This window comes from Silurus aristotelis, assembly GCF_946808225.1.
Source record: "Silurus aristotelis genome assembly, chromosome: 24".
In the NCBI taxonomy this organism is placed as follows: domain Eukaryota; kingdom Metazoa; phylum Chordata; class Actinopteri; order Siluriformes; family Siluridae; genus Silurus; species Silurus aristotelis.
The window spans coordinates 6720078-6840281 of record NC_139597.1 but is presented as its reverse complement, the minus strand read 5'-3'; the positions used below and the strand labels follow the sequence as shown (position 1 = coordinate 6840281).

General features: G+C 38.0%; 3 protein-coding genes and 1 pseudogene across 32 annotated transcripts; all 4 read left to right on the top strand.

The window, feature by feature from the left end:
- Window positions 1–3187: 3187 nt before the first annotated feature.
- Window positions 3188–67815, top strand: pcloa (piccolo presynaptic cytomatrix protein a). Of its 29 annotated transcripts, none has more exons than XM_083528755.1 (27): window positions 3188–3414; window positions 14187–14748; window positions 18042–18953; window positions 30282–30611; window positions 32933–37157; window positions 37470–39013; window positions 39697–41755; window positions 43491–43559; window positions 44968–45044; window positions 45204–45279; window positions 46487–46633; window positions 49427–49535; window positions 49645–49709; window positions 50558–50757; window positions 50857–50907; window positions 51027–51157; window positions 52711–52737; window positions 53088–53181; window positions 55719–55790; window positions 55877–56108; window positions 57116–57304; window positions 58487–58648; window positions 60709–60850; window positions 61072–61130; window positions 62219–62353; window positions 62839–62984; window positions 64280–67815. In XM_083528755.1, the coding sequence occupies exons 2-27, from the start codon at window positions 14371–14373 to the stop codon at window positions 64421–64423; spliced, it is 11775 nt and encodes a 3924-aa protein (XP_083384881.1). In that variant the 5' UTR covers window positions 3188–3414; window positions 14187–14370; the 3' UTR covers window positions 64424–67815. The 29 variants fall into 29 exon arrangements, 28 of the variants coding, with proteins under 28 accessions (XP_083384881.1, XP_083384896.1, XP_083384885.1 ...); XM_083528770.1 differs by lacking the exon at window positions 3188–3414 and adding an exon at window positions 9400–9914 and having other exon boundaries at window positions 39700–41755; window positions 46508–46633; XM_083528759.1 differs by lacking the exon at window positions 3188–3414 and adding an exon at window positions 9400–9914 and having other exon boundaries at window positions 39700–41755.
- A 2512-nt stretch (window positions 67816–70327) lies between these two features.
- ankrd16 (ankyrin repeat domain 16) lies at window positions 70328–75816 on the top strand. Its single transcript, XM_083528883.1, has 7 exons — window positions 70328–70810; window positions 72102–72322; window positions 73056–73098; window positions 74218–74326; window positions 74493–74654; window positions 74738–74816; window positions 75565–75816. The coding sequence occupies exons 1-7, from the start codon at window positions 70476–70478 to the stop codon at window positions 75726–75728; spliced, it is 1113 nt and encodes a 370-aa protein (XP_083385009.1). The 5' UTR covers window positions 70328–70475; the 3' UTR covers window positions 75729–75816.
- An 828-nt stretch (window positions 75817–76644) lies between these two features.
- Window positions 76645–88085, top strand: gdi2 (GDP dissociation inhibitor 2). Its single transcript, XM_083528882.1, has 11 exons — window positions 76645–76983; window positions 81903–82010; window positions 82643–82742; window positions 83045–83179; window positions 83843–84041; window positions 84165–84296; window positions 84390–84489; window positions 85208–85379; window positions 85463–85607; window positions 85715–85769; window positions 86514–88085. The coding sequence occupies exons 1-11, from the start codon at window positions 76939–76941 to the stop codon at window positions 86667–86669; spliced, it is 1347 nt and encodes a 448-aa protein (XP_083385008.1). The 5' UTR covers window positions 76645–76938; the 3' UTR covers window positions 86670–88085.
- A 2396-nt stretch (window positions 88086–90481) lies between these two features.
- On the top strand, window positions 90482–110260 carry LOC310719317 (annotated as a pseudogene). Its single transcript, XR_014538268.1, has 11 exons — window positions 90482–90613; window positions 91736–91923; window positions 92061–92217; window positions 92589–92723; window positions 93883–94074; window positions 94417–94541; window positions 97444–97486; window positions 98931–99118; window positions 101903–102300; window positions 102574–102765; window positions 109960–110260. The product of XR_014538268.1 is annotated as an uncharacterized misc_RNA (transcript).
- Window positions 110261–120204: the final 9944 nt, after the last annotated feature.

Genomic DNA, 120204 nt, shown 5'->3' with positions numbered 1-120204 from the left:
GGTTCAACAGTGCATAGTAATGGAGAGTGTGTTAGAGAAGTGAAGTAAAGAGTGCAGGCGGGGTGGAATGGTTGGAGAAGAGTGGCTAGTGACATTTGTGATAGAAGAGTATCTGCAAGAGTGAAATGGAAAGTTTATAGGACTATGGTGAGACCTGTGATTTTGACATTGACTAAAAGACAGGAGGTGGAGCTGGAGGTAGCAGAGCTGAAGATGTTGAGGTTTTCGTTGGGAGTGATAACGATGGACAGGATTAGAAACAAGTTTATTAGAGGGATATCGCATGTAGGACGTTTTGTAGACAAGGTGAGGGAGGGGCGATTGAGATGGTTTGGACATGTGCAGAGGAGGGACATGGGGTATAGCGGTAGAAGAATGCTGAGAATGGAGCCGTCACGAAGGAGGAAAAGAGAAAGGCCAAGGAGCAGTTTTATAGATGCGGTGAGGGAAGACATGCAGGTAGTTGGTTTAAAAAAGGCAGATGTAGAAGACAGAGTAGCATGAAGACGGATAATCCACTGTGGGAAACCATAACGGGAGCAGCTGGAAGAAGAAGAAGAATACGCTGGTGAGACAGTACTTTCAGTACCTTTCGAAGAGTGAAATAAATACAGTAAATAAATGAGATTATACAAAGATACACAACAAAAGATACTTACTTTAACAGAAAATCACCACCTAAGTGCAGCATAAGAGATGCAACTAGAACTGTTCAAAAAAGTCTCTGCTACTAAATTATGGATTTTCTCATAGAAATAGCATTCAATTTTGGCTCGTTGGATAACATTACATGACAATGTACTGCAAAATTTATGAATGTTACCGATAGAGATGGCAAAAGAACACACATCATTCACTTAAGTAGAAGTACAGATACTCATGTTAAAAAAAATACTCCGGTAAAAGTTGAAGTACTGACTATACTTTTTTACTCAAGTTAAAGCAAAGAAGTTTGGGCTCTGACATATACTTAAGTAAAAAGTAGCCATTACTACTACTTGCTTTAGTGTCATGCTGGTAACTGGACATCACATCATATTAATATTAGGGCTGACAATCGATTAAAATATTTAATCATGATTAATCTCATAATGGTCATGAGTTAACTCACAATTAATCACAACATAATCGCACATTTTATCTGTTCTAAATGTACCTTAAATTAACACTTTCCACTTTTTTAATACTCTAATCAACATGGGCATGGACAATTATTGATGCTTTATGCAAATGCATGTTTCTTATTAATGAAACCAAACTCAACATAGAGCATAAAGACAAAATATTCTTGCAAATATTTTAAAGTAATTATGGTGTTTTGAATTACGTTAATCATCAGGACACCAAACGGAACGTTTGCTGTGTTTCCACACGGACGGTTAATGAAGTGATACCGGGGAAACGGCACCTCTTATAACTTTCAAATGGATTACATAATCAGAGTATATTTGTATTCGATATGAATTGGTTTATTAAAACTTAGACTTTTCGAGCTTTCTATACATATATTTATTATGTCTGTGAGGCAAATATTCACTGAGATTCAGGGTGTTTTATTTGTGTCTGTAAAGAGATTAGACAGAGACGGCAGAAAGCGCACCCTGTCTGTTTTTTATTTTACAAAGCACAGCATTTTGTTTTTATTATGAGTGTGTACAAATAAAAGTAGACCCTTTACATATTCGGATGATGTATTGCTCTTATCTGTACAATCAAACAATACAGTAGTTTATGTTCGTTTTGGCATTATAAGGGAAAAAATGCTACAAAACGGTGCGTTTGTCGACCCCCAGAGGGATAATTGTGTTAATCATGGCAGATTCTGGTGCTGATTTGCGACTTGGCGCATCAGTAAAACAAATGTTTACTGATTAAAAATAATTTTTCGTTTTCCCGTTAAAATTGATTTGCATTTTGACAGCTTTAACTGATATATCAATACAAAACGAATTTAAAATGTTGTTACCTAATAAATGTATCCAGGCTGAATATCCACCATATAGAACACAAGCAGAGAAAAGATGATGATGATGATGATGATGATGATGATCAGGAATGTCTCTCTTCTCAGTCATGATTACATCATTGACTCCCTCTGTCTCATCCACATTAACCCCAGATTTCTTGTTGCCTTCTGACTGGTCATTGTGAGCTTCATAAACTAGTCTATGTCTGTGGTGTGTGAGAGCCAGGAAATGGTACACCAGTGGTAGATTGAAAAAGCCGCACAATGAAAGGAAATAGGTTGATTGTTTGAAAACGGCTTGCAATGGGAAGGAAACAAATTGATATTTCACCAAATAGATTAAAACTAAAGTAACGAGCCTGTTTTGAAAAGGTAAGGAGTAGAAAGTACAGATATTTGTGTAAAAATGTAATAAGTAAAAGTAAAAAGTTGTCCAATTGTGAAGTAAAGTACTGATACCAGAAAAGCTACTTGAGTACAGTAACAAAGTATTTGTTACTTCCCACCTCTGGTTAACGAAATAAAGAAGAAGTGAGGAAACTTACATGTTGTTTCAATAAAATAATAATAATAATAATAATAATAATAATAATAATAATAATAATATGAATTTTTGGCATTAACATAATTTGAGCCTAATTACCAAGTAAGATGACTAAATTAAGGCTAATCTACAGCATTTGGATCAGGTGTTTGTGATAGGGTCAGAGACTGAAAAAGAGAGCTAGTTCTGACTAATGCACTATTTCTGTTTCTTCTGATCTAATATCAAAAACAAAACCTCTCCATCTGGGAAACCTAACTGTTGTGTTAAAAAAAAGTTGCTGAGGATGTTGCCTTCACCTGTAAAATAAGGTGGCATTAAACATTTCCTTTTTATAATTAAATAATTATTTCTAGTTGTCCAAACAGTTTATTGTAACTCTGTTTGTTAAGAATATGTATGTATTTTAACCATGACCTAAGGTGTGTGTGTGTGTGTGTGTGTGTGTGTGTGTGTGTGTGTGTGTGTGTGTGTGTGTGTGTCAGAGAGAGAGAGAGAGAGAGAGAGAGAGAGAGAGAGAGAGAGAGAGAGAGAGTCTAAGGACAAGTGCTTTTTCTGTCCACCTTTCCTTGACTCTCTTATTGGCTGCCAGATCTCAGGAAAGAAGCTTAGGCCTGGGTGAATTAAAAGGAGGTGTGGCCTATTGCTAAGGTGAACTGCCACCTGGAAGAAGAGACACACACCTCTCTATCCCTTTAAGAGACTATTTTTGTCAAGCGTTCTTCAGTTGTCATCAGCAGCAGAGCAGGACGTTAAGGCTGGAATCAGCAGCATGGAACTGGTGGGTTTGCAAGGATCAGGAGAAAACACTACAAATGAAACACCAGATCTGGAAAGCTAGGCTGATGGAAACTTCTCCATGTACAGTTATGCATATATGGAAGAGTCCCTGAACATTGTAAAGGTATGTGATCAGAAAGTATTACGTTTTGTATACTTCTCAGTATATGCTTTTTCTTCTAACATAGTCTTGTATGTTGTGTTTCTATACATAGATATACTGTATTTGATTGTTGTTGCTATATATTCAGTTTGTATGCACCGTAAGTACTGATGTTATAAACAGAAATACTGCATAATGCTCCAGAACTTTTTAATGCTAGTATGTTTGTGTTAGTGTTCCACAAATGACTTAGACACTTAGTGTTAAAATTGGACTATTGTAATTCATTGTCCACCTCACACAATATTCAGGCTATAGTGGTGCATATTCAAATTTTAATGAAGGTCATGGTGTGTGTGATCAGGTGTCAGGCTTCGGTTACACACTTCTCATGAAGTGAACTGTATGCACTCACGCATGCATACACCAAATATGTCAGACACGCATATATGTGGTAACTGCGGTTGCCTTTTTCATCAGGCAAGGCAGTGAACTTTCCACTTCATAAACACTATAGTAGTATTGCACTACTGAGATCGATAGAAATATGCAGTAAAAACGGACATCATGGATTAGGTTCTGTGATAGTATTCCTTGTGCTAACAGCAGATAATGCTAATGGGCAGCTTAGCCTGATGTTAATACATTTAGACCTCTTTAACTGATTGGCTGAGGGCTTTCTTGCTCTTTAACACAGATAAGGCCCAGTGGGATGTTCTCAACCCGGACACAGAAAGTACAACTTAACCCTTGAGCTTTAAAAAAGCAATATCCTCAATCATCCATCTGATAAGTGAGGTGAATGGAGTTACATTTACTTTTGGTGACATTTTTTTATCAAAGGTGTGTCAATTGAGATGCATCTGCTGCTTTCAGTGGGTTTCTAAGGCATGTGTTCATGCTCAACTGAATGTGCAGATGACATTCAGTTTGTCTGCATGTCAGCAACATTCATGTGTCATGCAAAAATTTAATCTTTTCAGAGAAATATATATTCTTTCAAGAGAGTTCTGGAGAGTCTGGCTTTAATATGGCTGCTGTGGCCATGAACTTTTCACAGATGCAAAATTTTTAATAACATGTTACACATGGATAGTGTTTAACCAATCAGGGCTATATGACACCTACATAAGCCCTTTGTGACAATTAAAATACCTTCATAAATATTTATAACAGATTATTTTAGTAGGTGTCTGGTGTCATAGACTGCATAGATCATCCCGAGGCTGCCTCGTGAAATTTTCCAGCACGACATGAACAACAGACTCTAGAGAGTGTGCATATAAACACTCTCATGGAGTTATAATGGAACTGGCACAAGTGTTCATTACAATTTAATAAATTATACGATTTATGTGAGACAACTGAATTCTTGATTTTGGTGGTCAAAAGGTGTTGTACAAACCTACAATAGTTGGAGTTATAAGAGTTATAACTCTGATATGTTTCTATAGTGACAAAGTACATCATCCATGAACATGTTTATCATTTCATGAACATTTATTGCATCTGTAATTAATGATATTGTAAAGTTTCCTGTAAGGTGACATTTAACATCTCCGGTCTCCAGTCTCAAAGTAATACATTACAGCTTCTATAATGTATAAATAGTAACAGAAACTTACTAATTATAATTTTTTTTTAAATTGGTGTAATATACAATTTCCAGTTGGTAATAGATCATGCCAGCACATCATTGGCTATGCACCATTGTGCTTTACTTACTGTCACAAGGTTGGATACACCTAGTCTTTTATCATTTTTGAAACCCATGCACGCTCCTATGGTTTCAATTTAACAAACTTGGTAAAATGCAGAAACACACAAGAATTGGGCAGTGAATGACTGGAAGAAAGTTCTGTGGACGGATAAGTCCACAATGTTTGACATTTTTTACTTTAACAGAAGAACAGAGAAGAGGAGAAAAGATTTTAAAAGACTGTCTCACAACCACAGTCAAACATTGAGGTGGAAATTTAATGGTGTGGGTTTGTTTTGGAGAAGAAAAGGTTGGCGACTTCTGGGTGAAAGGAATACAGGAATAACATAAAAAAAAAGAATAGCCTTATTTGTCACATATGCATTACAGCACAGTGACATTTTTTTTTGTTGCATATCTCAGCTTGTTCAAAGCAAAGGGTCAGCCATGATACAGCGCCCCTGGAGCATAGAGGGTTAAGAGCCTTTCTCAAGGCAAATCCATGGCTTAAACCCCTGACCTTCCAGTCAGTATCCCAGCACCTCAACCACTGAGATACCACTCCCCATTGGTACCATTCTGTTTTTCAATGCCATGCAATTCAGATGGAATTTAAATCAACATCACCATACAACAAGACAGTGAACTGAAGCATATGCCCAAGATCTTTAAGTGACATTTAGAGACTTGACAGTCGGCTGGGGTATATTATAGAACGGCCTGCCCAGTCACCACACCTAAATCCTTTTGAACTGCTCTGGGATTAAGTGGATCACAAGGTCCAAAAGAAATATTCAACTTGTCAAGGACACAACTTTGACTTTGACAAGTTTTACATAAAGCATTTCAAAGTATTTCAGCTGAATGTTTCAGCGGAAGAGTGTGTAAAGCTGTTTTTCTTGGTAAGGAAGGAAAAAAAGTTTAACATCTAATCAAGTCAAGTCAAGTCAGACATTGTCTTAAAGCAGCTTTACAGAAATCAACAGTCAAGGTGAATGGTGTGCATTTATCCCTGATGAGCAGCAGTGGCGACTGTGGCAAGGAAAAACTACCTTAGATGTTATGAAGAAGAAACCTTGAGAGGAACCAGACTCAAAAGGGAAACCCATCCTAATTTGGGTGACATCAAGAGTTTGATCATAAATCTTTCAACAATACAGAACACTGGAGAGAGAGAACTAAAATGAGCACTGGAGTATAAGATTATAAGTAATGTTCTTTCTACAGTCTTCTACAGTCTTTATGGTTATAAAACTAGGAACTACTGAGCTCAACATTTGTGATCATTACAGATCAGCACCAGCTTTTCCATGCCAGAGTCTTTAAACACTCCAGGAGGTCCAATGTCAAAACTCCACACAGGAAGTGGGATCCAATTGGCACTGGTACGTCCCTAGATGGTAGGGGATGTTTGCGAGTTCGGCATCTACTTCTTCAAAGGTGCATAATCTTCATGAGGTGGGAAGTGACTGGAGCTGGCCAAACCTCAGGATGCCTCGGGATGGGGAGAGAAAGAGAAGCAGTGGAGAGGAATTAGCGTAGCTGCTGTTCATGATATTAACAGCACAAGTTGATAATGTGCATGTGATCATATGTTCTGAAACATAAGGTTATGATGTGAACATCTGTACACTTATATATTTGTTTGGTCAATGTAAACCTTCATACTATTAATATACCTTTTAAACAAAATTAACATGCATGTGTTTCTCAAAATAAATGTGTTTCCAAACTTTTAGAGGCTATTATGTGGCTCTATTTAAGTCAGATAGAGGAATTAACCCTAGAACTTCTTTTGTCAAGGGAGAATTGACTCCCCCCACTATTTTAAGTTTAAGTTAAGTTTAATTTTATTTTAATAAAGTATACTGACATAGGAACACAGGTATAATACACTATACATTTAGGTACCTGTATGTCGTGATATCCCTTGGTTAGTAAATATCCCACAGCTATTAGTGTAGATTGCAATTCTATGGAGGAAAGTTGGTTTGAGATGTGTAGACTCTCAGGGTTCTCCATAGACACAATCTGTTCTGCACTGAAAATCAATGAGTTAAGACTTTAAATCATAATGCTTTTATTTTAATGGGAGGACCAGTACACCTTATGCGGTTATCTTATCAGTCAATTGTGTGATCTCTGTGTTCTCAGTAAGCTGCAGATCTCTGGACAGAATTGCCTTTTTGATGAGATAGGTCAATGAAGAATGGGAAAAGTGGTTCAAGCTGAAAGAAAGCCAAAAGTGTCTCGTATAACCACTCAGTACAACTGTGGTTAGCAGAAGAGCACATCGGGTTCCACTTCTGTCAGAACAGAACTATAGCCAAAACAGAAAGCTGTGGCTATAGTGCGCATGGGGCTTCCCAAAAACTGGACAATTGAAAACTTGAAAAACCTTGAAAAACCTTCCGAATGCATTAGAACAGCAAGGCTAATTTACTGATTAAAGCCTTTTGGTGTGGTGGTGTATTTTACATCATTGTCTTGCTTCATATCTGTGTATGTTGATAGACAGAATTTTTCTGTAGACTTCTGAAGTCATTGAGTTGTTACCATTGTACTGTAGTGATTTATTATTTCAGAAGCTGCCAGGCAATAATTACACTGCCTCCTCCATGATTGATCCATGAGTTGTAGGTTTTGGATCATGCACAGATAATTTTTTTCTTCACACTTTTGTTAGAAGTTAGTCTTGGCTCCAGAACTGTTCATTGCTATATTTCAGTATAACCATCTGATGCTTACTGCTGATAAGTGGATTGCTTCTTGTGGTACGACTTCTTTAATTCTTTATCTTTAGTTCTTACTCTCGAGTGTTCTGTATTGTTTGAATATTTATAATCACACTCTTGATGTCACTCTTGATCGCCATGGCTGTTCATCAGGGATAAACACACACCATTCACCTTAACTTTTAAAAATCTGTAAAGGTGCTTAGAGACAATGTATGTTGTGAAAAGCACTATAGAAATAAACTTGACTTGACTTGACTTGAATTATATTTCTGTTAGAAAAGTCTTCTGCAAGCAGTGAATTGTGATACCTTCACACCTGATGATGATGTTCTCTATTAGCTGCTGTTGTTTCCTTGGCTGACATGTTAGAGATCTGTTTGTCAAACCAGACCATAGTAGTTGCTTTCTTTTTTTAAATCATTACAAATTGTTATATTGGTTGTGTTCGTTTCTTGTGCAATGGCTTTAGTAAATTTTCTCTCCTTTTTTTAACTTCCACATGTTTGCTTTTCTTCAGTCAGCTCTCTGTTATTCATGTTGGTTTATTAATGTTTTTAATAAACTCACTAACACCATTTAGATATAGAAGTTCTAATTGTAACTTTATATATTAAACATTCGACATCAAGGTATGCGTACTACATTTTGTACCTGTGACTAGAGGTTTGTTGCATTGATGTTGAGGCTAATTAAATTATTTTAAAGAATTGTAAAATATTACTCATAATAATATTAATAATGATTAATAATAATAAAAATAATAAAGACAGATTTAGAATTTACAATCTCCCTCAATATCATCTATCTTTTGACTTCACCACAATCTTTGGAGTCTACTCTCCTCTACGTCAGCCACTCTTTTGTAGATGTGGCTATATGGAATTTAAGGACTGGAGGAGCATACTGAGTGGGATTTGTATGCCTGTGAGTAGATGTAGTCACGAGTGTGCAATCTCTGCGGCTGTTTGGTGATTGAAACTATTGAGATGTGACTCACTCTTCAAACCTTATGAGCGATGACTAAGGGTGTGTGCAAGTTACAACTTTGGGAATGTTCCTCAGTGTTCTAGCTAACATGCATGAATGTTATCCAGGAAACAGTATAAGTGAGATGTTAAGGATTAAGGTTGTTGCTCAAGGATCCAACAGTGGAAGTGGAATTTGAACTGAAAACCTTTGATCAGAGGATTACTGAGCTGGCAAAAAGTGGGGAAAAGGCATTTTTAAATGCATAATTATCTGAAATGAAAATATTTTGTTATATTTTTTAATTGTGTAAACATTAATCAAGTTAGTCATAGAATATAGAATGTTATACATTCTACCCTAACCTATCCTATCCTATCCTATCCTATCCTATCCTATCCTATCCTATCCTATCCTATCCTATCCAGATTTATTCACCTATTTTAATAAGGTGTGGCGGTGGCAAATTAATGAGGCACCTCGCCAGATTTAAACTGATAATACCCTATAATGAAGAAAAACACTAGGTAGGCAGTAGCTAATTAAGACATTAGTTATTTACTCTGGACACAGCATTTTGGAAGATTACAGTATGCGACTTGTTTGGGGTGGATGGGGTGGGTGTGGGTAGGGGGTGCTGGGTATAACGCAGCTGGTCGCCTTTAATTTCTCTTCTCCTTCGCGAGGGCTCGCCATGGTTGGCGCATGCGCACTGCAGTCATAGAGAGGCAAGGACCAGCAGAGAGGCAGCGCAGAGAGGCAGCGCTCTCGGTACCAAAAATACACACAAAAAAAACAAACAAAAGCACGCAGAGATGCGCGTTATTAAACCGTGATCTCGGACGACGAGCCGGGCGCATACGGCTGTGACGACGGTGTAACATGCCGTGGAGAGCCGACCTCACAGTCTTCTTCCGACCTGTGAATCCGGATCTCTGAAAGGGAAAGTATCTCCAGGAAGGGAAAGAGGGTTCGATCATGGGGAACGAGGCGAGCATGGAGGGTGGCGACGGCGCATTGGCCGCCGGGGAGCTCACTGGACCAGAGGAGGAGCTCAGCCGCCTGAGCGAGGAGGAGCGGAGGAAGCTCGTGAGCACCATGGCAGAGGCGCAGGCCAGGCGAGTTGTTTATTCCGGGTGGGAGGGCGTTATAGGTGTTGGAGGGATGCGCAGCTCTACTACGCCCGACCGTGTGTATGTATGTGCGCGTGCGTAAATATGTGTGTTTGTGATTTGTGCGTTGTCTTTTGCACGGGCTTTCTGCAGGTTGGCATCTCACGACAGGGCAAACCCAGCACACACACACACACACACACACACACACACACACACACACACACACACACACACACACACACACACTTTATAAATGCATAATCCCAATCTGCCAACAGACTACTGCACCAAAACCACAAAAATGTTTAGGTTCGTTGTGATTATCTGTTCAGTCCACTTTACGCCTTAAGATCCCAAACATCTTGCCCACAAACAGAAAGCATAGCAAGGAAGGAGTGCCCCTGCTTCGTACCTAAAATAAACCACACACACCTTTCCAAGATTCGACTGGATTAAACACTCCATTTCCCCCAGAATTCATCACATACTCGTATTCTGGTTCAAAAAAAAAAAAAAAAGGCACATTATCTTTTTAAATCTTTGACACCTTTCCTTTCATGCCCCGACTCCCCCCACCCCCCGATTATTTGTCGATTTGGAGGTGATTGGCCTTCGCTTTCTCCGTGTTACACACAGCCCCTTTTTTACGGGCTGGGTGAGTGATGTCATACGCTGCTTTGGAAACCACTGGCTTGGAATAAGACGCAAAACGACAAAACAAAAATATCACATCTAATGCAAAGAAAAGAGAGAGTGATTTAAACTGTGATGCCACCAAAAAGGCATTTTCAGTATGAAAATGATCCTGTGTTTTGGAGAATTGTGTTGAGCGAGAAAAGAAGGGGAGGGGATATAAATGTTAAAAACTCTATATATAGCACGGCGAGCAGGAATCAGGAATGCCGTGACGCGCCATGGCGCTCTCTCTCTCTCTCTCTCTCTCTCTCTCTCTCTCTCTCTCTCTCTCTATCTATCTCTCTCTCTCACCCTTTCACTCTCTTTCTCTCTAAAGGATGTATAGTGTAGTGTTACATCTGAGGGCGGTGAGGATCGAAGGTTATAAGGCAGCAACGATGACTGAGAGCAGCCTGTGATGCCTGGAAGGTTGCTCTCCATGGTGCTGAAAATCTTTCCTATGATGTGTGGAGAACTCTAAATCAGTGCACATGCTAAGTCTCAGAGAGAGACAGTGTCAGAAAATATGCAAATATAAATTAATTAATTAAAATGTATATAAAAAATGTGATGTCCTTTTTTTTCATAATTTTGCTGTTTGTTTGCTTCAAATTACAAAATATAATTTTGCAGTGCTACACTCAGTGCAAAGGCTTTCCATTAGATTTTGGAATGTGGCTGGGGAAAATTTTACCCATTCAGACGCAAGAGTATTAGTGAACTCAGGCACTGATTTTGCGTGAGGAGGCTTGTTGAGTAGTCAGCATTCCAGTTCATCCAAAAAGTATTCCGTGGGATTGAGAGCAGGGCTGATAGCAGGGTGATCAAGCTCATCTACTCCAACCTTAGCAAACCCTGTTTTTTTATGTACTGTCTCACTTTTTGCACTCTAAATTCCATTGTAGGGAAATCATTGAAAAGATAAATATTTAAAAATTAAGATATTTAACAGGAGCTCAATAATAATTTTTAAATCTTTTCTTTAAAATATATACAATAAATACGCTTTGCCAAATAAAAGGGTGCTTATTAAACTTTCTAAATGAAACAGTTTGATAAAACTCAGATTTCTTAGTGTTGGTATATATTTGGCATCCTTAAACTTCTGATGGTGGCATGTTATAAGAAATTAGCTGGCTTCTGTTTTTAATGCATGGTTTGTCTCATCAACACAATGCATGTTTAGATGATTTATTATATCATGTAAAAGGCATCTTTAATCAGGTCCACAAACAAATTAACTAAGGTACACACAAGTTAGACTTAGTATATTTTATGTTTGCAGCATCTATATCTAGATGTTAGATGAAATATATACTATTTTGTTAGCAAATATCTTTGGTGCAAAATAATTTCCATAAGTGATTTTCTGTCAAAGTGAGAAAGCATTAGTATTTTACAGTGGAGAGTGTCATGCAGCATATTTTTACAAAGATCATTGTGGATTCAGATTCCATAATGATTCTTAGGGGTAAAATTTTGCACATAACTGCATTAAGAGTGCATATCAATGTGCCTGAATGAGGTATTGGTCAGAAGGAAGTATCTATTGATTTGAAGTGACAGTTAAGACCATCCAACTGCTGAACTAATCATTAGGCATATGTTTAAGTAGTTTTAGACAAACTCTGGGCTGAGGTTTTTATAACAGTGTATGGCGCCATATACTGGGGCAGATTATTTGTAAGGAATAAACACCTATAAGGATATTTGTTAAAGGAAATAATCAGTAATGAAATAAAGAGCTGTACAGAAGAGTTGCTGTTAATTATTATCTAATAAGAAACACCACAACATGTTTATTTATGCCACAGCACATTAATATATCCAGTTTCTGCCACACTGGTAATTATCATGGTAGAGACTGGATATTTTCCTAAGAGTTTTGGGTTTCTCTGAAGCAGGTCATATATAGTAATGGCCAAAAATATCAGCACCCTTGCAATTCTGTCAGAAAATTGTTGGAGTTGCAAATGTTTTGGTACTCAAAATTATTCTTTTTTTAAGCATTTGAACAACGTAAAAAACCAGAGAAGAAAAGTCAAATCTGATACAATTCCACACATAACCCCAAAAAATGCACTGGACAAAATTATTGGCACCCTTAACTTAATATTTGATAGCACCCCCTTTGGAAAAATAACTGAAATCAATTGCTTCCTGTAACCATGAATGAGTTTCTTACACCTCTCTACTGGAATTTTGGACTACTCTTTTGCAAACTGCTCCAGTCATTCAGATTTGAAGGATGCCTTCTTCCATCTGGTGTTTTGAGAGCTCTCCACAGGTGTTCTATGGGCTTCAAATCTGTACTCATTGCTGGCAGCTTTCTGACACTGGTCACTACATTGCACCCCAAACTTCTTTGGTAATCAACAGATTTTATTATACGTTTCTTTTCTTTTCTTTTTTTTTCTTTTCTTTTTTTTTCTTTTTCTTTTCTTTTCTTTTCTTTTCTTTTCTTTTCTTTTCTTTTCTTTTTCTGTAAATAGTGCCATAATGTCCTTTATTAAAAAGCTCTACTTTTGTCTCATCTGTTCACAGTACATTTTTCCAGAAGGATTGTGGTTTTGTCACACAAGTTTTAGCAAACTCCAATCTTGCTCCAGTCTCCTTCTAGTTCTCCAACCATAGCAGCTTTTCATTCATATGGCGACGGATAGTGTAAACTGACACTGCTGTACCCTTTGTTTGCAGATCAGCTTGAATTTGTTTGGAAGTTAATCAGGGTTCTTTATCCACCATTCGAAAAGTCCTTTGTTGTAATTTTTCATTAATTTTGCTCTTTAGTCTATGTCCAGGGAGGTTTGCTACAGTGCCATGGGCTGTTAACCTCTTGATGATATTGTGCACAGTGGACACAGGAACATTAAGATCTCTGGAGATGGACTTGCAGCCTTGAGATTGTCCGTGTTTTTTTCACAATTTATTCTCTGAAATTCACAAACCCTTTACACTCCTTTCTCTCCATGCTCAGTGTGACACACAACACAAAGGTCAATTTTTTCCCAATTTAACTGGTTGCATGTGTGATTACTATATTGCCCACACCTGTTACTTGCCACAGGTGTGTCTAAATACAAATTATAGGAGTATCACATGCTTAAAAAGCAATTATTTCTTACAATTTTGACAAGATGCCAATAATTTTGTCTAGTACAATTTTGAGTTCTGTGTGAAATCTTTTCAAGTTTGACTTTTCTTATGTGTTTTTTTTGTGTTGTAGCAGCAGAAAAAACAACACCCAAATTTGCAATTGGAATAATTTTCTTACAGAATTGCAAGGGTGCAAAGTATTTTTGACCATGATTGTATAAGTATTTTTTTAGGTGATGATTAAAGCCTTTGTTTGTATGGGTTGTTGATGTAGAATGTTTAATCCAAGAAATGCTTGTATTTTCAATAAACTTTACTTTGTCATGCAGTGTCTAGTATAGATGCTGGTTCATATAGTCTGCCATTAGTAATCAATAAGTCTGGATCATTTGTCCACATTCGGTCTACATTTGTTTAAATATTTTATTTAGGTTTATGCAATAACCCACCAATCTCAATTCTTACCAGTGAACATTAATTTACCACTTATTTGTTTACTTACAGGTCTTCAGAGCATCAGCCATCTGGAGGAAGAGGTTCGGGGGGCCTCAGTAAGAGTCGAACAGTAGACGCGTTTGGAGAGGGTCCTCCTTCCAAGCCAAAGCCAGGCCGCAGTCCTTCATCCCTGAGCCTTCTTGAGTCCCGCTTTCGGCAAGAGCCCAAAGACCCTGAGCAGCCTCGCACCGGCATGTTCTCCTCATCGTTTCTGAGTGGGGTTTCTTCAGCTGTCTCCTCTGCCAGCATTCCTAAATTCAGCCTTTTTGGTGACGATGAAGATGTTGCAGCCAAACAGGGGCAGAAACCCCCTGGCCCACAGCAGGGTTCATCCAAAGGACAAGGACCACCAGGGCAGAAGCAAGGAGCTGTTCCACAGGGGCCTGGAGGAAAGCCTCCTGGTGGAAAGCCTGCTAGTGGAACTGGAAAGCCTGGTGGACAACTATGTCCTCTATGTAATACCACTGAGCTGAACGTGCAGGCCAAAGACCAGCCCCCCAACTACAGCACCTGCACACAATGCAAACAACAGGTGTGCAGTCTCTGTGGATTTAGTCCTCCTGACTCAGAGGTAAGATTCACACATGAACCTTAATAAATAAATAAATAAACCAATACACCAAAGTCTAGAGTTAATTGATAGTATAATATACTGTTTTTAAAGCTTGGAAGCATTTGATTATAAGGAATGCTTACCAGGATTTATGAAGCTACCACCTGTATTGTTCTCCTTTAGTCAGAGGTAAAAGTGACTGTGGACTGCGGGGGAAGATTATTGTGGTGATTCATATCATCCTCACAGGAAGTGCACTTTAGAAAATTCTTCTAATGCACTTATTTTGAAATCTGGTCAAAAATATCAAGTCACTTGAAATAATGTTTATATATATATATATATATATATATATATATATATATATATATATATATATATATATATATATATATATATAGTATCTCACAAAATTGAGTACACCCCACACATACTAATAATATATATATAATATATAATATATACACCCCACATATAACTAATTTGTTTGGCTGATTTTCCCGGTCTCTCATGGATAGCGACTTATATAGGGAATAAGATAACCTATAGGGAATTGTTTTTATGTTGAAATAAAAACAAGAGTAAAATAAAAACAAAAGGGAGATTTATGTTGAAATAATGAAATTTATTAATACAAATATAATTATTAATTATAAAATGATGTAAAATGTTAATACAGTAGAGTATATACTGAGTGTATACATAAAATATTATTTTTGTTTATCGTGTTTTTTGTTGATCGCTGGCGGATTTGGATTGTAACTTTGTCAAAATAACTGGGTTCAGATCTGGAGACATACTTATCCATTCCATCACCTTCACCTTCAGCAGGGCAGTTGTCATCTTAGCGGTGTGTTTGTGGCTGTTTTAATGCTGAAAACCTGCTGTTTGACCCAGTTTCTGAAGGGAGAGCATCATGTTCTGCTTTAGAATGTCACAGTACATGTTGAAGTCCATGTTTCACTCAGCTCCCCAGTACCAGCAGCACTCCTGCAGCCCCAGACCATGATGCTACCACCATGCTTGACTGTAGGCAAGACACAATTTTCTTGGTACTCCTCACCATGGCGTTACTACAAATGCTGGACACCATCTGAGCCAAACAAGTTTAGTTTTATCAGACTACAGGACATGGTTCCAGTAATTCATGCTTTTGGACAGGTTGTCTTTAGCAAACTTCTTGCAGGCTTTCTTGTGAGCCAGCTTCAGAAGTGGCATCCTTCTGGGACGACGGCCATGCAAACCGACTTGTTGCAGTGTGTGGCGTATGGTCTGAGCACTGACAAGCTGACTTTCTGCTTCTACAACCTCTAAAGCAATGCTGGTAGCACTCGTGTTTGTTTATTTTTTAAGCCAGATTCTGCACCCGACACACAGCATGAGGAATCAATTTCTTTGATCAACCCTTGCGAGGGAACCCAACCTTTGTGATATACAGCTGTTATCCCTCAGGGTGTACTTACTTTTTTGCCAACTATTTAGACAATAATGGTTGTATGTTGAGTTATTTTTAGAGGACAGAAAATCTGTACTACTATACTACTATACTCTCAAATATTCAAATTTAATTTCTATAGTATTGGGGTCTCTGTCGACTATGATGTTTGCGGATGATATTGTGATTTGTGGTGAAAGTAGGGAGCAGGTGGAGAAGAGCCTGGAGAGGTGGAGGAAAGGGGAATGAACGTGCAGGAGAAAAGGGGATTGAAAGTCAGTAGGAGTAAGACAGAGTACATGTGTGTGAATGAGAGGTAGGGCAGTGGAGTGGTATGGTTGCAGGGAGAAGCGGTGTAGAAGGTAGATGAGTTTAGGTACCTGGGGTCAACAGTGCAATGTAATGGAGATTGTGTTAGAGAAGTGAAGAAAAGAGTGCAGGCAGGGTGGAGTGGGTGGAGTAGAGTGTCGGAATTGATTTGTGATCGAAGGGTACCTGCGAGAGTGAAAGGGAAAGTTTATAGGACTTTGGTGAGACCTGCGATGTTGTATGGTTTAGAGACAGTGACATTAAATAAACGACAGGAGGTGGAGCTGGAGGTAGCAGAGCTGAAGATGTTGAGGTTTTCGTTGGGAGTGACGACGATGGACAGGATTAGAAATTAGTTTATTAGAGGGACAGCGCATGTAGGATGTTTTGAAAACAAGGTGAGGGAGGCGTGATTGAGATGGTTTGGACATGTGCAGAGGAGGAAAATGGGGTATATCGGTGAGAATGCTGAGGATGGAGCCGCCAGGAAAAAGGAAAAGAGGAAGACCAAGGAGGAGGTTTATGGATGTGGTGAAGGAAGACATGCAGGCAGTTGGGTTGAAAGAGGCAGATGTAAAGGACAGGTGGGTATGGAGAAGGATGATCCGCTGTGGTGACCCCTACTGAGAGAAGCCGATAGAAGAAGAAGAAGAAGAAGAAGAAGAAGAAGAGTATTGTCCCTTGAGAAGATATACTAAAATGGTTGCTGAAATGCGAGGGGTGTACTCACTTTTGTGAAATATGATATAAATAAATATATGTGTGTGTGTGTGTGTGTGTGTGTGTGTGTGTGTGTGTGTGTGTGTGTGTGTGTGTGTGTATAGTGAGAAAGAGTACAGTACATTGTCTACAGTATGTCATCATTAATGTCATATTATGTCATTATTATTATAATAAACATGCTCATAACACATTATTAAGGATTACGATTATACAATATAAAAATAGGTTGCATTATATTATTAACTGTCCAAATAAACAGTGTTTATGTGTGCAAAAACAGAGGCTCTGGTTTAGTCTGCAGCATATAATACTTTTGCTTTCAGTGTATTTCAGTGTTTATTTATTAATATATAACACATAAATCATGTGTCATGCCATTCATTGTTTGACTGATCTGAACTTTTCTTTGAAACTTCTTTTAAATGTAAATTCAATTTCATTTGGAAATAAAAACGTATGCCATAATGCCTCGTAACATGCAGTATAGATGTAACAGCGGACCCTGTGCATTAGCATGCAAAATGTTCTTATAAACAGATATTATAACGCATTATTTAAGCTGACATTTTGCTTCCATACAAGCATGACCTTGATAATGTTAATAAGTTTACACTGTTATATTGCACCTCATCTAGAATAACACTCTATTAGCCCTATGAATACCTAACCCCTGGACTTATGCCTCACCGATTGGAAATGCAATCTTCTGTGCATTATAGTTTAATGAGGGGAAATTTAAACAGGCTCTGTTCATAAAATTGCTTATAGTTGTCATGTATGGGTTTTGTTTCTAGTATGTTTTTAGATGCCCTTATCTGTTACTGTTTTTGATTTTTTTTCACAGGGTAAAGAGTGGCTATGTCTAAACTGCCAAATGCAAAGAGCAATGGGGGGAATGGAGCCTCCGGGCCCTCCAATGATGAAACCCAAGCAGAGCTCGGCTCCTCCATCCCCACAGAAGAAGGAACCACCAGCTGGGGTGCACTCAAAGGATGAACCAGGGAAGAAGCCTTTAATGCTGACAAAACAGCAAAGCATATCAGATACAAAAGGAGCCACTCCTCCACCAACTCCCAAAGAGAAGACTCCCGGTCCAGGGGCACAACAGGAAGCTCAACCTGGACTAAAAGGTGGACAGAAGCCACCTCCACTTCAGAAAGCTGATCAAAGTCCAGTGGGTAGTCCTCAGCCATCTCCTGTAAAAAAGCAAGAAGGAGGTGGCTTTTTTGGAGGCTTTGGTCTTGGAGGGTTGACAGACACGAAAAAAGGCCCTGCAGAGTCAGTTACTGGGAAATTATTCAGTGGTTTCGGAAGCTCATCCAAACCACAAGGTGGCACTGCACCCAAGTCACCCATGGCCACTTCTCAGGCAACTGAGGGTGTGTCTGGAAAGAGGTTTGGGTTTGGTTCATCAATCCTTAGCTCAGCCACCAACTTAATTACTGGGGAAGAACCAAAGTCTCCTCCAGTGTCATCACCTGACTCCCCAATTGACTCTGGAGCAAAATCTACTCCAGGTTCTTCTAAAGAGCCTGCTTCTCCTAAACCTGGGTCTACTGATGGAAAGTCTTTAGCAGATAAACCCATCTCAGAGGCTGCAAAAACAGTAGCTCCTCAGCCCATAACCAACTGTCCACTCTGTAAAATAGAACTGAACATGGGATCAGGGGATGTACCCAATTACAGCACCTGTACAGAGTGCCAGAAATATGTGTGCAACCTTTGTGGTTTCAACCCCATGCCACATCTCTCAGAGGTAAGTGGTATTTTGCTGTCAAAATTTTAACAGTCTGTGTAAATCAAGTACTTTGAAAAGGCAACAATATGCTTAAATTTCTCATGAGATAATGAGTCTAATACCAGCTTTTAGTTCTTTTATTTTACCAGTCACTGACAATTAATGCATATTGAAAAATTCTTAACAGCTTGCCCAGCAGGACAACCAAATAAACCCATAATAGGGACGAATGGGAATTTTGTGTAAATCTAATCTGAGTCGTTCGTTCTTTTCTCAAGGGACTCCCATATACCCAATGTATATATAAATTATTGGAGCTATAGTCAAAGGTCATGTATGTAGACATGTTGGGGGATCTGGTAATTGAAAATGTAAAATTTTATTCAATTTCTGAGTAAAAAGCAACAAAATGAAATAAACAATAAAAAAAAATTCATCATTTTGATGAATGAGATTTAAAGGACCAAGCCACTAAAATGGTCCGATCTTTCCATCACCACATTAGACACACTTTAGTTTTATTTCGTGTTCGAGGTCAGTTTTTAAGAAAGCTCCACCCTTGCTCCATACTCTTGAATAAAAAATGAAGTCACAAAGCACATCTGCTAGGTTTATTGTGCTAGCATGTACTGGGATTTTCAGCCTTCTTTTGCTCAGACTTGCTTGTTGTAATCCTAAACTATTTCAGGTGTGCTAATCTGATTTGCACTAATCATGAACATCCTCCAATACCTCACATGGCCAATACTGCCTGTTTACTTGTGACTGCTACCACTGCTCTCAGTGTAGTTCTTAGTCGAGGTATCTTAAAGTGTGCCATTGATGTAATGTAGTGTACGTTTGTGGTGAGGGTTACACTGAATGTCCCTTTTAATATGCTTCCAATTAACTAAAAAGATTGGAAGGGTCCTTTATTAGATTGCTGGCTTCTAATATGGAATATACTGTTGTAAAGGCATTGCTAATTATAGGAATAGACTGATCATTATTTTAGACATATCTCCTTTCCCCTGGCTAAGTGCTGAACAGATTGTGTATGTGAATTTGTTGTTGATGTGCTTTCATAGAAGCAAGAGTGTTTGATACATTGGTTAATTGGCAATGATGCATATTGGCAATGATTCATTAATATTACACAGTTGGCAATACGTCCACATAAGCAAAAAACATTTGCTACTTTTTGGTACGTTTGTGTTATGAAGCGCCTGCATGTGCATATGTCTCTGTGTACATGTTTTTGTTTGTAATCCTTTTATGCTAACAGGATTTAACGTGTATCAGAAGGCCTAGAGGTTTTATGAGAGCGGAACATTTGGTAATCTGGCCGTATTTGTTTTATACTGCGATGACAAGATTTACCTGCCCTGCTTGCTTTTCCCTTTTGTCTCATTTTCTTCACTTTGTCTACCCAGAGGCCCCACTCTTCCTCTCCTTTGGGGTTTTCCCTTAATAGAACTGTAATGCCTTACAAAACCTTTTCCTTTTTTATACTCTGTGTTGATAAACTGTATCTGATTACATAATAAGAACATTCAGAGAATTGCCTTTATTGTGAGATAACAGCATTATTTATACTCGTCTCTTACCATTTTAACTGCTTGTCTACTGCTAGTTTTTGAGCTAAGTGTTTTAAGATGCTCCCTCAGCTGAACAGGCTGTGCTCTTGTGCAAGGCTGAGCAGCCTAATGGCTCGTTCAGACGGGTTTTAGTGCCTCGCCCCCTTGATGGAGGGAGCGTGTGCCAAATGCATGCCTTCACTGCTGCTGTTCCTCCATGGCGACAGCGCATAGCAACGCTGCCATGTCCCCATAGTAGTCAGTTATGAAACACAGTTCAGACAACCATTGCATAACAGGAAAGCACATTAGAAGCGAGCGCTGGTCTCTTTCAGATAAACAGAGATTGCTTTTTTTGACTACCGCACTTCTGCAATTTACATTCAATTCTATATCTGCAGTCTTGGTCCAACATTCACACTACACTATAATATTTTGCCAGTACAGTAATCCCCATTTATCACGGTGGTTATGTTCCAAAACCGCCTGCGATAAACGAAAAAAAACGCAATAAACAAAAGCCACCCCAAAAAATGCAATGTATACAGTACTGTACTGTATTAAAATGTTACTTTATTTAATAATTAATAATTCTATGTTTACTTCCCGTGGGCTCACCACCTGCAGGAGGGACCGTAAGGTGTGGATTGGGCAGCAGTCGAAGGCGGGGGCCTGCTTAGACTGCTGCCCCCGCGACCCGAATTACGGATAAGCGGGAGAAAATGAATGAATGAATGAATGAATGAATTCTATGTTTATTAATACATTTCATTATTTCAGCATAAAACTCCATTAAAACTATTCCCTATAAGTTTTTTGGTCTATTGTGCTATCCGCGAGAAAAATCAGCAAAACAAATTAGCTATGTGGTGCAGATTCGAACCACGGTAAAGCGCAGGATTACTGTATTGTAAAATGCACAGTAAACAACTGTTATGAACACGATTACAGTAAAGTATTGTAATACATTAGATAAGATAAAATAACACAGTACATTTGGCTGATGCAGGGTACATCTTCATTGCTAGAGACTTAAAGCACTTTTGTACGTCGCTCTGGATAAGGGCAACTGCTAAATGCCGCTAATGAAAATGTACATCTGAGATGAAGATTCTCTAGCTCAAGGATCCTGAGTAGATCGTGGGGCTACGATATGTCTACACAACTTTTTGCTCTGTAACTCAAAGACCTAGCCACTAAGCCACCACAGCTCCCCATTTGCATGCATCTCTTTGGGTTGTTTTTTTTTCAATCAAGCCTAACTAACTAGTAACCAGTCAGCGGATCAGGTGTCACTGCTACAATGAGTGTTGCTGGATGATTTCACAGCAGTCCCATGTAGAGCTGGACCATGGTTTAGATGCCTCTCCCAGGGTGTTTTAGCCATCTGCTCCTGGCTTTAAATCAGGATCAGGCCACCTGATGTTTTTCATCTCTTTCATTTCCTTGTACTATCACTCACACTAAAGAATTGATCTTACTTCTACAAGAACTCATTCATTCATTCATTCATTCATTTTCTCCCGCTTATCCGTAATCCGGGTCGTGGGGGCAGCAGTCTAAGCAGGCCCCCGCCTTCGACTGCTGCCCAATCCTCACAGCACCGTCCCTTACGGTCCCTCCCGGTGGTGAGCCCACGGGAAGGCGGCCCCACGTCACTCCGACGTCACGGACCTTGATATTTCCCTCGTAAGGGACCCCCGGAGCATAGAGGGTTAAGGGCCTTGCTCAAGGGCCCAAGAGTGGCAGCTTGGCGATACCAGGGCTTGAACCCCAGACCTGCCGATCGGCAACCCAGCGCCTTAACCGCTGGAGCCACCACTCCCCCTCTACAAGAACTCGTCTCTCCTAACTATCTTTTTTGTATTAGCTTGACAGCATCAAAATGATTAGCAAACCAGGATAAGTACTACCTAGCTAAACTTTTCTACCTAGCTAACTAACACATTATGTGCTGTTTTAAATAGGTAACGCATACAGGTAGCATTAGCGACGTAAAATACTAATAAAGAGCTAGTCCTATAGAATGTTATCAAAAAGAACAGCTCAGAGGTTGGGGTTACATAGCTAGCTTATTGCTGAGTCCTGCTGTCAAAAAGTTTGCTACTTATCTAGCATACATACACTATATGGACTAAAGTTGGATGCCTGACCATGTGCTTTTTGAACATTGCATTCTACTTTTAGTGCTATTTGCTGTTATAATAAGTTTCACTCTTCTAAGAAGATAGTCCACTAGATTTATGAAATTTGTGCTCATTCAGCCACAGGTGTGGTTGTAGGTTGAGCACACCTGGGATGCAGCCAGCATTACGATTCATCCCAATGGGGTTTAGTAGGGTTAAAGTTGGAGTGCTATAGTTGGCTTCTCAAGATCTTACACTCCAAAGTTAAATAAATTATTTGTGCACAGGGGCATTGTCTTGCTGGAACAGGTTCAGGTACTTGAAAACCATATTCTTATACATTAATATTGTAGGCTTATTTTATATGTCTCTTTAGAAATACAGAGGTAAGATTGCAATACAACTGAACAACTAAAGTAGCTTTAATTTTAATGATCTATTTTATCCATATTTACTCAGTTAGGTACAATAAAATATACTCTTGCACTCAAGTACTTCGAAGCCTCTGCTTTCGTTTATTAGTACACAACCTTGTCCACATGCCCAGCAATGTACTTTAGATATTGTGTCTTTTTTTTATGTCTTTCTCCGTTCTGATGCTTCCAACCTCTATGATTCCACCCACATTCCCAGCCACTGTGACCCATCCGCCTCCTGTTCAGGGCTGCCTGGTTCTCTATAGGCATTCTCGCATATGGAGTGTTTAGTCACTCTGAATCAAACACTGGTTCAAATACCCACTCTCTGTGGTTTGTTAGAGGCAGGTGTAATCACACTCTGGTGTGAACTAAAATACCCAGTCTGAGAGAGGAGTGAGACCCTGATTCAGCCGAACTACAGGAAGTGAGTCAAGTATGCCAAACTGACATGTGATGCAAGGAACCGATCTGGATCGTTGCAGTAGCATGGTGTATTCTGGATGTCAGAGTAGTTAGACAAATAATTAAACTGCGGATGAGTCATGATCTTGATTTTACAGGTCTGCTGTAAAGAGTTCCTATTATGACCTTAAAATTAAATATTTTCCAATAACAGCACTTAATAATAAGATGCATATATTTAATGTTAATTAAACAGCAGCAGTTCTTATAGAATACAGCATCATATTTTAATCCATTTAAAGTTCTTATTTCACATTAAAGTTATATTTCATATTGCAGACAACCAAGTCTCAGTGAAAATATTCATTAAACATTTGATCAACATATCAGATCTTCCCTTCATATCCTGCATCCATATTTACTGTTAAATAATGCTGATACTGGAGACTCTTTCCAAAAATGCTGAATGGATGTCAGACAACTACACAACATGAACAATCCCACACACACACACACACACACACACACACACACTATATCTATCTATTTATCTATATGTGCATGTGTTTATTTGGAGCATCCATGATACATAATACGTGTCCTAAAAAAAATTACAATTTATATGAATAAGTAAATGGAAATCAACCCGTGATTTGCATATCAAATCGATGTCTATAAAGAATTCTAGAAAAATCAACAAGAATCAAGGATTTAGAAGTTGTGGTATAAATAGCATTTCAGCATTATCATATTATCATATACCCCAGTCCTTTTACACATCCTACACACTGTGGTACAGTAGATAAAGTAGTGCCTTTTTACAGAGAGAGAGAGGCACATCAGTCCTGAACAATTTCTGTGCACTCATTGCAGACAATTGTAGTGAAATTGAAAGAAACCTCAAATGAACAGATTATGAATGCAAATTGAGAGGATATTTTACATTTGTCTGTCTTGCTGATACTGAGTGCTGAGACTTTAACCTTCTTTCATTCTCAAGCTGCTCAAGAGCTGCTCTGTCTGTCTGAATGCGTGAGCTCCGTTCCCATAGCTACGGTCAAGTTTCTCCTTCTGTCAGTTTGGCGACTTCATGTAATGTGTACACACATTTGTGGACATCTCTTTCTGAAACTGTCCAAACGCCGTATCTATCGCCATGGCTATCAGCCCATCTGTCTGGTAAACAAATAATGTTTGTTCAGTCTGTCTCTGGTTTTAACCCTATTACGATTTTGTTCAGATTGAGAAATTCATTTATATAATCCAAGATTAGTTATGTGTGGATGGTTGGAGTCATCAGATGGCTGTCTAAATTGATCAAAATGGCAAACACAATATGTAAAATTATCATTGATGTTGACAGGTTTATGCTTTTCCCACAGAATTATTGGACAGGACTATTAAAACAATCAAATCAGCCTTTAAGCCTTTAAGTCTTGTTTTGCTGTATAAAATTAGATCCTATTCCTTACTCATCCCAAATAGACACTATCCCTGAAAACCTTTAGATTTTTCATCGTACACTTGAAATGGTCTTTTCTCCCCACTTGATCCCATTCTTAACATTAGTTGTAAATATTCCTTCCTGCATGTAAAATGTTGTATGTCAAAAAGAAATTCTTATTTAAGACAGTATAGAAGATAAACTTTGATTTTAATGCTGCTTTGTTGCTTAAAGTTCATTTGGAAATGCTAATCATGACAATAGCCTTTAACTGTGGTGTCTAGGCATATTTTAATGTTTGGTATTCTGTTGGTTTTATTGGCCATTGAGCTACTTTTGTCAACAGAGCTGTTGATTAATTCCAACCATGCAGTGGGATGTTATTTTATAACCTTATAAGCCATTTTAAAAAGCATCATAGGCCTATATTTCAATCCTTTATAGCACTATTGTTTTATTTCATCTGCCATTCTCAGAGTGTCTGTGCGTGAATGATGAGAGAGCATTCTGGGAGTTTGGACATCTTTAAGTTGCTGAGTTTTTATTATGTGTAGTTAAAGTGTGTCGGTGAGACTGTATGCATTAAATTTATTCTCAAAAGCCACTTTGAGTCCTGACACACTCCTGCCCACCATGTGTCATCCTTTGTCTGATGTTTTGAAACCAGCCATATTTTTAAGGTGCAGGAGAGAGAGAGAGAGAGAGAGAGAGAGAGAGAGAGAGAGAGAGAGAGAGAGAGAGAGAGAGAGAGAGAGAGAGAGATTTTTTGGACTTACAGTGATGATAAATAGTTTCAGGGATTATTATTATTATTATTATTATTATTATTATTATATAGATTTTTTTTAATTGGGCAAATTGTAGATCTGTACCAGTATTAGTTAAAATCCACTTTAGCTTTGCTTGTAGATTGTAGAGAGCTGTCAGTGATTTATCCAGTCAAGCATCAAGTGCCCCCTCAACACGTGCTCTCCCACCAGGGATGCACTGTGGTGCCAAACAAATTCTAACAGGAAGTCGCTGCCTTACTGAGACCTACCACGGTTTGATAATAAGGCAAGGAAGACAGGAGGGGGAGCGGATGTGACAAGTGAATAGAAAAGCACGGGGGACTGAAGAAAAATAAGAGATTAAAATGAAGTTAGAAGGTTGGTAAAAAAAAAATGAGAACCTGACAGTGAGTCTGTCTTGCATTAAACCTTTTTGATTCTTTTTATTTATATTTTAAAATAAAACTTTCCACATCATTACTTCAAAACCAGGAAACCAAGAACAACAACTTCCATTTCAAAATATTTCAGCTTTTGCTGTCAAATTTGGCTTTTTGTAGCTCTATTCTGTCATGTCATGTTTTCCTGTGTTTTTGTTTTTCATCCATCTTTGTAAGTAGTCAGTGTGTCTTGTAATAGGTGTACTGTTTTCTATCGAGTGCACACAGTACCCTGCTTGAAAGTTTAAAATTGCGATCTTTAAGCTTTATATAAAACTACAAACCATATATAACTCAAATATGAGCGTCTTCATTCTTAAAAATCTTTAGTCAAATGGTGCTAATATAGCTCAAACAGTTGTTCTGATTTTAAGGCAAGTAGCAGATTTATATGTACCGTATTTTCCGGACTATAAGTCGCTACTTTTTCCCCAAGCTTTGACACCCATGGCTTAAACAATGAAGCGGCTAATTTATGGATTTTTCCGGGGGTTTTAACGGTTGCACAAACTCCAAGCCAAAAAACTGTGCCCCAAAACATTAGACCAATGAAACTGCCGAACGGTTTCAGGTGAACCAATGAAACTCTTTATATTAAATCAGATGCGCTCCCACTGAATCGGGCCGCACCACATCATAAATATGGATGATGTTCCTCTGACGTTTGACCTGCGGCTCACTTGGACTGTCTACAGGAAGTGCGAATCATTTGTCATGCTGAAAACAACCGGGCATAAAAAAACGCACTTCACCTGTGTTCTGAGCTGCACGGCATCAGGAGAAAAGCTTCACTGATGGTGATTTTTAAACACACGACGATGCCAAAAGATAAACTCTCGAGAGAAATTGTTGTGACAGGAAGGAGGAAGACAGCGAACAATGACTTTCTTGGTAGTTTAGATACAAGCTGTGTAACAGACACTGTATATGTATATATATATATATATATATATATATATATATATATATATATATATATATATATATACATACATACAACTTATTTCACCAACAGATTTAGTTCATAATGCAGAACCATAACAGGGAACAGAGCTTGTGGTCCAAAGGGAATGCATTGGTGAGCAGAAGCCTGCCACAGTGCCAGGGCTGAGGGTAAATTTAGCTCCTATTCCCACATTTGCTGCCAGACTTCACACTCGCACACACATGCGCGTGCCGTATACATACACACACACACACACACACACACACTTGTTCCCATTTTTTCTTTTGACAGAAATCTCTTCCTGGGAGTGAACACATCTGCCCTTCTTCACTTCTGTCAAGCATCTAAGAATACAACTAAGAAACCGCATGCGCACTTTACTTCACACTGATGTTGTGTTCAAGCTTTTCTTCTGTTTCACGATATGAACATTTTACTCCGTGTGCTCCTTCTGACATCAGCTCAACTTAATGATTTGAATCCTTCTACTATTAAAGTTCAATACCTCAGGATGGCATTTTCTAGCCATTTAAATCCAAATTGACTGTCGATTCCAGCTCACTAAATAAAAATTCCCTCAGAGGTTTGCTTCAAATGGCTGACTTCCTGAACGGTTCCATGTAAAGAGCTTTTTATCATTTTATTTCATGCATACATTTTCTCAGAATCTCTTGTTCCAAGCAAGTGCTAAATGTGGGAAATAAATGTCTCCTGTAATCAAGGACATCATTGACTTCAGGCTGTTAAAAGATGAAGATGAAGAATAAGATGATGAAGGAAATAAGAGACCGTAACTAACTGTTATTATTGCTGCTTTTTCAGTGTTTGCCTTAGTGTCAAAAGATAAGTTTATGGAATTGCTAATTATATTTATTGTATATTCTGGATAATATTAAAAGCCACCTGCTATTTGTGCAAACTGTTGGTTAGCAAATATTCTGTAATATATGTAAACAATCGTTGATATCTTGCTTTAATTCTGAAGTCATAAGTTTGAGTTTGTTAATTAAAAGCATGTAAAATATCTAAAAGTCTTAAAGTATCTATGTGACACATACATACACACACACATACATACATACACACACACACACACACACACACACACACACACACACACACACACACACACTATATCTATATATTTATCTATATGTGCATGTTTTTATTTGGAGCATCCATGATACACATATACACATAAATCCTCTGACATTCACCCCTCCCTCTCAATCTCTGTGCCTTCACCAATTTTGTTTAGAAATTTTAATAGATATGATAGAAGGGTAACTGAAACAGTGAAAGGGAAAGATTCTAAGACTTTGGTAAGACCTGCAATGTTGTATGTTTTAGAGAGAGTGGCATTGACAAAAGGAAGGGAGGCGGAGCTGGAGGTAGCAGAGTTAAATATGCTGCGATTTTCATTGGGAGTGACGAGGATGGACAGGATTAGAAATGAGTTTATTAGAGGGACCATGCAGGTAGGATGTTTTGGAGACAATGTGAGAGAGGGAAATTTGGGATGGTCATGTACAGCGAAGTGACATGGGGTATATCAGTAGAAGAATGCTGAAGATGGAGCAGCCAGGCAGGTGGAAAAGAGGAAGTCCAAGGCGGAGATTTATAAATGTGGTAAGGAAAGACATGCAGGTGGTTGGCTTAAAATGTAGAATGTAGATGTAGAAGACATAGCAATATGGAGACGGATGTTCTGCTGTGGCAACGGGAGCAGCCAAAATAATATTAATACTAATCACAAGTTAGGTATCTATATATTTATTTGTTTTGGTTCAAGTATTTACTTATTTCTTTGAGGTTCCCTGTTGGTCTAGTGGTTAGGATGCGGCGCTCTCACCGCTGTGGCCCGGGTTCAATCCCCGGTCAGGGAACCAACCCCAGCCACTTTCAGTGCCGGTCCCAAGCCCGGATAAATTGGGGAGGGTTGTGTTAGGAAGGGCATCCGGCGTAAAAACATGTGCCAAATCAAACATGCGGAGGATCTGCTGTGGCGACCCCTAACGGGAGAAGCTGAAAGATTTACTTATCTCTTTGAATTGGCTGTGAAATAATTGTTTCTACAAGTACCCCTGCTGTGACACAGAAATCCCAGGCATCCTCAATTTAGATTATATTGTAGAGGAGAATAACAGGGACGCTGAGCATAGTACAGCTCATCTTTTCAACAATCAAATGTAAGAGAGCAAACTCAGGATTTATGTAAGCCACTGGAGTGTCATGCTTCATGGAACAATGGCTTTATTTGGACTGTGAAATATATATATTTTTCATTGCTGTTTCTAGTCACATGCTGGGTGCCTTGCTTGCACTATAACATTGTTCATGAAATGTCATGAAAAGTGAATTGTTATTATGAACTGATTTTGTGTTACAGGTTTGTCTTAATTATGCTACGCTGAACTGCAAAAGCTTGTTCCAAAGTGATCTAAAAGATTGAATCAAGCTCTGTATAGACAACTGCAGGCTGCAGTTCTTTTATTGAGTCGGCAGTTTGTTTGCTGACAGGTTTAATCGTCTCTAAATACAGGCATTAAGTCATTATGCTGGAAGTTCTCTCCAAAACAATCAGCTGTCCACTGTGGTAGTCGACAAGCACAGTATGTGTTAGAAAATTATTTTGAAGCATCAGATGTTGTGTGCTTTCTTTTTTTTTTTTTCCAGAAGGAAGAAATCCATGATGAAATAATAATGGTATCACAATAAATTGTGCCATGATCATCATTGTTCATAGTATTTAATGGATAACATCCACCTTTTTAGAATAGCCATGGATTCTGTTTGAAATGCACTTGTAGTGACTTTGTAGATTGTAGTGAATTTGAAGATTGTAGATAGCATAGTACTCTTTTTACATTTTTCATTCCTGTTCAATGTTAAATAATTTATTATTAAATGTATTGAGTACAAAAATATTATTATATATATATGATTAAATACCATACAATTATGTTTCTGGTATTTTGTTAGCAAACCTATATGTCATGATGCATATCATCTTAGAATTCCTTGATGATTGTAATATAATATTTTTTTCCATTATTGTATGTCCCCATGTCCTAAGGATTGGCAAAAATCTTTGTTGAATATGAAATGCACTATGCCTTAATGCCTTAGCTGTAATACAACAGTTTACTTGTTAATCAAGTATTCTTTTTTTTCGTGCCATGCCTCATGGCAAGCTTAACATCTGTGTTACTCATACCTGTTTATTTGCTTATTGTCTTACAGAAAGAGTGGCTCTGCCTAAACTGCCAGACCCAAAGGGCTCTCTCTGGACAACTTGGGGACATGCCACCTCCACCTTCTCCTTCAAAGATGCCAGCTAAATCGCAACCTACTCCTCCCTCTTCCCCAGCCAGAGCTGCCTCCACAACCCCTTCACCCTCTGCTCCTACTGTCACTGCTCCCCCAACCAAAGCGCTCACCCGGACCCCTAGTGTAACTCAGGCTCCAGCTGACAAGTCTGAGCATGACTCAGCCACAGCTGATGCTAAGCATGTATTAGAGTCAGCTGCAGTGAAACAGGATGAGGGACTGGCAGTAGTGGAGAGCACAAAGGTAGTTCCTGAGCCAAACAAAGAGCAAACACTTGACACTGCATATGAAAACACAACTGTGAAATTCACTCCACCTGAGCAGACCATCAGTGTTGCTGTCCCTCCTGCTGACATTATCCTGAGAGATATAGCAGATGCTAGGGAGACAGATGCCAAACAGTGTGGAATAGTAGAACAAACTGAGCCTAAAGCTCAGAATGAAAAGGGAGGAGAAAGTGAGCCTGAGCAGCATGAACCAGTAGAGAATGTTTCACCTTCTAATCATATTAATATTGCAGAACCAAAGGAAAGTATTAATAAATACTCCAGCGAGGTCACAGTACTTGATAACCAGGAAGAGATTAGGCTAGACAGATTACAAGTGACAAAATCAAAATTAAAAGACATTAATGAATCCAAGAACATTATCGCTTCAGATGGAAACAGTGAAAAGGGTCATCACACAAGTAATCATGGTACTAATGTGGTTTCACTAGCTGAAATTTCAACAAAGGAATTTGCTTCACTGGCCAATATGCAGACTAATGCAGAAGCTTTATCAGATAGTTCATATAGGGTGACAGAAAAAGAAACAGTTGTTAATATAGGACATGATTCAACCAATAATCTGAAAAGTTTTTTTACACCCGAAAAACCATTACACCCTGTTCAGATAGTTATTCGCAAAGATGAGGTTAAAAATGAGATTGTGCCTGACAATCATTTTGATGCAAAACACATATTTGCTCACACCTCTAAGCATCCCAACATTACAAAATGGGAATTTGTAGAGGATGAGTATAAGGTAGAAATTAAAACAGGGAATAGCTCTCCCTCTGGAAATCCATGTGTAGATTCAGTTAGGGATGAGGCTGAGAATCATAGGATAGAGGACAGATATTTTGATCAGGCAGAAGAGAAACAGTCAGGAAGAAAATCTAAAGTTGAACAAGAGCCAATAGCACAAGCTACAGCATACAAGAGCTCAGAAGAAACTCAAGCTCCTCCTGCTGAAACACCAGAATGTGCCAGCTTTGCCTTCCCATTTCCCAATGAGCTGATAAAATCAGAACTAAAAACAAAACATGACATTTTAGATGAAATACCACACGCTCCATGTCTTACAACATTGGATGTCCCTTCAAGTACATGCTCTGTTATAGCAAACACTGATGAAAATACTCATTCATTTGAAATGTTTCCAGCAGGTATTATCATACAAATTATTGATAGTACTACAATAGAAGAAGAACAAAATGAGGACGTAGAAGACACCAAATCAGAGTCTTCTGACAGAATATATGATCATACCTCTAAGCCCAATGTTTTCAAATTAGAAAAGATTGCACTTGATACTTGCACAAACATAGAAGCAATATCCCACATAGATGAGGAATGTCTGTCCTCTCAAATGAGAGAGGTTATGTTGTCAGTGGATACACAGTCTGTGTTTGAGCCCTCACTAGAACCTGCACTAAGAAGAGAAAGTGTAGATAGCGAACAGCACTCTGAGAAAGCAAAGAAAACTGGTAAGCTAGATCAAAATTGCATAATACCAGAAATGTCATCTTCTTCGTTAACTGAAGCTGAAAATGTGCTAAATGTTTCAAAGGAAAAAACAGTGAAAACTAACAATGACAGTGTGGAGATTGAAAATAAGTGTGTGGTTAAAAGGCACGATTCACTATCTGCAATAAGAGACCAGGAATTTCCTAGGAGTAGAAACAATTCAGTGCCTGAGAACAAAACAATCAACCAAACCACAGACACAGCCTCAAGAAATATTCCAGAACCGTCTACTATACAGGTTGTTTTATCAAACCAGAGAACACAAGAACCTCCATTGCCCGCAGTTGATTTACATGACAACATACAATTAAAAACACAAATTAAGTCTAATTTGCAACAAGATGTACCACTAATAAAATTTTTAGATTCCTTTTACCAAAATCCTAAAATGGTTAGAGGTGAACAGAGAGTAAAACCTGACTCACAACCTATTAAAAAATTCATAAACACACAATCTAATAGTTACAACAGAATCTATGCTTTAGATCCTGTAGAAAATCCCATCCTTCCAATTCCTGTAGCTAGTAAACAAAACATAGAAATATTATCTGGGGAAGTACAATCTCCAGGGACTCAAGGGAAAAATCAAGATGGAACAAACCCATTGATAAACCCTATTGTTATTAAGAAGTTGGGACAGGTAATTGTATGTAAATCCGTTAAAAAAAACTCCTAGCTAACCACACATTTAGATTAGCTGTAGAACCACTATTAAAGCATCATTCTGAATTCTGATCTCCATTGTAATTAGTGCATTTTATTTTTCTCTTGCAGAAAATAGAAGATGCTACAAGGTCTGTGGAAGACAAAGAGCTTCTGAAGGAACCTACTAAAAAAGACAGCGTCAGCCAAGAATACAGCCCTACCAGTCCTTCAGATTTAGCCAAGTTAGAGACTTCTGTTCTTCCAATACTTGAAGGTCAAACCACAGCCTCTATAGAACAATCACAAAGCGAGTTAGACAGTACCAAGTGCCAACTGGAAGTGTCCCCAGTGGAGTCTCCAGAACTCACTTCAGAGGAAGACAGGCAGAGTAGTGATGCCATAGAGTCTAAAAAAGAGAAGAAAAAGCTGCTTGTCCCAATAGAGCTTAAACAAAACATTCTGGAGGACAGTAGTGAGGGAGAATCTTCACCTCTCAGTGAGAGGGAAAGTAAACCAGGTGAAGAAAGAGATATAGGAATAAATGATGCAGTGTCGACAGAAAAAGAGATTATGGCTCTAAGCACACCTGAAGATGTATCACCATCTGTTGAGGAAAAACATACTAAAGAAAAAAATATTGATCAGGAAAACAAACCACTAGAAGAAGATATCAAGAAGAATGATTCAAGAAAGGCAAGGGGCCTGGTAAAACACCGTAGTATTAACCCTGAGGAGGAGATAGACCACACAAGTATAAAATCTGTGACTAAAATTGAGGAACCAAGTAAAAGGGAGCAGACCTGTAAAGAAAATGGTGCTGGTATTCGCCATTTCAAAACCATCGAACTCAACACTGTAGCCACTGTCCGTCAGACTTCAGATGATGGTGAACCTGAGAGCCTTACAGATTCTCCGGATGATAGGTCTAGGGGGGAAGGCTCTTCAAGCTTACATGCATCTAGCTTTACTCCAGGCACCTCTCCAACTTCACTTTCCTCTCTTGATGAAGACAGTGATAGCAGCAGCCCAAGCCATATTAAGAGCAGTAGTGAGGGCAAACAGCACAGGAAAGCAAAGCACCGGCAGCCAGGACAAATGCTACCCACTATTGAAGATTCATCTGAAGAAGAAGAGCTTCGTGAGGAAGAAGAGCTCCTGAAAGAACAGGAGAAGCATTCCAGTAAGAAATCAAAGAAAGATAAAGAAGAAATACGAGCACAGAGAAGGAGAGAAAGACCAAAGACTCCCCCAAGCAACCTTTCACCAATTGAAGATGCGTCTCCAACTGAAGAGCAGCGTCAGGAAGCAGAGATGGAGGAAATCCGTAGATCCTCCTGTTCAGATTTTTCCCCAAGCATGGAATCTGAGCCAGAAGGTTTTGAGATTCTTCCAGAAAAGATCGCTGCTGTTCAAAAAGTCTATCATCTGCCAACATCTGTGTCTTTGTACTCTCCAACAGATGAACAATATGCTAATAAGCAATCCAAGGAAACCACAGAAAAACAACCTTCGCACACTTCTTATGAAGCTTATCAGGAAATAGTGCTTAGAAAATCTCCATCAACAGAGGATATTCCACCTGGAAAAGAATCTTTATATGGTGGAATGTTAATTGAAGATTATGCCTATGAGTCCCTGGTTGAAGATGCACATGTAGGGAAAGAACCAGATAAGATTTCTGTTCCAGAAAAAGCAAAAAAGCTGAGATCACCAGATGAAGTTTATGAGGACATGATGCAGATAAAGAAAGAGATGTTAATTAAAGAGCAACAGCTGCAAAAAGATAACACTGTAAGGGAATTTCACACAACAGACACAACTAAAGATGGTGTATTTTCTAGTGCCAGAGACACACCTGACACAAGACAGGACACAGTCTCCACAAGCATTTCTGGCCAGTTTGGGAAGGATGGGAAACCACTGTTAAATGCAGAAGAAGCCTATATGGAACTTATGAAGAAGCAGAGAGCAGTTCTAACACCAGGCACTAGCCCAACACAACCAATTTCTGATTTGAGTGCCCTAACCCTAACCCATGATATACAAGTTACTACTACTGAAAAAACAGAGATTTTCCCTCAGAGACGAATTCTTCCTATACCAGATCTTACAGTGACTCAGTGTTCTTCTGGTGAAGAGGAATCCGGTGAAGAGAGCACTGTAGATCAAAATCGGGATGATAAAACAGTTTCAGGTTTTACATCAACTTCTACACATGCTGTAGTGACTGAGCCAACAACATTTGCTGTCAATTTATCTCAGGAAAAAACAACCGGTTCTTCAGCTTCAAAGCAAGCTTCAGGGCCTGTTGCTGATCCTATTTCATCAAGGGCAGAATCACCATCACAGAAGGTGTCATCACAGGCTCCCATGACTGAACCAATAGACCAGCCAAGTGTTGTTAATTTGTCAAAGTCTTCAGCCTTGACTCAAGTGGATGCCTCACCTGCTCCGACTCCCAGTATAGTTCCTAGACCTGTTCCAGTTACATCACCTTTACCTACTGTACCACAATACACTCCAATAGCACCTAGTGTAATATCAACTGCCCCACCTGTCCCACCCAAACCAGCAGTTCTACGCAGAGGTGTGTCTCAGGAAAAAACTGACATTCCTGCTCCCCCTCCCTTACCTCCACCTACGTTACCTAAGCCTGCTGTTTATCCCAAAAAGGTTCCACCTCAGGTTCCACAAAGAACAGCTCTGTCTGGTATACCAAGTACATGTCCAATTGCACAGGTGAGACAAAGTATGGCACCAAATTTCAAACCACATGTTCCTCCTCCAGTCCCTCCAAAGCCATCCACAATCCCTGCAGGCCTGACATTCAGCCACAGACAAATGGAGGCAGTCAAGCCACCCATAGCTCCAAAACCCATGTCAAGTGCTCAACCACTTTCTACCATTTATTCTCCAGTGAGACCAAGCATACTCCCAACAAGCACTGAAGAAGTTGCTTTGAATTTGAGTCCTGCATCTGAGATCAGAACAGGGCCCGCATCACCGATAAAAACCCCTACATCTCCTAGGTTGGGAAAGTCATTATATGATACCTATGTGGTTATTACTTTACCATCCCAGCCTGGTTCACCTATAGAAGGTGTGACAACCCAAGCCCGAACAAGTTCTGGTCCCTTATCACCTAGTAAACAGTCTCATTTACAGTTTGATTTTCAGGCCCAGCCACAAACACAATTGCCACCACAGACGCAAACAAATATGGTACCATTAGCTTTGACAAGTGATCCAGGAAACGTAATTTCTAACGTGAGTCATGTCAATGAAGCAGTTTCAGCTTCACAGCCCTCATCTGTAATTCCAACTGTTGGTATCCAAGTTGTAACTAATGAAGTCCAAAGAACAACAGTGTCTGTTGTGCATGGACAAACACCACCTCCAACACCAAGAGCTACTGGAATAATAGCGGTCCAAGGAGATATAAACTTCCAACCATTAGAAGTACAGAATGGACATGCTTATCGTTCTGGGGTGATTGTTGATCTGCGTGCTCCAAAAGCAGATGTAGATATACGTATGAAAGGAGTAGATCTGTCCTCATCGGAGACCCAACGGCAGTGTTTCATTGCCGATGGTCGGCAGCAAAGTGCAGTCCACTCATCCATAATGAACTTGAGCACTGATACTTCATCAGTATCTGTGGTAACTGACAGCATGACCATCCTTACTTGCACAGATACTATAGAATATGCCAACAATAATATTTCCCAAGTCACTTCATTGCCTCTACAACTAACAACGTCTAAATCATTTGAACCCGTTTCCCAAATAATTTATCGCCCTGTTGATTCTCAGCCAGAAAAACCAATCAATCTCTCCACAACTTTAGGCAAAACACATTCTGTTTCTGCACCTACAGCTTCGACAATGGTAAATAATGGTGTTAGCACAAGTATTCCACCTGAACTGGAAATTTGTGTATCTGGTGCAATTGACCTCACAGCTGGTAAGCCAGTACAGACTATGGTGTCTGTAGATGGGTCATCTTTAGAGGTGGTTACAACAGTCATCTCAGAGGATGATAGCAAGCCAGTAGATCTAACAGCAGGAAGAAAGGCAGTGTGTTGTGATGTAGTGTACAAGCTTCCATTTGCTGGTAGCTGTGCCACTCAGCAATCATCAGCACCACTGCCAGAGGATCGTTTTGGCTACAGAGATGACCACTACCAATATGATCGCTCACCCTATGGCATGAGAGGACTTGGAGGAATCAAGCCTTCTATGTCGGACACAAATTTGGCAGAAGCTGGTCTCTTCCTGTACAAAAGTAAAAATAGGTTTGACTACAATGGAGAAGTGGATGGTGCTGTAGATCTTTCATCTGGAAAAATGTCAGGTCAGTGCGATGTTGCAGCTCTTTCTCAGCGATGTCATTTTGAGTTGCAGTTACTCCTTCCCATCTGAGACTTTTATTTTTTCATTTCAAAGCATGTAATTTTTTTTTTTTTTTGGGGGGGGGGGGGGGATTTTGCATGCTTGCATTTTTCCTTTTACATTTTGTGTATCTCTGCATGCCACTCTATACGCTTTGCATTTTCCAAACCCTTGCAAAAACTTTTAATGAAAAAAGCATGGCTTGGCTTTCTGTCTATTCCAAACTTGGTGTAAACCTGGTCTAATTATTATTTAAAATATGAATTTTTAACAGGTGAAGCTGTAGACTACTCAAGCAAAGCTACAGGGGCATTTACCGGAGTTACAATCCCCCAGTACTCCCAAGCCAGAATAACGGCTGTTGGATCTCATTTTGGAAGTACTAGTGTTTTGAGATCTTCAAATGGTGTGGTTTACTCCTCTGTAGCAGCTCCTAATCCTTCTACATATGCTATAACTACCCAACCTGGATCTATTTTCAGTACAACATACAACTCCTTGTCAGGCATGCATACTAGTGATACAATGCCATCACTGTCAAATCTGCAAAATCAACCCCTCACTAGATCACATAGTTTCCTTTCCACTGTTGCTGTGACCACAGCTGAGGAGCAGGATGACATGCCTTTGAACCTGGAGATAAATTCTTCAAAAAATATTTTCTCCGCTGGTCGAACAGAGATAGCTCCAACGATAACCACAGCTGCATCACTGGACTACACAGATGCCTCACTTGAGGCAATTGCGGCATCATTAGAAGCTCTCTCCTCACCCATGCTTCCAGGTGATGAAAAGTATCAGATGGAACGTGAGATTCTTGAGCTGGAGAAGATAAAACAGCAACGTCTTGCTGAGGAACTAGAGTGGGAAAGGCAAGAGATCCAGCGCTTTCGGGAGCAGGAGCAACTTCTAGTTCAGAAAGAGCTTGAAGAGCTACAGGTCATGAAACAACAGATCCTGTGTCAACAAGAGGAAGAGAGACAAGCTCACCTCATGATGCAAAAAGAAACATATGCTCAGCAACAGGAGCAATTGGAACAAATTCAAAGGCTTCAGGAGCAGCTGAGGCTACAACTAGAGGAGCAAAAGTACAGACAAATGTATCCAGAGGAGATTCATGAGCAGAGCCTTGGTCATATTGTGGGGACAGACAAAAAGATGGACAGTGGTTGTCAGACTGATGAAGAAGACAATACAGAGAAAGCTTACTCTGCTGGGAGAAAAAAGAAAACTACGAAAAAAAGTGTCGATAGCTGTGTACAAACAGATGATGAAGATCAAGATGAGTGGGAAGTTTCAACTCGTGGCAGACGTAGCAAACCACGAGGTGGTAAATACAGTATTGTTGATAGCTGTGGAGTTTCAGTGCAGGCCCTTACAGAAATTTCTGTACAGACAGATTCCGCTGGAACACTTAGAGGGCACACTGTGCAAACAGATACTAGGGTTGATTTTCCTAACTCTGACAGACCTTCTTCTCCCAAGAGACGCCCCACCCCATTAGAAATAAGCCAGTCACCACTTCTCAAAACAGATAGCTCCTCTCTACAAGTTTCTCCCATTCCTCCTAAATCCCCCAAAGTCCTTTATTCACCAATATCTCCTTGTATGTCCCCTAGTAAATCCCTTGAATTTGTGTCCTATGAGAAATCAAGTGGAGACACCAGCCCACAGAGAATATGTTCTGCAGATCCATCCAAAGTGGTTCCTAGTAGTCCAAGGGCAAAAGTTTTACAGCGATCACTATCTGACCCAAAACCTATGAGTCCTACATCAGAAGAAAGAGCTGCCAACTTCCAGTTTTCTGAGGGTTATACTGTGAGTACACCTTTTTTTTGCATTTGATATTTAAGATACTACTCCTAATGAACAACTCTAAGATGTATAATGAAAAACTCTAAGATGCATAAAACAGAGTGGTATAAATTATCGATCATACTTATCTTGTGCTATACCTGTATTTAATTAATGGTTTATTATTGTTATTTCTGTCAGTTTACTTGCACTATTACATTTCGTTTATTGCTTTTGCACCCGTTTAAGAATGGTTCTAAAAAATATAATAGCCAATATGAAATTTTGCATTTGTCACATTTCCCTCCTGATAAAACACTAATGAAAAAACTCACTGATACAACAGAACAAAAACTCCAGAGTCCATATATGTCTTTTTGAAGTGGTCTGCTGTTGCTCTCTACTAGACTTTATGCAGTGTTTGTGTTTTGAATTTTAAAGATAATTAAAATACTATTAGATGGGTTCAAAGTTTTAAGATTAATTTAAAAGCTAAAGTTAATGATAAAACCCACATAAAAGTATTTAGTAACATAAATCAGGTAGAGTCTTGTTTTATCATACATTTCACTTGTTAAACAGATGCTAAAAAGATCATGAAAAATGGTTTGCACTTCAGGGAGCCAGGCACTGAAAATATCAATATGTTGAAATGTTGAAAAGTTATAATTTTTACATGTACGGTAAATAATATTTTTTTCTTTTAGCAGGGTAAAGGCTCTCCAAGTAGCACTCCCACTGGCACACAAAAGAAAGTAAAGCGAACCCTTCCTAACCCACCTTCAGAGGAGGAGGCTGCCAATGGTGGCCAAGCAGCATATAGCACTGCATCTGCCCGCCGCCGTCTTTGTCGAAGCTCCAACATGGCAAGGGCAAAAATCTTGCAGGATATCGATCGTGAACTGGATCTGGTAGAACGGGAATCCTCTAAACTTCGCAAAAAACAGGCTGAATTGGATGAGGAAGAGAAAGAGATTGATGCTAAATTGCGCTATCTGGAGATGGGCATCAACCGAAGGAAAGATGCTCTGCTTAAGGAAAGAGAGAAAAGGGAAAGAGCATATCTGCAAAGTGTTGCAGAGGACCGTGATTATATGTCTGACAGTGAAGTGAGCAATATCCGAGAAACAAGAAGAAGTGATGGCAGAGAGGACGCAAGTGGACTTGTACTTGAAAGACCTCACACCGCTCCACAATCCGAATTAGAAGAGTTTGTTCCACCACAGACGAAATATGAGTATGGCAAGTACTCCCAGTATCATTACCCACAGTATCAGCAGTCCTTGTACCAGACTCAACAACCCTATCAGTCCCAATCCATATACTCTTCTGTGCCCTCTCTTACTGCTTCACAGCAGCAGAGTTACCACCAGATGCTACTACTACAGCAAAAAGCAAGACAACAAGCTACACTTTTGTCTGAACTGGATGCCACCAAAGTGTCTACTAACTATGAAAACTCCTCTTATTTGGCAGGGAAGTATGGCAATCATCTAGATCTGCATAGCCTGGAAGACCGTGGAGGCAGCATAGCAGGAAGTCCCATGTCCAACGTTTCTGCAGACTCTTTCTATGACTTAGATCAACATCACCAAACACCCAGAAGTTACCTTCTTCTAGAGGATGCAACTGAGCTCACCAAAAGCCCATCTGGTCTCTCATCCACCAGTTATGGAATTGCTGAGAGGGAACTTGCCAAAGCAGAGCGCCTGCTGAGATGCACAGCAGCAGATGTTGGCACTGATTATCTTGGCAGCTCCTCAAGACTTCATTCCTATGGAAAGACTCAAGATGATGAAGACTCAATGGAAGAACCATATGAACTGAAGCTTCTTAAGCAGCAATTAAAGCAAGAATTTAGGAGGAGCACAGGAGGGACTGAGAGCTTAGAACAGTTGGCTAGCCTCTCACACCACTATACTCCGAGCACAAGTGTAACAAGTGCAGGCTATAGGGCTTTCCCTAAGACAGAAAAGTACAGCATTAGTAGATTAACCTTGGAAAAGCAGGCAGCCAAACAGCTTCCAACATCTATGCTCTACCAGAAACACAAAAGTACCAGCAACATTGGAAAATACTCTATCCAGGACAGTAGAAATTTAGACACAGATTATAGCAGCTACTTGGGATCTAGCGGTGCCTCGCCAAGATCGAGCAGATTATTACAGGATGAGATCACTTTTGGGCTTCGTAAGAACATTGCTGATCAGCAGAAGTACCTGGGCTCAAATCTAGGGGTTAGTTTGGCTGGTTCACTTAACTTAGGCCAGAGTTTAAACTTGAGTTCAGGGGTAAGGGCATCGCTGGGAGAGGACTCTGTTTATCCAAGTGGGACCCGCTCCCGGCCTTCCTCTAGGCCTTCCTCCATGTATGGCCTGGACCTGTCCATCAAAAGAGACATCTCTAGCTCCTCCTTGAGGCTCAAATCAGAGGGTGACCCTTCCTCAGAGACTTCTGCCTATCAGACACCATCAGGTAGGACAAAGCCTACCAGCTTGCCTATCGGTCAAAGTGGGCGTGGGCGAATCCCAATTGTGGCACAAAACTCTGAGGAAGAGAGCCCACTGAGTCCGGTGGGTCAGCCGATGGGTATGGCACGGGCATCTGCAGGTCCGCTCCCGCCTATATCCGCCGACTCCCGTGACCAGTTTGGGTCATGTCTCTCCCTTCAGGATCCCCAACAGCAGCATCTCAGGGAGGACCCTACTAGAGGATGCAGCTACATGCTCATTGATGACCTACAGGGCACAATGTCTGATAGTGAAGGTAATTTTGCTCTCCTTCTGCTACGATACCAGTTACTTTCCATTTGCTTCATTTTATTTTGTCTGCCATTTGCTCTTCCTTTTTCTGAATATTATTTAAAGTGCCTACGTAAATGCCTTAATCAGTTACCTGTGTTGTGATGATAGAGTACTCTGTCAGTATCCTTTCTTTCTGTTTTTATACATTTTATATTTTTTTGTTTATTTATAAATATGAATGCTTAATTTCTTTATGTCTGCTAGCTGTCTAATGTGTTCCCTATTTAGTTTATGTTTTTAATCTCTATTTAATTAATTTGTACTTGAGGAAAAATGCATGTAAAAAAGCATTCATTATGCAACTCTAAGAGGATTTGTTGTCTAGACTCTTAATCTTCTGTTAATATTCTATTCAAGGTTGTCTAGTAGATTCTTTTTGGTAACAGAGGCACAAATGCTGCATTGTAGTTCATAAATAATATGTACATTTGAGATATTTGAAGTGTGTCTATAATGTTTAGCTGTTCTGTCACTATTACCTATCAGAAGTGGAAGTTGAGGCTAGCAAATATTGTTAGAACAAGTAGATAAAAATCTATACAATAAATCAGGTATATCATGTAAAACAAATAGTTGATATGAATAGATGATGATGATGATGATGATGATGATGATAATTACATTATTATTATTATTATTATTATTATTATTATTATTATTATTATTATTATTATTATTATTATTATTATCTATATACCAATGAAAGCAAAGAAATCCCAGGCAACCACCATGGCCAAATATCTCATAGATAGATGGTTTATATTCTTATTTTTAAACCAGTCCTAACTGCTAAGAAATATTGTAATAACAAATAGAAATGTAACATGGTATCTGTAGCACTGCAAAATGTTGATAGATGTTTTCTTTCTGTAGATATCTACTAACTATTAACTGATTACATCTAACTACTTTCTAAATCTCATGGCTCAGGGTCTCCACATAGAGGCTGTCGATCGACTGTAAGTAAAATCAATATAAAAATGAATACAGGAAGAAGACTTTTGAATTTACACCCCATTCAGGGAAATAGAGTATTGATTGGTGAGCATGAAAATGACTATTTCCCAAAGGACATAAGAGCCCACAAAAATAAACAAAACATTAGTACGTTAAGCTTTACGTATGCTGGCCTTAGACTTTGTTAATGTTAGCTGTATTATTGAACAGCTGTGCCTGTTTTATTGAAAAATAAGATTTCCCTTGTATCTTTTATTTCCAATAATTGTATTACTTGTTAATGTCTGAAAATATAGACATGTGCTTCATTTTACAACAGTCCTCTTAGTGATGTTTGTTGTATTTTTTAAATGATCTAAGTTATTATTTCTTGATTTTGTGCATGTTTTCTGATCTTGCAATACTAAATAAATGAATTTTCATTTTATTTTTGTAAATAAAGGTTTTTGCTTGCTTGCATGAGGGTCTTCACACTTCTGCATGCCATGCTTTTCTTATACGTATACTCTCAATGCTTGCTTTGCTTTCATTCGCATTTTTTATTAATGTATAAACTGTCAATGATGCCATTTGCACAATATACTACACCAATGATTACACTGTTTGTAAGTTAACATCGTTAAAAACACGGTGATTTCATTTCATTTTTTTTTTTTTTTTCTGGTCTCCACACATTTTAAGCATATGATGAATACATCATATGTTTCATATGGAAGTAAATACATTTGCCTTGGTTACAGCACTAAGTGAATCCATGGTGGGTCTGAACAGAGATGATCCAGGAAACACACTTGAAAATGTCACAGACGGTAGAGTATGACCACCTTAGCTTTCAGTTCCCCCATCCCTCCTTCCCAACACCCACCATTTACCTGCCCTTTAACACCTAGTAATAAGCCTACCCACTGTACCATGACCACCCGACTCCCAATCACCCATAAGCCCATGATACACTGTATTGACTGAAAATTCATCTCCATGACAACATATGGGGGGGGGGGGTATGATAAGCACACATTAATACTGTATGTGCAATAGTGGATCAATACATTTTTATTGCATGCTTTGCTCTTTAGGCATTACATCAGTTTTCTAAGTAGGCTACTAAACTAACACTTAAGTCTAAAAAAAGTCACATCTGTTTATATCTGTCATTTATATTAAGATTTTTTCATGAGGAAAATACAATACATTATATAACATCATTTCACATACAGCATGTTTGAAAGATATATTAAATATATTAAATGTAAATCCCTAGACTGATGGATTTATTGTAAATCTATCTTCATTTTCATATCATGGTTTGTTTGAGTGTTATTCTACCAGATCAGGTTGGTACATACTGTACAATATGTATCATATGCAAATTCTTTTCTGTTTAGTTCATGATAAAGCCAACTCCAGAATTATTGGAACCCTAAAAGAAAAGAGGCAAAATTAATATGTGAAGTATATGAATGGTATATTTGTTTATTCAAGCAAAATACTAATTAATATATTTTTTTCCCCCTTTTTTGTTTTATATTTTTAGATTGGCATATGTGGATAGTGCATTTGTTGTTGGTTTTCAGGGCATAGTTTTAAGGTTTTTTTTGTTAGTTTCATATTATTCTTTTTTTTTTTTTTGCAGTCCACACTAATGTGGACAGATAATAGTTATAGGTTCATTATTTTTTCCAGCTAAGATTAAGCCTCCTGGCAAAAGCAAAGTTTTTGCCTAAATCCTAAATGTACATAGCAGAATTCTTGCTATCAGTTATTACTAAATAATTTGGATTATCTTCTACCCTTGCCTGGAAAACCTGCAATGTTGACTTCTTCATACAATATTTTGGGTTCATTCTTTACTTTTTTTTTTTACAACTCTCTCCATATTTTACTGAGACAGCAGTACAGCTCTGACTTTACTGTCATTATCCCTTCTATGTGACTTAAAACACTGCACAGAATTAGACAAGGACTTATTTGAGAAATTTGGAAGTTTTACTGGCATAAAAACCAAGGATATTCCTCAATGCACGATACCCTGTGTACCTGTGTGCATGTTTGGAAAATGCAAGATTAATAGTACCTTGACTGGAGTTTTTGCACAATGCACCTGCCTCCAGTGTTTATATTTGTCCTATGTGTCTGGAAAAAAAATTGCTAGGGTTCTGAATTCTAAACTGGTGAGCAGTGTTTAATAGGGTTGATTCTAATCTGATTTTTCTAAAGCTTACCATCTCCGTCGGGAGGAGACTGACTGGTTTGACAAGCCACGAGATGATGGTCCGGGACTGGACAGGAGACAGGTGAAGAATGACTCCAACATACACTGTTTGTTCCTCTATAATGGGCAGAACATGTGAATGCAGTTAGATATTCATGACATAGTGCTAGTCACAATGGTTTAGTTGTAGAAACTAGGCATCTGTGTGTGAAACTGTCTGTGCTTGTATGCTATGTTGCAGATTAAGTCACAGCAGTATCCATTTTCCTATGCAAGGATAAAGCTACAGAGGGATCCAAAAGATCGCAGTGTGTCAGGTAAATAAATGTGTATTGTATATTCTATTTAAACATCACAAGCAGTAAGAAACACTAATGTAAATGTGAGCTTTTATTATTTAACAATGTACTGTATATATGTATAAATGTGTATAGAAAAAATTAAGAAAGTCAAAGCAACAAATGTATATTCATATGTACAGTAATTAACCACTCTACTACTCTATTCACAATAAGAAAAATATTAATCTATAAAAACTGTAAATCACAAATAGGTCAAGTTAAATATATGCTTTAAAAACACATGGACTATACTGTTTCAGGAGATCAGCAAAATATGCTGGAAATAAATCATGTAGAACTTGAAATATGAAATGCAGTCCATTTGACTGACTGGCAGCCAATATAGTTAAAATATAGTGAAAATATACTTTTTTTTAAAGAACATTTTGAACAAGATTAGGCTTACATGTAGAAAAAACCTGACCGAAATGAATGAGTAGAACTACGTGTTGACTGCTCTCAGACTTATAATGTAAGTTATATTGTAAGTTATAGACTTATAATGTAAGTAATATAGAAAAATGCTAACTGTTTTATAGTAAAGCATGTCTAAGAACCAATTCATGTCTTTTCCAGTTTCCTATGAGCATCTTCTGCCTGTAATTAGTCCATCATACAGACTATCAGCAATGTAAATTCTTTACCCAAGACTATTCAAGTCTTTTGTGCTTTTGTTCCTTTCATAAATGGTGGAGTGGTGTGAGTATTAGCGCATTATTCAGTACATGTCTGGATATTGGAACTGGGCAGATACAGTATTTCAAGGCATGCCCATGAGTTGGCACATTTCCTCTTTCATTAGTCATCAAAGCACTAAATAGCATGTAACAGACAAGACAGATTATTTGCATAATTATATAACATTTTTGAAAGAAATGATGTGCACAATTTATGCACTACATTTAAGATGGGTAATGGTAAAGTACAAATGTAACTGAAGCTTTTACTTATTAAGAATGTGTAAATACTGTATAACCAGGCAAAAATTGTTATATATTTGTTATAATAAATAGTTTAGCAATAAAGTATAGTTTTTGTGATTGTGTTAATGGCAGAGTTTGGAACTAAAATTCTTAAAATAAACTGAAGTGTAAGTCTTAATTGTCTTGTTACTTATTACATATTGCACATCAGTAATCAATATAGTATATGTACATTAAAATGGCATGCCTTTTAATTTAAGGACTTTGCAATGGGCCTGCAGGCAACGGACTGGGCATCCGTATAATCGGTGGTAAAGAAGTTCCAGGCAGTGATGGAGAGATAGGAGCATATGTGGCCAAAGTGTTACCTGGGGGAGCAGCAGAACAGTCTGGAAAGATTGTGGAAGGTAAGGCTTTAAAGGGAGAGTGCATTTTTAGCGCTTTTCTTTTGTTTTATTGATCAACAACTTAAAAAACTTTGTACTGTGAACCGTCACAGAAAAGATCAGACATTTGACATTAACAGAAAAGAAAAGAGAAATAAATAGACCTGTATCTGCACAGTGATTCGTCACCTTCAGGCAGCAGGAATGACTCATTCGTAAAGTGAAGAATTATAAAAAGATAGATGAAGCCAGGAATAAACCGAAGTAGAGGCTATTGTCAAACTGTGTTTTTTATGCAATGGCATGCGCTTTCCTAACTTTACTGTGGCTTTGAGTGACAGACAAATGTTTATCTCATGCACGAATAGGCCCATAGTTTTGACATTTCTAAAATAAAAACGATTAATTTCTAAAATTACTTGTAACTGTCAAATGTTGAAGTTCATGGCTTCAGTCTGTAGCCACTTAATTCAGATTGTTCACTAAAGAAGACAGCGCGGTAGACAGCTGTGCACTAATAGTCAAATGTTTGGACATACCTACCAATTAGCTTTTTCCTTAAAATTTCTACATTTCCTAGCTTTTCTAATAATTTGTGAAACCATTAAAATTACAAAATAACACATCTGTGACATATAAGGTGCAATTTAGATGTTCCTGAATGCCTTTGCTTAATCATTCTTGGCATTCTTTCAAACAGCTTGATAAGACATTCACCTGAGACGCTTTTCCAACTGTCTTGAAAGGTTTGTTACATACGCTAAGAGCTCCAATGACAACAAATAAATAGGTCAAGTTAAATATGAGTTTTTGAGATGGATTTAAAAACACCCTGGCTATACTGTTTCAGGAATTTTGGAAGTTCATGATATTTTCATGGTGGGTTCCTTGCAACCATTTTCAGTTGGGTTTAATTGTGGTGACTGTGGAGGCCAAGCCATCTTTTGCATCATACCATTAATCTTCTTCACTCATAAAAACTCTTAAAAAGGTGTGCTTAAGGTTATTGTCTTGCTGAAAAACAAGTGACGGACCCATTAAGAACAAATCAAATGGCACAGAGTGTTGTTGCAGTATGCTGTAGTAGCCATGCTGGCTAAGTGAATCATTTTTTGCCATACTATAGAATACTACAGCTAAAAAAATGGCCTTCTACTTAATGAGGTTACTTACCTATTATACCACTTGTCACAACACAACAGCAGTGTTAAGGAAATGCATTACATCACAGCTTGTAATACAAATTGTAATAATGCATGCAAAGAAATTTGGTTGAGATAATGAGCATGAATTCACGTTGTGAATCAAAAACAGTTATAAGCAAGCAGGGAAAGTAAGAAAGGCACGATTAATCATGCAATAGTGAATGTGTTCAGTGCAGCATGTAGCTGCCTATGAGTTGTCTGAAAGCATGCTTTATTAGCTTGAATAGATCAATAGATTTCCTGAAGTTTTGATTAAATCATAGTCATCCATTTTTAGTGCCATAGCTCAGCTCTGCTTGCTATTCACATCAGTCAAAGGTACCAGAGCTGCATGGCTTGGACTTTTTAAGATGGTAAAATTTATGGTTGAGCCATTATTCTTGAATTGAAATCGTAGGAATGAACTCTTGTAGGTTGTTTTATGTGTTGTAAATTCTGCAACCTTTATTGATCACAGTTGTAGCTGACAGGGTATACTAATGATGTGCCTTTCTCCTGGCACAAGATTGCACACAGGGGAAGTGTAAATTAGGACTGCTTTGGCTTTGTCTATTGTGATGCATCCTGTAGATGCATCCTGTAGCAGGTGAGAGGGAGAGAAATTACCCAGCACTGTCTCTATCTGTGTTTGAGTTTTTTTATAAGGCCTGGACAAACAGCTGGGCTTTTTTACTGGCCGCCTGGAGTCTCCACTTCTACTGATGCCACTCATTATTCTGTTGTTATTTCAGTCTGTTCTCTGTTTCAATAATGTCTTTGTATTTCTGTCCATCCTATTATGCTTCCTAATATTGTATTTTTTTTCTTTTTTTTTTCTTTTTTTCTTGAGATTAGAGGTAGAACATGTTTGGTCATGTTCATAACTGCCAAGTAAGAAAAATGCCCATTCTGGACAACTCTACATTATCATGACTATTTTAAACTCCAACCACTTTTCAATCTGGTCATACTGTAAGAAGGATGAAATAAAAGATCTTTATAACATACATATCAATTGCTTTAAAAAATTGCATTATTCACTTGAGCATCATGCCTAGAGCAAAAATGAAATGTAATCTTTGGCCATAACATTTGCCTCCTCTCTGCATGAGCTCCTTCTTGGTATACCACATTCCACCTGTGTAGCAAATGTCAAATGTTTCAGCGCTGTGTGTGAGCGTTGGAGGTGCGAGGAGTCGGCATGGATACTAAAGTGCGCAGACCGGATGCTACACACTAAGGATAAGCAGAAAACGACAGCGCTAAAGAAGTGTGAACAGGACATTCATTTGAGTGATAGCATGTGTTAAGTTTGTGAACAGTAACCACGTCATGCGCTGATTCTGCAGGCTCGCCAACGCTCTATCGCAGGGTAGGAGCGCTCCGGCGTACAAAGAGGGCTTACCTGGCCTATCTCAAGACTCGTTTTCACCTGTGTAAGTGCTCCGAGTTGGAGCCTGCGTTTGAGGTTGCTGTGGCCTGTACTGAATGCTTGCATCTCTTCACTGAGTGAATTTGTGTGTGCAGTGCCATAGGTTTTTTTTTTTTTACATGGAGTGATGCAGTGTTGGTTTTTTTTAAACAATGAATGCTGTGTGTTTAAACTAATTGCATGCATTTCTATGTGTAGGAATGCAGGTCCTGGAATGGAATGGCATCTCTTTGTCTAGTAAAACCTACGAGGAGGTTCAGGCTCTGGTCAGTCAGCAATGTTCGGAAGCGGAGCTCTGCGTTAGACTGTAAGTATCAGAGTTTTTCATATAGACTCATCTATGCTGATGTATCAGTGTCTCATAAGTCAGGTTTTCAGACTGAACACTGTTTCTTGTCTCATTCATTTATTGTTAGGGATCTGAACATGCTGTCAGACTCAGAGGGCTCCCACTTAGACCTTCATGAGCCGACTAAAGCAGGTAATAGTCTTTGTATTTTTCCTAGTTGTTTAGACTTTTACTGTCAGTAGAAACTAAGCATATTCACTGTTACATATTTCAATGTGTGGTATAAAGCAGTATACAATGTAGGATAAATTCAAAAAAAAAAAAAAAATGCAATGGACCAGAACACAAAACTAGAAAATATGTTTTGATGCACAGATCATACAAAGAAAACGAGGCATGGACTCATAACACTGCACAGAGTAACAATACAAAGACTCTGTAATGAAAAAAGACACACAGAGGACATGAAAAAAACTTTTTTGGAATTAATATAAAAACAATCAGGCAACAAGCCAATAAGTAAACAGAGATTATTACATGTTTGTTGCCAGTGGAACTTTTGAAACAAATAGAAGAACAGTACTTTCATTATCGGAATATTCCCATGATTTTTCAACCTGTAATCTCTCCATCAAATACTGTACACCCACATCAGTCCTGTACTGTCCACAGTACTGTACATCAACACATCCCTGTAATCAGGAAATGACAAAAGTGCTTTTTTCAAAATCCTGAAACATAACCTGGTAGAAATCTCATACAAATACAAACATTTCAATCATGTGATTACGTAACACACATTTCAAATAAACATTAAATATGGTACAGATACAGCAAATTACATGTCTGTTGTTTCATTAAAGTAAAATGTACTTACAGTTAATTAGCTTTTGTGGCATCCTTTTCTTCATAAATGAGAGCAGAGTTTAGATAAGTTTGTGTAATGCTGACATATTACATTGTCAGTTCCAAAGAAAACAATAACCATGTAGAGTATGTATGAACAGATCTCCTTTGTGCTCTCTCAATGCTGTCTGCAGAACGGCCACCACGTTCTCCAGGTGTTGACCCCAAGCAACTGGCAGCAGAGCTCCAAAAGGTATCCCAGCAGCAGGCACCCAGCTCCACAGCCTCTTCTCTGACGGCTCTGGACAAATCCTCGGCTTCAGGAGCTTCCAGCTCTGTGCCAAGTCCCGGGCAGCCAGCTTCACCTTCCGTTAGCAAGAAACGCCACAGCAAGGTGCTTATACACATATATACACACACTGCTGTTACAGTTGCTGTTATGTTACACATTCATGGACTCATATCTTCTTTTTTTTTTTTATCTTTTGACTAGACTTTAGAAGCTGCAAAGACCCAGTCCCACCCAATCACAGGAGAGATCCAGGTAAAAGTCTGATTATTATTTAAGCCTGTTCATTTGTCTCCATGATTGTAAAACACTGGGTTGAAATTGTATTTGCCACGCTTACTGTGCCTTTTCTCACACCTCACCTGGCTTTGTAGCTTCAAATCAATTATGACAAGCAGCTGGGCAACCTCATTGTTCATGTTCTCCAAGCGCGGAATCTGGCACCACGGGACAACAATGGCTACTCCGACCCCTTTGTCAAAGTCTACTTGCTGCCTGGAAGAGGGTAAGCAAATTGCAAAACAGGTTGTTCTGTGTATTACTTGCTCTCAGGCAGAAATTGTTAGTTATTCGATGTGTAAAGTATAGTTTAGTGCAGTTTGCATCCTCTGATGGAAAAATCTAATTGATTGTAACATTTTGAGATTGCAACAAGACAACAGTACAAAACAGAAAAATGTGTGGGTGTATGGCCTGTGGAGGGCTGTGAATAATGGTGAGAGGAGAGTTCAATAGCTATTCAGAAGGTATGAAAGAGACTGAAAGCAGTAATAAGTGGAAAAGTTGCAAGTTGCATACTTGTAATAATATCACTTAATATAATAATAAAGTTAATTAAATGTTTGAATCTGATTGGTTAGTAGGTGTTGATCATATATTTTTTGTAATTATTATTACAGAACAAAGTGAGACCTGTAAGGGAAGGACTGCTTATATCTGCTATAATTTATATGAGAAAAATAACTTGTTTTTTGAACAAATGAACTTAGTTAAGGATGCAAGTGTTTTTTAGATCACTGTGGTATTAGACTAATAAAACACTTTGGGTGTGCTTTTATTAGAAAATTATTACATTTAAAGTGTAACTGGTGTAACAACAAACCCCATTGTGTTTTATTCCCTACACACTCAACATATTATTTATGTAAATTCAATCTTTTTTTCAGCATTTTATCATGTCTATATGCAAAATGTAATAACGATATCTTACACTGTCTATGTCTTACCATTGATAAAAGTTTGATAGGTTATAGCGATTCTTGTGTGTAATTACAAATAGCACTCAATCAGCAAAGAACAATTTAAAAGCCTATTATTTTATAATGTACCCAATAGTGTGTGTCTTGTTCTGTGTGTGTGTGTGTGTGTGTGTGTGTGTGTGTGTGTGTGTGTGTGTGTGTGTGTGTGTGTGTGTGTGTGTGTGTGTGTACGTGTGTACGTGTGTACGTGTGTACGTGTGTGTGTGTGTGTGTGTGTGTGTACGTGTGTGAGTTTGAGAGATAGAGAGCAAAGATTGTAGAAAAATCAATATGTCTGTTTGAATTGAGAGCTGAGTTATTGTGTAGCTGTGCATTTGGCGGTGTATTATAGGCTTGTGTTAGGCCTATGACCAGCTTTTTCAGACCAATATTGAGCCTGCAGATTACAGCAATGCTAATGCTATGCTCCACCTGGGCATGAATGCATGGGCTCTTGCATAGGCATCAGTGCACATAATACACTTGCACATACACTCACACATATATATATATATATATATATATATATATATATATATATATATATATATATATATATATATATATATATATATATACACACATAATACACAATTATTCACATGCATAGAGTTGCAAAGAATTTCAGCAATTTAAACACAGCCTTTGCATGGACCATGCCAGCCACACGCTACACTGTTTCGCTCATTCATTTTCTCTGCTTCTCTCTGGGCTTACACACATACAGACTACAGCACACACACTGACAAACACGCTGTCATACATCAACACATGCCTTATGGATTGTTGTCTGTTTCTGCTGCATGCCGGATCCCCACAGTCAGGTCATGGTTGTGCAGAATGCCAGGTATGTTTTTCTGTCCTACCATCAGATATTTTCTCAGTCCCATACACCTATAGATACAGCACATCTGAATGGCTCGATGAAGTAGCTTTGGATTGTTCAGCCGTACGTTGCTTTTCTTTGCTGTTGTTCTTTTTTTGTGTGTTTTTAAGATCAGTAGACTTTTGTTCTTTTTCATACTTCATAAATGTCACTGTACATAAAGTATAGGTCGCTGTAGGCTCATATTGTGCCTCAGGCGGTGCATTGTTCATTTATCTGATGTGTTATAGTCCAAATGTAAATCTAGCACAGTTTTTGGTGCTTGGTTTGTACTCTGGACTGACCCCTTGTGGTGTGTCATTTGCTTGCAGCGCTGAGAACAAAAGAAGATCTAAACATGCTCAAAAGAGCTTGAACCCTGAGTGGAATCAAACTGTTATCTACAAGAACATCCACTTGGAACAGGTAAACTTTACACTGGTCCACAGCATTTTTGCAGCAATCCTATCCTAATATTGGATGCTTTATTTGACCAATTTAGTGATATGAATTCCTGTTGGAGTAAACTTAGTATCCTAGCTTTCTATAAAAATAAACATAGTTGCTCAGAATGCATTATAAATGACATATTGCACCCATATAGTTGTGCTTAATCATTTTTTTTTCTAAGATGACAACTATTTAACATCCATGGAATGAATCTTTAGTACTTTGTAAGGGGGTCGATACGTTTTCAGCCACAGGACAGAGAAGTTTGGATTACCTAAGTACAAAAGATGTACTTGGTTTTATTCTGTAACATGGCAAGATGCAATGCCTTGTATTATTAACTTCACAAGTTGGTGAGGAAGCAACAGTTAGATTGTATGTGATTACATAAATAACTAGTTTCAAGCCTGTTGTATAGCATTAAATGTAACTAGAAACAGATAAAAAGTGTAATATTTTGTAAATAAATAAATGAAAAATTGCAATCAATAAAAAATAGTTGTGGTATACATGGTATGAAGCTTTTTGACATGCTGTTTTAGAAAAATAATCCACTTCCATTTGGCACCAATAACTCTCTCCATCACTGTTAGGCTGCTTTGAGACAATGTTGAGTGTTAAAAGTGCTATACAAATAAAAAATAATTGAACAGAATTGAATTAAATAACTTCACCACCTCAGCATTTCCTATGACAGGATAATATACTGGGTGTTATTTCTCACATAGTGCAACTTCTGTATTATAACATGCAGTATATTATGTAAAATATAAAAGTTTATATTACATGTATATAAAGTTATAATGTTTACAACTTTAGTATCTGTAGTGATCTTGCACTGTAAATGTTGCATGTCCATGTTTTGATCTTGTTACCAGTGTGTGTTAAAGATAAGATAAGATAAGTAGCTTGATGCTAATTATGTGTCAACTTTTTTTTCCCTAAAATTGGTTTTAGATCTTAATTGCATATATTATCTTATGTAAGTACTCCACAATAAGCTTTAGGGTTCGTAAATGCAAAGAAGCAAAAGAGTTCAAGCTGAAGAGTTAAAGGGTTTGGTTTCTTTTCGAAGAATCTGCCTGAAAAAAGACACAAGATTCTATAAAAGCCAGACTTAAAATGAAATACCCTTTTGAGAAATAAAAAAATCTGCAGCCCACAGCATTAGTGAGGTCTCAATTAGAAAAGAGCTCTTCAGAGAGAATCGCAGGCTTGAGTGTAAACCAGGACCAGACTCCAAGCTCCCAGAAGTGCTTTAGCGTAATTAAGTCCAAAAAGCTTCTTCGGTCTCCTCAGCTTTTGAAGGCAAATAATGACAGCCCTGACTGATGTAGTGATGCTGGACTGCTGAGGCGAGGCAAAGAGAAATTAATTGAAAGAGAACAGAAGGCAGAGAAGTGTGTAGAGTTGACTTTTCAAGCACACCATCTGGATTTCTTAGATGTAGTGCTAGTTGTATTGTTAGTGATTGCCATTATTATTATTTTATTTGGGCAAAAATGTGGCCAGCGTTTCTGATCAATAAGGAAGCTGAGCATCAAAACTGGGAATCCATTTGATTTACCAAAAGGGTGAACAGTGAACAGGAGTGCTTCCTGTGGAATTGTGGTTTAGGCTTATAGTAGGGCTGTCAATCGATTAAAATATTTAATCGTGATTGATCACATGATAGTCATTAGTTAAAATTAATCACAAATTAATAGAACATTTTTATCTGTTTTTAATAAATCTTAGATTAACACTTTTCAAGTTTCTTTAATCAACATGGGCATGGACAAATATGGATGCTTTATGCAAATGTATGTTTATTATTATTAGTGAAACCAAATTCAATATAGAGCATGAACACAAAATATTCTTGTAAATGTTTGAAAGTAATTATGGGGTTTTAAAATACGTAATTTATCAGGACACCAAAAGGAACTTGTGCTATGTTTCTACACGGACGGTTTTAATTGCCGGACTTCTGCATTTGGTGCTTTTTGGGTGCTTTATTTGAGACTTGGCGCATCAGTAAAACAAATGTTTATGATTAAAAATATTTTTGCGGTGGAGTTTATTATTATTTCTATCTGAGTAAAGAAAGGATGACATAAATAAATGTGTGTTGCGTTGAATGTTTTAATTTCACCTCTTTTATATATTTTTTTACATTTTTTTATTAAAATGGTCAAACAGAAACGCATTAATCGTGTCAATAAAATTTGTACTGTTCAAATAAAATGTTTGCGTTAATGTGTTATTTACACATCAACACATATTTGTCAGCTCTAGTTTATATTTATTTTTTATCAATTTATTTAAGCCATACTCAGTTTAGGTTTAAATTCGGTCACAGGTATATAAAATATACCAAATATACTGTTGATATCTGAAGCACTAAACAGATACAGACTGTGGCATTGTATAAAAACTCTACAAGCATTTTAAAATATATTTCAGTTAATAAGATAAATGTGTTTAATATATAAAGCTGATGTACTCTGTTCTTTGTGCATGCATGTATTTAGCTGAGGAAGAAGACATTAGAGGTCAGTGTATGGGACTATGACAAGTCATCCTCCAATGACTTCCTGGGAGAGGTGGGAAATCAGCCATTTTACACACACACATAAGCACACACAAACAAACTCAGTGCAGTGTAATCAGGTTCTATTAATTCCTATAGGTGCTGATAGACCTGTCCAACACATCACAGCTGGATAACGTACCACGCTGGTTGTCGCTAAAGGAGCAGTGTGAAGGAGAACACCACCGGCGCGCACACACAGGCCAGGGACGCTCACCCAAAGTGGCCAGCGGACACTCAACCAAAACATCTGGGCACAGCAGTCAGGATTCCCCGAAATCTTCTGTCATCAAGAGCCGCAGCCATGGCATCTTCCCCGATCCTGCCAAGGGTATGTTCTTCTTGGTATTCATCTTGAATGCTGGATTTTTGCTCTTTCCTGCCTGTCTTCCTTTTTTTTTTTTTTCCTCTTCATCTTAACCACTTAGACTTTAAACTCTCGATTTTGCTGTCCTTGCTATTCTCGTTCTTTTGTCTGTGTCCTCTGTCCCTCCATTCCTCTTTGAATGTGCGTCCAGCCAATATGACTCACTTATCATAGCTTTGGCTTCATACACTTTCCATATGCACAGCAAAACTCAAATACTGCATTTAAAAGTCATACACTCCAACTAAATATGTATGAATGCAAGAGGTTTTTGAATTAACAAGAAACTGACTGGCATTCCTGTCCTGATTTGTTGGATCAACATCATTGTGGTGTTGAACCCAGTTATTGGTTAATTTTCCGTAACGGAAGCTCTGACAGTAGTAATGGCTGCAAGTCAAACTACAAACATATATTATTGTCCTTATTAAACAGATTATTATCACATCATCTATTAGTATCATTAATAACAACTTGCACAGAGACTTATATGGTGGACTTTTCACAATAATCTAGGGCTAATATTAAACCGAATATGCTGTGATTATAAAAAAATAAAAAACCAAAGACCATGGGAGATCTGAGCAAACTTTTATTTACATAACTGTATTTTATTGACAAATTGCTTATCCCTCATTTATAAATTTGCAGTGTATAAATTAGTTCAGGTGCATATGAAATTCAACACTGCGGATTTCACTGTGCATGAGTTTAGCTCATAATATAACTACACTCTCCAGCTCTCTATCTTAACCTTCCCATATGCAGTGTGACCAATTTGGCCAAAACAAATTTAAATAAAATGGTCCCTGAACATTAAACATCATAATAACTATATAAAATGAAACGTCAATAAACAGTGTTAAATAAATAATCTATGCTTAATGGTAGCTCAGAATCAGAAACTCTTCAGGCAAGTCGAGGAAAAAGCAGAAAACAGGAAGCTCAGCATCATATTCTGGTTGTTTTAGATACACAGGTTCCCACTATTGAGAAATCTCACAGTAGCCCCAGCACGTCGAAGCCGTCTCCCTCCGAGGGCCAAGCCCGCTCCCATGGAACCTCACGCGCTCACAGCAAAAGTGGCGCATTCCGGGCACACCCTGAAGACACCATGGCAACAGCTGAAGCTGCCAGTGAACAGCATCGCCTCCAACCAAGTAAACGACGCAAATAAAGCCCCCACAGCATGGCTGCCTTCACACTCATCTGCTCTTCCTTCTGTTCCTTTTTTTTTTTTTTTTTTGCTGCCTGTTTATTTTGTTTTTTTTGTTTGTTTGTTTTTTTTTATGTTTTTTGGATTATCTTTCCCTTGTTCCGGTCCCCTTGTGGTCATAGTTTGTTCACCTCACCGCTTCCTTTGTTCTGCCCTGTGTGTTGGAGACACTTCAGTACTCTGCACGCATACACACATGCACGCTCGCTTAAGTGAACGATAGCTCGTTCACTTAATAAATACTTATGCACAGCTTAGGTGCTCCTTTAATGATCCATTGAGTATTAGAGACGTGACACAAAATAAAGTATTAACCTTTAAAAAAGACGGAACATCATCAACCCAAATCCAATTGTATATCTTACCATTAATACATTAAAGCTTTAAAGCTGAAGTACAAACTAAAACAAACAAAAATAAATAAAATAACATAGCATGATATGAACAAGTTGCTTGCTAAACTACTGAGAGTCAGACTGTTATCCGTGACAGAGAATCTGCCCCAATATGTTGAGTCTATCCTGGTAAGCTTTTTGGGAATAACTTTATGAGCAGAGCTGATTGCTACAGCAACTCCAACACAAGAATAGCTGTGTTTAGCCCTATTATTGTCCAATTAGGTTTATCCACAGCTGCAAAGGGACCCTTCATGCCAGCAGTAAGGGAGTTTTTTTCTGCTGCCAAATAATCCCAGACTTCTGCTGACTCCTCCATTATCCGATCCTTTCTTTTTTATTGTCCCAACGGGTCGTGTTCCAAATGACCCAGCTTTTTCTGCTGTTCTGTGAACCAACAAGCCGGATATGCATGTGGCCTCTGCCCTGCAACCACCCTGCCTATCCTTTCTTTTTTGCCTCCCAATCCTGTGGCTAATGCTGGCCCACAATGCACCTCAGTGGACCCGCTAGGCCCCCTACTTGCCCCCTCGGCCAGAGAGGGCATACAATGTGGCTGCATGTGACTATAAAGTACAGTAAAAAAGCTGGTGGTTTCCATGTTGTACAGAGTTTATACTCTGAGTCTCCATCTCGTTGCCCTTTCCCTAACTTCCCTTGTACCCTTCCTCGTCCCTTTCCCTCCAATGTTTTGGGTTTTTTACATGACCTCACTCCCCAACCTTACCAAGCCCAAACTGGCTGCCTCTCCCTGAGGCAACACAGGCACAGCGTAGCAGGTGTGCTCACCATACAGACAGCCCTGTCCAACACACCAGGCAATGAGATCACTGACGGCCATCACCTGACCCTCCGAAAATCCATGTCGGAAGAAAGGCCTCAGCGGGATCGAGGTGAGAGAGAGCGAGAGAGAGCGAGACTGAAAGGATGCTGGATTACTAACGCACATCTACAGAGAGATAAAGAGGGCTAGCCACACAGATAATTCATGCAGCAAGACTCGGGCTTCTTCCACACTCCATCAACATGCTTCACTAAAACCAGATGGATAAAAATGTATTATATGGTCACATGACCCAATACCACATCTACAATAGAGGTCATGTAAGTTAGTTCCTGGTGTTAGTGAAGCACTTGGAGCCAATGTTGAGGAGTGTGTTCAGAGAAGGCTGTGTGCATGAATTATGTGTCAAAAACCAAAAGTCATGCATTTCACTCCACACCATCACTCATCACTCAACGAGCAAGGTACAACAGCTCTGTGAGACTTAATACGCAAATTAAAACTCACATTTTCCCACACAATATAAACGACCACTAATCACAATTTAAATAGAAATAAATATACCAGAATTATCCAGGCTAAACCAACAAGTAGCTAATACACTTACTAATAAATGATTTCTTCTGTGTGTAAATGCTTCTTCTGCTGTTCTGTGCTGTCTGCTTTGCATATCTGTGTTCTTCAGAGTTCTATGTCAATAGCTGATGTCTTATACGCTGCTTAAATGTAGTTTGTAGCGCATGTGTGTATGTACACCACTGCTAAAAGTGTGAAGTATTTTGTGACACTGTAGAATACAATGATATACAGGTGTTCATTCATTTTACGTAACAGCAGCTCTGACAATCGTGCCGGCTTCAGTCATTCAAATCCCAGGTTTACCTTAATGTACTTGTTCTATGTTTAGGGTTCAAAAAAATGAGTGTGTGATTTTTTATATAATGAAGTGCATTTGTTGTCTTATTAGGAAAAGAGTGTTATGCATACACTCCACACTCTCAAATGGACCAAGCACCCTATAAAATAATTAACATTGTGGTGATCTGCATCACACCAACCCATCTAGAATTATTTTCCTGTGAAATCACAACATTTACTTAATAAACTACTTTAACTATTTATTCCATATATATACTATATAAAAGTACACTGAATGTATCGCTGATGTAGGAATAACTGTGACACAAAATGGATCCTAATGTGTCGTTCTTTAACAACAACAAAAATTCACTCATTGGTAGGTTGCCATGGTATAAGCAGAAATACAATTTTGACACTCAGAGTCAGTCAGACATTGATTATTTTCTTTTCCTGTCTTGGCCTCTGGATATTAATATCACTGTAAAGTTATCTGCAATGCTGTCTATAGCTGTCACGATCTTGTGGACCCACCTGCTGATCTAGATAGCAATTTATACATAATTATAATCCTTTTAAAAGTTTCTTTGTACAAATAAGATGCAGACATTCTCTCTCTCTCTCTCTCTCTCTCTCTCTCTCTCTCTCTCTCTCTCTCTCTCTCTCTCTCTATATATATATATATATATATATATATATATATATATATATATATATATATATATATATATATATATATTACTTTGTCTAAAGAGAGAGCATATAGTATATAGAGCATATAGAGAGAGAGTATATCGCTGAAAAAACATTTTTACAATTTTGTCAAACAATTTTAGCAGTATCGTATACGTGTTTGTGTGTGCACATGTCTGTGTCTGTTAGGTTGTTCATACTGCATGCAGTATACAGTACTGGGCAAAAATTATACATTTTATCTTAATTATTCCTCTTTATTGTGCAAGCACATTTTACATTTACAAATTTTCCAAAATGTCAAATCTTTTGTATGTGACTAAAGAAACATTAGAATTAAATGATGATGTACCTAATATATTTGTAATTTATGCAGTTTACTCATTTCCAGTGCTTATTCAGCCACTTTTCATTAAATTTCAGATGTTTGCACAGTACTGTAGTTTTTAAAAGCACGTGGACAGAAAGTGTGGCAGATCTTGGAGGCCATGCCTGTTTCCTATTCCAAAACAAGTTTTAACTGTGTTGCTGGGTAATGAAGCCTCTAGGCCAGTGGTAGTTCTCCATTCTGCAAAGACAGAATAATAGTTTAACTCACATAGTACACTTTTGAAACAGTGTCCCGCAGCCATAGATCTGCTGATGCTCCTGTTACTGCAGCCTCATTGGACAGCGGTCTGAGTGGCAGCGCCTTCAGCCTATTGGAAGAAGAAGGAGAGGAAAACGGAGTGGACAGCGCCATCTTCCAAGTTCCGAGATTGTACGTTTACATTATTTTTTTTATGTTATTCTCAATTAAACAGCAGCATCTAAAATTTACTGTGATAAGTTATAATATACAAAACATGATTAAACATATTGTAGTTACAGTAGAAACAAAATATTTGTGTGTTTAAACTTTGATTACTAATATTTAATAGTTCTGGTTTTAATTTGCATAACTTTTGTATCAAAACTATTTTGATCTTTGACTTTTTACAGTAGCGGAAAGATTCCAAATGGAACCGATGTTGTAAAGTCAATACATGGAGAAACAGACGGTAAGCATTTGTGTTTAAACTGTAATGTCCAGAACTATTTTATAAGTAATATATCATACACTAAGTCATATATCATACATTAAAATAATTTCATGTGTGCAGTATTGTTCATATTAAAAAATACATCTATATCCAGATTTCTAGAACATTGTTAAAACTTTGTATATATTATATAGAACTGAGTTTCAATAAATTCATTGACACAACATTCTTCTTTAATTGGTTAAACAAATTCTTGGTAAATATAATTAAAAATGGCGGATCCATATATTGGTGATAATCAATAAGGGCATTAAAATTTTGATTTAATTTCATGAATGTTACATTTTATGCAATGTTAGGTAGCACTCAAAGAGTTTTGGTCACTGATGTTTTACTTGAATAATCTATCTACTTCCACATATTCATAAACCATACCTTTAAAAAAAAAAAATCACATTTTAATACAGTGGTGAATATTAAGAAGTGGTAGGTGGCATGTGTGGGTGGGAACATTCAAGCTCGCTGTATATTTATATCTAAGCACTGATTTCAGATGCTGAATGTGATTAATTCATTCAGGCAAAAACAAACACACATGACGTGTATCTGTTTTATCATGTATAACTGGTCTACATTTCACCCATTAGTGAAAACTGTCCACTATTGAGCCTCCACTGTTATGATATTACCTTAACTAATTTTCAGTTAGTGCAAATGTGTTGCTAAGGTTTTAAAACATTGTGCACGGCTTGAAGAGTAATTTAGGGTCTGAGAGCAGGTAGACACTGGGTCAAAAAAACGAGAACGATAAGCAGGAAGAAAGGCACTGGTTCAAACTTAACAGGTAAAAATTTACTAACTATGAAATGAGACTAAGACATAAAAAGGTGACACATGAACAGGTATTAGGTAACAGACAGAACAGAGATGACAGGACAGAGACAAAGACAGGACTGGATCCAAATCAACGGCACCATGATAAAACATAAACAAGTAAAAAAAAAAACTGCAGCCATCTGTCTCACTGAAGTAATGAAACGACTTGTGACTATGTGTCAACCGACTATGTGTTTGCTGCATGCTTACTGTGTTGTGTGCGTTTTTAGGTAAAACCCAGGTAATGGGGGAGATAAAAATCGCTCTGAAGAAGGAGATGAAGACTGAGGGAGAACACCTGGTATTGGAGATCCTTCAGTGCAGAAACATCACATACAAATTTAAGACTCCTGACCACCTGCCAGGTATCTTGATTATGGGGATTCACAAGGGGCAGATTGTTATGCTTAGATTACTATAGCACTTGATCATTACAGCAAGAATTAAAGAATCAGTATTTTGGGGATGAGCGGTTGCACAAGGTCAAAAACACACTTTTTAAACTTGAGATTTTCAAATAGAGGAATGTCTATCATGCAGTTGCATAATCTCATTTATTCTCTACTCGTCCTTGCTTACATCTCTCTGCTTCTCTTTTCTCTTATTGCGTCTATCTTTTTCTCACTGCTTACTGCTCCTTTCTTCTTGTTTTCTGTGTCTTTTTCTCACATCATTGTTGCAGTTCCCTCTTTCTTAATTTCTTTTAATCTGTCTTTGTCTTTCTGACACCGGTTTATCTTTTCTCCTTTTATTCTGCCTTTCATTCTTTTCAGGAGAAACTTTTACAAAGTAAATCATATATACACACACTGCTGGTGCACCTCATTGCTGCTGTGTTTTTTATAAACAGACATGTATGTAAAGCTCTATGTGGTGAACGTAGCCACTCAGAAGAGGATAATTAAGAAGAAAACTCGGGTGTGCCGCCACGACCGTGAGCCCTCCTTCAACGAAACATTCCGTTTCTGCATGAACCCCACTGGACATTCCATTCAGGTGACGTGCACATTCAGTCAACAGCATCCTCACCTTCATTATCACCTTCATCACCTTCATTATCCTCATACCTGTGTTAGAAAGACAAGTGCAGTTAGAGTTGCTTGATTAGCTGCGAATCAGCAAATTAAGTTTCCCCTTGAAGTGTGTTGCTAATTTAAAGCACTTTAGGCCACCACAGGGGTTGTGGGCCGACCAGCGGCTCCTAACATCGCTGTGTTCAGGTCAGAACGACCCATTTCAAATTATTATTGAGAAATCCAATATGTGCACTGTGAGCATTTATTTAGTTGGATTATATGATCTAAATATGAAAGCTTGTTTTCATTACAGAGATTAAGTTCATTCCTATAAAACAGTGGGTGATTTTTTAATGCTTTTTACATTAAGGTTCTTATAACAAACCATGATTGTCAGCTATTACTTGTTGGTAATGTTTAAAAAGAATGAAGTACATTAATACAAATGTAAGTACACCTGCAGTGAGACGATGTCCTCCAACCAGAATTTTAACTCTGTAATAATTGGTACTGACTTATTAACTTTAGTTTGGATTTTAAGTCATTTAACAGCTAATAATTATTTATTCATTAAGATCCTGGGTCACATTGGTCATTGGGGATTCATTGATTTCAGTGTTGATTTTTTTGTAATTATTTGGTTTATTAAAAGTATTTAACAGTAAATAGAATAGTCTGTTGCTTTGTAAATGTTACTGTGCCTTGCAAAAATATTTACAATTTTGTCAAATATATTTTGTCAAAGAAAGACAATTACGAAATATCTATTAGCCTATTGATCGATCATCAATACATTTGCATTAATGGCATTTGGCAGATGCTGTTATCGAGAACAACTGACATTGATCTCATTTATATAACTCAGTAGCTATGGAGTTAAGGGCCTTGCTCAGGGGCCCAGAAGTAGTGGCTTGGTGTGGCTGGGATTTGAGCTCATGGCCTTTAGATCCAAAGTCCAATGCCCTTATCACTAAGCTTCAACCTCCATTATAGAATACAGAGGAGCAACAGTACACTCATTTTGATTTAGTTTTTCTGGGAAGGTCTTTTGTGTGTCTCCTTCCATAAATAATATTATTCTTGCTAACTATTAACATGTTGATACTAAATGATGCATCTGGACAAAAGTTGGAGGATTATGACAACTGATGGCAACGAATAGTAAATGGTAATGAAATGTAGTTTCAGATAAATATTCTACAACTTGGATATTCATAGCTGTAGTACTGAACACAGCACAATCCACTTATCAGTTCCTCTTTATTTTTTATGCAGCTCTTCCTGGTATCAAACGGAGGCAAGTTTGTGAAGAAGACCCTGATCGGTGAGGCCTACGTGTGGCTGGACAAGGTGGACCTGCGGAAGCGTGTGGTCAGCTGGCACAAGCTACTGGCCACCACAGCTCAGATCCAATCCTAGAGGGAGCAGGACAGAGCACTGTAGATTTAGGTCCCCACCACACACACACACCAAACACACACACACACACACACACACACACACACACACACACACACACACTGAGAGTGGTAATGTGTTTGAGAGATTATGCTAATCTACACTGGTGTGAGCAGGACCCGGGAGCAGGAAGTGTGCTGCTTCCGTTTTTCCTGCATCACATGCATGGGGTAAAAGGTTGGCCTTAAGCAGGAAGTGGATAAAAAAGGAAAAGGGTTTTAAAGAGCTGATTTCCATACATTTGGTCACATACACTAACACACACACATACACACGCAAACACATACAAACACCCTGCCACAAGGCTCGCTCATCTGTGTGTGTGTGTGTGTGTGTGTGTGTGTGTGTGTGTGTGTGTGTGTGTGTGCGCGCACACATACTTGTATCAACATAAACAGTCACTGGGCCGCAAAAGACTGGATGAAAATAAATATGTTACATTAGTTTTCTGACATTGCAGGTTTCTTTTGGACATCTCACTGCCAAGTTCAGGTTTTGGAGCGCCACACATAGAGAAATTATGTATCAATAAACTTGAAGTATATCACTCTTAGAAGGATTTAATTATGCTTGTTTGAAGAAAGCTAGTTGAGATCTATTATTATATTATTTTTGTATGATATATTTAGAGTCATTATTAGTCACATTAATTACTTTGTTCTCTCTGTCTGTCTGTCTGTCTGTCTGTCTGTCTGTCTGTCTGTCTCTCTTTCACTTTGTGTCTTTCTCTCAGATGTTACATTGTGTTGAAAAAATATATCATATTAGTAGATTTAAAGCTATATTTTGACAATGTTTTATAGATATACATGGATGAAATCTGATTCATGTGATGTAGAAATAAGTTTGGCTGGTATCTACTCCTTGCACAGAAATAGCACTGATGTTCTTGTGACATTTTATCAGAATTTGGCTGAGGAAGAAATGAACCGGTCTGTGGAGATGAGGCTGGTCTGGTTTTAAATCCAAATTATTATCTACTGGAGAAAATCCTCTTGCTTCATCTATGGCATAAACCTGCTTAGAGAATTAGCCAGATCTAATCGAACCGGATTTCTAATCGGCTCCACTCTTTATCTCTATAGATGAATGTTGCCATAGGATGTTATAACCATTCAGGTATATAAAAACAAAATAAGTTGTGAAGTCCAGCACTGTTCTCATAGATGTTTTGCACTTTGTCTCTAGCATGTCTTGAATGTAATGTTCCATAGTGATAAGATTATTTAGAGATGGCAGGCAGGTAGGAAAAGTTTCCCAGTCGAGTGTTGCCATGCCTATTCCTGTACTCCCACTTTCCCAAATAGTCAATTAATTAGAAAATGGTGATCTTAAATCATAAAATAAAGAGTATCGGGACAATGTTAAGGTTGGTGCTTTTAAAGATCTAGAATGGAAAAAAAAATTTCTTAAAACAGTCAAGGAATTTTTAAGCCATGGTTCTCAAATGGGCAAAAATTCTCAAAAATCCTGTGAGGCACAGCAAGGGGTCTTTTTTTCTATAGTTTGTTAGAAAACGCAATCCGTCATTATTGAGTTGGAGTTCTTCTAGATATTAGGCTGTTAGTTAAATCGAATGTCAGTAACATCAGCTCAAATACAGGTCCTATAAATAAGTCATTAAAACCTGTAATAATAGGTATAATTATAATATAATTATTTAATAGCTATAATAAAAATTCGTTGTAAGTGAAATAAAAAACTTTATAAATAAATATATTGTTAAAATATTATTCAACACATTTTTGTAATGTGCCTAATATTATACAGTTCAAATAAATATGTACTGAACGAGTCTGCTTGGCAAACATTCACATAAGTCAAGTCAAGATAAGGACAGGGTCTGTTTTGTTTACTGGATATCGAGCAAATTAAACTCAGTGTCTTTTAATTATTTTCTGAATATCTGTTGCCATACTCTGAATGCAAAAGCATGCACTCATAATGTGCCATGTGAAAGGTTTTTCTTTTTTTACTTTATCTTTCACAATCGTGATTGATGATGCCATAGTCATTATAATCATTAACCTGAATATATCAATAACAGACTCATCAGTTCATATGGTACAGGAATACACACATGAAGGCCTGGTTATGGGCGAGCTTGGAATCTGTGCCATACTTTGGCCATATCTACAGGATGTAAGCAATTCTATGCAACCTAAACGCATCTGGTATATCAAGTATTTATGTGTCAGAGAAAGCATTATGAATAAGAACTCTTTTTTATATTTTTCTATGCTTTTATGTATGCTTATTTGTTTTTGTTTGTTTTGGTTTTTATTTATGATGTTGTTTTTTTTTATGCATGTTTTACAGCTATGAGATTTTATGTTATGCTGCACTCATTTAAAGAGAAAACACATCAAACCTTTACATCCCATCCAAGAGCTAGTTTTGATTAAAGATCGTCTGTACATACGTTAACCTAAATATCGACATGCCGTGTGGTGGCTGCTGTACACTGTGTTTACAACAGGTCTCGTGAGTCCCTTTCGCATTTAAACATAGTCTCGTCAACGAGCTTCTCGCCCATGTCATGTAGGAAATATTTTGTATTAGCGTACACTTGCGTACAAACGTTATGCACCAACGGCTCCTGTTAACAATAGTCCATGCATATGTTTTTTTCTCTGATCAGATATTATTATTTATATCTAAACATGCTCCTGCTTCTAAGAGTAAGTGCATGTTTTCCCCACTTCACCACTGACATAGGACAACAAACAAACAAACAAAAAAGAGTATTTCTTATCCTGTAAATAAAACAAGCTTTCTTTTATACACATAGGATCTTTTGTTAATTTTTCCAATTCAGTACAAAGCATGTGTGAAGCAAACAGCGGAGTAAGAGAGATACTCTTGACACTCTTAAACACATGCGCTAAGTGGAAGGATAATGTCCACGCTTGCCTGTGACCAGACCAAACCGACCCAACCTGCACAACAGACACAGAATTCAACTGTGTTAGGAAACTTGACCCTGTTCACGCTGGTAGTATCAGGACACCTGTGATGTACTCACTTTGGATGTTGCATGTTTCGTTGGTGATTTGTTCATACTATTTTTGTGTCCAGATTCTGCTCTACATAAAGAAAGACAACGTGACTATGGGGGAAAAAATTACTGAAATTAATTATTTAAATATGTATGCTGACTGTACAAAGATATGCTTGTAAAATCTGTCTGGTTTTCCACTCACTGTAAACTGGGGAAAAAAAAAAATAATCAACTAATGTCATGGTTTTTGTGGTTGTACACAAACGGTATTGATAAATTATGCAAATTGTGCTGTACAAAAGGCTGTTGCCCTAAATAGTCTAAATATTAAATAATATATGTAAAATTCTCACAGAGCTTGAGTCTTGTTTAAATCAGTTGTTTGTACTGCTGGATTTTGTTAGACAAATAAAGTATGCAAGGATATATAGAAATTAGTGCAAAAGTTAGAGCAAATCTTTAGACCAATCATTTCTAGTTAGATTTACAGACAGACAGACAGACAGACAGACAGACAGACAGACAGACAGACAGACAGACAGACAGACAGACAGACAGACAGATAGATAGATAGATAGATAGATGTTATCACAAATCTGAAGATACACAATTGTATAGAATGTCTTTAAAAGGGAAATTTTCCCTTCACTCGAAATTAGAGTCTCAAACCTGTTTCAGCATGACAATGTCCCCTGTACACAAAGCAAACTCCATGAAGAAATGGTTTGCATGGGTTGGAGTGGAAGATAGATGGCTATAGACACTGCAATCCAAGGCCTCCTCACCTCACCTACATAAGTACATGTCTTTCCTGACACACTTGTGTCTGAATGAGGACAAATCCCCACAAACACATCTTCCCAGAAGAGTGGAGGGCATTATAAGGCACATTCGGACTAAATTTGGAAAGGGATTCTCAAAAAGCATATGGCATTCTTATGACCAGGTGTCTGCAAACTTTTAACAACATAGTATAGTATAGTATAGTATAGTATAGTGTAGTATAGTATAGTTAAATAGAGGCAAAAGCTCCCAAAGATGGCCTTAAGTGATGGCCTTATGAGATGTGTAGAAAGGCATCAAATGTAAGCTTCTCTAAGCTTCATCCTACAAAAACTAGAATAGAATACAGAGTGAATATACAACATACTGTGTGTTTTAATCATTATCATGAATTTATGACAGTGAATTTACTCCGGTTCTGGTTTTGATTCAAAACAGGTTACTGCAGCAAAAGCAAACATACAAATGGATGCACTTGAGCTCTAAATTCATGCTTATTATCTGTCCATTAATTTGTTGTTCAGACCATTAAATGCTTATTATTTTGCAACCTTGGGGTTGGCTTATTTATTTTGCCCATGATTGCATATAAATACGTATTTCTTCAATTCAGACGTTATACAAATTATTAAACCCACAGCCTTTTGTTCCCCTTTTGATGATAATAATAATTATAATAATAATAATAATAATAATAGTGGTTGTGGTCTCAGATGATCGAAAAATAAAAATAAAAAAATAGGACTATGGTGAACTAAGGTTAACCAGAACTCTACATAGCATGTTGACACACTCTGAACACACTTTTATACCCTTGTTTTACATTTTTAATGCAACTTTAAAATAATTTTAAATCCACCAATCATTAATCCTCATAACTGTGGGTCATCAGGATCCACAGGATTCTCCAATACTCAATAATAATTCACTCAAATAAGAAGTCAATGTGGTCAATAAGACAAAACATCCATGTGTATTATGTGCATTGTAATGAAAGCCCATCATTAAAAAAATGAGGTACAATCTTGATTCCATAAGAAGGGATCAGTAGCATATATTTACAGCTGTGAACACATCATCCCAAGTTAAACTCAGTGTCTTTTAATTATTTTCTGAATCTCTGTTGCCATACTCTGAATGCAGAAGCATGCACTGATGCTTCCTACAAATGTAATAAGTAATCACAATGTTACCAGTGTCAGGCCTTGCCTTTCACACATAGGCTTTCAGTGGTGTCCTACCTGAATCAATCCACTTCTTAATACCATAATTATGACACCATGGCTTCAGAAACCGTCAATATAATACAGAAACGCAGTATATATAACAAGACAGGTATCTCTATAAGTGGGAATGAATGCCATTACTAAAGCAAGAAACTTATTACCACCATGCAACAAATCTCCTTTGCAAAATGCAAAAGTATAAATGGTTCATGAAAAAGCTTAACAACTGTTTTGGCTGATCTTTCCTCGCAATGTCCAGCTTTTCTTGGAAAAGTTCATCTGGAAAAAGGCCTCGTAAGTATATCTGCAACCAAATCAATGTCTTCTCCTCTGTCAGCCATTGGGGAATAAAAAAAACAGCTATAAGGTCAGCATTAATATATTTTGCTAGCTCTGATTGGTGTGCTCTCTGACCATATAATCAAAGGACGTGAAAATGCCAATGTTACTGTACGCCTGCTAGATGGCCCCTGTGTCACCAACTCGAAATCTGATTGGTTAAAGCAGCAGTTTCATCGTCATGTTTTAGAAGCTAAAGGCGCCACACTGTTGATTCTGAAGGCCTAAAGACAGATTCCTTTGATTCTGGCAACACATGATGCCTGAATTATGATTAAACAGAAACTCTACCATAAACATACACTACTGAAAGCTGCACACCCAATAGAAAAGCTATGAAAGTAATAGAATGCGCTAATAATTGAACACATATTCATAAAAAAATAAAACATAGGTCAGTATGTTAAAAACAAACGACGAACAACAAAAAAAACCAAAATAAAATAAAGTTTAGCGTCATCATAGAGGACTCTTCATTCTCCCAACCCTACTGGTTTACTGTGAGAAGAGATTTGCGGCCATTTTTTCTCACCCCTGTGGGAGGTTGCTTGCTGCTAGCTTCACTTATAGATACGCAAAATATATATTTTAAAAAAATCCAAGCAAAAAACTTGTGTTTATTTTCATTATAATAACGCTTGAGTCTTAAGTATTTAACTCTAAAATGGCGGATGAGACCATATTCAAGCTCTTAATCAAATTGACTCAGGAAGGACATCTGTGTCAGATTAGAACGCAAATAGAGCAAGCGAGTGAAATTAAATCGTATATAAATGCACATTTAGGCAAATCAGGAGACACTCTGCTGCATTATGCTGCCAGACATGGACATTTGGACATTGTAAAGTATTTCGTTGAGGATTTAAACGTGGATATTGAGTTATACAATAATGATTACAAGCGAGCTTTACATGAAGCTGCTTCCATGAGTCACGACCAATGTGTTCGCTACCTTATCGACAATGGAGCAAAAATTGACTGCCTAAAGAAGGCAGACTGGTAAGTTAATCCTTGTAGAGATTTTCCAACGCTGTATAAACCTGGTTTCTTTATTACTTTACGTCTACTAACGATAGGATTCGACTCGCAAGTTTCCAGCGAGTCGAATTATTTTGGTTTAGCTCAATTAAAAGAATCGACTCTTGAACCGCAATTTTCAAACGGGACAAAATTGGCGATATTATGACCTGATGTCGTTTTTTTTTTTTTTTTTTTTTTTTTTTTTACATTAAACAAAGAATAGATTAAAAAAAATGTTTCGTTTGAAGTACGTTGTCAGAGGAACTACTATGTAGATATATATCTAAAAAAAAACCTTTACGAGTCATTTACGAGTCATATGTTTCGAATCATGTAAATGACTCATTTAAAGTGTCAAATAGGCTGATTCAGGCATAGTTGTCATGCCCTTCGATAGCTCAGTTGGTAGAGCGGAGGACTGTAGAGGAAAAGCTGACATCCTTAGGTCGCTGGTTCGAATCCGGCTCGAAGGAGGCGTTGATTTTTGCCTTATATTTTAATAAGTGCCACTGTTAATAAAACCCATTCAGCGATCATTAATTTTATAATAATCTGTGTTTGACTTATTAATAGAAAATAGAAACATTATAGTGTTTTAGTTGATTAAGCAAAAGTCTGTAATAAAAATGACAATAAGACAACAAAAATGACAATTATAGCCATAATAAATAAAAGTACTTGGGTACTTAAGTACATTTGAAGGCAAATATTTCTGTACTTTTACTCAAGTAAAATTTTAATGGCAGCACTTTTACATAACTTTTACTTTTACTTTACTCAAGTACATGCTTTTTGTACTTCTTCCATCACTGCCTAATTATAACATGGTGTTGCTGAATTATTATTCTATAACATACTTGACTTGTGATGATAATAATGCATGAAATGAAATAATGAAATGTTTTCATTATGTGTTTCTATCATGTATTACAAATCAGTAAGTGATCAATGTGTGTCATGTACGTTTTCAGTATCAAGACAAGTGAATAGTTTTTGTATTATGAAAAAGAAAACAGAAAAGGCTGGTGGGGGAAGCTAGTATTTTTTTGCTGCTATAACATCAGAGATAACAAGAACTTGTTTTGTGGCCTCTTTACAATTTTAGGTATAACAATAAACATAAAAATTTAATTTTTTTGCTCAGTAAGAATTTAACTTGCTGGCAAATTGGTATAATATAACAGGAATGGAAGACTTTGAGACATTGCATTTTGGGTAAATGATTGATATATACAAACCTAGAATTTTATTTAAAACATTTTAATTTCAGGACCCCTCTTATGATGGCCTGCACGCGCTGTAATCTCGAGGTTATCAGAGTGCTTCTGGACCATGGTGCTGATCCGACCCTGCAGAATAAAGATGGCTGGAACTCGTTCCACATTGCATGCCGAGAGGGCGATCCAGCTGTCATAGAGCACCTTCTGCACAGCAGGCCAGATGTGTGGAGGACAGAGAGCAAGACACGCCGGACTCCTCTACATACTGCTGGTATTGCAGTAGTGGTTGTGTGTCTCATGCAGCAGACAATCCATTCTGAACTAAGAGAAAATAAATAGACATAGATTTGGATATCACAATCCCTGCCAAGTTTCATCATTCTATTGGGGGAAATAAACAGTTATGTGAATTTAGTTGCAATGTCAGGAAAAAACTACACAATGTAACTGTGTCAACCCCATTGATTCTGCTGAGGAAGGAGGATACAGGAGGTGAGGGGAAGGAAAGATTGAAACTATGCCAGGCCCCCTAAGTATTTAACCCCGTCCCCAAAGTTCAACATAATTCTCGCTACGATCAGGACAAATAAGGTCATCTTGGTTTTTTTGCAGTCTGGCTACTATCTACTGAAGAAGGGGAACCCATAGATACATAAATGTACACGATCAACACCTGGTCGTTCTTGGTGATTTATTCTCTGCTTCAGCTGGGACTTGATCATCTCCTGGCTGCCATAGTGTCCTATACTGTGTATACCTCCTTAAATCAGTATTGAGGAAATAATTCTTAATGTCAGCCAATGCTTATTGGAATAATCCTTTATAATGTTTAGGCAGGTATAAGATCATGATCATGAAGCATTTGATTTGATGCGATGTTACCCTATGATCTAGTGTGATTTATTATGATTACTCTTAAATAAAAATAAAACTACCACCTGCATTGTAAAACTTGCCTAATAAATGTAATATGCTAACCATTTTTTAATAACATTTTGTTGTAGCTATTCACGGCTGTCTGGAAGTTGTCAAGATTCTTCTTGAGAGGTCAGTGGCTTATAGTGAATATTCCCTTCAGCATGAGGTGTTTTAAGGTTGCACAATACAGATGGTCCCAGAATTACGATGGTTCGACTTATGATATTTTTATTTTATGATGACGATAGCGACAAGACAAAATTGTTTTGCGTGCCAGGCAAACGTCAAGTCAAGTCAAGTCAAGTTTATTTCTATAGCGCTTTTCCCAACAGACATTGTCTCAAAGCAGCTTTACAGAAATCAACAGTCAAGGTGAATGGTGTGCATTTATCCCTGATGAGCAGCCGTGGCGACTGTGGCAAGGAAAAACTCCCTTAGATGATATGAGGAAGAAACCTTGAGAGGATCCAGACTCAAAAGGAAAACCCATACTTATTTGGGTGGCATCAAGAGTTTGATCATAAATCTTTCAACAAACAAAACACTGGAGAGTGAGAACTAACATGAGTACTGGAGTATAAGATTATAAGTAATGATCTTCTACAGCCTTATACAGTCTTTATGGTTATAAAACTAGGAGCTACTGAGCTTAACATTTGTGATCATCACAGATCAGCACCAGCTTCTCCATGCCAGAGCCTTTAAACACTCCAGGAGGTCCAATGTCAAAACTCCACACATGTAGTGGGATCCATTTGGCACTGGTACGTCCCTAGATGCACAAAGCAGCGTATGCTCCACCCTTCACTCGCGAACCAGCACTCAACGCTCTTCAACACGCCCCCTGCCACATACATCTATACTGTATAGTTTATACAGTAGGATACTGTAAATTGCTCTGTTTTGCTAAATTAATGTACTGTTATTCGTGCAATTATAAACAAATTACAATATACTATCCCATAGTGATCACCAATCTTTAAGACTCCTGGATAGGCTAGGCTATGTCTCGACTACCTGTATAGACAAATGAATATATTTTGTGATAACACTGCTACCAAAAAGGCCCATTGTAAGGAATAAAAAATGTCTCTACTCTCAGAGCGGCCATTACTTGTGATTAACGATTTCAATTTGTGTGACAATTGAATGTAACATACAGTTAGGTTTTGTGTTTTGGTTTGTATCTCCCTTCATTGTGTTTGAAAACTAAAGCGAAAACCAACAGAATTCATTTGTCTTATCCAGATGTGATTATAAGCCTGATGAGAAAGACAGCTGTGGAGTAACACCATTCATGGATGCTGTAAGAAATGGACATCTGGGTGTAGCCAAGCTGCTGCTGGAGAAGCACCAAGTAATGCACAATTTGACTGGTAAATATAGAAGAGCCTTAATTACTTAATAATATAGTTTGTTAAATGTGTGTGTGTGTGTGTGTGTGTGTGTGTGTGTGTGTGTGTGTGTGTGTGTGTGTGTGTGTGTGTGTGTGTGTGTGTGTGTGTGTGTGTGTTTCAAAACAGGCCTGTCCAACTGCTGTAGATATTTTGGGAGCACAGCCACTACACCAGGCCTCTGTAACAGCCCAAGATAAGGCACTGAATTTCCTCATACATGAGCTTAGCGTTGATGTTAATGTGAGAGCCACAGCATTGGAGTTGTCAGCGCTTCATTACGCAGCTAAGGTCTGAAATAACGGACAGATTTCTATAGAAAATGGAAATATTTACAATGTCTATCTCACCCTCTGGTCTGGTGTATTTTTCAGGAAGGTCACACAAACACCATAAAAACCCTGCTGCAGTTAGGTGCCGATCTTCACGCTAGGGATAAGAAAGGACGGTCAGGTATAAAGTTTTCACACTTAGATTGTTTGGTAATTATAATGGTTAACTGTTATATTTGTTTGGTAATCTTATCTTAAATTATAAAAAATTTGCCAGCTTTTTCTTCCAATTGTATTGTTTTTTTGTTTTTGGTCTTCCCTCTTCTTTTTATTTTTTGATCCTATGTTTTCTGTTCCTTTTTTGGTGCCAAATTTTGATTAGGTTTGGATTTGTTTCCATTTTCATCCACATGTGCATAATATTTTGTTTTCTTTCTCTTCCTTTTTCAGTTGTATTTAAATTTTCTGAATCTGAAGAAATGTGTCGGGATGTGCTAGATACTTCTGGTTTTAATGGAGTTTGATCACTGTTTGTCATGCAGATTCATTTTTTTTAGTTCACAGGAATATTAAACCAGCTTAGAGAAAAAGAAATGAATTCATTTTGGTTTTTAAGGACATGAACAGTCTGGTGTTTAATTTAGGCTGTCACAGTTTATCATTCAGAAGGACAACACTGGAAGTGAAACTTGCTTTACCATGAGAACACAAGTACTTAGTATCTTTCATGTGCTCAGCATGCAAACATTCATACAGCTGTGTTCCTACCGACAACAAGCTAGATCATGGTTCAGCTTGATTTTAAGCTGAACCATAAGCTTTTATTTATTTTTGCTGATAAGTTTGCAAAGAAGGTTTGAATTTCATACATGTATGTGCAAAGTGGTTATTGTTGGACTTCAAATCATTCTCTGTTCTTTAATCCCCAGCTTTACACATGGCATGCATCGGGCAGCATGCGATCACAGCGAGGACCCTGCTGAAGCTTGGACTCGCAGACACAGCAGACAGTACAGGCACTACAGCCAGACAGCACGCCAAGAAACCAGACGTAACCAAAGTGTTCGAGACGACTGAGGAACCAGAGCTTTAACAGAAAGCTATCCAGATAAATCATGTTAAATTATAGTTATCATTTGTGCGAATGTATTTGAAATAAACCAAACACTTTTGTGTGGAAATGTTTGTTTCTGTACCTTTTATTAAACTACCACCTGTTAAAGTCGGGGTGAAGCAAAAAAACAGTGACGTTAAAATCATTCTTATACCCCCGTCCCTGAGTCTAATGAACATAGTGATACTTTTTTTTTTTGTTGCAGAAAAAGTACAAAGAAACTGTAACTGAAAGTAGTGCAGAATATGGGTAGAGATCCTATATATTACCGATATTCAGTTGTTTGTTAGAGAAGTAAAGAAAAGAGTGCAGGCAGGGTGGAGTGGGTGGAGAAGAGTGATAGCAGAAGTGATTTGTGATAGAAGAGTATCTGCAAGAGTGAAAGGGAAAGTTTATAGGACTGTGGTGAGACCTGATATGTTGTATGGTTTAGATACAGTGGCATTGAGTAAAAGACAGGATGTGGAGCTGGAGGTAGCAGAGCTGAAGATGTTAAGGTTTTCATTGGGAGTGACGACGATGGACAGGATTAGAAATTAGTAAATTAGAGGGACAGCGCATGTAGGACGTTTTGGAGACAAGGTGAGGGAGGTGAGGTTGAGATGGTTTGGACATGTGCAGAGGAGGGACATGGGGTATGATGTAGGAGAATGCTGAAGATGGAGCCACCAGGAAGGCGGAAAAGAAGACCAAGGAGGAGTATGGACAGGGGAGTATGGAGACAGATGATCCGCTGTGACGACCCCTAATGGGGGAAGCTGAAAAAAGAAGATTCATAGTTTGCTCTGCATGGAAAACCCGGGGTCATGTTATGAGACTAATATCTTCTCATAGAAATTATGTATGTATGCATGCAGCACAGCTTTGGCTGCAGAGAAATGAGACTAGTTGAATTGTGTTTAATTGGTTTCTTGTTTTAGTAATGGCATTCATTCTCGCTGCAGTAGATACCTGGGTTTTAATAAACTGCGTTTTTCTATAATGTTGATGGTTTCTATAGCCGTGGACGTCACACAAGGCCCCTTCCACATGCACGCGCACGCACGCACGCACGCAGGCCCCTCCCATGCCGGTCATCCAGTCTGTTTGACGTTCCCCAGCTTCTTTCATTTCCAGCTTTGGCGCTGATCTCCATTTTCTTCTTCAGGCCCGACACATAGCAACAGCGGATTACACTCGTGCAGCAAAAATGAATGAGGAATACGACGTTATCGTTTTGGGAACTGGACTTACGGTATTCATACATTTTCATAAAAAAACAAACTAGTTTCTGCACTTTTCTGCAATCAGTTTGTCTTTGTACCAAAATGGCTAAGCCTGAATCCTCAGCTAGCTGCTTAGCTCGCTAGTTAACTCTTATTTTTTTTATCATTATAATAAATTGCACGCCCACTATCTATGGATTTCTTTATGATTTGTTGGTTGTGCAATATTTCTATGATTAATAGACAGCAGGTTGGCATATAGGGCTTTTTTTCTTCTTGCTAACTTGGTTGCTTTTTTTGTGACTTCGCCTTGCTAAGTTGCGACAACCGTCTGCTTAGCCTCTGTTTTTCCGGTTTGCTAGCTTATTTTTTTATTCACTTGACGACTGTAATAATGTTTGCATATATATTGCAAACAACTATATATATATTTCTTCTTTGCAATATATATTTATATATAATGAAAAGAGTCTAATATGGGAAATACTTTTTGAATTAGTAAGATAATAGGGCTAGGTATTAATTATTAATATAGTGAGCTGTTTAGGTAGCTGATTAGCTTTGTAATGTTTTCCTGCGCTACCCAGATTGGACGCATGACTACATTTAAGTCGTAAAGAAATATGTTTTTTGTTGTTGTTAGTTTTATTGTTTGATATATAATTAGCGTTTGGGCTGAACAAGTACACACGAAGTAGCTCGCGCATGTCAAGTGTGTATTACCTAGATTAGCTAACCTTTTCGCCTTCGTCGCCTTTATTTCATACAGATAGCACATTTTATTAAAGAAGATTGATTTCTCAGGTTCCATTGATTTATTTGGAGTCATGTCACTGCAGGGTTGATAGCGTAAACCAAATGAATTGTTTAATAAGCGTTAGTAAACAGCCGCACCCTCATTTTTATCGAGGCTGGACTCCTCATCCACACTTGTTTAGGAAAAGTCCACGTCGTCTTGTGTGTGTCTGAAATTAAAATGACAGAAACCTAATTTCCGACTTCATAAAACATCAAGCTTGGCTAGAAAATACTTTGCAGCCTGATATAGACCGGATATGTCGTCATCATCATCATCATCATCATCATCATCATCAGTGCCCTGCTCAGGATGGTGACGGATCTGCAGTGCATCCCTGGAACACTGTGTCTGAAATGGGAGTACACCCTCTTAATGAGAATAAGTGCACCAGACATACCCGAAGGCATACCGTTTAGACTAACCAGTTCCTCTACCAACATATTTCTGTACGGTGGAATGAAACAAGAGAACCCAGAGGAAACCTAGACGGTGTGCACCACAGTGCTGCCCTCGTTATGTGGAGTAGATATTTCTGAGCCAACGTTTCATAAAGTTTCTGATATCTGTGCACTAACCGCTTGGTTGTTATAAGATGGCAGGCGGCTAATCTTTATGAATAGATCACAGGTGAATTTGCTGGCACGTTATATTCGCAAGGTGTTTTTAGTGGAATAGTCTGCTACACAACTACTACATACACTACACAAGTACAGCTTTACATGCATCTGTTTTTAGTGTTTAGAGGCTACTACGTTTCCTGCAAGTTTAGATCTCGCGTGCAAGATAGGCCGTGTCAAATCGGTCCATATCACATTACATCACATCATTAGATCTGAGTGGGCACCATGTCAAATTGGATGTGATGCGATTTAACCATTTCAAGTCATTATCGATTTTAAATCATGCTTAGTATCAGAGTTTTGCAGTGCTGTGTGTGTGTTTGCTTTACTTTTAGGTTGGGTAGAAATTCCTGTCAGGTTCATATGGGGTTTGAGTTTTGCACTGAAAATTTTTTTATTTATTTTTTGCTCATGCAGAAACACAACATATGGTTAAAACAAACTCACAAAACAAACAACCCTGATTTGCTCTTTATTATAATAGAAACAGCATAAACAGACATCAGATGCTCATATAATAATAATTAAGACATAGCCTTGTTAGTTGATTGCATGTTCCATTGTTGCCGTTTTGAATCTGAATGTGCGAATGACAAAAGCCTGAGTGATATTCAGGAAAGAGGAAGTTGGGAATGAAGCGTTTGCTCTAGGTGCTCTGTATAGTAGTCTCAGTAGTACTCGGAAAGAGGCACAGCCATGTAACGACAAGGAACCGAAAGTGTGACACGTATTTGGTTCTGCAAAGTACAATTTGTGATGCATTGACTTCAGCCCGGTTTGTTTATTAAGCACGAATAAATTCAATAAAACTCGCAGTCTAATTACATTGTTATTTAAGGGAATATTTTGTCTATTGTTTTTTTTTTTTTTCTTTCTTCAGTGTTTCCCGAAAAGCCCTTTCAGTGTGTTCATTCCTGTATCGACTCTTAGTTTCTCCTCTCTTGCAAAATTCAATCTGATGTGATTGGCGCTTGTGGATCACACAAATGTATAACAGAATGCCGTTTGTCTGTAGCTCCAGTGAGTGGGACGAACTGAGTCATCACCGAAGAAAGTCTGAGGCGAGTGTTGAGCTGTTCAAGAAATGGCATTTTTTTGAAGCGGCAAGCCTTGGCAGAATTGTGACTCCATGACAGCATGCTGACATTTAGGACTGGCTGACAGTCAGACAGGCACATATCTGAGGCTCAGCAGGCAGCCAGCACCATCAAAAGGGGTGTCAAAATGTCAGTTTACCTGCGACAGCATCACTTTTTTCTTCTTCACGTGACTGAAAACGGCAGGCATGTATCGAATGCACTCGTGATTTTTATTCTAACTGCAGTTCAGTTAACATTTAACTTCTCCAGAAACAAGAGCACCACTGCAAGAAGGTTCCTCCTGCATAACATTATCCTTGTACACATGATCCCTCCATGTCTAGGACACCAGAGCTTGTTTTATTATAGGGATTGTAATCCATAAAGTGTTGGACATGAGCCTGTAGTGTGCCCTTTTCTGTCTTTAGAAGAAAATGTGTTTTAATGTGGCTCGAATGCGGAACGGTTTAATTAGCCCTTTTAAATGAGTGATTTAACAATTAAAACTATAACTTGATGCCTTTTTATTATTTTTTTATATAACCTCGAGAGAAAGCATTATGCAAATAACACGGGATAAGAAATAACTAAAAATTACAGCTCAATGGGACAATATTAAGTAATTATTATTATTTTTTAATCAAAGACCTGTAACCTAAACATGTGTTTAAACTGTAGTTGTAACTGTGCTCTATCTAAATTAAACATTCTGTTCCAGTAGAGTATTTAATGCAGGTGCACTTATACGTTCTGATGCTTTTAGGGAAGAAAAACGTACAAAATGATCGCAACAGATGTAAGACAGTGGTGTAATATGCATGTGTAATCACTGACTGTGATCTAAACCCGTGTCTCGCATGACAAATTACGTAGCAGATTCTTAAATTATGTATGCAAGTATGTAATACCTGATGTAATGGCTACTAAACAGAATTTACACAAAGCACCTCAACATATCCACTAGTATTACGCTGCTGGAACAGAACATTATCAGGGATTATATGTAAACATGAAATGTTTAACATATTATTGTTGCAAATCAGCAACAGAAATAAAAACAATATTGCACTAGGGTATATTTTGCTGAATTTTTCATTGTGAACACTGGTAAGACTAAAGTTATGCAAATACACGATTTCTGAGACACACCTTTTGGTTTTTGCCTGTTGAATCTTAAATAAAGCATCCATTTCAAATCGTCCTACATTGATTTTCTAATTCTGTGTAATGGAGCACATTGCTTTAGATTGGCGTTACACTTTAAGCCCGCTGCATAGACACAAAGATCGATATTTATTTGAATCTTTGTAATTGCAGCTGCATTGCATTTCTAGGCACAAAGAACAGAAAAGAGAGCAAGCAGTAATAAATGAGTACTTGTGGCGGTGGAGGCTGGTGGTGTGTTCAAGGGCGTAGCTGTTTTTTAGGATGAGGAATTGGTCTGTATTCATGGGATTGGGGCTGGGGATCTTCTGGTAGGGAATGAAACCAAGAACAGCATGCACTTCTGTTCCAAAGTGGAGTTCAGTCTGCTTTTTCTCTGATGGACCGCTGTAGCAGCATTTCCCCCAGTCCTTTTTGATCTAGAAAAGCTTGAATTTAGCATTTTTAAGCAGCGCTCAGAGCTGCGGCCTTGCTCATTTCCTTTTTAGCGGAATCATCTGGCTCTCGTTTGCATACCAGCCGTGCGTCTGAATATGACTGAAGTTAGCAAGCAGGTATGTTGTGACAATCCGCACACTCCGTATAAAGTCCGCTTCATCACATGATCTCTATAACTAGTTAATCGCATTATGGATTTAGGAGGCGGGTAAGCATGGGCGCTTTTGTTTTTTCCTTACTTTTTATTTTTATTTTTTATATAACTTATTTGACTTCTTGTGGTCATCCAGATGTGAGCCATAAAAGGAGGGATTGAATAATTATGTGCCAATGCTGTAACACCTCTAAAAAGAATGGTACTTCGCTATGCTTTTCCAAAGTCTCTGCTTTTGGACACTACACATTTCTTTAACAGTCAAATAGTATGATCCCCCGGACCTGACCAATTGTGATTTCCAGCTTATGGTATGGCATTTTAAAGTATAGAAATGTGAGTAATGCTATGCAATAGAGCGCTTTAACTGTTTGTTCCGGACTCTGAGGGTTGTTTTAGGATGCTTGGGCAGGCGTGATTGAGATGTTTGTGCGCTTGAATGCCAAGAGATCTGATTGCAAAAGATAAACCAAACATGGCTGATCCAAAGTCACACAAGACAGGCGTAGTACTCACAATTTTCACACATTTTTCCTTGGTAAATGCAGCCCTGACATAGATGAGCATCACTGTGTATAAGCTCCTTTCCTCTCACCTTTTCTCAAAATATGCTGCTCTGTCTGTTTACCGGAGGTGTGTGTGTGTGTGTGTGTGTGTGTAAACATGATGTTTCTGGGATTTGTGTTTCACACAGGAATGCATCCTGTCAGGGATCATGTCTGTGAAAGGAAAGAAGGTCCTGCACATGGACAGGAACTCTTACTACGGAGGAGAGAGTGCTTCCATTACCCCTCTGGAGGATGTAAGTCCATCAGCGTGATCAAAAACATTTAAAGGCAACTTGCATGTTATCCAAAGTGTTACATGGTACCCTTATTGATTGTCCCTGGTTGTATTGTACACAACCTCAAAATGAATTTTTCCTTTTCTGTAAACATAATTTCGATTTAAGGCGAGTAAAGGCAGAGCGAAATATTAAACCAATTCGTTTTTTTTATGAACTTTTGCGAACTCTACTCTCAAAGAGCACCATATTCTATGAAGGACAAATTTATTATGATTTGCATTTGTTGTCTTTAGAGGTATAGTTTAGCCTAAAGTGAGAAATTAAAAAGAAGCTGGTGAGAGACTTTTATCTTCTATGATAATAGGAGCTAATTTGTCCTGCAGACATCGCACAATGATTCTAACTATAAATGCATAAAACAGCATGTTTAATAAAAAAATCTATGTAATTAACATTGACACTGACCACTGATGTATACAAGGAACAATACTTTAAGACTTGATAAAAGTGTAAGATTCTTGACCGCACTGATTATTTCCCTAAATAATAAACTATAATTTTGTATAAGTGGGTTTTTAGTATTCCTAGCTTTCTTCTTAAATACATTATTAATGTAAGCAATTATTATAAAGTGCTTCCTCTTTCAGCTGTACAAGCGCTTCAGCTTGCCCGGTTCCCCTCCTGAGTCCATGGGGAAAGGTCGTGACTGGAACGTGGACCTCATCCCCAAGTTCCTCATGGCAAACGGTAAGAACAACGCAATGTCAAAGAAATTATAGCAATAGCAGAAAAGAAACGCATTCATGATCTGTAAATTGTCTGCCAAATGCTTCAAGCTTTAATTCTCTGCTGATTCTGTTGCCTAGCAATCAGTTGTAATATAACACTTGTGATATCTCACTAATACTCACGCCTCAGACACACGATCATACTAATGTCCAAGTGATGAAATGGAAATGGTTATTTTTTTAATAATGTTTCTGTAACATTGATCATTCATCTTATTAATGTGTTCGAAAGGTTTATTTGGTTTTGTGTGTGTGTTTTAGGTCAGCTTGTGCGCATGCTGCTCATCACCCAGGTGACACGTTACCTGGATTTCAAAGTGATCGAGGGCAGCTTCGTCTACAAGAAGGGCAACATTTACAAAGTGCCCTCCACCGAGACCGAGGCTCTAGCTTCCAGTATGTTGTTCTGTTGATCTGGAGTCACCTAATCAAAGCCATTTCTTTAATCTTTGTGAATGTAGACAGAATATTTTGGTATAAGATTGGACATCATGTATGTCTGCTACTTTTTGTTTGTTTTTGTTTTTTTCGTCTAGAGTAGGGTTCTTAAAAATTACTTTTTTCATATTCAGCAGGTCTTATAGTAACCTAATGTCTATGAAAACATAGTTACACAACTTTATTCTTAAGGAATATTTTAAATAAATCGTATATCATTTATGCATACATTTCTCTACCACTAAAATATATAATTAACATATCTTGAAAACACTTTTTGCGTCTCTACGAGAAAAAAAAAATATAAAATAGATAAAAGATTTATATTAGAATGAACTTTTTTTTTTTTGTCTAAAATAATGTAATTTATTTATTATAATTAATATTATAATATTTTGTGTGTGTGTTTTTATGTTATCGTCAAACACAGGAATTTTCCTCGAAGCTGGTTTCCAAAAGTTTAAAATGTGTTACTTCCCCCTTTTTTTGTACTCGGGAGACTGCATTGCGGTTATAATTATATTGTTTCAAGTAAAGAACACTGCAGTTCCTCTTACACTCTTAATTAGCAGGTGTTCTTTCATTCCATCTCACTCGTTTCAATACCATACTTTTCACTAGGCTTGATGGGGCTGTTCGAGAAGAGAAGGTTCCGGAAGTTCCTGGTTTTCGTAGCCAACTTTGACGAGAACGATCCCAAAACGATGGAGGGTGTAGATCCCAAAAAGACCACCATGCGTGAGGTTTACAAGAAGTTCGACCTGGGCCAGGATGTCATTGACTTCACAGGCCATGCCATTGCTCTCTACCGCACAGACGAGTGAGTTGCCTTTGCACACTGATATCTCACTCCCTACACAGTGAATAAGTGGATAACAGAAAGCTAGATGTTTTCTTTTGATGGTATGTTGCGATGATTCTTTCTTCCTGGCTGTCTCTCTAGTTATCTGGATCAGCCCTGCCTAGACTCAATAAATAGGATTAAGTTGTACAGTGAGTCCTTGGCGAGATATGGGAAGAGCCCCTATCTTTACCCACTGTATGGTCTGGGAGAACTGCCTCAGGGCTTTGCCAGGTCAGCCTCTCATCTATCATATACAAAGAGGTTTTATTTTTAAGTGCTTTTGGAAGCCGTACACCAATGTAAAAATGTTTGTGCGTTTTACAGATTAAGCGCCATCTATGGAGGAACCTACATGCTCAACAAGCCCATCGAAGAGATCATTGTAGAGAACGGCAAAATAGTGGGCGTCAAATCTGAGGGAGAGGTGAGGAATTAATTCTGAAAAGCACTAGAGTTTCCATGACTTATTTAAAAAAGGTAATCAACTTTTTCTTACTGTCCAAGTCCAACCAAAATTGATTTAGAGAATCTATTAATCTTTTTTATAAGTGCAGTTAAAGTCTGAGACCTCGTTCTGGTTCTGAAACACGTAAACTAGCACATATTTTCCCTGTTTATTATATGTATTTAAAAAAAATGAAAAATTCTCCCAAATGAGTTTAAGGTTGATGGTATCCTTAGTCTGCAACCTAGTGAACCAGTTTTAATGTTTTCATCGATGGAGACTTCAATCTGGATATCTGGATAAGTGAAGTTAACGTTGTAGCACAGGCTGCAAATACCTGTGTACGGTATATTAAAATGCACTCATGCAGAAAGCTGATATAGAACCAAGCTTGTGTTGGTGAAACAGAATCGTACTTGTATAAAGAATGAATAGTGAGGAGCTTTGCATGGAATGCACTGCATTGGCACTTTAAAAAGATTTTATATATATTATCAAATTTGGCCATTACAGAAGTATTTGCTCTCAAGTGATTAACAGACACCTGCACCTGTATATTAACATATCTCTGGATTATTACGTGTGCAGCATTTTTGTTTTTGTTTATTGTAGTTTATGCAAATCTAACCAATTTATATACTGTTTCTCTAGAGGAAATTGTAAAATTTAAAACCTGTATGTCTTTGTGTGTGTTCAGATTGCCCGCTGTAAACAGTTGATTTGCGACCCCAGCTACATCACAGACCGGGCCAAAGTCGTTGGCAAGGTGATCAGAGCCATCTGCATCTTAAACCATCCTATTAAAAACACCTCAGACTCCAACTCCTGCCAGATCATCATCCCTCAGAACCAGGTCAACAGGAAGCACGGTAAGGCTATACAGGAAGTGAAGGTTATATAATCATTCATGCATCTCTTGCAATTGACTGATTTACAATGTTCTTGGTTGTAGATATCTACGTGTGCATGATCTCTTATGCACACAACGTGGCAGCACAGGGTAAATACATCGCAATCGCAAGCACCACTGTGGAGACTAACGACCCTGAGAAGGAAATTAAACCAGCTTTGGACCTGCTGGAGCCTATCGAGCAGAAGTATGTGTTTTATATGTGATTTTAATATACTGAAATATTATAATATATGATGAGAGAAAATACTAAATGTTCCAGTTTTTTTATTTCTCTTGTTTGTGTTTCCACAGATTTGTGAGCATCAGTGATCTCTATGCTCCAACCGACTTGGGAACTGAAAGCCAGGTTAGAGTGTTAGAAATTTTATTTGGGCTTTTAAATGTATTTTACATCATTTATTTAATTTTGATTTTATAAAATTATTGTATGCCAGTTTACTCTTCTTTTAGTAGTTAAAATTAAATATGTTCTATAGGTCTATAGAGCCGGGGAATTTGTAATTAAATTCCTAAACATCGAGTTATATAAATGTTCTTCCTAGCAAAGTTTGAATAGGCAACTACTGAATATGCACTACTGAATGAAAGCAGTAGTTTTCTTTTAATGCTTAACTTTTTAATCATTAGATTGTGGCTTTAAGTGGACACATTAAACCAAATTGGATAGTTTGGTTCACAAAAGTGGTTCACATTAGTTTTGACTAGTGCCATTGACTCTGCAATGATTAGCCACATTTATTTACAATTTGATGTAAGAGGATAAACAAATACGTCTCTGTACATTCTTTAAATAGTTTATTTTCAACAGTAAAAATTCTATAAATTGCCATTTGGCAGGTTTCAGGTATGATGAGCTGCTTAAAAAATAAATAAATAAATAAAAATAAAACCCCAAATACATATAGTTGCCAGGATTTGTCATGAAACTGTTGTTTTGTGTTTGTTTATGCATCAAATGGCAGTATTTTATTTACCGAAAAAAATTACTGCTGAATTATACTGCTAGGTCTGCATCTCGGCCACTCTTTACCAGTTGACAACTCCTGCTCTATAGTTAAATGAACTGTCTATAATCTTTCTTTTACCCCAGATCTTTATCTCTCGTGCCTACGATGCCACAACCCACTTTGAGACCACCTGTGATGACATCAAAGATATCTACAAACGTATGACTGGCACAGACTTTGACTTTGCTGAGATGGAACGCAAGAAGAACGACATCTTTGGGGAAGGGGGTGACCAGTAACTGAGCTCTTAACATTGTTGAATATCAGATATTCAGAGGATGGTAATCTTTAAAGGAAAAAAAGAAAATTTTGGGGGGTGGGGGGTGGTAACTAAAATGGTCTAGTGGATTATATCGAATGTTTTTTTTTTTTTTTTTTCTTTTCTTTCCAGAAAGGAATTTCATGTATACAATTACAGATTTAGCATTTACAAGGGGAGATGGGCCAGGCGGTCTGCTTTGTATAATCAGGTTTATGAGACATATTGCACTGATTGTTGGTTGAAGTCCTGTATCCAGTTGCCATCATTGTGTTTTTTACCCTGTTCACACAGGGAGGGCATTTTGTCCAAAGATGCCAAATCATCAAATGTACTCAAATGATATAAAGGCACAAGAAACCGAATGAATTAAAAACAAAGAAGCAGAAGTATTTTTTATAATTATGTATGAAAACTTACAGATCCCCTCTCAAACAGGGGTGTAAAGTTTGCTTGATTTTAAGCTGCAATTACCAGCTTTTAATGCCAACCTCATTAGGATTCAGTACATTGTATTAATACAGATTGGTGCTTTTACTAGTTACTGCACTGTAGCTAGCAATATGTCCAAACCTTGCTTTGCAAAAGGAGGGGATGTGTCAAAAACACCAAATTCATATAACTTCTTTCTTTAACAATACTTATCCAAACTCTGATGATATAAACATTTATACAAATGAGGAATATCTATACATACATAACATGAATTAAATAACTGTTAATAGGGACCGGAGTTTTGGGGAGTTTGCAGCTTTTGCCTTTACATCTCTGTTTAGAGGCAGTGTGTGATTCTTGGGCCACCAGTCATGCATACATCATATGTTAACAGAAAAGATACTTAACATTTATCTCCAACCTTTCTGAATGACACATTTTTTGCACATTTTAGTTTGTGTGATAATTTTTACCTTCCAAATGCCTCTAGGGTCTGTATTTGCATCCATGTTGAAAAATTAGCAATAACAGTGCCAAGAGTGATTTTTGAAGAGCTAACATTTGCTCTGTATTGTTTCATTAAAAGCGGTTTTTCAGTCATTCTACACCCCGCAGAAGCCTTTTGGAGGTAATTTTTTAAACACTAAAGTGTACACAAAATGTAATTGAAGATTTCTGACTTTTCTTTGAAGTTAGTCTATGAAGCTGCTTGAACACTGTGCTCTTATTACAGCAGCAGAGAGAAAGAGCTCTTTAAAAACATGAGAAACGTGGCCTAGATTTCCTTTATATCTCTTTTTGCTTTAAAAGGACCAAATGTCTACTGCAGTATTGACCTGGCAGGGGCCCTGTGCAAAATGTCCTCAGTGTTTTAATGAATGGGAGAACTGTGCTGAGCAGATGGAGCTCATGATTTCTGTACTGCTAAAGTAAAAACATTAAGTAAAAACGTGAGATCATAGTTTGTTTGTTTTTGTTTTTTCTTCAGAATGGGAGATCAATTTGTTCATTTAAAAATCACTGCGAATCTAAAATGTAAACACTGAAACTAAAAAAAAAAACACATTTAAGAATGAACATATCCCACTCTCTCTGGTAAATGGAATAATTTTTTAAGCTTTCTTTTGGACCTAACAGAGGATTGTATTTTAACCATTGAATTAGCAAGTTTGGGGGCACCTAACCATCATGCCCACATGCGCATGTTGAACGTCTCATTCCAGAGTATGTATACCTGCTCCACTCTTCTGATAAGGCTTTTCAAAATCCACTAGATTTTGAAACATAGCTGTGGGGATTTATGTTCAGGTCCAGTAGTGATTCTGCATGAGGAGGTCTGAGGTGCACATTCCAGTGCATTTCGAAGTTCTTTGTTGAGGTTGACGTTCCAGTTATTCTACTTCAACCTAACAATGTCTTCGTAGACTTTGCTAAATTTGTCAGTACTGAATGAATATGAACTAAAATGTGCATTAGATTATAATGGAGATGCATCTGTTTGTGCATTAGTACAAAAATCAGATAAAAAAAAAAAGTATTTTAATTACATTTTATTATATTTAAAATAAAAAGTACTGTTTTTGTAGGTTCCAATACCAGTACAATTAATGCAGAAAAGAAAACATTAGTTTTGAACAAGACTTGTTCCACCAAGAAACACTAGAAATGGAAATTAAAGCAGTTTTCCACTGCTGTAGTCTCATGAGTCCAAATTTTAACAAAGCCTTGTCTTTGTTAGATAAAGGGTGAATGAATAGTTGAATGTATGATTCCCACTGGGAAGCTGGTGTGTTTGCTGGTGATGCTGTTCTTTACAGTCAAACTTGAGAGCACACTTAACTAGCATGACTACAACAGTATTTTGCTGTGGCCTGCTATTCCATCTGGTTTGCACTTAGTAGTACAGTCGTTTGTTTTCCAATAAGACACTCTAGATAGAGTGCTGCATCAGATGATCTGGCCTCCACAATCTAAATCCAATTGAGATGGTTTGGAAGAGTTGGACTTTTGCGTGAAGGAAAATCAGCTCTAGGAGCTTCTCAGGTTCGTTGGAAAGCCATTCCAGGTAAATTCCTCATTAGGGTTGGGTTATGTCCCATGTGCAGAAAAACACCCTCAAAGCATGATGCTACCACCCCCATGCTTCACAGTAGGGATGGTGTTTTTGCAATGGTACTCATCATTCTTCTGCCTCCAAACATGTTTAGTGGAATTATGACCCAAAAGTTCTATTTTGGTCTTATCTGACCACATGACTTTCTCCTATGACTCCTCTGGATTATCCAAATAGTCATTGGCAAACTTAAGACGTGCCTGGACATGTGCTGGTTTAAGCAGGGGAACCTTCCGTGCCATGCATGATTTTAAACCATGATGTCTTGGTGTATTACCAACAGTAACCTTGGAAACGGTGGTCCCAGCTCTTTTCAGGTCATTGACAGCTCCTCCCGTGTAGTTCTGGGCTGATTTCCCAACTTCCTTAGGCTCATTGAGACCCCACGAGGTGAGATCTTGCATGGAGCCCCAGTCCGAGGGAGATTGACAGTCATGCTTAGCTTCTTCCATTTTCTAATGATGGCTCCAACAGTGGACCTTTTTTCACCAAGCTGCTTGGCAATTTCCCCGTAGCCCTTTCCAGCCTTGTGGAGGTGTACAATTTTGTCTCTAGTGTCTTTGGACAGCTCTTTGGTCTTGGCCATGTTAGTAGTTGGATTCTTACTGATTGTATGGGGTGGACAGGTGTCTTTATGCAGCTAACGACCTCAAACAGGTGCATCTAATTTAGGATAATAAATGTAGTGGAGGTGGACATTTTAAAGGCAGACTAACAGGTCTTTGAGGGTCAGAATTCTAGCTGATAGACAGGTGTTCAAATACTTATTTGCAGCTGTATCATACAAATAAATAGTTTAAAAATCATATATTGTGATTTCTGGATTTTTTTTTTTTTAAGATTATATCTCTCACAGTGGACATACACCTACGATGACAATTTCAGACCCCTCCATGATTTCTAAGTGGGAGAACTTGCAAAATAGCAGGGTGTTCAAATACTTATTTTCCTCACTGTGTATATATATATATAATATACACACGTGTGTGTGTGTGTGTAAAAACCTAAAACGAAAGTGACCCGTCCACAGAACTCTCCAGCGTCTGATTATACTAAGTTGTAGCAGACTTTTATTATGATGTAAGAATTAGATTTTTTAAGTAATATATATGAAATAAAAAAGAAGACAGTTAACTTTAAGAAGCCACAACTCTTATGACCTTATCTGTAATCTCACATTATATATTGTATCACACATATATGCGTGCTGATTGGGGGGGGGATTAAAGAATGCCTTTGAGTATTTATGGCAGTTCATGTTGGGACTAAACCATTCAGATGGGGGCGATGGACTGTACCATTGTGAGCGATAACTCCGCACTTTATAATAATAAACATGGATTCGCCTGCAGTGAGAGCGGGTTTTGAAGATATTGGTAAGTCACGAGGTGTTAAAAGTCGAAACTATTAATTTTAGTAGAAAACAATTGTCCATCACAAAATATTTAAGTAATAAAGTAAAAGAAGTAAGGACATTCATCTCCATTCATACTGCCTCATAGACTGATAAATGAAGGCTACACTTTGTATTTATTATTTCTCTCTCTCTCTCTCTCTCTCTCTCTCTCTCTCTCTCTCTCTCTCTCTCTATATATATATATATATAGAATGTATATATGTATGTGTCCTACTGTCCCGTGTGCAGTCCACCGAGCACATTTCAAGCACATTTTATTCTTAGGCTTATGTTCAGGGCAAAACATTTATAATCCTGCAAACATTTGTTGATTTAAATGTATTTGTGAGGTTAATGTCTGCATCTGAGTCATTTGATTTGATTGACTGAACCTAATTCATGAAGCTGATTGGAATTCATGAAGCATGAACAAGTGTTTATATGAGAGATTTGTTATTTATAAAAAAGTCTGTAAATTAGAGAACTGTTTGTATCCTACTCATACTTCTGGGAGTGTTCAGATTTAATGCAGATGAAGATTTATTTATGTAAACTTCAAATTGATGGACTTTAAATTCTGGATGGATTTATATCATTCTTTGAAACTTGACAAATTAAAAATGTTCAGTTTCACTTTTGCAGCTGTTTCAACACATTATTACTAATTGATTAATAAAAGAGGCCTACACTACATAATTCCAAGGATTGCATTAAGGTGCTGTAAGTAGTTTGATTACATGCGCTTTGGAGCTACTTGTCTGAGAGTTGAATTGATTAAAGTCTCCAATCATTGTCTAAAGTTTATTAAATAGAATAGTTTTTTGTGCAGTCACTTTTGTTGCATGTCTGAACGAAGCTAGCACATTCTCACTGTTTGGTTTAGAAGTTCTGCAAAAAAAGTTATTCAACTCCAGAACAGAATAAGAAGATTACAAATGCAATAGAAATCTAAAATGTTACAGTCCTGTATACATTTTAGTCCACAATTTCTTCTGCCGATGCTATCTACATCCACTCTTTTTCCACCATACGTGTCAGTACCCCAATTTTGAATTCTGCAATGAAATAATGCATTATGAGGTCTCCAAAAAATGTCCTATAGGCTTCTGGTCTGAGCGGACACCGGTGCATGAGGCTGCATCATTAGGACAGGTTGAGAATCTCCAGGTTCTGGTTGAAAGTGGTGCATCAGTAAACGCAGCGACAGTAGACAACATGACCCCGCTGCATGACGCCTGCATACAGAATCACCCAGAGTGCGTTCGAGTGCTTCTGAACGCTGGCGCACAGGTGACGTCTACTCTGCTCAGTCTAAACTTTGTATTATGGTGTAATAATAAAGTGAACGTTTCACAATCGTAATAGAACGTAAAGGTTTTACAGTATTATGATTTTTTTTTCCTGACACATTTAGTGTTGTGTTTAAGGTGGATGTACGGACCATTCATGGTAGCACTCCTCTGTGCCATGCGTGTGCTTCAGGCAGTGTGGAGAGTGTGAGACTGCTGCTGGAGCATGGAGCTTCAGTGAATCCCTCTCTCACGGCCCTCACTGCGTCTCCACTGCATGAGGCCTGCATACAAGGTGAGACTGGTACAGAGAACAGTGTGTTGATCAAACTGGGATTTGTTCAGCATCTCTTTACATTTTTTTGCCATTTGTCAGATGCCCTTATACAGAGCGACCCACACACCTGAGCAGTTGAGGGTTAAGTGCTCAGGGCTCAAGGGTCCAGGAGCAGCAGCTTGGCAGTTCTGGGACTTGAACTCACAACATTTTGACCAGAAGTCTAATGTTTTAACCACTGAATTGCTTTTGCTCACTTTTGTAACTCAAACAAACCCATATCCTGCCATAAGTGTAACCATGAGGACAGTTCTGATATCTGCACACACACTTATCAATCACATAATAGCACATAGAGGTATTTGGTTGATAGCACATTTTGGGTGCAGGTAATCCAGAATGTGTGAAGCTGATTATATCAAACGGAGCCCTGCTGGAGGCTTTTGATATTCACTTTGGGACGCCGCTGCATGCCGCGTGTTCTAAAGCACATCTGGAATGTGCCTTACAGCTGCTCAATGCAGGTGAGAAAGGGAAAAAAAACTGCTCCTGACTGTTACCACATTCATACTCCATATAATCTCAGGTTGATTATAAAATGCTTAAGAAGTTGTTCATGTCAGAGGTTTCCTGTAAGGAGATATATATTTCACATTTATTTAAGGAGCTTCCAGTGTCAACGCTTTGGAAAATAATTTTCTGTACTTCATGACTGAGGACTCTTTTTTTAAATATATGCTGTTTTTTTTTCTTATTAACTCGAAGAGAAAGAAACTGCGGGAATGGCTTTATATAGGTTACCGTAATTTCCGGACTATTAAACGCACCCAAATATAAGCCGCACCCACTGAATTTGACAAAGATTTTTATTTTGAACATAAATAAGCCGCACCTGTCTATAAGCCGCACTGTCGCACTGTCTACACTGAAACTAATGAACTTTACACAGGCTTTAACTAAAGACTTGTATTTAAACAGAAGCGTTTTAAGAAAGTCATTGTTCACTGTCTTCCTCCTTCCTTTCACAACAATTTCTCTCGTTTTTCTTTTTGCATCGTCGTGCGTTTAAAAATCACCATCAGTGAAGCGTTTCTCCCGATGCCGTGCAACTCAGAACACAGGTGAAGTGGGTTTTTTCATGCCCGATTGTTTTCAGCGTGACGAATGATTCACATTTCCTGTTGCCAGTGAGCGGCAGGTCAAACGTCAGAGGAACATCATCCATATTTATGATGTGGTGCGGCCCGATTCAGTGGGAGCGCATCTGATTTAATATAAAGAGTTTCATTGGTTCACCTGAACCTGTTCGGCAATTTCAATTGTCTAATGTTACGGGGCTCTGTTTTTTTGGCTTGACGCTTGTGAAACTGGGAAAAATCCATAAATAAGCCGCTTCATTGTTTAAAGCATGGAAAAAAAAGTAGCGGCTTATAGTCCGGAAAATACGGTATATAGAGTAAGTGCTAACAGGGACTTGCTTCAGGGACTTTACAGGTCACTGTTAACAAATTACTCTGGTATAGGAGGAATTAATTCCTAATTTCATCTAGAGGTGTAACTGTAATGACATGACCAGCCTATTATACCATTTTTTAAAGAGAAGGACACTAGGATTGTATAAATAAATGTCTAAACTGATTTGTATTCCTTTTTTTAATTGAACATTGTATATATGTTTTAAAGGTGCACGAGTAAATGCCACAAAGTTCCACGAGACAGCTCTGCACCATGCGGCAAGATCCGGTCGAACCGACCTTATTGAGCTACTGGTGGAGTTTGGTGGAGACATTAATGTCAGGGACAACATGGGACGCAAACCGATAGATTACACTTTTCCAGGATCCCCATCTCACAAATGTCTACAACACTATGAGAGTGAGAATACAATAAAAAAAACGGCTTTCAAGAAATACCTATTTAAAAAATTACCTAATCTCTATGTACTGCATGTATTGCATATGTATTAAACAATGTCATATTTCTTTATATTGAAGAAAAAAGAATTTCTGTTTATAAAAAGCCTCAGTTATAATGAAAATCTAGGGGCAGTTGCTGGGACAGACATTAGGATGTTAACCTATAAAAAATGAAGTGCCCTTAATTATCATTGCCGCACATGATAATCACACAAAGATGAATAATTGCAGATGTTATATGAACAGAGATTAGTTACAAAAAATGGAATATGAGTTGTTTATGTTGTGTGTGTTGCTGCAGGTTGTCCTTTGTCTCTAAAGGAGCTCAGTCGTATCACTCTAAGGCATGCCCTGGGAACCAGAGCGCTGCAGGTCATCACCAAACTAGACATCTCGCAACGCATCATCAGTTACCTTTCTTACAAATAATACAGCAAAACAATCATATGCATGGTTACTGTGTTACTGTGAAAATGGGAAAAAAAAAACTTGGTTGGGGGGTTCGGGGGACGGAGTGATTCATTAAGCATTGTGCTGTCATCAACTGCTGGTTGTCTTTAAATATGCTGGAAATATTTTGCATTGTCTTGTGGTTCTTAGATCAAAGGGTTTAATATAAAAGGCAACCATTTGATCCTAATTTGCAGAAGACATATACTACAAGTCCAGCTTTCTGTTTGTTTCTTCAGATATGAAAGTCTTCTGCCTCCGGTAACGGATAAATGATTGGTACGTAAACTCTGTGGGTAAAATATAAATTGTGATATAAAAAGATAATTTTAAAAGTACAAATCTTTACTTCTTATTTACCCCTTTTAAATTATTATTTTTTTTTTTAACCATTACAACTAGAGTATGTTAGAATTTGTAGTGCAAAAAATTACCCGTTTGTCATACAAATGTGGACGTTCAGCTCACAGGTCATTCATCTGGCCATCTTTTAAGTAATTTAAGATATTCATGAGACACATTTAAACAAAAAATCAGAAAAGACTGAAACCATTTTGTGCAGGGTTTTTACTGGAAAACTGTCAAATCAGCGATTCAGTTTGTAGATAAAATGTTGAATAATTATTATTTTTATTATTTTGTGCCATTGTAGTGCTATTTAACCAGCAGTTAAAGTTAGCTTATAATGAAAATATTTTTTTTTTAATTTATAGTTTTAATTTATAGTTTAGATAACATGGTTGTTTTTTGTTTTTTTCCATCATTTTTTTTTTATATTTGATAAAATGGTTCCAATTTCTTTATAATTATTATTATTTTACAATTATATTACGATAGTAATAATATAGTATTATAATTACTTTATTATTATAGGTGTCTGCTAACAGTGGCTTTGTTTTCTGGGTTGTTATTGGTTATTTGTAGGTCCATCCGTTCGTCCGTCCGTCCGTCCATCCATCCATCCACTTAGAAATCATGGAGGGGTCTGAAATTGTCATCGTAGGTGCATGTCCACTGTGAGAGACATAATCTAAAAAAAAAAATCCAGAAATCACAATGTATGATTTTTTAACTATTTATTTGTATGATACAGCTGCAAATAAGTATTTGAACACCTGAGAAAGTCAATGTTAATATTTGGTACAGTAGCCTTTGTTTGCAATTACAGAGGTCAAACGTTTCCTGTAGTTTTTCACCAGGTTTGCACACACTGCAGGAGGGATTTTGGCCCACTCCTTCACACAGATCTTCTCTAGATCGGTCAGGTTTCTGGCCTGTCGCTGAGAAACACGGAGTTTGAGTCCCTCCAAAAATTCTCTATTGGGTTTCGGTCTGGAGACTGGCTAGGCCATGCCAGAACCTTGATATGCTTCTTACAGAGCCACTCCTTGGTTATCCTGGCTGTGTGCTTCGGGTCATTGTCATGTTGGAAGACCCAGCCTCGACCCATCTTCAGTGCTCTAACTGAGGGAAGGAGGTTGTTCCCCAAAATCTCGCAACACATGGCCCCGGTCATCCTCTCGTTAATACAGTGCAGTCGGCCTGTCCCATGTGCAGAAAAACACCCCCAAAGCATGATGCTACCACCCCCATGCTTCACTGTAGGGATGGTGTTCTTGGGATGGTACTTATCATTCTTCTTCCTCCAAACACGTTTAGTGGAATTATGACCCAAAAGTTCTATTTTGGTCTCATCTGACCACATGACTTTCTCCTATGACTCCTCTGGATCATCCAAATGGTCATTGGCAAACTTAAGACGTGCCTGGACATGTGCTGGTTTAAACAGGGGAACCTTCCGTGCCATGCATCAAACCATGACGTCTTAGTGTATTACCAACAGTAACTTAGGAAACGGTGGTCCCAGCTCTGTTCAAGTCATTGGCCAGCTCCTCCTGTATAGTTCTGGGCTGATTTCCCACCTTCCTTAGGATCATTGAGACCCCACGAGGTGAGATCTTGCATGGAGCAATAGTCCGAGGGAGATTGTGGAGGGGTCTGAAATTGTCATCGTAGGTGCATGTCCACTGTGAGAGACATAATCTAAAAAAAAAAACCCCAGAAATCACAATATATGATTTCTGGGGTTTTTTTTTTTTAGATTATGTCTCTCACAGTGGACATGCACCTACGATGACAATTTCAGACCCCTCCATGATTTCTAAGTGGGAGAACTTGCAAAATAGCAGGGTGTTCAAATACTTATTTTACTCACGGTATATATATATATTAAGATATATATTAAGATAGATAGATAGATAGATATTATTAAGATAGATAGATAGATAGATAGATATTAAGATAGATAGATAGATAGATAGATATTAAGATATTAAGATAGATATTAAGATAGATATTAAGATAGATATTAAGATAGATAGATAGATAGATAGATAGATAGATAGATAGATAGATAGATAGATAGATTAGATAGATAGATAGATAGATAGATAGATAGATAGATAGATAGATAGATAGATAGATAGATAGCACAAGCACACCATGACCATTTCCTTGTACATGCAACCCATCATACTACAAAATGAATCTGCTTCTGAAATAAATATATTATACACACGCACACACAAGCATTTCAAACCTATGACTTGGTGGAGCATTTAATATGTGAGCTGATTATGTTTTAGATGATTATTTAATTTCGAAGTGTTTTTTACCTTTACTTTATTATGCTGTAGTATCAGTAGACATTTCCGCAGTGTAGTTTGAGCTAGTGGACTACATTTCCCATACTTCCGGGGAAAAAAAAAGCCTGGACAACAACACGATCACGTGACCCCCACACCACGTCTGTAAACACGGTGTGTTTCTGCGGCTTTACAACTTGCATAGGTTCATTTAATATCTATACACGTGAAAGATGGCGGTGGACGCAGGAACGCCGTATTTCTTCGGTGATATCGGTAAAGGCTAAAGCATACATGATCGATTTACCGGGGCACGATATCAGCACTTGATGTTTCCTTGTGTTACAGCGGGCCGTGTTTATCCGAAGGGGTTTAAACACAGATTGCATGTGCACACACAAGGCTGAAACATGTGGTTTTTATCTTCATATTAATACAGATTTAATTTTTAGTCACTTGTAAATAATCTAACCTTGACCTAGAGACCTACTTTTACTATATGATTCTTAAACAAATCCTCATGCAAACAGCTACATGTGGAATATATTCATTCATTTATTTATTTACCTTTATCCTGGGCTGAATGTTTGTCAATGTTCAAAACACACTCATACACATACATACAGTACCAGTCAAAAGTTTGGACGCACCTTCTCGTTCAGTGGTTTTCCTTCATTTTTACATAATTTTCAAAGTTGTACTTTAATACTAAAAACATCCAAACTACGAAAGAACACATGGAATTATGTCATAAACAAACAAACAAACAAAAGAATATATATTGGCACACTCAAGGCATTCTTGCATCAGATTCCTGAGGTAGTCACCTGGAATGGTTTTCATGTGTGATTTGTGATTTCAGGATGATATGCCTGGTCAAGTGTTCATTTGTGACATTTCTTGTCTTCATGATGAGTATTAGACCATGAGTACAGAGTTAATAGCCGTATTAGTGCTACTACAACTACTGCAAAAATCCATATTATTGTAAAGAACACTAAGTTAAGTAAAGAGAAACGACAGACTTGTTATTTCAAGAAGGTCAGGTTTCCAAAACTATCAAATGCTACGATGAAACAGACCTTCCCAGGATCAGAAAACCAAGGTCGTGAGTCAAGCCTGCATAGTTGAATTGTGGCAATGGAACCATTACTTTGGAAGAAACTTGCTTTGGCCTAGAAACATGAGGAATGCTTCAGTGGATCACTGGGATTAGTGGAAAACTTTTGTATAGGTTTAAATTTGAGATTTTTGGTTCCTACTGTGATGTCTTTTGTTTTTAGATAGAGAGGGTGGTTGGACAGCTCTGGACCAGAGTGTGAAGCCAACAAGTACTGAACACATCTGGAAACTCCTTAAAGATTGTTGGAAAACAAGTTCAGGTTACTACCTCATTGAGGCTGACTGATAGGATGCCAAGTAAACAATAAAAAATAAGGAAAAAAACAATGAATAAGATGGTTTGTCCAAACATTGAAATGGTAATGTTTACACACACACAACACTTTTCAACACACTCAGGGTAAACTTCAACTAAACAGTCCACCTACTAACATGTTTTTGCTAGAGAAGAACCTAGAGAAAACCCAGACCAACATGAGGAGAACATGCACACAGATCCAAACAGGAACTTTTAGACCTTTGAGAGCATGTGGTACCTGTACATTAGTTGCTGTTCTGGCAGTGTAACTGTTTTACACTCTGTCTGTATGTGGATTAGGCTTCTGGTCAGAGAGGACAGAAGTCCACAAGGCTGCGTATCAAGGGCAGGTGTCCCATCTGCAGAGCCTGATCCAGAGTGGAGCATCAGTGAATATTGTAGCTGTTGATTCCATCACTCCTCTCCATGAGGCAGCTATCCGAGGACAGACACAGTGTGTGAGGCTGCTACTGGATGCTGGAGCCCAGGTGAAGGTCACACACACATGCACACACACACGCACACACACACACACACACACCTCCAGATTTAGCCTTTACATGTTGATCTCATCAAAAAAGAATCCGATTTTTAACGTTTGCCATATTTGCTTTTTTTTGTACATAGTCTTTGTGCTATAAAATAATATGAAGTTGACTTTTGTCTGACTTAGAGAGAGAAAGAGACGAAAAGTGAATCCAGTAAGGAAAAGACTTGTGTATGCAAGTGATAATAGAACTTGTTTTCCAGTTGTTTGACAATATATAAAAATTAAAGTACATCATTCTTGGAAATTAGAAAATTATATTCATTGGTAAACTGCTGTTGTATAGGAGGAATAAAATCATTTGAATAGTGTTTTTTAATTCATTTTTTTATGTATCACACTGCATTACATCTCACCTTTTTAGTGTGTTCGTGTGAATTTGTATTTTTGCTGATGCATTTGAAATGTGTTTCTGAATCATCACACAAGTGAGTGCAAATGCTGTTCTTTCTTTAAAGTCTGAATTGGAAGAAAAGCAGGGGGTGGGGTGGGGTGGGGGGGTGGTCTGTAAGTTATAGTGTCCTTTATTTAGGTACATGTTTGGGTTTGCGAACGGAAATCTGGGATTAATCCGGTATAACGAATAGAGGTCGATCAGTAGCTTCCGACACAGATACCGATAGCTAGGTTAGATCGTACTTGGCGAAAACCTGTTAATCAACCGATAGTTTTTAAAATGGATACTGGATAAAAAACAAACACAACATTAAATGTAAAATAATGTTAAACTTTATTACAAAAATAAAAAGACAATACTTGAAATGTGCTAAATAAAATAACATTTATATATTTTATATACAGTGGGTACGGAAAGTATTCAGACCCCCTTAAATTGTTCACTCTTTGTTGTATTGCAGCCATTTGCTAAAATCATTTAGGTTCATTCTTCTTCCTCATGAATGTACACACAGCACCCCATACTGACAGAAAAACACAGAATTGTTGACATTGTTGCAGATTTATTAAAAAAGAAAAACTGAAATATCACATGGTCCTAAGTATTCAGACCCTTTGCTCAGTATTTAGTAGAAGCCCCCTTTTGATCTAATACAGCCAGGAGTCTTTTTGGGAAAGATGCAACAAGTCTTTCACACCTGGATTTGGGGATCCTCTGCCATTCCTCCTTGCAGATCCTCTCCAGTTCTGTCAGGTTGGATGGTAAACGTTGGTGGACAGCCATTTTTAGGTCTCTCCATAGATGCTCAATTGGGTTTAAGTCAGGGCTCTGGCTGGGCCATTCAAGAACAGTCACGGAGTTGTTGTGAAGCCACTCCTTCGTTATTTTAGCTGTGTGCTTAGGGTCATTGTCTTGTTGGAAGGTAAACCTTCGGCCCAGTCTGAGGTCCAGAGCACTCTGGAGAAGGTTTTTGTCCAGGATATCCCTGTACTTGGCCGCATTCATCTTTCCCTTGATTGCAACCAGTCGTCCTGTCCCTGCAGCTGAAAAACAGCCCCACAGCATGATGCTGCCACCACCATGCTTCACTGTTGGGACTGTATTGGACAGGTGATGAGCAGTGCCTGGTTTTCTCCACACATACCGCTTAGAATTAAGGCCAAAAAGTTCTATTTTGGTCTCATCAGACCAGAGAATCTTATTTCTCACCATCTTGGAGTCCTTCAGGTGTTTTTTTAGCAAACTCCATGCGGGCTTTCATGTGTCTTACACTGAGGAGAGGCTTCCGTCGGGCCACTCTGCCATAAAGCCCCACTGGTGAAGGGCTGCAGTGATGGTTGACTTTCTACAACTTTCTCCCATCTCCCGACTGCATCTCTGGAGCTCAGCCACAGTGATCTTTGGGTTCTTCTTTACCTCTCTCACCAAGGCTCTTCTCCCCCGATAGCTCAGTTTGGCCGGACGGCCAGCTCTAGGAAGGGTTCTGGTCGTCCCAAACGTCTTCCATTTGAGGATTATGGAGGCCACTGTGCTCTTAGGGACCTTAAGTGCAGCAGAAATCTTTTTGTAACCTTGGCCAGATCTGTGCCTTGCCACAATTCTGTCTCTGAGCTCTTCAGGCAGTTCCTTTGACCTCATGATTCTCATTTGCTCTGACATGCATTGTGATCTGGAAGGTCTTATATAGACAGGTGTGTGGCTTTCCTAATCAAGTCCAATCAGTATAATAAAACACAACTGGACTCAAATGAAGGTGTAGAACCATCTCAAGGATGATCAGAAGAAATGGAAAGCACCTGAGTTAAATATTTGAGTGTCACAGCAAAGGGTCTGAATACTTGGGACCATGTGATATTTCAGTTTTTCTTTTTTAATAAATCTGCAACAATGTCAACAATTCTGTGTTTTTCTGTCAATATGGGGAGCTGTGTGTACATTCATGAGGAAGAAGAATGAACTTAAATGATTTTTGCAAATGGCTGCAATATAACAAAGAGTAAAAAATTTAAGGGGGTCTGAATACTTTCCGTACCCACTGTATATATATTAAGGGTAAATAAGACATGCATTCAAACTAAAACATAAAGGAAACACTTCAAGTGAATAAAAACATTTACAGCCAAAAAGAATAAAATACCCTTCAAATAAACAGCATGTGGTGTCAGTGATTTGCCTCTAGAGGCCGCTCTCGTACTGTATGACGCAACCCAGAAAAACAATTTGTTTGGATTTTTGTCGATAATTCTAGCAATCAATTATCGTTATCCCAATAAATCATCGACCAATGATTCGGTCCAGCGCTAATAATGCGTTTGCATTGCTTTGCAGGTAGATGCGAGGAACGTGGACGGCAGCACTCCTTTGTGCGAGGCCTGTTCTGCTGGAAGCTCTGAATGTGTACAGCTGCTCCTCGAGTATGGAGCAATGGTTAACCCCGCCCTGACCTCTCGCACCACCTCTCCACTGCATGAGGCCTGCTTGGGAGGTGAGGATCAGAGTTACACACCATATTTTCCCATGCCGGTAGGATAAGATTTGTAGTGTGGTGATCATGACATCTGTGTAAATGTGTGTATTGTTTATATTTAAAGGAAACGCTGATTGTGTAAAGCTCATGATAGCAAAGGGGGCAAGTCTGGAAGCCTATGATCTGTACAACGGCACTCCTCTTCATGTAGCCTGCTCTACCCAAAACCTAGAGTGTGTCAAGGTGATACTCAATGCAGGTAGAATCACAAAAAAGGTGTATTTAAAATCATGATGCTTTCCTGTCTACAAGCACCACAATGCGCTCTTTCTTTTTTATTTGGAACTTAACTTATAGCAGTGCATTTTAGGATTTTAAGCATATTCACTATTGTAATTTTGTATTTTTTACATAATACAGTATGCTATAAACAGCTCCTGATTTCTGCCAATAGGAGAACTGTTTCAGAAATTCAGAAATATTTTTCGGATGTCATTTTAATCAAATGTTTTCTCTTGCATGTTTGTGTAAGGAGCGAAAGTGAATGTTGTCCGGCTGCACGAGACAGCGCTACACCATGCCGCGAAGGCCAACAACGTCGAAATGATCAAGCTGCTGGTGGAGTTCGGGGCAAACATCTACGCCAAAGACAAACACGAGAGGAAGCCTGTTGACTACACCAAGCCCGAGACACCAGCTGCTCTGTGTCTGCGGCTTTACGAGAGTGAGTAAAACATCGCTTTAATGTTCAAGAAGTGAAAAGTAAAAAAAAAAAAGCTGTATTTTATGCATTCTTAATGGGTTAAATCCCATTTTGATGTGCATTAGGTCAAGGGTTTAAACCAGAGGTGCAGAAGTAATATTTTTCAAAAAAAAATCAGTTGCACACTTAACAACCAATTGCTTATTTCTGAGCCCCTGGGTCAAAAATGCACTTTGGCATGTGTGTGTGTTCATATATAGCCTTACATGGCAATTTAATAGGAACAATTGTGCCAAACATTTGTGCATTTACCAATCATGTGGCAACAGAACAATACACAAATTCCATGCAGATACACGTCACAAGCTTCAGGTAATATTCACCAATGGTGGGCCGTGCATGTGGTGCCTGGGCCTTTAGTGGGGATTTACCCGACTTAATCCACCTCTTAATTCCACAGAGAGGCATTTCGCATATGGAGGTTGAATACTCTTTCCCGGGCTGAGACAAGCTAGATAGCTTCAGGGTTACCTGACCTCTGTATAAGACTGTAGAAAGAACATTACTTATATTCTTACATTTCAGTGCTTATGTTAGTTCTCACTCTCCAGTGTTCTGTATTGTTTAAAGACTATAATCACACTCTTGATGTCACCCAAAAGAGAATGGGTTCCCCTTTTGAGTCTGGTTCCTCTCAGGGTTTCTTCCTCATGACTTAGGGAGTTTTTCCTTGCCACAGTCGCTGCTCATCAGGAATAAATGCACACCATTCACCCTTACTGTTAATTTTCGTAAAGCTGCTTTGAGACAATGTCTGTTGTGAAAAGCGCTATAGAAATAAACTTGACTTGACTTGACTCTCATCATGATGTCTAGCTTTTCCTGAAAATAGATTTTCAAGTATGTCCAAGACGTGTTTTGCCAGCCGAACTTGACTGTAACAGTTTCCATCTGACCAACCAATCGGAGGACAGAAAAATGCTGACACTTTTCCCTGTGAGGTGAAATCTGAAATCTGATTGGTTAAAGAAACATTTATTTTTAATAGAGACTAAGAATAAAAAGGCCAGTACTACTGACTTTGAAGGCCCGGGGCAGATTAGATTGACATGGCAGCACATAGAGGCTGAAATCTGATTAGACAAGAAATCTAACATCCACAATTTCATGGAACAAATATTACAATTTAGGTTGTAAATGTAGGTCAGTGCTTCTGATATTGTTTAGGCCAGCAGAGAAGGCTTTGCTGGCCCTGGCCTCCCTCCACTGATATTCACATAAAGCACCAGAACAGTCTATAGATTAGGTGCATTACAAATATAAAAAAAAATCCTCCACAAAGCATCAGTTCTGCAAGCTAAGAAAGCACATGTTAAACTTTAAGCTGGATTGGTAACAAGATCAAAACACTACATCTGGTTTCACTGCACAGGCGCACTCTAACTGGACAGTTTGAAAGAAAGACAGTAAAGGAGCAGGTGATTATCTGATCACATATCATTAACCATATCATTATAGTTTCTTCATATGATCAAGGTGATCATTAGTTGGCACTTTGATTTGTAGTAAAAGGGAAAAGAGTCATTAATCTGTGCCAGCAAAAAATAAATACCCTCCACCTTTCCCTTTTCAACTTGAGGTGGTATCAAAAAGTTTCCCAGCACACCACACATCTGAACGCTTTCACCGAATGTCCTCTCTCAGACTCCTCAAAACCTGGCACTAGAACTTGCTATTGACTCTCTGGCCCCTGTGGATGAGTTCTCGATGCACAATGCTGCGAATGTCATAGAATAAAGATGATGAGCATGAGATTGTCCAGGCGCAGACCTGTCTAGCTTTTTTCCACAGCGTTGTTCAAATCACATGTGAGGATTGTCTGGACTGTTCCATATGACACACTGACAAAAGCAGCAATGTTGTGGATTGTTTACTGATGATCATCATGTAGAAGTTGCCAAATGGTTTGGACATTTTCAGAGGTTGAGCTCGCTGAAGGTCTTCCTGATCTCTCGTCGTCGTCTTCCGCTCTTGAAGCGCAAGTGCCACTCAAAACACCTTAAATGACACATTGCAACCCTGACCCTGTGGCAGATTTGCTTAGTCTCAAACAGAATTTCACATTTGTTTTTTGTTCTAAACGTGCTAACGTTGTAACGCACATAGACGGAATAGCAGCTCCCAATGTACACAGGACGATGTCTTTTGGACTTTTGAAGGTCGGTGCTTCCTGTGACTGTGAATGCAGCCGTCTGCGATCTGTTGGAGTGTTACCAATCTATTTTAGAAACTTTTTTGATACCACATTGTATATATACACACCATCCATTTACCCGAATCATCTCTCAAATATTTGACAGCAAATATTTTTAATTAGAATCAGCAATTTTGAACATTGCCATGAGGTGGCACTGTTGCTTTAATTATACATTTTTTTTTATACTTTCTCTATATGACACGACTGAATGATAACTGATAATAAATTAGCAAAATTTACATAAACCGAAACTCATTGACAAGTAGTCTACATTTTTCCGCCCTATATTTTATGGCTTATTGCACGAGTAAACAGTAGCTGTTACTCTTGACTGTGTGCTGTACAAAAAAGGAAAACATGCAGAGTCTCCCAGAAACATGCGTGATGTGTATTTGGGCAGCAGTTCTTGTTTAAAGGGTTTGCTTGCTGTTTGTAGTGACTGGTAATCCAGCATGTAGCCTTGGTGCTAAATGGGATGTTTTGATATAGAGCAGGAATAAACAGAATGAGGATGGAGAACAGCTGGTGGAATGTCTCTCACCGCTGTCTCGTGAGGTCCTGTGGCAGCCATATCTTAGCAGCACATGCCCCAAAACATTATTAAAGAATGTAAACTGTCTCAGGCAGGTTCTGTGTTCTGGTAATGTTTTTATGAGCATGTCTAAACATGTGTGACATTTTAATTCATGGCCTGCTAATGGAAGTGGAGATAATAGTCTGTGATGGATGAGGCTCAAGACTGTGGCATTGGCCACCCAGATTTAACATATTATGTATTCCTTTATCCCTGACCCAATGCAAACTGGCTGAAGATTCGTTTTTTTTCTTAATTTTAATTCACAGTACATGCACAACAGAACTAAATCAAAATTCAGTTAGATCATCAAAGATGCATAAAACCTTATAAAAACCTGCATATGGACATGATGGTTACATAAGTCTGGTACTTTATAATAAGCAGTTCATTTCCATATTTTTTTTGCCCATACAGCTCAGTCCCACTTTCTTGCTTCCTACTGGTGCAGTAGGAAGCAAGAAAGTGGGTCTGAGCTGTATGGGCAAAAAAAATATGGAAATGAACTGCTTATTATAATTTTATTGTGTTGAATCGAAAACGGATCGCACTCTAACGTAATGGAATCGGAATGAATCGTATCACGTTGCACCAGGAGATGTTTCGTATGAATCTTTAAAGTATCGTATTGTTGGCTATGCATCAAGATGCTAATGGCATCGGCTTTAGTTGTTCCTAGCAGTGAAGAGCTTTGACATGTAAAATTATAACCCATGTTCTTATGGTGCACAAGAACATGGGTTATAATTTTACATGTCAAAGCTCATACGAAACATCTCCTGGTGCAACGTGATACGATTCATTCCGATTCCATTATGTTACAGTGCAATCCGATTTCGATTCAACGCAAGGAAATTCAATACAGTACAAAGCAATAAAAAATATAATTCTATGCAATTTAATATGAAAGAGATAGTTTGCTTTTTTTTCTTGGTTCAGACAGACAACTAATTATACATTTAATTAAGTGCATCTGGACTTCTAACGCATCTGTTTTTCACAAACAGGTCTTTGTAGTTAAAAAGAAAAAAGATTTCATGTAGCAGCAGTGGTGCTGAGAGAACGTGCTTGAGAAACAGTTTAGCAAAGAGAAATGAATCTACATATAAAATATCAGTCAGAAATTATTAGTCACTTATTAAATAATAAAAGTATAGTGCATCTACATACATGTGTATACAGTGGTGTGAAAAGTGTTTGCCCCTTTCCTGATTTTTTTGCATGTTTGTCACACTTTAATGTTTTAGATTTCTTTCTTTCTGCTTCTCCCATTGGGGGTCGCCACAGCGGATCATCCGTATTCATGATCCGCATTTTTGATTTGGCCCCTTTTTTTTTTTTTTACGCTGGATGCTTTTCCTAACGCAACCCTCCCCATTTATCCGGGCTTGGGACCGGCACTAAGAGTGCACTGGCTTGTGCAACCCTAATGGCTGGGGTTGGTTCCCTGACCGGGGAATCGAACCCGGGCTGCAGCGGTGAGAGCGCCGCATCCTAACCACTAGACCACCAGGGAACTTAATGTTTTAGATAATCAAACTAATTTAAATATTAGTAAAAAAAACAAAAAAAACACAAGTAAACACAACATGCAGTTTTTAAATGAAGGTTTTTATTGTTGAGGGAAAACAACAACCTAAACTACATGGCCCTGTGTGAAAAAGTGTTTGCCCCCCTGTTAAATCTGTGGTTTATCACACCTGAGTTCAATTTCTCTAGCCACACCCAGGCCTGATTACTGCCACACCTGTTCACAATCAATACATCTCTTAAATAGGACCTGCCTGACAAAGTAAAGTAGACCAAAAGATCCTCAAAAGCTAGACATCATGCCGAGATCCAAAGAAATTCAGAAACAAATGAGATAGAAAGTATTTGAGATCTATCAGTCTGGCAAAGGTTATGAAGCCATTTCTAAAGCTTTGGGATTCCAGCAAACCACAGTGAGAGCCATTATTCACAAATGGCAAAAACTTGGAACAGTTGAGAACCTTCCCAGGAGTGGCCTGCCGACCAAAATTACCCCCAAGAGCACAGCAACGACTCATCCAAGAGGTCACAAAAGACTCCACAGGTAGTGTGATGGTCTGGGGCTGTTTTGCTGCTTCAGGACCTGGAAGACTTGATGTGATAAATGGAACCATGATTTCTGCAGTTTACCTACAAATCCTGAAGGAGAATGTCTGACCATCTGGTCGTGACCTCAAGCTGAAGCGAACTTGGGTTCTGCAGCAGGTCAATGATCCAAAACACACCAGCAAGTCCACCTCTGAATGGCTGTAGAAAAACAAAATGAAGACTTTGGAGTGGTCTAGTCAAAGTCCTGACCTGAATCCTATTAAGATGCTGTGGCATGAACTTAAAAAGGCGGTTCATGCACAAAAACCCTCCAATGTGGCTGAATCACAACAATTCTGCAAGGATGAGTGGACCAAAATTTTTCTCATTGCAAGCTATCGCAAACCCTTGATTGCAGTTGTTGCTGCTAAGGGTGGCCCAGATGCGAATGGTGTAAGGGATGTGAAAAATGCATTTGCTTCTGGTAGCTGTTGAAATCTGCGATTTCATTAACTTGTAGAAAGTGTGACTGTGCTTTCGGTTCAGCAAAAGTAGAAATATCCATTTTCTCATGTATACTGCTAATCATACAGTTTATAGATAATCACACAGAAGAGAAATTTTGTGTTAAAATTCAATTTCCTTTGATCTCCTTGCAGTTTTCTTCTTTATAATCCTGTATTTATGTATGCATAGGTTAATGACTGTATTAAGAATCCATGTATACATACATGCCAACATATATTTAAAGCAAAACTCCTCAGTGAAACACATTAAATATGTATTTGTTGAAATATAATGATGTGTTGGATGATTTATTGTAATTTGTTGGTTTAAGGTCACAGGTACCGTATTTTTCGGACTATAAGCCGCTACTTTTTTCCTATGTTTTGAACCCCCCGGCTTAAACAACGAAGCGGCTAATTTATGAATTTTTCCTGGGTTTTTCATGATTTCACAAACTTCAAGCCAAAAAACTGAACCCCATAACATTAGACCAATGAAATTTCCGAACTGAAACGAAAAAACGCACCTCACCTGTGTTCTGAGCTGCACAGCTTCGGGAGAAAATTTTTTTTATGGTACTTTATAATAAGCAGTTCATTTCCATATTTTTTTTGCCCATACAGCTCAGTCCCACTTTCTTGCTTCCTACTGCCCCACAAGAACATGGGTTATAATTTCACACGTCAAAGCTCTTCATTGCCAGGAACAACTAAAGCCGATGCCATAAGAATCTTGATGCATAGCCAATGATACAATACAAAGATTCATACGAAACAGCTCCTAGTGCAACCTGATACGATTCATTCCGATTCCATTACGTTACAGTGCGATCGGATTTTGATTAGATTCAAAATAATGCAATTCAATGCAGTACAAAGCAATTTTTCCAGGGTTTTTCCCGGTTTCACAAACTTCAAGCCGTAAAAACTGAGCGACATAACATTAGACCAATGAGATTTCCGAACGGAAACGAAAAAACGCACCTCACCTGTGTTCTGAGCTGCACGGCATTGGGAGAGAAAAAAGTTTTTTTTTTAACGCATGACGATGCCAAAAGATAAACTCCCGAGAAAAATAGTTGTGAAAGGAAGGAGGAAGACAGTGAACAATGACTTTCTTGGTAGGCTACTGTTTAGATACAAGCCGTTGTAGCGTGTTGAGTCTGGGTGAAGGGAGAGCTCTAGTTGTAACTCCATTTGCAACAGAAATCATATAAGCACAGACAGGTTTCCAAAACTCGTGCTTTTTTATTTTTCTTGGCAACAGCGTTACGGGTTAGTCAAAGAAAATGAGCATCAGAAAATAATAAGGACATAATCCTCGTCTTGCACACATGCAGTAATACCTGCAAAATGCAGTGCCAGGCTATTCCCAAAATACCGCTATTCTCCTAAAGGAAGCGCAACATATTTCACCCGTTACACCGTGTGTAACATGTCTTTCGTTAAAGCCTGTGTAAAGTACATTAGTGTAGACACCCAGTGGGTGCGGCTTTTATATGGGTGCGCTTTATAGTCCGGAAATTACGCTATATTATAAATATCGTCTCATAAGTCATTTATGTGGATTTTTCCTTCAACACAGGTGTGTAAACAGATGTATAAGACAACCCTAAGGTAGAACGAACGGACAGCGAGTAGCAGATGTAATGAGATGTTTCACATTAACACCTTCCCACTTACTCTGCTTTGATGTTTAGCTGCTGTGTGTGTGTGTGTGTGTGTGTGTGTGTGTGTGTGTGTGTGTGTGTGTGTGTGTGTGTGTGTGTGTGTGTGTGTGTGTGTGTGTGCGTGCGTGCGTGTGCGCGTGTTCCTTGCAGGTTGTCCTCTCTCTCTGCAGCAGCTTAGTCGCATCAGACTGAGGCATGTACTGGGCAGTGGAGCGCTGCAGATCATCACCAAACTCAACCTACCCAATTTCATAATTCGCTACCTCTCATACCTGTAAGATACACACACCCACACACCCACACACACACACACACACACACCACAAGCTCCCTCAGGGCTGGAACAACTCAGAGCTTCAGTATGAGCTTCATATATCTCACATTTCTTACCTGTTAATATATCCATATATTTATTATTTGAATATTATTTATAAAAGTTGTGATGCACTTTCTTGCTTATGGTATATCTTGATTTTTGACTGCTCAATTAAAGCATTAGCCTTTGTAAATATCAGAGCAAAGCACTTGGGACATTCTCAGTACTGTTTAGTAGAGAAAGCCAGAGGATGTAGAAGTATGAGATTCTACCAGCTGTCTGCACTCAGGAACTTCTCTGAACGCAACCTGCGAGACTCTGAAGTGGCAGTACATTAGTTACCTTGACTACAGCTGTGTAGCGTGAACAACATTCAACCAGCCTGAAGCGGATTCAGGCAGCTTCATCTGAAACACTTTCCAAACGGAGTCTGCAGACCTGACAACTTGTTGTAGCACGGAATCCTCACAGATTTTAATACACAAGGACAGACATGCTCAGAGCTAGAGATTGCAGACCTTTTCAGATCTACATGCCTGTTTTAGTGACATTCTATCCCTTTCTTGATGTAATATTGGTGCTTATGTGGTTTGGTCCTCGTGTATTTTTATACCAATTTCTTTGGCTATTATAATTGGAATGATTTTAGGCTTGGAAACAACGTGGCAGCATAATAGTAATGAGTCTGTTTTAATTATGGCATAAATTCAATTCTGACAATCCAGTAATTAACGTTTTAGGAAAAGCTTGCAATATAGAAGCTTTATAAAAAAGTTAGTGTTCTGAGTATTATAAACAGACATTCTGTAGAGCATAACTAGGCATGCTTCATTTTATAATCTGGCCTTTGAACGTAACAGTAAGGGGACAAATATAATTTATATACCTATTTTGCAGCCAGTTTTGCACTGACTTTTAACTCACTTAGCCACATTAATACAACTCGCAGGTACAGCAGGAAGACATTTTTCTTTCATTGGTGCTTAGCATTAATTCAGCCCATTTTATATGAAGGTGATCAATGTAATAATTAACATTTTTAGTGGAACTACATAAATCGATTTTAAGACCTAATGTCATTTTTAATATGGTAAAGTTTATTTAAAATTTTGAAGGGATTCTCCAGTGCGAGCACTTTGTATCAGTCAGAGGTGAAGCTATAAATTTATAGGCTGAATTCTGTTTTTATTTACACAAACGTGGAAATGAGTTTGATATCAAGGGTACTGATGTTTGTAAGCATCATGTGTATTGTGTGTCACAACAGTTGTCATAATTGAAATATAAAAATGGTAAACATTGTCAAAACACTATTGTATAAGGGTAATACCATCTCCTAATTACAGACAAAAACTACTCAAAATACTGAATTTTTATTTATTTTTATTTATATATTTTATTATTCTCAAGAGAAAAGGAAAAAAAAACAAGCCATTCTATGAATGTTCTAAGAGCGAACATTCTAAACAATTATTAATAGATGAAAGTATGTTGCACTTGAATCAATCAAATGTGTTTGCCATCAACTGCGGTATAAGAGGAATACAACTTTCAGAATGTTAACACTTCTCCCATTCAACAACACTCCACAGCTGAGTATGTCGTGCTTGTGCTGTTTACAGTAATAAAACAACTAATGTGCCAGTGATATCATTAGAATGAAAAACCTATTACTAACATGTGCTCAATTTATTGTTGTGCCTGTATCAACTTAACATTATTGACTAGCCCTATTCGCTATTAGCACATAGCATTTTACACACTCACTTGGATTATTTTGCTCAGTTTATTTTCTTAAATATTCTCCCACTCTTGTCACAATTTAAATGTATTGTTGAATATTGTTGAACGTTTTAGAATATTAGTTAAAATATTATGTGCGTGTGTATTTATGCATGTGCTCTTTTCTAATGCCAGTTGTAGTTTGTGCCTGTTACTCAAGGGTCCATTTATTTGAAAAAAGTCAATTTGAAAACATTTCAAATTTGTGATTGTGCCGTAATGATCAATTATGGGTCATTACTGACCAAGATTAAAGGAGCAGTCACGTCAGCTTTACGCCTCACCATTTTATCCGCTTGGGTGAAGTGAAAACAAGGCAATTATAGCTGTAGCGCTACCATGTAATGATTTGAAGGTAGCGGTGTAGGTTGTTTGAAGTTATAAATGTGAAGCGATGATAATCAGTTCTGAATACTGTCGGAGGCTAGAATTAATTTTTGCTAAGAAATAGACATTAATTGTTGTTTTGATTTATTTATTTATTTTATTTTTTATTTTTTTTATTTTTTTAACTTGTGTGCCAACTCATAATTCATCAGTGTTCGACCTCACCGTTTTCTTGGAGAAGTAGTATATATTTTTCAAATAATTTTGTGTTATTAAATAATATTTGATACAACAAGATAAATGCATTTAATATTAAAATATTTAATAGTATATTTAAAATTAGATGTTAATTCAATAAAGGATAAATGAGTGGCTTTGTTAATTTATTATTTTTATCAATTTTAAGTCTTATGTTTAAAAGGCCTGAGTATTGATGAATTTATTGATTTAAGAAACAGTCTGGTTTGCTTAAGATCTCGTCTGTCGACTATTGACTGTCTCGTCTTGGTATTTTAATTGCTTTTATAATTGAATCAGTTTTCCACACTTGTAAAGGTCGTTCTATGATTCCAATCTCATCCACATCTACAAATCTCCTTTTCCCATAAACATCTTGAAAATAGTCTATAAATAACTGACTGCACAGAAATAGCACAGGGAGAAAACTTGTCCTCGTTTGGTTTTGACTGGAGAAAATGAGTTATTTCCTTTTCTGGCTTGATCTGCAGGCCCAGGAGGGAACATGGCACACTGGCACTTTTCTAAACAGATGTGAGAAGTGGGCTCGATATAAATTTAAGTCTTCAGGGTAAAGGTTTTTTTCTGTGGATACATTTTATTTATTTATTTTTTTAAGTCTTAGAGATAAAAAGCAGAGGCTGGCAAGGAAATGACTGTTTATAGCTGTTCTAACATAAGCAATGACAGAAACTGGTTTGTTTCATAGATGTTCCACAGCATTACCTTTGACTATAAACAGATCAATATTGTTGGAATGTTGTTGTGGTATAAAAAGACAATAAAATTGTGTATAAATACATAAAACAGCAGAAATAGCCCTAATTCTCCTCAATTAGCTTTCAAGGAGACAAAAAATGTTTCTTTTCCTGTTTAGTTGTGATCTGCAAACTTACAAGGAAATAACAGGGTGTGATTATCTGAGCTTCTCAAGGTGTAATGGTATGTAGATAGTGAGAGCTCTTGGGTAATAAATGTCCCAGACTTTGGTCAGTGCCAAAACTATTAGCACCTTTAAAAAAAAAAAAAAAAAGATTTGTATTGAGTGGTGGTTAAAGATTAAAAGGGGACATTATTTAAACATTATTGGTAACACGACGACTTTATGCTCTGCACAAATCCAGCTCTATAAACATAGAGTTTACATGGGTTGGCCTGCTATAGAGCTCTGACTTCAACCCTATTGAACACCTGTAGGATGAATGTGAACGTTGACTTCACTCCAGGCCTCATCATCTCACCTACATCAGTACCTGACTTTACTAACACACTTGTGTCTGAATGAGCTCAAATCTCCACAAGCACACTCCTGAATCTAGTGGAACATCCTTCCAGAAGAGTGGAGATTACTATAACTGCAAATAGGGACTATATGTGAAATGAAATGTTTTAAAAAGCACATACAAGTCTTATGGTCAGGTGTCCACAAACTTGTCCATATAGTGTATATCGATGTGAGATGTTTATAAAAATAATTCTCTGATATGTGGTAATAAATTTGAACTTGCCTGTTTGTATTAAGAAGATCATGTCTAGTAGACATGGTATGTATGTAACTTTAGGGTTAAAAACACTTATATTCTGTACATTTATTAATATTCGAACTATTGATTTACTACATCTCATCTGATTGTATTAAAGCCAAATGTTCTTTCTGGTTCACATATTCTCAACAATCTTTCAATACTTGCATGTCCACAGAGTACTTCTGCAGCACGCTCTTATAAAACAGTCTATAAATAGTCAGCAGGCCAGAAATAGCTCCACTCCCAGAATATTTGTTCTGGGTGAACTTTTTTGGGGGAGCGTATTATGTTTTTCCTCTTGTGCTGAAGCTGAGGTTCAGCAAGGCCAACGCACTTTAATTACTAAACAGGCCAGAGAACTGACAGAAGAATGCAACTGTTCTAACACAGCTAACCCTCCACAGGAATGACTCTTACCAACACTGATTTGCTATGGTTGGAATTTTTTTTTTCTCCCTTCAACTCCTTTCTTTTTCATATTTGTGATTAAACCTTTAAAGGACTGACATTGTTTTTTGCATCATTCTGGCTACTTGTATAATAAATAGAGCACAGTATTAGTATAGAGCACAGGAGCCAGGTCTGGTATTGCTGCTGGACTGCTATAAGGAAGAAATCTGTTATATATGTTCATTTATTTTATGCACAGCTGTAAAAATCATTGCTGGGCTATAAACAGCTGTATTACATAATGCTGATGTGATGTTTAGAAAATAGTCACTGTAAATTATGCACACTTTGTAAATAACTATGAAATGTTTGTATGATGGTTGTCAATCTTTAAGAAAATAAAGAAAATTATCCTTAAAAATGCAATTTTTTAACACTGGGTTTAACTTCATAAGATGGTCTCAATGTCTTTACATGTATGAGGAAATGTGCAGTAGGAACAACAGACTGGTTCAAGGTGGAGGTTGAACTGCATCAAGGATCGGCTCTGAGCCCGTTTGCAGTGGTCATAGACAGGTTGACGGACGAGGACAGACAGGATTCTCCGTGGACAATGATGTTTGCGGCTGATATTGTGATTTGTGGTGAGAGTAGGGAGCAGGTTGAGAAGAGCCTGGAGAGGTGGAGGTACATGCTGGAGAGAAGGGGAATGAAAGTCAGTAGGAGTAAGACAGAGTACATGTGTGTGAATGAGAGGGAGGGCAGTGTAGTGGTGCAGTTGCAGGGAGAAGGTGGAGGAGTTCAGGTACTTGGGATCAACAGTCCAAAGTAATGAAGAGTGTGTTAGAGAAGTGAAGAAAAGAGTGCAGGTGTGGTGTAGTGGATGGAGAAGATTGTTTTCAATGATTTTCATTGGGAGTGACGAGGATGGACAGGATTAGAAACGAGTTTATTAGATGGACAGTGCATGTACGACGTTTTGAGAGGTGAGATTGAGATGGTTTGGACATGTGCAGAGGAGGGACATGGGGTATATCGGTAGGGGAATGCTGAGGATGGAGCCACCAGAAAGGAGGAAAAGAAGAAGGCCAAAAAGAAGGTTTATGGATGTGGTGAAGGAGGACATGCAGGTAGTTGGTTTGAAAGGGGCACGTGAGGAACGAAGGATGGTCCGTATGATCCAATCCAACACACAAGCTCCTGTAGCTCAAATTACTGAAGAAGTTAATGCTGTTAATGCTAGATGGGTCAGAACTGTTTTGGCAGCAAAAGGGGACTAACAATATTAGGCAGGTGGTCATAATGTTATGTCCGATCATTGTATATCTTAATATAGCTAATCTTGTGCATGGGGTGTTGTCATGCTTAAACTGATATAGATCTTCTAGTTGAAGTGTTTTACTGATGTGCAAAGTCTTAAATCAAGCACCAAAATCCGCCATGATGCACACATCCGGCATTTAAAACTGTCCGTGTGGAAACATAGCAAAGGTTCTATTTGGTGTCCTGATTATTTATGCAATTTAAAACACCATAATTACTTTAAAAAGCAGAAAGCATCGTCCATGCCCATGTTGATTAGAGCATTAAAAACTTAAAAAGTATTAATTAAAGGAACATTTAGGACAGACTAAAATGTGTGATTGTTGCGAATAATCATTACAATAATGCGATTAATCGCATTTAAATATTTTAACTAATTGACAGTGCTTCTATGTGTGTGTGTGTGTGTGTGTGTGTGTGTGTGTGTGTGTGTGTGTGTGTGTGTGTGTGTGTGTGTGTGTATATAGGTATGTACTGTATGTAGACACACACATGCCAGGAGGATCAGTTATATAAAACACTTTGTGCTGAACCTCAGAAATCTTCACTTAAATGTAAAAGTCACCTGGTTCTACTGCCCAATTAATTTTATCATCACCACCACTAGGGGGAAGCAGAGTTGTTGCTTTCCTTTCATATAAGCTGCTAATTGTTTGACTGGGATGTTACCAAACGATATTAGACCCAGTTTTTCTTAACAAAAAACAAATTCCCTTCTTTGGATATTTTCTTTTAGTATGCATGGCAGCTTTTAATTCTAGCTTACTCTTCTTTTTTTTTTGGCTGCTCCCGTTAGGGGGTCGCCACAGCAGCTCATCTATCCCCATACTACCCTGTCTTCTACATCTGCCTCTTTCAAAACAACTGCCTGCATGTCTTTCTAAGTCTAGCCTACCCTGAGAAACCAAGTAGCTGGTCAATGTACAGTTGGAATTTTCCAGACCCAGTCTCTGAAAAAGTCCTGTGGACCATCGGGTAACCTCGGGTTACTTTCTTGCTGTTCTGCGTAAGAGTTTTGTACCCCCACAGCGTCATCACTATCTAACCTAGAAGAGGCATATTCAATTTTTATTTAGCACCATGAGCTCTGCCTGTCTTATATACACCTTCAAGCACAGCAGTAACTATATAATTTAACAGGATCCAGAACGGTAACCCTTCATTTAAACAGATGCCTTTTGATACATTTGTTATTCATAACCTATTCATAAGAATGCTTGAGGATCCCTGTAAGATTTGTGAATTCATGCATGAATTTCTGCACTTTTGACATTGTGGCTAATAGCACAGTACTGAGGCTTAGATTATGTTCTATTAAATATCCACCTGTATGTATGAAGTCTTGTAAATTTACATTAAAATCAACTCAAATGAAAGAATTAGGTTTGCATTTATGTAACACTTTTACATCACCTAAAACATCTTTACGAAGCCCATGTGTCATCCCAGTAAACAGGAAATTAAATGGATTCTCAGCAGAAAAAGCTTTGTTTTATACAGGAATTTTAGTTTAGTAAAAACAAACTAAGAAATACAAAAATCAAAGCCTTCTGCATTGATTTATAAAAGCTGAGGTGCCCATGGGAAACACCTGGCAAGTATTAATTTTTTGCTTTCTCAGCTTAAACAGCTGTCTGACCAAACAAACAATTCACCTGGCAGAGAAGTCAATTCACCGAAGGACAAAGCAAACAGAGTGTAAAAGTCGTGCATTTGCTTCCGTTAGTGATTACTTATGTGTCAAACTTGTCTAGGTGAATTTTGACCTCTGAATTGGCGAACCCAGATTTTGGTAATGAAGAACTGGACTGGAACTGTGAATTCTTTGGTTAAAAATAAAAGAAAAATGTTATATATTAATAATGGGATAACCAAAATGTACAAGAATATTCAATGCTACATGTCAGGTATAATTATATGAGAATAAATTATAAAATGAAATAAATGTAACATGAAACAGATCATACCACCAGGTTTTTAAATGAACTGAAAGCCTTAAGATGAACAATCAATATTTAAAATGTACGGATTTGTTAAAAATGTAATTTGTTCATGTAATAATGACTGGATGCAAGTGAAAGTTACATACAGTGCCCTTTATGTATATTATCACACTTGCACCCCTTTGCAGCAATGAAGGCTGTGAAAAATGTCTTTATTGTTAAACCTTTAGTTTTTTTTGTTGAAACAATTCAGAAAAAAAATTGTAATAATTTTTGTCATGAATATCAAACAGTTGCAAACACAACAGTTTTCTTTGAAAAGAGTTGCATGGCACAATTGTTGGTATCTTCTTAGTCAGTACATTGTGCTGCTTCCCTTTACCAAATAACAGTTTTGAGTCTTCTCACATAATGTCCCGATGAGGTTAAAGAATACTTGGCAAAAGATCTGAGAACATTCCTCCTTAAGAAATTGCAGATCTTTTGCATTTCAAGCTCTATGCTAAAGGACTTTTCTTTTCAGTTCACCCCATAGGTTTTCATGGGATGTCCATGGCAGCATGTATAAATATTATACATTAGATGTGAAAAAAAACACTTTCTTGTACAATTCTCTGTGTAGATTTTGGATGGCTTGTTTGCTTATCTGGCTGTCTAGTTGGTCACAAAAGCCAGGTGTAATGACTGATTATTTCATAACTAACAAGCAAAATAAACACTATTTTGGCAAAAAGTAAAAAAAAAAAAGGTAAAAAGGTTTAAAAAAAATTCTTAAAATCATTTAGATGTTCCAAGTTGTGTCTCCACAGAAACATTTAAGCTTTCTCTTCAATTATATTGATTTCAGAGAACGTATAAAGCAACATCTCTTCGCTCGAGACTAAACCTTCAAGACCTAAGACTTATGTCTTGCCTCTGGTTAGAAAAACATCTCTCTAGTCTCCAGACTTGTTTAAATCTCTCTGACGAATTCAGGAAGGAAGCACGTTTTCCAGGTATTTGGAGTCAGGATGCCTCAGGTCACCAGGAGCGATTTCAGGAGCATTTAGGGAAGAGAAGATGGGATCTTCCTGAAAGGGAAGATAAAGTGGATTTCAGTTCTGCAATGTTCTGCTTCCCGGCTTTAGTGCTGTGCAACTCCCCAGCACAAAGCTCCCCCAGTCTGTCCAATGAGAACCAGATGTTCCTAACTACTGCTGTGCAAGGAGTCACGTTTAAAAGGTTTGCTGCAAAGAAAAAAAAAGCATTTCAGTGCATGCATACTGTTTTCGGCATGTATGTTTATACAACAATGTTGCAGTATTATGGAATATAATAGATCAGGGGGTGTTATTATTATATAATAATATATACTATAATATTATATCATTCTTTTCTTTTAATAGTATCTTCTGTTTGTTCTGGTTAAAGAGTCAAATGTAATTTAAAATAAAAGTGTGTTGTAAAGCAACCATTCATCGCTATTGTTTCTGAACTCTACAAAAAGGATTGTATGGCAGACAGTCCTCATATATTTATCCAATAATTTGCATTTGTTGATATGGTGAAATGTCTTAGTTGGCTAGTGTACACTATGATTGACAAGAAAATGAAGGGATGCCATCTTTTCCACATAGACAGTCACAGATCATTGTGCCATTGTCAAACTCTCAATCTAGTATTGATAGGATACATTTTCTGTTACCTCACTCAGAAGCGGCAGGCTCTCTGTTTATTTCTTCTTGATGTGTTAACAAGGCTTTATTAATTATTAAGGGGATGGTCATTTAACAAGAATTGTTAAATGACCATCCCCTTACAGAAACCATACCATTTTAAATACATCTTAAATCTCTTCAATGTGGCACATCCACACTATATGTGTAATTTATTGCTATAGAAACCATTATATATACGATTGTTAATATAATCCATGCCGTCTAATATTGGAGCTGCTGTCGCATCTTTTGACCAGTCAGAATCAAGAAATGAGCACTGCTGTGGTCTAAATGTTTATTAATGCATCTGTATCAAGAGACAAGATTTGTCTGTTTAACTAAAGTCAGCCAAACTGTCTCCATCCCAGACAATAGAGAATCTTACTGGTGATGTCTAGCCAATGCTACATACTGTATATACACAAAGAGACACACACACACACACACACACACACACACACACACACACACACACACACACACACAAAACAAATGATCTTAGCATCTGTAGTGCTCTGGCTACTCCACCATCCCCAATGGAGGACCCTCACTCTTACTTTCTCGCTGAGGTCGGCAATAATCATGTTAACATTTTATGCAGAGCTTTGCAAATACAAACTTTGAGTTCTCTCTGTCTCATTTCTCTCTGTCCCAATTTTCATTTATTGCACAAATTATTTAGCACAAATTGCAAAACAGTCACTTTAACACTGGACTGGTGTGTGTGTGTATATATATATATATATATATATATATATATATATATATATATATATATATATATATATATATATATATATATATATATATATACACACACACACACACACACACACACACCGTATTTTTCGGAC

Excerpts from the sequence above, each read along its gene's own strand:
- pcloa (XM_083528748.1), top strand. The coding sequence starts at position 9,775 with ATGGGGAACGAGGCGAGCATGGAGGGTGGCGACGGCGCATTGGCCGCC. Across the intron at positions 37,158-37,469 it reads TTCATCTGGAAAAATGTCAG|GTGAAGCTGTAGACTACTCA; the intron begins GTCAGTGCGATG and ends AATTTTTAACAG. Across the intron at positions 62,354-62,838 it reads GACTCCTGACCACCTGCCAG|ACATGTATGTAAAGCTCTAT; the intron begins GTATCTTGATTA and ends TTTTATAAACAG.
- ankrd16 (XM_083528883.1), top strand. The coding sequence starts at position 70,476 with ATGGCGGATGAGACCATATTCAAGCTCTTAATCAAATTGACTCAGGAA. Across the intron at positions 70,811-72,101 it reads TGCCTAAAGAAGGCAGACTG|GACCCCTCTTATGATGGCCT; the intron begins GTAAGTTAATCC and ends TTTTAATTTCAG. Across the intron at positions 72,323-73,055 it reads GACTCCTCTACATACTGCTG|CTATTCACGGCTGTCTGGAA; the intron begins GTATTGCAGTAG and ends ATTTTGTTGTAG.
- gdi2 (XM_083528882.1), top strand. The coding sequence starts at position 76,939 with ATGAATGAGGAATACGACGTTATCGTTTTGGGAACTGGACTTACG. Across the intron at positions 84,042-84,164 it reads GCTCTCTACCGCACAGACGA|TTATCTGGATCAGCCCTGCC; the intron begins GTGAGTTGCCTT and ends CTGTCTCTCTAG. Across the intron at positions 85,380-85,462 it reads CCAGGTCAACAGGAAGCACG|ATATCTACGTGTGCATGATC; the intron begins GTAAGGCTATAC and ends TCTTGGTTGTAG.